At 44.0% G+C, this 141,772-nt stretch overlaps 4 protein-coding genes across 18 annotated transcripts; 3 read left to right on the top strand and 1 right to left on the bottom strand.

The window, feature by feature from the left end:
- Positions 1-47,482: 47,482 nt before the first annotated feature.
- On the bottom strand, positions 47,483-60,255 carry KAT7 (lysine acetyltransferase 7). Its single transcript, XM_062595853.1, has 15 exons — positions 60,008-60,255; positions 58,951-59,098; positions 57,486-57,662; positions 57,074-57,313; positions 56,428-56,510; positions 56,093-56,182; positions 55,681-55,779; positions 55,405-55,515; positions 54,346-54,537; positions 53,926-54,015; positions 52,868-53,008; positions 51,555-51,648; positions 51,025-51,171; positions 49,987-50,093; positions 47,483-49,292 (listed from the first exon to the last, which is right to left on the bottom strand). Exons 1-15 carry the CDS (start codon positions 60,020-60,022, stop codon positions 49,191-49,193), a joined length of 1,836 nt encoding a protein of 611 aa, XP_062451837.1. The 5' UTR covers positions 60,023-60,255; the 3' UTR covers positions 47,483-49,190.
- Positions 60,256-60,383: 128 nt separating this feature from the next.
- Positions 60,384-93,125, top strand: FAM117A (family with sequence similarity 117 member A). Of its 10 annotated transcripts, none has more exons than XM_062595861.1 (11): positions 60,384-60,554; positions 61,015-61,112; positions 62,312-62,456; positions 63,955-64,086; positions 84,598-84,764; positions 88,383-88,499; positions 89,047-89,160; positions 89,505-89,639; positions 90,333-90,558; positions 90,924-91,044; positions 91,514-93,124. In XM_062595861.1, exons 5-11 carry the CDS (start codon positions 84,744-84,746, stop codon positions 91,854-91,856), a joined length of 1,077 nt encoding a protein of 358 aa, XP_062451845.1. In that variant the 5' UTR covers positions 60,384-60,554; positions 61,015-61,112; positions 62,312-62,456; positions 63,955-64,086; positions 84,598-84,743; the 3' UTR covers positions 91,857-93,124. The 10 variants fall into 10 exon arrangements, with proteins under 10 accessions (XP_062451845.1, XP_062451844.1, XP_062451846.1 ...); XM_062595860.1 differs by having other exon boundaries at positions 61,004-61,112; XM_062595862.1 differs by lacking the exon at positions 62,312-62,456 and having other exon boundaries at positions 61,004-61,112.
- A 650-nt stretch (positions 93,126-93,775) lies between these two features.
- Positions 93,776-98,855, top strand: SLC35B1 (solute carrier family 35 member B1). Its single transcript, XM_062595845.1, has 9 exons — positions 93,776-93,908; positions 94,010-94,113; positions 94,224-94,354; positions 94,926-94,956; positions 95,173-95,330; positions 95,728-95,854; positions 96,739-96,845; positions 97,159-97,312; positions 97,597-98,855. The coding sequence occupies exons 1-9, from the start codon at positions 93,799-93,801 to the stop codon at positions 97,647-97,649; spliced, it is 975 nt and encodes a 324-aa protein (XP_062451829.1). The 5' UTR covers positions 93,776-93,798; the 3' UTR covers positions 97,650-98,855.
- Positions 98,856-111,073: 12,218 nt separating this feature from the next.
- SPOP (speckle type BTB/POZ protein) lies at positions 111,074-141,158 on the top strand. 6 transcript variants are annotated; one of them, XM_062595804.1, is made up of 12 exons: positions 111,074-111,166; positions 111,949-112,094; positions 114,618-114,689; positions 128,681-128,823; positions 129,309-129,430; positions 131,117-131,268; positions 131,368-131,495; positions 134,118-134,295; positions 134,926-134,981; positions 135,422-135,544; positions 139,013-139,155; positions 139,894-141,158. In XM_062595804.1, exons 4-12 carry the CDS (start codon positions 128,746-128,748, stop codon positions 140,036-140,038), a joined length of 1,125 nt encoding a protein of 374 aa, XP_062451788.1. In that variant the 5' UTR covers positions 111,074-111,166; positions 111,949-112,094; positions 114,618-114,689; positions 128,681-128,745; the 3' UTR covers positions 140,039-141,158. The 6 variants fall into 6 exon arrangements, with proteins under 6 accessions (XP_062451788.1, XP_062451792.1, XP_062451791.1 ...); XM_062595803.1 differs by having other exon boundaries at positions 111,089-111,166; positions 111,886-112,094; XM_062595806.1 differs by lacking the exon at positions 111,074-111,166 and adding an exon at positions 115,168-115,232 and having other exon boundaries at positions 111,825-112,094.
- Positions 141,159-141,772: the final 614 nt, after the last annotated feature.

The following is a 141,772-nucleotide window of genomic DNA, read 5'->3' as shown; positions in this document are numbered from 1 at the left end:
CCTGGAGAGGCAGCTGCCTCATTCAGAAATTCGCATCTACTTTTCCAGGTGTGCTATGACCCCAAATACCCTAGCTCCTTGCCCTGGCACAAATGGACACATCCACCTCCATGTTTGCTGTATATTCGAGTATAAGCGATCAACCATACTGTGATGCTACTAGCTTAAGCACTCGGACATCCTGTTGTTCCAGCTCTTTGCATTGTTACCGTTTGAAGAGGCGATTCGGAGTTTCTTCCATCGTCTTTGAACAAAAGGCGGAGAGAACTCCTCCATTTTCCTACAGAGCAGTCAATGCACTGAAGTTAGCTGCGTGCAGACTGAACAAAACCAAAAATTGTTCTGTGCTGGAGCATCACTTTCCTCTTAAAGCTACGTTATTGTCTTTTTCACCTCGAAAAATAAGAATAGTCTGAAATCAAAACACTGCTTTGAAGCAAACAAACCAAAAAGATCGTTTCTGATCTTTTGGAAGCAAAGCAAACATTTGAACTTCCTCCAGATTTTCCCTCCTGCCTTCTCCAAACTAAATTGCCAAATTCAATCCAAATTCATGAGTAGTTCTGGTTTTTCTTTTGACCATCATGCCCTAAAACATCATTCTTGGTGCATTTTCTTCCACCAGAAAGACTTCATTCAGTTCTTGAAAAACATCTCTGCCTGTTCCAGAGATCACGCACACTTGATGTTACCAACAGCATCCCCCTGCATGACTGCATTCTGCCCTTTTATTTGGGTTATCTGCTTTGCATAGAGTCCATCACAGAGATGTGACATAGACCATCATGCCCAGTGCCCTATAACCAGATAACCACAGCAAGTGAGCTGAACTGCTATATCATAACATCTTGACCAGGAAACAGTGGCCTTACAGCTATATATCTAGCCCAAACAGAACTCAGAGAAGTTAGTTGCTTAGTTTCTGCAGTACTGAAACTTGTGAAAGACCCCAGCAGAGAAGCAGTTCTTACAAAGTGTGCTACATCATCCATTTTGTACAGCCTTTGGAGAACTGAGACCCCAAAGCTGTACAGAGCATTAGAGATGTAATGCAGAGTCTGAAAGATACGGCAATGTGGAGTTTAGAGCAGTTGCCACATCTGAAAGCAGAGTAATGGTCCTAGACTCGTAACAAAACCTTTGACAGAGGGTTTTCAGAGGAGTTTCGTAACAGTTTTGATCATGTCTGTCTCTAGACTGAGGTCTTTTCTCTGACATACTCTCCCCATGCATCCAGAGAAGAGCCAGAGAAGCACAAATACAGGAAAATGACCTGGGGTGATGTTCCCCAGGAAAAAATACTTAGGTTTTGCTTTGAAGTAGAGATCCCAGTATTTTGTGAAGCTTAGGAAGCCCACTGTATTTTAAGATGAGTAGGAAATAAGGAAGATCATACTCAGTCTCATCTTCTCTGGGGTTCCAGTGCCTCCTAATGAGCCCTGTGCATTGTTTTCTCTCTGGTGTTCTCGGTTAAATTTTATCTTTACCCATGTTTCATTATTATTTGTATTAGGATAGCGCCTGGGGGCCTTCACCCAGCTCCAAGCCCCACTGTGCTGAGCACTGTACAGACATGCTCGTAGAGAGAGCCCAGCCCTGCAAGGCTTCCAGTCTAACTAGACAAAGGAAATATTATTATCACCATCACCCCCGCTTTGAGGAGCCGTCCAGAAAGACTCAGGAAGTGCCCAGGGTCACAGAGGGTTCCTACCTCCAGTCTATGCTCTGTTGCCTTCAGTTAAATTCCCAAGTGGCCAAATCTGTCAAGACTTCATTGAGCTGAATGGATCCCACCAAAGGAGGTCCTTTGTGTCCTGCTGTACAAAATAGGGAAGAAAGAAGAGGAAAGCAAGACTCCCCTTTATACAAGCACTCCATCCAAAGCTTGCTAAAGTTACTGAAAGAATCTTCCCATGAACTCAGGCCTGGATCAGGCCTCTTCGATATGCCCTAGGTAACCCTCATGCTTTCCACTGACTTTTTGAGACTCGGTTTACCTGCCACCGTTAAGCTGGGCACGTGTGCAAAGCACTAGCATTGGTTTTGTGGGTACCAGCACAGGCACGGGCAGAGCAAGATGAGATCACCTAAGAATGTCCTGGGAAAAAGAGGACTCCTCCGGGATGTCTTCATACCCACGAGGAAGGAAGTGGGGGGTATAAATTACCACTGTTTCACCTTATCAGGAATCAAAATCTTTGCAGCTGATCCAAGCCCAGACTGCCGTGGGCATCCCTACTGCTTTTCCTGTCAGTTCCCTTGTTGTTAGAAAGGCAAGTACAGAATAGCACACGCAAACAACACAATTAGGATTGTATGTGCTAATAAGGGTTTCGGCACCGTGCAGCTTTAATATTCAGTGATCAGAGAATTCTCCCTGGCTCCTTTCCCCAAAGAGTTATTTGCTTAGGCTGCCTTGCTCAGTTGCCTGGGAGCTCTCTGCACCTCGCACTCACTGCAGCAATATTCTCCACCCAGCAAGGCCACCTATTGAGGTACTCCCTACCACATATGCTCCAACAAGCAGGGATGAAAACAGTGCTCCAGACGTAGTCTGAACTGCATCCTCTGCCTGGATCCCCTTATCTCGTCTTGGAGTCTGGGAGGTTCATTCCGCACAGGGGCTCCCTCCAGCAGGCCCCGAGATGTGCCAGCAGTTGGCAGTTCATCTTGGCACCACCTCGAGTAAGATCTGAAATGGCAGTGGCAAACTGGCATAGCAGGATCACACACCAGCCACGCTCTTTATAATCCCTAGCACACATAGTCCTGTGCTTTCCCTTCAGCTTACATTCCTTTACATGTGGAGGCCAGAACGACTTCCAGGTGGGGAAACTGAGGCCAAGAGCAGGGAACACTGTGATACTGTCCAGTGGTTACAGCTCAGGATTCAGTGTAGACTTCAGTTAGTTATCGACTTTGCCACTGCCCCTTGTGTTGTCCCTGAATGTGTCACTTCCCGTCTCTGCAATTCTTTGCATGAAAATTGGCAGCAGCTCTCCTGCCAGAGCACTACGAGTGGTTAGGTTCTGGGATACCTTTATTCGCCTGTGTCCTCACTCACGCGAAGCCCAGGTCACTTGCCTCTTCAGAAGCCTCTTCTAGGATCAGCCCTCTGGGATCCCAGTCACAAAAGTGGAGCTTGTGGGTGACTGCTGCTGGAGGAATGGTGAGGGGGACAGACGAGTGGCTTTGACCATGCTTTTCCTGTAGGAGTGAGCAGAGCTGGCAGATGTCTATCCCAAACAGAAAGTAGGAAACTGTTCCTCAAAGAGACAAGAAAAGAACAAAACAGATTCCACATCCCAGCAGTGACCTGCTGAGAAAAACAGTGGAGATAAGAAGGCCAACCTGGCCTGAACATCTAAGCCTGCAGCAGACCTGCAGCCATGCAAGGCCAGTTGTCCCCAGTTTGAGGTTAATTTCTTGATGGCACTTCTCCATCTTCAGGCTTAGGGCCAAGGTGGAAGAATAGAAATAAATGTTTGTTTGCAGCCCCCCTAGGAGCAAGAATGATCAGAAATCCTAAGACATGTGGAACCTCATCCTGTTGACATCCCATCCCCATCCCTCAGCTGCATTCTGGCCAAATTCTTTGACATTCAGATCACATATGGGCACATAATTAAGATGGACTTTGTCCCTCTAGCTGCTGGGAGCTGACCAGCAAAGGCACAACTGATCTTCCCATTTTCAGGCATCTCTTGTTCCCAGAATTGAGATGGCTCTGGGCCATGGAAAGCAGAGGTGGAGATTATATTTCCTTATGGCTTTTGGTAAGAGAAGCTCTAAGGAGGCAGAAGAGAAGGGATAGAGGCCCTGGTTCAGCCACTGGACTCCAGCGTCCCAAATAGTGAATCTCATTGGCATTACTGACTGGTTTGGGGTTTGGAGCAGTTGTCACCAAAGGACTAGCTGCCACTAAGAGACAACTAGGGACAGGCCACATGGTAACATATGTGAGGCCCATGACTGGCCACAGGACAGCCTGCAAAAGGATCACAGCACAATCTTCTGTCCACCCTAGCAGGAGCGGCTGCGGATAGGGGGATGGTTGCTCTACTGTGGTTCAGGGATCTCTGCACATCCCTGTTCCTCTCAAGAACCAGCAGAAGGATGTTTCACAGAAACTCTTCGGATGCAAAAGGTTATGTCAGGCAGAGATGGTCCTAGCTGCCTGTCTTCTGCAAATACTGTAATGCTTTCCTTTTTCCCCAAGGACCTAATTAGCCAGGTCCTAGCTGGTCTGCAACCCTCTTGCACCCTCCGTCAGCTGTGCACCCCCTTCTTCTGCCACCCCCACACACGTGCAAATGAAGAAGGAGCCAGCTGAATGACACAGCCGCATGGCAACGTGCCCTGTGCGCTTTCAGCGCAGCCAGTCTCGCTCGCTCGGGTGGCTCTGGGGATCGAGTGCACAGAGCAGTGCTGACAAGCGGGAGCGTAACAGGTGCTCCCTTTAGGGCTGTGGTGCAAGGTCAGTTGTGTTCCCCCCTGCCAAGGTACCTCCTGACCAAACTCCTCCACCCTCCTGTCTTTGCCTCTTTGTAATATTCACGAGAGAGGTTTGTTTTGCCCAGGGGACAGCCCTCACGGTCCCCTACCCTGATCCTTGCTGCTGGGATTGCACAGCTGCAGCCAGCACACTCCCCGAGCCTCCCGCACCCTTTGCACCATACTATCCTCAGGGAGCGGGCAGGGACTCTGGGACCTCCAAGCTCCTGCAGGACAAGTACCTTACTACTTCTCACAGAGGTTCCTGCTGAGAAATGCTTTTAGTCCAGGCAAGGTCTCTTCAAGTCCCTCAGGCATGTAAGGAAGATGCAAGGGTGCCCAGAGCTGTGCGATCCCCCAAGAAAACCACTTTCTCAAGAGCTTCAAGAGTTTTCTAAAGAAAGCCTCAAGCTCCAGAAGGCTGTGGCCGTGGTGCCAGTGGGGTGTGCAGCTCTGCGGAGAAGGGTGCGGCCCACCAAGGAGCTTAGCACAGCACATGAAAGGGGACGCCAGGGAGATCAAGCAAAAGATCTTTGGGAAGTTGTTGAGATTTTTCTACCCTAATTCCCTCTAAGCCAAAAAAGATCTCCCTCTTCTGGCTGACGTTCCCCCCACCCGCCCCTTTGCAAAAATGTTGGCCCGTATCTCGGCGTTACAGCACAGCTGAGCAGAGACATCTTGCGGTGATCAGAAATCCGACACTGCCAATGCCCAGGCGGGCTCTCTGGGGAGGGAAATGAAAATCATCCTTTAGACCTGAGAAGCAGAAACAGACCTGTTAGACAGGAAAGTCTATCGCCTATTTTAGGAAACACTGCAGCACTCCGCAGGAGACGGCTGCGAGGGACACTGATGGGATAAATACTGACAATCAGAAAGTGCTTCTACGGTCTGGTTGCATGGTACCCACGGGACCTGCAGACTTCGCCAGCACCAGACGGTTTGCCTGGGAGACAAGGAAGAACCAGTATCCTAAATTAATAAATGCTGAGAAAGGGATTGGGAGGTGTTAAGGCATTGAGGTGGGAAGTATTTTATCCAAGTCAGTCAGAAAAATGTATGATCAAGCCAAAAGCTTAAGGTCTGATAGTCACTACCTTCCCCACAGGATTGCCTTTTCCCGTCGGTGACTCATTCCCCTGCAAAATTCCCCTCCTGTGACCCTGCACAAACAAACTCTTGCTCTTTGATACGCGACGTTCTGCAGCACAGAATTATCATGTTGTCCAACACTTACAGACCGTTATAGGCTGTTGTCCTCTGTGGGAGAAGCTGACTTTATCCAGCTGCCCTGGGATTCAAGATTTTATCTTTCGTGTAACGGGTAATGGCTATCAAACACAAGGTGAGGCTATGGAATAGGCTCAGAGTCCTCAGCCTACTGGGATCGCATAAAGACACCAGGTACTTCCACTTTTCCATCCACACGCAGCTCTCTGTTTACTGGTGTGCCAGCAAGAAACACACCTACTTCGGTAAAATGATCATAATTAATTGTAAGAAATACTGAGATGCTAGATTCTAAGAAAGCTCATTCCCCAAACAGCAGACATTACAGCAGCTCTACATTTTGTATTAGTAGAGTGATGAAATACTTGGGAGCTCTCCCTACATCTTCAAGTCTCAATCAGCATCTCAGCGGCCTGGACAAAAGCAACCACAGGCTGTGGCTGGAGCCTGATGAGGCAAAGCAAAGTGTCTTTGTAAGAGCCAGCTGCCATTTCCTAAAGTAAAAACTCAGCTTCTCTTAGCATTACAGACTTTGAAATTAGTAAAAAATAAAAGGCATTCCAAATATTTTCATGTTTCCCTTTTTCTTCCCAATTGTCTCATATTATTTACAAGTAGTATTGCAATGACCAAAAACACTTATCAGAATATAGATCCCATTGTTCTAACTGCTGTGTAAACACAGATGAAAAGATAACTTATGCTCAGGGGCCTGAGGGCATCCTTAAAGCATCACAATTGTTGTTAATATTTAAAAACATAGGAACGGATCTTCATCTGCTAATAACCAACAGGAGCTGAATTTATCTCAGTGCAGTCATGCGCACTTTCATCTGCTGAGAAGATAAAATGAAAAACTCCAAATCTGGTTTTGAGTGCAGAATACGACATTAGAAGCCAAAACATAAATTATGAAATAATATCTATAGATCTTAGTTAAATCTGATATAGTAATGTAAAAATCATTTGCAAAAAGCAACCTGCTGATACTTTATAATTAATTATGAATTACTTCAAAGCCAAATTTACTTTATTTACAATAGATTCCTTTTGTTAAGATCATCCATTATTAAGATTTCCAAAAGCCCTTGAAATGAATACATGCCTTTGACAGCTGAACTACTAACCAATGGTAACATCTGCCTGCTCTAATCTGTTTTGTTGCATTTTCCTAGTCACTTTGAAGGTGGAAGTCACACATGCACAGACACCCATACATACATCTCCTGTGTATAACTCTGGGCTCAGACTCTGTGTCTAGAGCTCTCAAGGTGGTTAGGAGAGGTGGATCCCAGTCTTACCTTGCCAGCACGCAGCTGCCCTGCACCCTTGGCGTTCAGGTACTGCTGCAACCGATACAATGATCACTCAGGTTCAGTGAGTGATCGTTGTGTTCAGCAATTTGTTCAATGTGGAGTCCACCTTCTTCGTGCACAAAAAGCTCAGCCCCTTTCCTCTGCCATCATCAGTTTTGCCACCTTCCCTGCACTCCTGCTCAGACCCCCGAAGAATCACACACCTGAGCCCATGGGTTTGGCAGTGCCTATGCAGGAAGCTTTTTGCATCTGTGAAAGAGCATTGGAAGAAGCTTGCACAATCCCTGGATTTGTGGGCAAACTTCTGGTACTTTTCTGTTGCTCAAAATCTGGAAGTTAGGTGTCTAGGTCACTCATCAGCTTGGGCCCTGAATAAAGATCCCAAAGTCTAGGGAAGAGTACCACTGGACTGGTAGAGACAGCAGATAATATTTCATTTTCGGGGAACAACCAGACTCATCAGCTGAGAGAGCCTTGCACCGAGTCCTGTGCAGTAAAATCAGGTTCACTTCTGCTTGCTATATAATTGTCTCCACTCTCTGCTTTTCACAACGATCTCAAAGTGCTTTAGACACATGGGTGTGTGAGGCTGGCAGCTTGCCCGCCCCTAGAACGTGAAATAGCTGCATGGCTCTCAGTTTGAACTATCTGACTTGTATGTTTTCCTGGGCCCTGAATCTCATGTAAAGACTCACGCATGGCTAGCTTCCAGTCCAAGCAGGAAATACCACAAGATCAGCTTTTCCCATCAAGCCTTAGTCCTTTTCTTCTGGGCTCCCGCAGGAAGCTGAAAAGGCAGGACATTTTGAAGACTCAGAGAAGCTCATGAAGACATTTGAGAAGCTCACAGAAAAGCCTGGTCAGAAAGGTGTAGAAGGCTAACCCTTACTTCAGCTCAGGGGTCATCCTGCCCCATTCTTTCTTCTGAGATTAATTTTCTCAGCAAAACCCAGCTCTTTCAAACCCACTTGTCTTGTTGCAGGGGAGTCAGGGCATGAGGGACCTAATAACAGAGCAGCGAGCATCCTTGGGGCAGACCTGGCCACTTCCTGTGACCTGTCCCCTCCGTCCGGCTCCTGAGAGCCTGTGTCAATGCTTTGGGATTGACAGCCAGCTTCAAAAGCTAGCATGGTCCCTGCTCCTCTCTCTTCTTTGCTTACTGTGCATCTCATGGAGAAATGCCAGAGATGCAGACCAGGAGAAATACCGGTTTTGTGAATGGGGCAGGTTGCAAGCACAGGAGGGGCTGCAATGGAGCAACTACACAGCTTGCTTAGCTGTAAGCAAGCTATGCTTTAGAGAAGACAGTACCTACTCCTTCAACCCTTCATAAGAAGCAGCCTTCCAACCAGAGAGGAAAGGGTTTTTTTTTAATAAACCTCAGACCAAATTACTGCTCCCCAGGCCTAATCAAACACAATTCCCAAAAGTATTGGCTGGCTGGGGGCTAAGTTTAGGAAGGTGTTTCCTTCCCTGCCTCCACTTTCAAACTAACCAGGATGAGGAGGAGTTCAAAGACCTCAATTGTTTGTGGAACACTTTGAACACAGAAAGGGCCTTAGGCAGGGAGATGGATTGTGGCTAAAGCACAGGCCTGGCAGGCAAGAGACCTTGTCTGCATTCCCTGCTCTGCCACAAAATCAGCATATGACCCTGGGGTACCATTCTGTGCCTCAGTTTCCCCACTGAAGAAATGAGGCTGAGGATCTGCCGTGTATGGCTGGTTAGAGTGTCTTGAACGCTCAGCGAGTCCTTTGGATGGAGAATACAAATGATTCTAGTTCAAAGGCTTATTCCTTGCTTCAACTATGATAGTGCTCTGCCCATCGCACTAGGCTCTATACATGCCCAGAGCAAGATACAATTCCTGTCTAAAGAGCTCCCGAGTCAAAATAGATGAGATGAACAAAGAGGTCCAGGGAGGAGAGATCGCTTGCCTGATATCCCAAAGGGAATGTATCAGAGGCATGACTTAACTCCAGTAGTCCAAGAAAAACACCCTAACAATATGCATAAACACTAAAAACACATACGATTGCTTCATTGTACACGCTTCTCCTCTGGCTGAGGTCTGTATTAATCAGGGCGTGATAAAGGCAGAGAATTTACCTCCTCCCCATCTACTCATGCTGTTTCCTTTTCATTTATTCAATGAACAACCCCTCTGAGCAAAGTTTTTATCAGAGTTCTGCTCGCAGCTCTCAGCATCCCCTGCCAGGAACAGAGGCATGGAAAACCTGCCTGAGGCTCCAGAGTTTTAGGAATCCCATCTTATCTAATGGATGCCAGCAGTCCCTGCCCAGAATGGCGCTGGGGTTGTGAAAAATTTGCATGGAGCATGTGTAGAAATTGAGCCTGAATTTGCCTGAAAGAAAATATCAGTCATATACTAGACATAGCTCCTTCCCAGGCTCAGCGCTCTTCACAGCGAAAGCTATCAGTTTGATGCAACCCTTAAGGTTAAAACAGGTCATGAACTTTTCCAGCAGGTGACTCACAGAGGAAGGCAAGAGTCTTCTGCTGCTGCTGCGGGGAACACTGCAGAGATTTTTCAGCTCAAGTAATGGCTTCTAGTGAATAAGATCCTGGCTTCAGCGGTCTGCCGACGAAGCCTGTATGCACATGTCACCCCAGAAAACCTGCACATCCGAGGGCAGTTCCACAATGTCACAGCAATCTTGAAAACCAGGGAGACAGGGCTGACAGGAGGTGCACAGTGGACAAGTGTAAGGAAGAAAGAAAGAAAACTGTTCATAACTAAATAACTAAAAGAGGCTACACATCACTTTAACTTAGAGCAGAAAAAACCCACAAAGCTCTGGAAGGGGTTAATTCCATCCAGGTAACTTCTTTCAGAGCTGAATATTCTGAGGCACATCCCATCCTAACCGCAGACATCTTCAAATCCTTGATGGAAAGCTCTCTGTGCAAAGTCAGACTTGTTGCAAAGGACCTGCCTGCTCAGAGCAGCTCTGTGTCACCTGTCAATCCTGGAGCCGCCTCCAGGGATGGGAGTCTCGAGTTACGGAGAGGAACACTCTGCAAGAGCTGGAGACAGCTCGCAGCGCAGGAGGCATTGTGCATTCCTCCCGGAGCTAAAAAAAGACGGTTGGGCTTTGATCTCCGGGCTCCGTCTGCACCACAGTGAGACAATGCAGAAGGCCCTTGGGGAGGAGGAGGGGGGAGGTGGACTTGACAAGACATTCCCTAAACCAGTCTTCTCTTCAGGTCCTAGAATCAAAGAGGATGAGGGGGCGGGCATGGCACCGAGGATGAAAGCGGAGACGAGCCTGGCAGAAGGGAAGATACCACAAAGAGCTGATCTGGGCCTCCCAAGGCAGGGAAGGCTCCAACAACATCGGACCAGATGGCTAAAGAGAATGGGAATGAGCCTGAAGATGTTTCATCTCTTCTCTGGTTTGAATCCAAGCCAGGATGACAGGAACCCAATGCTAGCCCTTGCTTGGTAGCCACGTGCTTTGTGCTTACTGGAGCTGCGGCAACATCCTCGCTGGCAGCCTCCTCAGGAAGGCCGGGGCTGGATGGGCTTGGGGACTGAACTGAACTCCTGGCAGCCTTGTGTGAAGATGCCAAGGAAAGGGAACACTATTACAGGGGTGGTTTGGCATGGCAAAGAGGTAAGTCTGGAGTCACAGCTCTGCCGTAGGTGGGTAAGTGAAGGAAAAGTTATCAAAGCACATGAAAACCAGGGGACTTAATTTCTTGGGAACATCTATCCGTTAAGAAATGTACCATGGCATCCAGTGAAGTCTGAAAAAGATAGTGCTAAAAGGGAGAAGCTTTTAAGCTCAAAGGTTGTAAGATTTGCTGAAATAATGATTACCTCTATCCACCTGTCAATGCCCTGTCTCTGCCCATCTCTCCAACCTGCCTGACTGGTGGAGGTGGCTGTTGTCCTCTTGCAGTACCTCTCCTTCTGACATCTTGTGCTGCTGAGAAGACCTTGTTGAATCCCAGCCTCTTGGTTTGCCTTACTGTGTGACTGAACAAGTTAAACATCACTGAAGTCTTTTCTCCTTCCAGATTTCTAAAGTCACGGTGAACCTGAGCTCCCTGCCTCTCTTCATGCCACAGAGTTATTGAAATATAAAATCTTGATCTGGCAGAAAAGTTATTTTTCTCCTTGCAGAAAATTTATTTTTAATGAAAAACAAAGATGTGTGAAAAACACAACAAAAATGCACACGAAATTTCAGAAATATTCATTTTTTCTCTCCACCTCCACCAGAGTTTTCAGCCACAGAAACTTTAAAAAGGATGGCCACCTCAGGAGCTTAAGGTTTCCATATTCCATTTCCCCAGCTTATTAGCTGTTTTCTCACTATTGTAATGACATTCCCCAGTATATTTAATTACAACAGTATCTAGATGAGTTATCTGACTTAAGCGCAATCTTGTACTGGGGATACAGAGGAAGATACAGTCCCTTCCTCCAAGGAATGAGCAATAGAAAGGAATGCAGTACATAAACAGAAGTTTGGGAAACTGAGGCAGGGAAAACTTCAACAACTTGTCTAAAGCTGCAGAGAGAAATGTGGAAGGTGAGCAGGTTTTCTGAAATCTAGGCCAGCACAACCACAGGGTCATCCTTCTTTCTTTAAAGCACTGAACCTTCTTTCAACCTTCAGCACAATTGCCATATGTTCATATAAATAAATACATATAGATAGATAGATAGATAGATGCACCTCAGACATTATTGCCTGGGAATCTTCAGGCCTTGGGCCTTATCCCCACCCTCATTAATCCTTCTTTTTCCTTCCTCACAATCCTAAAGAATCTCCCCTCCAGCAGGGAGGATGGGACTTGGCTCCCTCGGCAGCCTAGCGCAGCTCCTTCCTTCTGCCCGCGGGGCCTGCCAGAGAACGAAGCGAGGCACTGCCCTCCGCCAAGGACACTCTTACCGAGCTCAAGGCACAAGCACAGATCCCCTGAGAACATCCTTCCCTGCCACTAACCCTTCAGGCCTTGTGTTCACCAACAGAGCTGAACTCTCCTAAGTTTTTGCATAAATAAAGATGGTCTAGATGAGGTGGTGCAGGCAAGGAATAATACATACTTGTGAGGGGAACAGTGATGGAATGAAGCTTGGGGATGTGACTATACTTCCTGGCTCCATCGCTGGTTTCCTGCATGGCCTCAAGCAAATCATTTGCCTTCTTTATGCTTCGTTTGCATATCAGTAATACGACAGAACAGCATTCCCACATCTCATGTCCATTTTGTTTTCGGTGTTGAAAGGGCAAGCTTTCCAGATTTGGGACCATCCCTCCTCAAAGCCTCCTGTTCTTTGGGCTGGAGGGTCACACTTGATTTCTAATATCACACACCATGATTTTCAGAAAGTTCCCATTTCAGCCAATAATTCGTAGTGCAGAATCCATTGCCAAAACCAGAACGCTCTTAGACCACTTTGGAGATTGAGCTGTGGGCTTCCCAAGCTAAGATTTGAGCTTCTGCAGTTGGAAGAAGGGGGTAAAACCCAAACAGTACACCACATCACCGCCACGGCTAATCATCTCCCCTGATTTGCAAAGAGGCCCTGAGCTCCAAGGTATTCATTCCAGGACTGTGCACTCTCTTCCTCCCTCTCTTCTGAGCCTGCACCTACCTGCAAATGCAACTCAGCTAAATTGTAATTGGCAAAAGAAAGTGAGCCAGCCCCCATATTTCTTTTAATGTTTCCACAGGAACCTGGGTGATGTCTTTCACATCATACATCGTGGGTGGCAGAGACCTAAATAACCCCCTTCAGCGGTAGAACATGTTCAAGAGATGCCAGTGTTCCCTCTCTGACTCAAATTCATCTGCAGGATTTATAGCCTCAACCTGTCAAGTTACAACACTAGCAGCCGCTCCGTAGGAATCCCTAACCTGGGAAGAGTCTCGCATTACTTCCCTGGGCAGACCCCTCCCTGTTCTGCTGTATAGGGTTCATCGTCTCTCTCCTCACTCAGCAAACATCATTTGCTGCAGAGGGTCTTGTGCCTTGTGAGCAAATGCCTGTAGAGCCTCCAAGTGATCTTTAAAGGCCATGTATTATGTCTGGTAGCGCTAACATGGGTTGGGATGCTCACATTCCAAAGAATCTGCATTAGGAAGACTGCTGCCAGCAGGTCAAGGCCCCTCTACTCAGCCCTGGTGAGGCCTCATCTCGAGTACTGTGTCCAGTTCTGGGCTCCCTAGTACAAGAGAGACATGGAGCTACTGGAGAGAGTCGAGCATTGGACTACGAAGATGATCGGAGGGCTGGAGCACCTGCCCCATGAGGAACGGCTGCGAGAGCTGGGCCGCTTCAGCCTGGGGAAGAGAAGACTGAGGGGGGATCTCATCAATGCGTACAAGTACCTGAAGGGAGGGTGTCAAGGGGACAGGGACGAACTCTTTTCAGTTGTCGCATGTGACAGGACAAGAGGCCATGGGCAGAAATTGAACCACAGGAAGTTCTGCCTGAACGTGAGGTGGAATTTCTTCCCTGTGAGAGTGACGGAGCACTGGACCAGGTTGTCCAGAGAGGTGGTGGAGTTTCCTTCTCTGGAGATACTCAAGGCCCGCCTGGATGCAACCTTGTCTAACATGCTCTAGGTGACCCTGCTGAGCAGGGAGGTTGGAGTAGATGATCTCCAGAGGTCCCTTCCAACCTTACTGATTCTATGATTCTATGAATCAAGTCCCTCTTTTAGGTACATAATTTTGGAGACCTATATTTGAGAATTGGGGCCAGCAAGCTTAATTTTCAAATCAGAGTAGCTAGTGTTAAATACTGAAATCCAGGACTCCATCTATGCCAAATGGTACAGAACAAAAACAAAAACACTTCACTTCCACAAGAGCCAGGAATACATAGCACCACTACAGAATTAGATCTTCAGCAAGGTGTGTTTAGAGAACATAGCAAGACCCTCGAACAATTTTCTCTCCAGAGAGCTGACATTGACTTCTTGTAGAAACAATGTCCTGCAGTGCTAGCAAGAGAGTTGAGGGACAGAGCTTGCTGCAGATGTATTTTTTTTCCCATAAAATAAAAGCATTCTTTCGCATCCATTAAATTTCCAACGTAAATTTTTACTTTCTGATGGAAAAAGTTGTAGAATTAAAATTTCTAGATTAGAGAGGAAACATTTGCACCAAAAACTCCACCACTTTAAAACAACTTTCCTATGGAAAAATAATTCTAGTGGGAGTTTTCTGACAAATCTTGTTGCATATGCTGATCTGAATATGAAGGTCAGCAGGAGATGCCTGGAATACATTAGGTTGTCCAATTTATCAGCTATTCCAGCCATTTCCTACTGCATTTCTCCTTCTGTGCCAAATCAGCTGTGCTATGACCCTCCAGTATCACCTCTGTCTACCCCTCCATTCTCAGGAAAGGCAGCCTTGTGCAGGACACACTGCTGCACCAAGGTAGCTAACACTGGGGTCCCTTCTGTCCCTTTTGTCCCAGGAGCAGGCACACAGGATGACACACTGTTAAGCCCCATTTTCCAGGACTGCACAGCCTATCCCAGTGTTCCTAATGACCTTGTCACCAAACTCTACATTCCCATTGCAACTGAGTTCCTGGAAGGCTCCAGAGACATCTGCAAAGATTATAAAACGGGCGAGGACTTTAGGGCATTATATATAGTCCATATTGTACTGTCAGGAATGGCTGAAATGCCTTTCCATTTCAAACGCCTTGTGCTACAGTCGTTCAATGCATTTTTCTTTCTTGCACAACAGCAAGGTGCTCATTGTGATCAAATGAGAAACAATTAAGACTAAGCATTTAATAATAATGGCTAACACTTGGAGGCAGAGGCCAGAGCACTGAGGAGGTACTGAGGACACCTGGATCCTGTTTCTGGTCCTGTGCAGGGATGTCTATTCTCTTTTACTAATGCTTTGAGAGCTACAAAATAAACTACCATGAAAGAGCTGCTTATTAGTGAAATTACCCTACTACTATGTGATGGAGCACACACCATTATCTGCAACTTCAGGGAAGCTGGGCTGTGAACCTCACTGCCTCCACAGCTTCCTGTGGCATGAGCTAAATCTAGGAAACTCCAGTCCTACACAGCTTAGCTCTGATCCCAGATACCAGTCACATACTAGCTTTAAGTATGGATAGTCTCAGTTGTTGGTTACAACGGGGATTAAATATAAGCTTAACTTTAAGGACTTGCTTAAATCACTTAGTTGAACAGCATGGACTTTTATCACATGCTTAAATACTTCAACAAATCCAGGCCCTCATGCATCCATTTCTGTTTCCAACTTCTTGCAAACTTCTCTGCTTGGCAAAGGGCTGTAAGAAGTAAGTAAGTGTCTACAATATTTATAAATTGCTAAGCAGAGGGCAAACACTATTGTTGCATTAACACCTCTCAGTCAGAAAGACCCCATGTTTCTTTGCACACTGTGCTGCTCACCAAGAACAACTCATCTGATGCAGCATTAATCTTCAGATGCATTTTGTATGGAAGACGGCTGGGAACACTTTTGCGCAAGGAGAGACAGAAAGGGAGATAAAAGTTTCTTCGGGAAGCAGAGTGAGGGTTTAAGGAGACAGAATGCAACCACCTCTAGTGGAACCTGGCCAAGACAGTGGCACTGAGGTCTCAACTCCTATAAAACAGTCTATGGAAGCTTTTATGGCCACAAAGAGTCAAGAACTGGGTCTCAGGTTTCAACCAAAGACAGATTACACAGAGTGCTGCAATAAAGATAGAGCAGTCTAGCACAGGAGGGCTAAACTGATTATAGTGAAAATCGCTTGTCTTCATTTACATTATTTCAAGGATTAATTTGCTTCCATGCAAGTAGAACCAGAAGATCCCATTTATTTGACTACACATGGTGATAATATCAAGCCAAAGTTTGCAGGGTAATTTTGTAAAGACCTATGTTCAAATTTTAGCTGGAGAAATAATAAGGCACTCACAATACAGAGGCACAATTATTTATCTCTGAAGCCAGATTTACCAAACAACTCCAATTTGAACTCATGAAGATTTCCGTCTTGAACTTAAGCAAACATTGCAAGTAGCACAGCTAAGGCAGAGAAACATGTGAGGAAATCCAGGCTGAAGAGCCTATGAGCTTTTCAAAAACTACTAACTCTGGCTTCTTTCTGCTACCACTAAAGCCAGAAGTAAAATGAGAAAATTCCTACTGATTTCAGTGGCAACAATTATACCATCATTTTTCAAATCTCCAGCCCAAAGCTCAGGGTAGCTTCTGTAAGCACATTGAGTTCATTCAGGAGAGAATTTGGCCTTCAGCCATCCTCTGCCTTAAGGGCAAAACTCTCTCTGCGCACATGGCATCGTTCCATTGGCTTCTGTGGGAGTGCTGCTTGCTGAGCCCTGGTGCCCCGGTGCTGGCCAGGCTAAAAGGGCCAACGTACCCATTAGTGCTGCAGCTGAATTGAAAATACAGAAATGCACACAGATGGCTGAATCAGAAGTGACTGTGCTCGATTTTTTGCACTAGACAGAGGATGGGGTTGTTTTAGTAAATAGAGCAGCATAAACTCAAAACACTGATCAGCCACGTTCTTTGTCTTCAAAGCATGAAACCTAGCCTCTAAGCACTGGACTCATCTGAGTGTATGAATCAAGTTTAGCAGGCATAGCAGTAAGTAAAGATGTTCTTTCTTTTAGTCAAGGCTGTCTGCATTCTGGAACCAAGATCAGTAGCTGCAGACACTTGAATAAATGGAAAACTCTTCCTGAGGTGTGGGATATCCTGAGGTGCTGGTCATGTAGTAGAAGTGGAAGTGGGGAGTTCTCTGGGAATTGACCTTCGTTAGCACATAGGCCCTCAGAGACTCTGCAAATCAGAGCAAAACACCATAAGAAAGCCCTTAGCAGGACTGTCCAACACAGTAGTTAAGATACCATGAGCTGTGCCCCTAAACCATGGATTGACTTTAAAAACATAAGATTTATCAAAATATTAGTTCTATGCTTTATATTTGCTTCCTGGCTTTTGAGTCCATTGGGTTCAATTTTACTCCACCATAATGGGGGTTAGTTAAGAAACCTCTCAGTTTTAAATGAAAGTTGAGCTCATCGAGTCATCATACCACTCCAGAACCTGGCTCCAGAAGAAAATGCCAAATATTACAAGATGTGAGAGCTGGCAACACAATAAAGAACTAAATAACAGGACAGAATTCTAGACCCAGCAACATCAAGGGGTGTTTTGTCATTAAATTTAATGGAGCCAGGATTTTGCTATGGGTTTCTTGGTCTCCAAAATAAAGCAGCCTCCCACTGAATTCTGCAAGCCCCCAGCAGATCTCACGAAGATCTGGGACAAAACAGAGACACAAGGCTGTTGTGTACAGGTCAGTGTCTGCCATGCTGCAGCATTTCAAAGATGAGTTCACGCGGCGTTCAGAGATGAATCAGGCCCAAGCTGAGCATAGCACACTGGCCATGAGTAACTCTGGGAGCTCTGTCTGAATTAAGTTCCATTTCTTTGGGTCATGTTTGGCTCGACTCCTGACCAATCCCCAGTCCTACCAGACTCCTTCCCCTGAATCCTAGAAAGCTCTAGTCTCTCTGGGTTTACATATTCCCCAGCCACAGTAGCCTCCTCAGAGTAGGCAGAGTGCTTATTAACTGCAGGGGAATATTGCAATGGGAGGACTAAATTGTAGCCTTCAAGGAGACAGCAATCTATCATTTTGTTTCCCTCAGTCACCAGGGAGAGCACTGCTCAGTTCAGACGTGATTTCATGAACTGGATCAGCCCCCTCATCAACACACAGCCTTCCTGTGCTCCTAACCCTGCACAATTCCTGCCTCCCCCTGCACTGCCAAGGCTACGTATTAAAGGATCAAAGGGCAAAAAGCAGCCCTGCTGCGGGAGCGGGCAGTGCTAGGGAAGGAATAACCAAAACAACAACTTTAAGTAACTAGCAGACAACTTTGATGTTCTCGTTGCGACATGGACTGATGTGTTCTACAGGGAGCAGAGTAGGCTCTAGGGGTTAGAGCAGGGGGCTGTCCACCAGGACTTCTCAACTCTACTTCCAGCTGTTGGTGAGAAGGGAAGATAAGAGGGAATCTTGGACTCTGGATGTTGGACTCTGCTCCTGGCTCAGGGGACTTAGAGCAAAGGGACTGGTAACCTGCTCCTTGGAACCTGTTCTCTGCTATAGCTGCAAGTGTTGCTTAGTGGTTAGAGAAGGGGACTAGGAGTTGAGACTCCTGGGTTGCCTTCTGGCTCTGTCGCAGCCTCACAGGGTGACACTGAGCAGATAACTTCTGCTTCCACTCATCTCTGAAACTATAATAATAATGATGCTGCTGTCTGCACTCAGTCAAAGAAGCAGAATTTAAATCAAGTATTTTTGCTAAGCCTATTTGTGCTCATTGTGCTCATCACTGAAAGGTGGTAGAGAAACACTAGGTGTTAATTAAAGAAACTTTGGTAGTTCAGGCCCCATCCTAAATCCAATCTATCCAAAGCAGAAAGCATCCAGGAAATGGATGCTCTTTTTTTCTCACATACAGTTCTCCATCTTCATCGTGATTTATACCAGACAGTAGTGATATTAAAAGATTGGTCAGGTAGTCACACCAGACATATATGCAATAAAACCTTATGGATATTAGTAAGCAAAGAGCTATAAAAGAATCCAGTTCTTTCCCTACTTTCCAACAGAGGAAACTGTTTTGCTGCTTCATCACTAATAGATTCCCCTACCTTCTCTGCTTACTCCCTCTTCCCCTAGAAATACTTGCTTTATGATCTGGCTTCCAACAAATCTCAAAATCTGAATGTACAACTAAGCTGAACTTTCTCGAGATTGCACACCCATTTGTAGAAACAGCAAACTCCCCTGGTAGGAACACGTGGCAAGAAACCTAGGAGAGGCTCCTGTCAGCTCACAAGGAGCACATGGAGCCCCTAAACTCAGCACACAGTCACAAGCGGGAAATGGATCGGGTTATTTTGCAGTTTTCTTTGCCAGCCCACTTTTCTCAGCAGGTGCAACCTACTGATTTCATACGAGCTAGCAAGGCAGGATGAGGCCCGCACAATGACACTGATTGCTAATGCAGCTCATAGAGCGGAGATCCTCCTCATAGCCAGAGGGCCTTTGATGGATCAAGTACGATGTTTATTCATTAGCATTACGAATATCTGTTGAACAGTAAAGCTCGGATCTGTAGTCAGGGAGAGAATCCCATGCTGCTGGCACTGCAAAAAGCCAATGTAAACACAGTGCCTGATTTAAATAGCTCTTACTGTCAGGTCGCAAACGAAGGACTTGTCCATCTCATGTCTGCAGCAGTTGAGCCCTACAAATAAAAGCCCCATAATCGGTTCCTAAGAAGGAAAACTTCCTATGCAGATGGTAGTACTGCCCTTCTAGCTCAAGACTAAATCAGCACTAAAGAACACTACATTGCACAAGGTGCTACTTCTCTGAAGCCGCTGTGATCACTAGCAATCCCCTCGTGGGAGTGGAAGATCTTTCTGAGTTTAGCAATCCGGACTGCTATCAACACATTTCCGCCATCCCCATCCTGCCTCCCAGAGCAGGGTGTGCAATGCCTATGCAGCACAAAGCCTAGAACCAGTTGCTTTTGCTCAGATCAGAAGAAAAGGAAGCAATAGGAGCCTGCAGACAGGCAGGTTGTCACAGAAAGGACCAGGAACCATTCCTCTCCCTCTCTGCTAGCTGACTCAGCTTTGTGGGTCCTCAAAGCACGTTTAAGCCCTGCAAAGCATTCTCAGAGCTGACATCATGGCAGCTTGATGCTGCACTGTGACTGAGTGACATCGGGCAAATGCATCTAAGTGGTGGCCTTATTCTGAAGCAGCAGGTTGTCTTGCCCCTGGTGCACGCGACAATCTTAAAATCATCCCCAATCTCGTATACGGCAAAGCAGCTCAGCAGGCCTGGGCTGGGTCGGGCTTCGGCGGGAGATGCACGGGAACAGCAGGGTGATAGAGGAAGTGCGGAGGGTGATTCAATAGGTGGGGTTCTCCCCTCTGGGCAATGTGCAACCTGTGCCTTGGTGCGGCTGTAGGGAGTGCTGTGCTGCCAGAGACCTGCTCGCTGATACAGCCCTATTGCTCTCTGTAGAAAAAGCAGTACCTGATGCAGTGGATTCCCGCTCAGCAGATAGCATTTAGCACAAGGTTTCTCCTGCATTTTCAACTGAACACAGATCAGGCATTACAGAACTGTTAGGCAGTGCTACTGTGCAAGCCTTCGCCCCAGAAAGGTCTGCATTTCAGTGGTGCTGCAAGTATAGTGTGCAACAAAGGAAAAAGATGGATTTGTGGCCGTTTCTGGAGAGGGAATTAGAAAATCTGCATCACCTCTCAGCGTGTGAGGCCAGCATCCTCTGCGACCTATGGGAAACACGGCCTTCCTGCGTCCTTCAAGCCTCCTGGGTAGGAATGATCACTTTCTTGTCTTTTCTCACGTGGGAATTCTTCAGAGGAGAACTGTTTCTTGCAGTCTGTGCAACTTTTATCACAAAGAATCCTTGCTCTCAGCTTGAGCCCCTGTGTGTGATCACCATACAAGAGGAATAGAAATGCAAAATGAGCTAAGTTAGTATTGCATCAAAAAAAAAATCATAACTGTAATTCATGCCATAATTAACTGTTATGTTTTAAATCCATTTTGTATCTCCTGTCAAGCCAAGAATAATATTTGGAAATGGATTTCTTAGGAGGACAAGAAAGGGGACTAAGATGCAGCCTTTGTTATTATCTCCTGAAGCACAGTGCTAACTCTAGATCATGGGCTGGGGAGCAGCTGTACAGCCTGACACCCCCACTGCAGCACAGTCTAACCCTGGCAATGCCCCACTCTTCCAACCCTGCGTGAGGGACTTCACAATTATTGAGAAAGTCAAAAGACATAACAAAGTCCTCTCCTTCCTAACCCTCTAAAAGACACTGGCAGGAACAGGATTCATTATCGGGTGTTTGGGAGTCCTTGCTATCCCGTGCGTGGTAAAGACAAAGCTGCAAAACATCTATTGCACAGAGGTGGAAATAACCCCATGCAGCTCTGCATGCCTCTGCCTCTGCAGGGTTTGCTCTCACTTGCTCTTTCACACACACACGCACACACGCACGCGCGGAGCCGAGGCGCTGCGGCTGGGGCCCAGGAGACGGGAACAGGGCGAGGCCCCTCTTGCAGCAGATTCTCCTGCAGACCTGCAGGCACCTTTCGAAAACCACAAAACGGTAACCAAATAAACAAGCGGGGCGTCTCCAGCTCACCACACCTCCACGTACCCCTGCGGGCACTCAGCGTCCCACGGCTGCCAAGTCGCTGACGGAGCTGGTAAGTCAGCGAGGAGCCGTGGAGTGCCAGCGCTGGGAGGGGTGCCGGGCACGGTGCTGTTCTGACAGTCAGCGGTAGGAGGGTGGGCTGGGAGGAGAAGCCGGCAGGCTGTTTGGGACGGCTCCCTGCTGTCCTAATAGGAGCTGAGCCATCTGTCCCGAGGCGTGTGCATCAAAGGCGGACACGTCAGGCAGGTGAGCGCTCCCGCGCTCTGCTCGCTCTGCTCGCGCGGTCTCCCACGCGCCGCCTCCGCCGCCCCCCCGAACTGTCCCAGCCCGCTCCCTAGCTGCCACGGCCCCGGCGGGCTGTCGAAGAGCAGGCGCAAGAGGATCTGCCAGTCCCCAGCGAATCGCACTTTGCCCCCAGTGGCAGCCTGGCATCTTCTTACCCTGCGAAGGGTCTGAGCCTCCTTTATCACAACCGGAGACCAGGTGCGACTGTGCTGTAGCCAGGCATTGCCTCGGCGCGAAGGACCTCCCCAGATGCCATGTGCTGGATGTTTAGTGCCGTTTAAGCACATATCCTCCGCGCTTCCCATTCCTTACTGGGCTTCCACACTCCTTCTGCATCCAGTTTGGCTTCCTCTCTTCTTTTAAGCCATGGAGAGCAAGCGTAGAAAATTTGCTGATGAAGAAACACCGGGCTGGAATGTCAGTCATTAGTTCAGCCTCTCTCTGTCTCTTGTGACCCTCCTGGAGTCTTCCTAGTTCATTAAGGTTTTATATTTTCCTAATTAGGACTTTACATTTTCCTAGTTATTTGTAAAGGTTTATCTTTGCCCTTTATCAGCATACAAAGGCATGCAAACGCGGGAAGCTAACCTGAGGCCCGCTCGGACGCCCGCTGAAAGGTAAGACGGAAGTTTCTCTGTTGATTTCAGTGGGTTTGGGATCAGGGATTAATTCAGACAGGCGAAGCAGTACGCCTGACTTTGCACAGCGACACTGTGAAAGCCCAGGCACTCAGGCAAAGACTATAGAGGATAACTGTTTCAGTTACAACGATATGAGAGCAGTTTGTCACACTGTCAGAGGTTGGAGGGTTCAGCTGATAGCCTCCCCCATAACGACTGTAATCAGACAGAACAAAAGACAAATCCCTCCTGGGAGCGAGCGTGGTAAATGTCTCTCTTCCTTGCTGCAGCTGTCCTGCCACACACCATTGCAGCTCTCTCTGCAACCAGGAGACTCCTAAAAACTCAGAAGTGCAAAATGCAGAAAACAACACTGGAAGTTGTTCTGCTGCCCAAGCTAGTCTCCACCCTCCAAGCTCTGATCACCTCCACCCCGCTGATGTCCCTGCCCTTGTTTTGTCTCACAACCCCAACCCCTCTTGCAATCTCCACCGTATCCTGCCTTCTCTCCTCCCTGAGTGTTGCTGACTAGACTTTATGGTACCTCGGATGCCTGGAACTAAGAGCTTCTTTCCATAGCTGTGGAAATGGCCCTTGTTTTCCATTATGTCCCAACTATTGAATGATCAAAGCTGCTGCTCTTGTTTTGGTACTAGCTATTAGAAATAATGGTGTGTTGCAATAATGCCCGGGAGACCCAAACACAAATACTATTGTTGCCATATACGCAAAGCACAAAGACAGTCCTAGAGAGCTTACGACCTCAGATGACAAGCTGGTCAATGTCGCTCACCGATGTCATCCAAGAAGCAGAAGCAGGAGCAGGAATCTCACCAATCTCATTAGTGAGGGTTGCACAGCGACCCGGCTCTAGGGGCCCAAGACACTCAGCGAAGTGAACTGTAAGACTGTCAGACGAGCCTGGATCAAGGGCTGGTTCCGCTCTGTGGCAGACAGCAGCAGCAGATGCAAGAAGTGGAAGAACAGGGCCTCTGTGGAGCAATCCTCTGTTGTTAGGCCTTCTCAGCTTCTTCTCCTGTATTTTTGTTGTTTTATGTATGTGCCTGATAATTACATTAGGTGCCCTCTATTTCCTGTGTTGTGAGAAACTAAGCACCATTTTGAGATAACCATGATTTCGTAGGCTTTTATCATAGGCACTTTCAAATCCCTCCTCCAAGCAAGAAACTCCTATTTTTTCTCATCCCATATGGGAGCTCTTCCCATATGGGAGCTACTGTCACAGCTCCAGTCATACTGGTCGCCTTTCAGTCACAACAACAGTTACCCAACTTGCGCCTGTTAGGACAGCGTGCACATACTGCTTGTATCCTCTGACTGTAAAGGAGCAATACATTACCAGTGATTTAAAAAACAGCTGCATTTCATAGCTGCAGCACCACTTTTAAGGAAGCATGCTCATTGCACAAGCAAATACAATCCAGCTAACATGAGATGACCCCCAAGCTACACAAACCAGATCAAGATATGTCCATGTTCAAGGGAATGAGGACTTTGGCTTAAGCCTATCTTTAGCAGTAAATATAATGGGATTAAATGGGTATGTGAATACTGAAGTGTCCTTGGTAGTGTCATGGACAATTCAGATCAGGCTCACAGGAAAATATTAGCTAATCAATATGGTAATGTTTGGTTTTGCAAAAATAAATTCAAAACAATTTTAGGCTCATCCAGACCTTCAAAGTTCAAAGGACCACAGAGATTCACTAGCCTTGCCTTGAGATGGGTGGAATGGCCTCCAAAACATTGCTGTCCTTGATGGGAGAGGCAGGAAGTTTTGCTCTGAGTAGGGCCTGCCTTTGCATGTATGCATTTGGTGTTTCTAACGGAAGTCTACAACAGCCCTTCTGAAGGGAGCAATGGAGGGTTAGAAGGTGACAATGACTGTGTACCTCAGTTTCTCCAGCTCTGTTGATATATCATATCCTCTCCACTGAAATTCTTGGTTATATTACCATTCTCCTTTGTATGATCTCTGTGATAAACCTTTCAGCTCTAGTTTCAGGAAGACTGAAAGATGTTGACTTTCTGAAGCCAAACTATCACTATTTGCCCCAGCAAACCCAGGTTAATAGGAAAAGCTGAGCTCTTAACAAAGATCATTTCTGTATTACGCAGCGGTACTTGTGGTGTTTCTGCAGATGAAAAGTCAGAAGGCTGCAGCTCATATACACACACGTCTCTGCTCCCCCCAGCTACCCCTCACCAGCCCTCAAAACAGCAGTGTGTCTGCCAGACAATTGCATGTTTGAGCACTGCTGATGGTAGACTTGGTGATTAAGGTAGTGGTGAGGGGGGAGGAGGGATGTGCAGTTGTCTAAGACTTTGTGGCTCCAGGCGGGTTTGCCAGGGCACAATCAAATTATTTCCAAGCCAAGAGAAATTGGTTTGTGTCTGTAATCAGGGAGATACTTGGCTGCAGCCAAAGGAGAGGATAAACATCCAGGTTTGTGACTTCCGTCAAACAAAGCAAGGGAGGGAGAGGCCCTTACAGTCCTGGTTTGCCATCGTGCACTAGCAGAGTCTCCTGGTCAGATAGAAACATGGACATTTTCAAGGCCCAGCAGTAGCCCATTTAGCTCAGACTCCTGACTCCAAGAGCAGCTGATGACAGGTGTTTTAGAGCAGTTCTTTCCAGTCCTTTTGAATCAATGGATCAATGTAAGTTTTCAACATTTCTTATAGAGGAACAGGTGCTACTGGTGCTCAACATGTCTGAAAAGCCCAACAGAGACTAACTCAGCATGTCTAAGGTGCTCAAACTGGGCCAAAAGCAGGCTGGAGCATCCTGGGCTCCATTTCCCTGCTCTTTGGATTTACACTGCAGCCTGGAGCTCGGTAGTCCAGCACTGCTGTATTAACCTTAGGATGGCCCCGCTTCATATCCTTGCTGTACTACAGGCATCTGTGCCACTTTGAGTGAGTTCTTACAGACAGAAATCAGAGCTCTGACTGAGCTTGAAGAGGCAAGCTAAGAACAACAACATTCAAGATAAGCTAACCCCAGACTTCATGGTCACAGGGCACATGCAAGGATATAAGGTAGGTAAATGAGTTTATAGGGATGCAGTACAAAGGGAAGAAGGAGTAGAGCACGCTTAACAACAAGGTGTCACTAGCAGGAGGTCTTCTTGTCTGTACCCAGAATGGGTTCGCGGAGCAACAGGAGGACATAGCTTGCTGAGAGAGGACAGGAAATGTGTCTGTCCGAGGATGACATGTGGTGCCAGGCCACTCAGATTGGATGATGCAGCTGGTCAGGATCAGCCAGCATTTGGGAGACATCAGTGGTTCCTGCCAGCTGATCTCAAACCTCTTCTGACCCAGCCTGGTCCTGTTCAAGAGTGCGAATGGCTGGATGCCCGTGCTCAAACCCCAACTGGGATGTGCTCGGGCACTTGAAGGGTTAATAAAATATTTGGTAAATGGTTTATGGGCTCTCTTGTTTTTTTAAAGCCCTCATTCATCTCGCTACTTTGCCCCCCTGTCCACTCCCACCTTTCCATAGGGCCCCTAGGGCAGAACTGCTAGGGAGGCTGAACTCTATGGTATGTATGTGTGCGTGTGGCTCCTGGCGAGGAAACTGGGTGGTAAAATCACTTCAAAGGGGCTGCAGTACCAGTGAGCTGCAAAAGGGTGTAATTACTGCTCTGGCTGAACCACCCTCCCTGGCTGTTTGAAGTAGCTCAGAGCAAAGAGGCATCAAAGGGGAGCTAGTGCCTTGCAGGAATTGGAGAAGGAGGGTACAGAGCCACTGCAGGCACATCCCATAGCATCAAGAAGAACAAACCTACAGGCATTTTACACCTGTCACCTCAAGTGTTCACTTAAGATCGGGACCTCTTACATCTGATTCTGGGAACAGCTTCATGGCAGCTGTGCTAGCCTAGGGGAAGAGGGGCAGATAGCTTCACTGCGTAGAGGCTAGGATTGAGAACACAAAACTCTGGGAGGAATGCCCTGAAATGAAGATCCCATTGCACCTAGGAAATGCAGGTAGAGCCTACCTTTGGTCAAGTAGAGATCAAATTTCCATTGCATGGGGAGTGGTGTCAAACTCTACTCCTCAAACTACATTTGAAACCAGAGCACAACATCATAGTTTTGATCTTCCAAAATTATGGATCCTGAATATCAAAATGACTTTCTTTGGATGTTTCTCATGTCAAAACATCATAATGTAATATCAAATGAAGCATTATGCAATATATAAAGATATAAACCACTGTGATAAATAAAACCTCTGATCAAAATGGTATTTTCATATAGAAATCAAAGCAAAATGAGGTCAGATACAATAAAATCAAGATGAAGCATCCTGCAGTAATAACGTAGTTGAAATCAGGAAAATGATGATAAGGCTTGCTGAAAAGGCCCATCTTGCCTGGGCTGTGTAGGTGGATACAACTAAATTTCACCTGGTTTGGTTGCTTAAAAATATAAATCACATATGAGCTGCCCTGTCCACACATAATCAGATGTCATCAGTCTAGCCAGGCAAAATGTCAAAGTAAGCACGAATGTTTCTATAAAACTAATTACTAATAAACTCCATTCTTCTTCCTTTTCAACCCACAGAATGCACACCACATTCTGTTTTTGAGAGTTGATTCTGCTTTTTGATGGCTAGCAAGTTGTTTACTTTTTGTTGTTGTTGTTTTATAGAAGCTGCAGATGCAATAGGCTGATTTCCAAAAACTGGAGTTGCAAGACAAATATTAAAACCAGCAAGACTCTGCTAACACTGCCAGAGCTGCTGGAAGTCACCCCCCAAACTTCCCTAGTCCAGGCTCAAGGTATCTGGCTGAAGCCCAAAGCATGATGTGAAACCTGAAACCAGGAAAGTTCAGCCCAGTTTCATGTTTTGTAACTAACGTTGCACAGCTCTGGCTAATGTTCAGCCACATGTGCTCAGTCTGATGCCTCCTTCTCTCCTCTGCCATGATGTGGTGGTTCAGGCTCCTCTGTGCCTCTCTTGAAGGCACCCATACTTTCTACTCCAGGGCAATGGCAAATGGCAAACCTAATTCTTCAGCCCATGATGTAAGCAAAGAAATTTAAGAGGCGTTCGGCCCTAAGAAACTGAGCATTAAATGCCAGTATCACTCTATCTCTTCACTGTCATCATCCTATGGGTGAGTCATGCCAGTTGCTAAATAAAACGTGAATTGGCAAACCGAAGTGGGAATATGAATGTGGCTGGTAATGATGACTCAGTGAAACTCAGCCCAGCAGTAACTGAGGCACTGGTGGGCTAGTCTCCATATAGGAAGCATGCTTGAGGGTAACCCCAGGGGGATGTTAAGTGAAAAGAACTCCTCACTGTTGTTGCTTGACTGTGTAAGTTTATGGCACAGTAAGTGGATTTTGTGAACAAATAACTGCTGCAAATTGTTAACAAAGAAGGTAATTAAGTTAGTACATATTACCAAGGATGTGGCAAATTGGCCATCTCTTGGAGACTTTTTTATGACTAGAGTCAGCAGACGGTGCTGTCCCACATTGTGTTACAGGTTTGCTTTAGTAAGCCCTACTCAGGCATGTAAACACTACTCAGGCTTCACGAAATCATAGAATCACAGAATCAGTAAGGTTGGAAGGGACCTCTGGAGATCATCTACTCCAACCTCCCTGCTCAGCAGGGTCACCTAGAGCATGTTAGACAGGATTACATCCAGGTGGGCCTTAAATATCTCCAGAGAAGGAGATTCCACCACCTCTCTGGGCAACCTGGTCCAGTGCTCCGCCTCTCTCAGTGAAGAAATTCCCCCTCACGTTCAGGCGGAAATTCAATTTCTGCCCATGGCCTCTTGTCCTGTCGCACAGGCCAACTGAAAAGAGTTCGTCCCTGTCCCCTTGACACCCTCCCTTCAGGTACTTGTACGCATTGATGAGATCCCCCCTCAGTCTTCTCTTCCCCAGGCTGAAGAGGCCCAGCTCTCGCAGCCGTTCCTCGTAGTGCAAATGCTCCAGCTCTCTGATCATCTTTGTAGCCCTACAGCTTTGTAGCCTGGACTCTTTCCATGCTTAGTTGTTGTTTCATGATGCTAATTCTGTCCAGGAGCTGTTGCAGTTTGCAAACGTTCCTACCCTCTCCTCTAATCTTTCCAGCCAGAGTCAGTTTTGGGCTATCAATAGTAGAGCAAAGGATGAGACTGTGATTCTGAACATTCATCCACATAAAATCTACACAAAGATTTGAAAGTCTCCATCTGGTTGACAACCTGACAATTTCAGAGGCTTAGCTCTTCGGTTTAAGCCATAGCACCTACAGTCAGTCCATTAACTCTACCAATAGGAAGACGAAGGTCTCATTTCTTGTTCTTTACTTGCTGTTTACCCCATCACTGAGGCAGACAGGTTCACCTTCAATGAGCCACAATTGGCATGCTTGCCATTAATCCAATTTTCAAGCCAGTGCAACTCTGCAGGTGTGAAACCAGAAAGGCCTTTCCAAGTCTTTGGTGACAGCCTGCCTCTGTTACCACTGAAGAAGAGGCTATTTGAAAACCTGCCATTGGCTTCAGTGAGAGTTAAATCACTGTTGGTGTTAAGAACTTCTGAAAACACCATCTCTTAGTAATTTTGCTTGCCTACAAGATGCCTTTGCAACAGCACTGGATTTGGAGAGTGGATGTATGGCTTAGGACAACCTCTGTGTTCAGGGCAAATCCCTGAGATAAACAATACCTTATTCACTTGCCAATTTAAAACTAATTCAGACTGCCAGAGAACAGCGGAACTTCAACGACACCTTCATATCTGAGAGAGATCAGTTTAAACTGAAGGATTTAACACAGCTAGATTCTGCGTGTGTCTCACAAACCCACTAGTCTTGGCCTTACTGCACAGATGAAACTCTCCTGAGAGCATCTGGACAAACCAGTGATGGGATACGGAAAAAGAGATAAGATGTGCAGGCAGACAGATGGACTGATTGACTGAGAGAAGTTTAGTATGCAATCAGTGAGAATTTTGTCTAAATCTAGCCTATAAAGCCCAGCCTTTCAGACAGAGTCTGGAAATATGCTGAATGACAGGAGGGAAGCATTTCCAGGCCAGAGTCAGTACCTGCACCACACTACTGAATTTGCCCATATGAACATATGCACACACACATGCACACACACACATGCACGCACCTCCTCCAGCCTGACAGCAACATGTTGCCTGGCACTCAGCCCAGCTCATAAATCAGGGGCTGCAATAAAAGCAGAAGAGTTGCATTTCTGACACAGTGGGCAGTATTTATGAGCATCTGCAGCCCTCCTTCACCTCCTAATTTGGACATTGTCCTTATTAAACATTCCTTCCTTCCTCCAGCTTCCAAGTGAATGGGGCAGCTCCCTGGGGACCTGAACTGAACTCCAGTGAAGAGCAGTGTCTGCTACAACCAAAGCACACAGAAAAGACTAAAGCATCTGAGTTTACTTGTTTTGGAGACTGACTCTAGAGGAACCCATCCCCACAGCACACAGATTCAGATACTGATATCCTATTAAAAGTTCCTTTGCTAGCACCAAACTTTCTCCGCTGTACCACCTCATCCAAACCTTTTACTCTTTCTGTATCACCTTAGCCAGCTTCTGGCCTTGCCTCCCAGCTTTCTCTTACTCCCAGTTTTTTCACCAACCTTCTAGGTTCACCCCCAGCTTGGGGTTTCTGACACAGATAATTGGTCTGGGGCACAGGTCTGGTGCTGGCTTACTCTGTGCACTATACTACTCCCCCTTATATCTTACTTTGAGGCTTTACGTGGTTCCACATCTTTCATAAGGAACTAAATTTTATTTCCATTGCCAGAACTAGAGACCAGCCATTAGTAACCAATCTGTATCTCTGTTATTATTTACTGAGGTTGTGGCTCTGGCGAAAGCTGCCTATGGAGGGGAAGAAGCCATTGCACAAGACACAGAGTGGGGGGAGTCCCCATCCAAAGAGCTTTGGTCCAGATTCTCATAAATGTTTAGGCACATTTGACTTCAGAAGGCAACGGGAAGTTGGACTCTGAGCACATTCGAGGACTGGGCCTTAGAAGGGACAGTGAAAAAGCTGAATTATTACCCCACGTCACAGGTAGGGACTGGGCATGGGGATGACAAACGACTTGTCTAAACTCACTCAGAGACTGCATAGCAAAGCTGTTCTGCTCTAGGAGGGGCTGGGGGTGCAAACCCCCCCCCCCCCGCCTCTGTTTGGGTGCTTCTAGACATGAGCTCTTCTCTGCATCATGCCTGCTACATTTCAAACTCTCTTCACCCACTGCGGAGGTGTGACAACACGCCTGTGTCTGCGCTCTCAGAGAGAGGGCTGGAAGAAGAGGAGACTGTGGTGAGCTAGTGCTTACAGTCATCTCCTGCTGGCTCCAGCACTCACACATCCGTGCAGCCCTTTCCTGGGGGTGGTTAATCCACACACACACACAGGAGACCACAGCAGCATTGCTGACAGCTTCGTCTCACATCAGAGAGAGTAGGGGTTCTACCCAAGAGACGAGGAGAGGAGGGCTGTGCGGGAGGCTGGTTGGTGGTAGGGGGGATCGTTTCGTCTTCTCTGTCATTCATTTGCCTGTTCATCTCTAAAGGGCAGGCAGGAGTCTGTAATTTGTGGGGATGAAGAGACTGGTTCCTTTGGCGGTTAGAGCCTTGGAGACTGGAAGTTCCTCCCTAGCAGCATCTGCCACCACAGCTCTGGGCTTAGGTTACTTACTGGGAGGTCTTCAAAGGAGGAGAGTGGAGGTGGGGTGCAAAACAGAACAGTCAGCCCCTTCCTCTACTGCACTGGCTGTCGCAGGAAATCAATCTTAGAGAGAGAGGAGCCAAGGCAGCATCACCTCAGTGCTGGTCCTCTCCTGGCAAGCACCCACCACAGCCCCATGTGGTCCTAGAGAGCCAGACCTGTCACTGGCTGGGTCACCGTCAGTTGGTCCTGGACAAAATTGCAGGATAATATTGGATACTTAGGAATACTGCTGTTATCACAGAGGCACTTACAGGCCTTAAGCTAAGAGACAGCCTCTACCTCAAAGGCAAGACACAGAAAGTCAAACCTGGAAGGCATGCCGTCCGAGCAAAGCAGAGAGAAGACTAGGTGCTATGCCTCCTGAGTCCCAGGTCATTACCTTCTCCAGTAAACTGCACCATCTCCATCCCAGGAAGGCAGAGAACTGTAATACGTCAGGCAGCTGCAGAGGCTTCATTTTTCTCCCCTGGAAAGGACTGGAGGCCAAACTATATGAGCCACCCCAAGGTAGGGCCAGGATGTTGTTATGGTAAGACCACTCCAGAGTCACTAACACCTTTCCTGCAGCATCCACATGGCTTGGCACTGGTTCCTGCCTGGAATCTGAAAACACTGTTTCATCCAGCAAGAGTTAAATCAGTATATTCCTTCCTTAGCATCTCCCCCTTTCCCCCAGAGGGAATCATGTCCCTTTCCTTCTTCCCAAAGCTTATGAGCCCTAGTAATCTGCCAGCTGTGCAGAGCTATAGTGAATGAATACACTCTCTAGTCACAAATGTAGATTTTCTGGCATGTTCACAAACTGATCCTTTAGCCTCCTTCACTGGACAGTGGGCTGTGTGGCCAGACTGCACTTCCTATTTGTAGTTGGTTCCTCACAAGGCAGGGATGATAGTAGTTCTAATCCGACCCTTGCACCTCTTCCCAGAAAAGAAGAAACTTTCTCACTGGGAAGAAAAATAAATGTTTCATTTTCTGTGTTTTTCTGGGAAAGCATCCAGAGACAAGGAAGGAGAAAAAAAAAACAAGTCCCAATATTCCCTGTTTCAGATCAACTGGAAAAATAAAGTTCATTCTTGGAAAGAGAGCAAAGGAAATGGTTTAATCTCAGACTGGTTCCAGTTCCAAACTGGTTTTGCTTGTGCACACATACAACCCCTCCCAAATGCTCTGGTAGTTTCCCAGGGGAGGGAACCTCTTTAGAATCAGCAGTATAATTCAAGATGGGTCCTGCTGCCCCAGAGCTGTAATTTACCCTGTGTACTTCAGACTTCAATGTTCTGAGAGACGAAAAGATCACCCTTTGCTACTGCTGGGGTGGAGCACCATGCTGGTGGCAGTGGGAATTGCAATTGCTAGTATGAACCAGGATTTTTTTGTGTTACAAATCCATCCATGGCAATCAGAACATCAGTGATACAAATCCCACAGAAAAGCCAAAGGAATTATGATGATCAAATACACTCATGCTCTCGCAAGGGCTGTGAAACACACAGACAGGGTCCAACTCCCCTCTCACCTATGCCAATATAAACCTGAAATAAATCCACTAAAATTTATACTGGCGTAAGTAAAAGGAGTTCCAGCCAAGTAACTTTTCCTGCCCTTGACAGCAGGTTTCTCCTTCCCTGAATCCTCCTCACTCGTGGCTAAAGCATTAGCACTGTGAAATTCCCGCGGCAATCCCCCAGCAATGCCAGCAGGACCCTGGCAGAACAATGCTACGTTTCTATAGCACAGGAACGCATGGCCATTTAGTTTGAAGATCCACATGGCGTGACATATCTGTGCTATCTGAATATCCAGAAATGCAACAAAGCTAAGGCTGTGAACGCCCACAAACAGGCAGCTAGGACTCCAGGGGTCCCCATGGCAGAGCCACCTGGTATTTTATTACAAATCCCTCCTTGCCACAAGCATCTTCCCCTTAGCTGTCCCCAAAATTTTGATGCCAGTGATGCTAAAACGAGTAAGATAGCCTAGTGCCTTCACTGCCTTAGAAAACAGCAAAACTGCCACGAGCTGTAGTGGAAATTTCAGTGGGCTTCTTCTCAGCAGTGCAACTGCTCATCCCTCCAGTAGACCAGTAGCTCTGGGCTCCAGTAGCTATTAGATCCATGACTAGATAAGCTCAGAAATTTACTGATGGATAAAACCAGCTGAAAATTTCTAATTGCCATTTCCCTTCCAGCCAGCAGAAGCAAGAACTGCAGGATCTGGGGCTACAAGGCACTTTAAATGCCACGATGCCAAGACAGTACTCAAGTTGGTTATGTCCCTGCTTCTACTTTGTATTCCTGCCAGCTCCCGTGACCAGCCTGCTCTAATGCTGGCGACCAGAGGCCTCACCACAGTAAGCGCCTGTCTCTGGAGGGCCCTCCCAGGAGGAAATGTGGTTTCACAGTGGCTGCTTGTCCGTGGGATCTATTTGGAGACACGACCCCGCCCTCCCAAGGGCTTGATGGATGACCAGCCAGGAGGATAAAAGGCTTTCCTCTTAAAGAAGCCCAGCTAAATATAAACCCTTGCTGGCTTTAATGTGTCTTGAGCACTAACTAAAACCATCTGCAATGGTAAATCTGCTATCCCAGGCCCAACCATTGTCTCACATGCAGCTCAAGACCCCGGAAGCCCCAAAAGCCTACAACAGGCTGGGCTGACAAAGATGGGAGCAGGACAGGGATGCATCCCAGGCCACGAGGCAGCAGAGACTCTGGGCTGCTCCAGGCTTAGCAACGTCCCGTGGGAGCCTGCTACAATGTAGGGCACTCTCAAAGAGGTTTAAATTCACACTGGGAGTAAGGGTCTGGTTCAGCCTGAACATTGCTTCAGGGAATGCAAAAGAAGCTCAACACCTCTTTCTTCTCTCTCTCTCTCTTTTTTTTTTTTTTTTTTTTTCAGAGGCTGTTCCCTCGGGAAGCAGGATAGAGTCTACACTGAGAAGGCCAGAATTGAAGTCTCTTGGCAAAACAGTGTGAATGGACTCCAGCACTGGCTTCCCCATGCAGCTCAGCTCAGAGGTTAGGGGTTTCCTAGAAGTCAGAGCTGACTGCTGAGTCTGTTAGTGGAAATCTGCAGAGGAATCTGAGGCTAATAAGCATGTATTAGTGTTGAGGTGCACTACAATGTGAAGTCTGGTTTAGCCAAAAGCAGCTAGGAGAAAGCTGAGTTGTCCTACTGACAGTCTGTGGTGATACTGTTTGCAGGATGATGCTCCTTACTGCAAGGATGCAGGAAGGAGCTGAGTACAGGCAGCATTACCAGGTAAAAGCCTTTCTAGGGCTTGGAGTTGACCAGCATGCAGCAGAGGGAAGCTACGATGACTTCCTGCTACTGTTGAGAAAATGTTCTGTCACTGCCATTGTGCTATTCAACCCAGGAAGTGCTGAGCAAGCCCAACACCACATCATATAAATACAAACGGAAAAAGAAGGGACAGTTACTTGGAAGACAGAGAAACTCCGTTTTCAGTAGAGCTCTGTGGAGCTGGGACAACCAACTTCACTGGTGTTTCAAAAACAGAACTGAGCCCGCTGCTGAAGCCATGAGTCTCTGCACATTAAGGGACAAAACTAAGTTCTTGGTGTAAATTACCTAAGGATTAGACCCAGCTGGGAAAATATGAGATCCACCAGGTGCAGTGTACACATTCACCTGCTCAGCAAGGAGACCAGACAGCGCCATTCTTCCAACTCAGCCGCAAGCCAGTTCGCTCACTCCCTCGCCTCCCTCCTCCTGCTCTCCCCACCCTCAACCACCGAAGTGACTGGCTCTCTCGCAGCCTCATGCAGGGAGAGCTGTGGTCTGTGCTGTGCCAGGGCTTGCTGCCAGCCTTCGCCAATGGCTCCTACGCCTCGGAGCCCAGTTTAGAAGCCTCGTTTTATTGCTTCCCAAACACAGCGGGTTCGGCTCAGTGCACCTTCTCCGGTTTACTCTGCGGAGGATGCAGACTTGAAATAGAAAAAGGAAGGGACACCTAAAAATAAAATATAATTACAGAGGGAAAGGGTGTTTGGAGTTCAGAGCTCTTGGCCCTGCTGGTAAGCAGTAACTAAGGCTCCAGGCTCTCTATTCCTACATGGATGGACAGATTTTAACTTTTCAGGGCCTAGATACCAGTAGCTGCCTTGAGCCCCCAAAGCCCAAACGTACCTGTGGAGAAGCCCTGCAGCAGGCAGAGATACCAGATCCCCCTAAAGCCCTATGTGGTGTCTGTACCAACCAAACACATTCTGTCCTGCTCTTTTGAGTGAGCAGAGAGCTCAGCTCATCCTTTTGAGACTCCTTCAGCAAGTAATGCAGCATACTGCTCTTGGAGAACTCCAAGATCACACTCTAGAGCTGAGGAAGGTGAAAGGATGGACAACAGCCTTAGCAAGGTTTATTAATACTGCCAGGGATCCAGGTACCTGCCTCACTCCCTTGGGTGACAGCATGTGGGAGGCAGTATGAAGAGTTTCTGCCAGCTGGGGGAACATGAGAGCAAGCCATGGGCTGAATCCAAAGCAGCCCAAGTCCTCTACTCAGTGCCTGTCCTTATCTAAGCCTGGCAGAGAACCAAAGGTAATGGAAGGCATTTCTCTACTCATGTGTGACCACAGCTGATGTAGGAAGAGCTCAATACCCAAGTGGATATCCTATGCATGGAAAGGGTTTGCTGATCCCTCCAGCAACCTGCAGCATCAAGTTCAGACTCATCAGAGCAAAAGGCTAGAGCAAAGAGGACAGAGAAGTAGCCTTCGCCTGCTGACAAGACAAGACACCAATGGGATTTCCCAGTGGAGGCCCAGATCCAGCCCTGCAAGTGAGCAAGCCCAGTAAGCAAGTGAGATTCCACTGACCTGAAGACGAATTGGCAATTTGATACCATCTGAGAACATGACCTATAGATCAAACATACCATTATGCCAGGCCCATGTTTAGCGTGAAACTTGGATGAGAAGATGAAAAGGCAGCACAGAGATTCCTGCTTGTAAGGATCACAGACAGATGCAGCACAAGAAAATGGCATATGAGTCTTGCTTGCTACTACTTTACTATAATTCAGATATTCTCTTGCTATCTAATTTTCCCTCTGAGGTGGCCAAAGCACTACTCAAGATTTTATGAATGGCTTTCTCAGCATCTACCCCAAAATGCGACCATCTCCTTTTTACATGTGATGAACTGTAGGAAAGGAACAAGTGTCTTGCTCAGCAGTTGGTCAGGAAAATAATCAGAACTCCTGAGGCCCTTTACCTGCACTGACTGCAAATTCACACTTTCTCCTTCTCCCACTGAAACAAAGCCACCTCTAGGATGGAGCATAGGAGCCACGCAGCAAGTTCTCTTATCAATTTTGGATAAGTAGTATCCTAAGCTACCACAGGGCAGTTAATGACCTAAGCTATCGTATTTGAATCAGGTCTGGTTGAAAGCATCTCCAAAAGCATCATCTGCCCCCTCCTAGGCCGCCTGGGAGTGACTCAGAAGGAACAGCATCATCTGCTGAATCATCAGCAAAACTTCCTGCACCAGCTGGCTCTATGGGGAGAACTCCAATGCAGAAATCAACTGACCAAGCCAAACATCACTTTGCTTGTGGGAGCTGCAGGGCTGCAGGCCAAGAAAAGATGGGGCCTGCCCTGGTCATCTCTGCTCAGTAACACTCCTAACTGATGATTTCTTGTTCATTGGTGTTCTCCACCTTGATATAGGCCCAACTGTGATTATCACGTGTAAGACCAGCATGTAAACACTCCAGGGAATTCAAGGCTTCTTTGTGCTAGCTATTGTACAAATATGTTGTAGAGATAGCCTCTTCCCAACAGACGGAGAGGACCAGAAGCACAGGGAGAAGTGACTTGCCTGGGGTCGCACAGCCGGCTGTAGGCTGAGCTAGGAAGAGCACCCACATCCCCATGTCACATGTCGCCAAGGCCTGTGTTCAATCCAGCAGACAATACACAGCCTCCAGCTGAATTCTGTGATATTGGGCATTCAAGACACATTCCTGCTCCCACTGCAAGCCATAGGTGGTTTCACAGTAGAAACAAGATAGGACAGGTAGTACTTCCCCCATGCCACATCCTTTCCCTTTGCCTGAGACTTGGTTATCTTTCTCTCCTGCCTGATAGTCTCCGTTGGTCCGTCTGGGCAGGACAGAAGCTCTGCCTGTTGACTGTGCATTGTCTGCATCTGTCTGGCAGCTTTGGCTCTCCCTCGTTCCATTGACTGCTCCCAGCACTGTCTCCGTCTGTCTGTCTCCCCGCTCAGGAGAGCAAGCCTGGCTCCCTGCTGCTGTGCCTCTGGCATTCTGGCAGCATCTCTCCATGTGTGGGAGGAGGTGGTGGAGTAAGGGAAGAGCTCAGAGCTTAATGCAACACAAACCGGATGCTGCAGCACCCTTACTTAGCCATGGGAGGTGGAGAACCTGCCAGGCCCAGAAGCAGGGGCAGGCACAATCACTGGTTGGAGAACTGGGCACTTGTGCAGCCATGACCACATCATATCACCTGAATGCAGGATTGCAAAACTAGGCAGAAATAATATCTCCAGTGTCACCTTCTGGACTAAGATAAATCTGCACATGGCCAAAATGGGACCAGTCAAAAACAACAGGGATATGAATTACAGCCCTAGCTCTAATGGTGCAAAGTGGGTGAAACCTTGTAGCATTTGGCAAATTTGTTTTACACGGATATAATTTCACTAGTATCAGGCAGCACTAATACAGACCCTTGATCCAGAAGAAAGCTACCTGCCCTAATGATCACTTTCAGAAGAAAATTTTATTTCCATCCTGAACTAAGATCTCCTCTCCTTTTATGCAGCCCTTTCCCCCAAAGAACACAGGCAGGAGTTTTCAACCAGGTTATCCCATATTGGCTTCCTGCTGGGATGTGGAGGGGATCATGAAAGGAAGTATTTCTCAGGACAGGAAAGGTAAAAAAGAAAAACTATAGAACTAGAAAAAAGTCTGATTTTATGGCTACCAATGGAATAGATCTTTCTTACACAGTCCTCACTGTGTCTCTGTGTGAGACCAGGTACCACCTTTTTACAGGTGTAGAGACTAAAATCGAATGACATGGCCAAGGTGGTACAGGTAATTTGTGGAAGGACAAGCAATCAAATGGAAGTCACTGAAATTTCAGGCTAATGGTCCAACCAGTGGTCTGTTCTTCCTTGGAGCTTGTTGAAGTCACGGTTCACCCTGTCATGTCTCTGAATTCCTCATCCTTCACCTTGCACCTTTCTCATTAATGTAAGAACCGAAACGTGAATCCAAAATGCTGGGCTCACCGCTGACCTGCAGACCATCATTTAGGAGCTACCGCTCTTAGACTGCACCTGCTGCAGCCCCACTGCCTCAACCCAAGGGGTCTCAACCATTTCAAGCAGAGTCCTCTAACTCCAGCAGGTTGTGGTTAATGCAAACAATAAGACCAAATCCTGAGTTTGTGCAGTTCCCACTCTCACCAGCAAGATTAAGGGACTGTTACTCTGAAGCAGTCTCCACTCTGCCTCCCAGTGACAGAAATAATCAAAGGAAAGGCAGTTGAAGAGAAGGGCTTTGGAGTCCTAACTCATGTTTCTAGGGCAGCACAAGGTCCTTAGTTTTTTTCTTAGTGTTATGACCCTAGTGATGGGATTTCTCCCAGGGCTATAGGAATATAATGAAGGCTCAGCATGCTGACATTTTTTCTGTCAGTCATCATGCATTTCCTTTCTTTTTCATCCCTTTAGTTCCAATTATTTACCTCTCTATTTCCCCTAAAAAATCTTTCTCCCTCTTTGGGCATCTTCCAAGAATGCATATCAGCTCCTCACCACCATCTGATTCAGCCTTTTGTCACAAACCAGTCTCTCAAGCTCCTGACCAGTTTATTACTCTCCTCTGAACTCTATCCGTGGTCATCTTCCATCCGGAAAGCTAAAATTTTCCACAAAGCTTACTGCCCACAGTCAGAAGCAGATTTTCAAAAACACATAGCACACCAGTTTGAAGTTGGCCATGATGAAAAAGCCATCTACTCCTTCACAAAGGGGATAAAACTTTTGGAAAATCTGACAACTCTCCCCCATCTCCCAACACCAATGCACAGACACCTTCACATCCCACAGCATATTTCACTGCTTATTTATGTAGTGGTACAACGAAGTCTATATCTTAATTAGAATACAGAAAGAAACTATGACTTCTTGAGCTGTAACAGTTCTTACATTCAGCCTAGGAGTATTTCTCTCTAAGTGGAAAAGTCTGAGCATTATATTCATATGCTTGCAGAGCTATGGGGCAGGCCAAACTATTTTAGTGAAAACTGAAAAAACAGAGCAGCCTGACTTGAACTGAGCAACCTCAGAGTCCCTTTTGGTGTAGGAGGCAGAGAGCCTCCTGTTGCTGGCTGCATGTATTGCAGGCAGCAGATTACTAAAGTGCTCCCTCATTAGGTGCATAGCACAACATTCAAAATAAATAAATAAATAAAATATTCAGCCTGCATAACACCTTTAGCCATGGGCTTCTACTGTCACATGGTGACATAAGAACTGCTGGCCTGTAGGTGTTGCTGGCAGTCCAAGAGTTAAACTTGGTTAGTCATGTCCAGGCAGGGCCATGGGCAGATGTACTGATGGTGGAAGGCCAGTGCCATCTACGGGCCATGTCCTGCCTTGGCTGCTCTCTGTGTTGATCTGGGACACGAGACAGCAGTGGGGATGGGTCTGGCTCAAGGCATTGCTGCTCTGAGCTTTCATTCAGTTGAGAGCAAGAAAAAGTGTTGCATGCAAAGAAAGAGCACCCAGCCAGGCAGAAGGGTTTGATGGTGCTAGCAAAGTAGCTGGCACTGGTGCTAGCAGGAGAAGGGAGGTTTGGTCACGTCCTTGCAGCAGGGGCACTGGCCCAGCGTTCCAGTCTGGCAGACGGCCTTCCAGTTGAAGTGACTGGGATGATACAACCCCTGCGCCCTCACCCAATGGGATCAAAGTAGATGTGCCATCCCTGGGAGTTATGGGTGCATCAGGCATCCAAAAAGATACACTTCATAGTGTATTCGGCTTCATAGCAAAGGACGAGAAGAGCGGTATTTCTTGTCAAGAAAACAGCAACTAAAGCACATGATGATGAAGCAATGTGTCACATTCAGCCAGCTGGGCTGTGCCAAAACTAGCAAGAAAATCCAGGTCTCCCAAATCCCAGACCAATGCTCTAACAATAAATGTTTATGTGCGTTTCTTAAACCATGAGCCTGTACTGGTGTCCTTCAAAAGTGGTGTTAGATATAAACTGTGCACTGGCTAGCGCAGAGATGAGTACTCTTGCCATGCCATGCCTTAAAACCAATCTCTGAACATGAACAGTTATTTTTTCCCAGAAAATACAGACAGAGAAGAAGATACATAAAAGAGAACTAAAAAGGAAGGATGATCTCTCAGGTCCCAGGAGAACTGTGGATGGGCTTCCTCAGAGGCTCTGCAGCGCCTTTGCACAGCGATCTTCCCCTGCCCCGGGAAGGCAGCACCCTCTGCTGCCATCTCAGAGCAAACCAGATTTTGCTATAAAACTGTCTGGACTTAGCTGACATTTCACTGGGGATTTCCAGGGAATTTTGCAGTTGCTTGGATTCAGTCATGTGTGCGATGCTTCTTATACTAGCTAAGTCTGATAAATTATCAAATTTAACTGAGAAAAAAAACTACTAACTTCTAAAACTCTTAATCAACTGTTTGCGATGATAGAAAACAAGGCAACACGTGATCAGAGAGGAACTTCTTAGGTACAATCAAAGACAGGCAATACAACACTCTAATAAACACATCTCTCATCTAAAGTGTGGAAAACAGGTTTTAGGGTACTTAAATCTGATCTGGAACAAACCCATCCAGGGAATGGATTTCCCATTGTCAAACAGAGGAAGTTTCTCTGCTTTTTAACAGAAAACTTCAGAAGGCTTAAGTGTCTTGATGAGCTTAAACAGATGAGCTTAAATTGCCAAATTTTCACAACACAGCAAAACTTCTCTATCTCTGACCCTACAAACTTTCTTGGAGTCTTAGATTTCATTGCCCATATGTGGTTTCACCCGTTGAATTAGCCAAATTAACAAAATACAAAAAATTAAGAAAGGAACAAAAAAGTAGGACTTGTGCATAACATCTTCCCAATATTAGATGAAGGCAGAATCTGACTAAAGAAGAGAAGGTTAACAAGCATACACAAAGTAAACCTAGCTTCACCTTAATCTTGTTTTCTAATAGACAAATCTGTTCTGATTTCCAGTGGTTGCAGTGTACGGAGTCTTTATGCAACTGTGCAATGTGAATATAAAGCTCTTTCTAAATGAGTGGGTAGACTGTTACCTCTGCCTGGTACTAGTGTAAATGAATAGATGTGGTCCAGCACAACGAAGAAAGTGTCCTTCTGTACCCAAGGCTTTGTCCTTGAAAAGTGGATGATATATCAGATAAAACGTCCTAAATAAGGCCCTTTTCCTTCTCCAGACAAGATCTGTCTGCAAAAGGATAACTTGAAACCTAACTATAGGAAAGCAGTGAGCCAGATACAAATTTATCACTCACGTGGCCACAAGCCGTATCTCTGAGTGTTTCTGGAAGCAAGTATAAAATGAAAAAGCTATTCCCTAAAACAGCACCTCCCAAAGAGTGATCCTAGCTTGCTAGGCTCTCACCAGTCCTACTATAAAATTAGTCAGAATAAGAACAGTCAGGGCTGAGATTAAGCTTTTTCACTTAATTTTGTTGCTGTTCCCCATCTGATTTCTGTGTTTTTCTCATACAAGAACTAATCTGTCAAAGAAAGGTTTCCTACAGACTTCTGATCGCCTGTTTCCAGTGCCAGCATTAAGTAATAAACAAGAGTGGCTTAAACAGTGGGTGATTTATCTCACTGGAAGACATGTAACAGATCTGCTTGGAAAACTCCCCAATGGGACAGAAAGCAAACAAGCATCTTGATCCAGCCTACTGGCTCATCAGGAACACACTGAAGTTGCCAACAAACATGCTTTACTGACATCCTGTTTCTCTTTGGCTGCTGCAGGGGGTCAGACTGCATCTCCAGACTGAAGGAGGACTGCAGCTTCTTGTTTTCACTTCTCTGCCCAAGAAACTGACCTCACTTCAACCAAGTGAGAGGATGCACAGCCACGTGATGATGCACCAGGTGTGAATTAACAGGGAGAAGCTTGGGAAGAGTAGACCGTAGCTCTGCTTCTCACTTAGCCCTGGCTAGTGCGACACGTACTTTGCCAAACTACACAGCTGCAGTTGCATGGCTGTGCAGTCGACCACTGCTCATACAGAGGCTGTGACTGCCTTCATTTACATCTCAAATACCTCGGCTCAGATAGACCCCTCCGCAAAGAGCCATAGCACATTGATTCCCCTACAGAAGACTCAGTAGTTGAGTTACACAATCAATCAACGGCCAAACTAGGAACAGAAAACAGAGTGAAATGGAAGTGGGTTAGAGTGTTTCTAGTATTTAAATCTGGATCAGAATTAATGGATGTAACTGGTGTCCTACTTTAGAAACCGTGCTATGGGAAAGTGGGACCAGGAGCTCCCAGCGAGGGTTCTCCATCACACTGAAATGCATCAGGCATCCCCGAGCATCTCACATCAGACTAGCGAGTTTCTAAACCATAGCCTGACACAGCCCATTACTCTCAGCACCAAAGGCTTCCCAGTGCAGCATTAATCTCTAACTTGACGTTAAGAGGGCAGTAGAAGCAGGAGGGACACGCAGCTGAGATTAATTCACTGAGAAGGGATCATAGATCCAGCAGTGATAAAATAGAGAGTTCTCCAGACAAAATCAACATCAGTGCTATTGATACACAAGGAATCAGACCTTTCTTTTGCTGCAGAGATGAGCGGTTACACGAAGCAGATCATGGCTGCAATTTGCCTGCAAAAAACTATCCTAAGTTAGAAGAATTCTGCAGCCACTGTTTTGTTCCTCCCGTACCCAGTTCAGATAAAAGCAGGATCTAGAGTTGTCTTCGCCACCTCTTGTTCGCTGAGCTGCAGTCCTGGCCATGTTTGTCTCAGGAAAAGCAGCGAAGAGCTCCCTAGCGGTTTTTTTTTGTTTGTTTTGTTTTTTTTTTTTTTGTTTGTTTGTTTTTAATGAACAGAATTGGTCTCATGATCTCTCATCCACAAAATGGACAGTGGCGAGTTTCTGCTACTTCAATTAAATAATTCCTACCAGTGCTGAAATCCACTGAGCTCCCTTTTGTGCTAGCTGTGAAAACCAAGAGCTGATTTATGGGCAACATCCTTTCAGAGAAGGCTTGGACCGATACGTAAAACCTCTTGGAACTTTCTAGTTCAGACAAATTGACTGTTAAGAGTTGGTGATAGTAGCTGACAGGCATACTGATCCCTTGCCCTCCCACACAATCTCTTCCTATACTTGTTAGCATATCTGTTACTATACTGCAGATTTATCTCAGTTATAAGCCCCAATTCAGACTCTTCATTAATCACCACCGAAAAACATTACCTATGGAAAAGCCTGATGCACTATCACCTACCCAGGCACCAAGGGAATTGAATACAAAGAAAATGAAAGTATCATCACTTCACTCTGTTCAAACAGCTGCCATTTAACCACCCCCACCGAATTTAACCATGCTAGAAGCATATTGCTTTTAAGGATATACAGCTCAGTTATCTCTTTTATATAACCCCATGTCTTTAATCTTTTACCCATTAATTTATACAGACAATAGGCAATCTAGCTCCAGAAGCCTACCCTTTTTTACTTCCTACTAGTCACATATGATGCAAGATTATTGTAATTTGTGGATCTTGTGCCTATCTGTGCAAAGTAAGCACAAATTCAGCATTATTTTACCACTGTTCAGCACATGAATTAACTGATAATGGAGAAGGGAGTCAAGTCTTGGCCTTTTCCAGCTTATAAGTTCTTAATTCAAAATTTTCCACCATAGAAAGCTTGCAAGAGTCTTTGAGATCTATACCCTTCCTGGGGGTGCTTTCTTTTCCTTTTGTTTTCTCCCCTTTTGCTACACCTCTGCTGTCATGCCAGACTTGGGGCTGAGTGTTTTCTTGTGGTGTGTGGGCAGGAGCCCAAAGGAGCGGGGGGAAAGCAGACCTAATTACAGGGCATGCTCCCAAAAATAGAGTTGCTTTTCCCCTTGTCTGTGAGCTGGTGAGAGAGGTAGGTGTTCTAGTTCTTTCCATAGTTTTGGAACAACAGAAGGGAGGAGTTACTGGCAGATGGACTGTTTTACACAGGTTTAAACTAAGCTCAGAGCTGCACAGCAATCACAATAGAAACAGCTGAAGTAATATTACATATTTAGCTTCCTTTCCTTCCTGCTTCCCTGTTGTCTCTTTTCCTCTAGTGTTCTTTATAGGAATATCAACCATCTATGCCTTCCCTGCAGATCCTCATCGTGCCCACAACATTACCACATCCTGCCCCAAACAATTACATCAAAAAGGAAAAGCCAGCAGAACTGGCAGCGCTCAGCTGGGGAAAAGGAACAGCAGCCACATACCAGTTCCTGGAGACGCACACGGGAGATCTTGGCAAAGAAACACAAGCACTGCAAACTTCACCAGTTTGTCTTAGAGTGAACACTTACCGTACCGGCATTACAGGAGTCTGAAAAAACTGGGGGAAGGAGGGACCTTGTGGTCTGCCAAACGATACAATCAGTAGAGACAAGAGAGATGTCTGGATCAAGCCAATGATCTGGTTCAGAGTGGTCCCTACAAACACTGTACAACTAGGGGCAGCACAATTAAACGTAGGGTTGGGACAAAGCAGTCGGCAGTGAGGGAATAGTCACAGAGGGATCCCAATGCCTGTTGTCTATGTCTTAGTTCCTACATCAGTGTGCGTTAATAGCTAAGAATTACTGTTGCTAAGATCTTTAGCCACACGGAGAAACTTGAAGGTGTTTTGGGGGACACAGAAATATACAGATTGTGCATTAACTAGATCAATTGACTTCTCTTTAGTTCAGCTTCCTAAAGCTGAAGCAATAATGGAGTCCAGCTAAAGAGCAGAGGCTATATCTATGCTGTTTGTTCTTGTCCAACTTGAAATAATAAATAGTTAAAAATTACTACACACTAGTAATAGTGTGTAGTGAAGCTTTAAACCTGGAACAGCAGTGCATGATCCAATGCAAAGAACCGTGGGTGAAGTCCGCTGGCAAGCACGTGCCTGTGTTATACCTGTCCATAGTCTGAGCTATTACACCTGCACCTTAGCATGGAGACTAAAATAGAAAGTGAAATTGTTTTAACTGAGACATCTGAAAAGCTAAGGGATGGAAATAGCAAAACAAAGAAGAGAAAATGGTAGAGACTGCTGGGACAGTCAGAAAAATGGCTACAGGCTAGCTGGAGCTTAAGTAAAGGGGCATAAGCCATGGAAAGTTCCCTGAGAAGCAAATTCATCAGGAAACAATACTGTCTTATTAGTATATACACTGCTACTACTGCATCTCTAAAGCCTTCCAAGAGTATTTCTGACATACTGACAGCAGTGGAACATACTTAACAGAGACTTTTAAATTTCGGCTCTGCTGAAAAATACAAACTTTTTGGAAAAATATATGTTCCTCTCAAACAGATACTGGCAAATGCATTAGGTGACATCAGAAGGAAAGAAATTTGGGTGTTGGTCCACAAAAAAGGGTGGGTCTGATATTTAAAGCATCAGGACTGAGCATTGGAAGACCTTGCTTTTTGTCTAGTTCTTCAGCAGGGTACTTTTCTGATTTGGGGCATAAAAGGTGAGGCTTTCAGTAACAGCCCATTCCTTATGAGGTTTTATATGTTCCTACTGTTCACCTTCACTGGCATTCAAAAAATCTTATTTCATTTGTATCACTTCCATTCCACAGCCAGTTCTGGTTTGTGGGACACTGATGTGAGGCAGTCTGATTCTCAACAAATTTAGTTTTGCATTGAATTTCAGTCTGTGCTAGGGTTTATTGGGTCTATCATAGGTTGCTGAATAGCAAAGCATTCTGTGGGGTTGCCAGTGTGCTTAAAATTATATACACATTATATTCCTGTGTTTGGTCAAGGCTAAAGACGAATGTCTTTTATAACTAAGAAAAGAGAGGGTCAAGAATGTATAAATCTATGAAATGACTTTGAGAGCTTGAGAGCTTGGTAAGCATCTTGATTTTTAGGTGGACTTCAAACTGCCCGTACAGCAAGTTTGCAGTTGCTATGAATAAACTGAGTGAAACTGTGAGCAGTTGCATGTCTCATCCTCTGGTTACCCAGAGATGCTTTTGGCTATCTGTTTGACTCACTGCTTAATTAGTGTTTGCATTACCAAAGCACCTAGACGTCTCAGTCAAGTGTGGGACCTGATCATGTAAAGAATCATACAGATACAGTGAGACAGTCATTGTCTCAGAGGACCTCGCAATGCAAATAGGCTCAATAAAGACTGGAGCAAAACAAAGCCTGGAGTTGGGAAGTAACTTGCTCACGGCCACACGGCACAGCACAGTGAGGAATAAAACCTTTATCCTCTTGACTGTCCAGTTCCTATGAACTAAATCACAGTGCATCCATCTGTACTTGCAATAAAAGTAAAATAAATAAAATAACGGCAACTGGTTTTGTGCAAAGATGCAGTCAGATGAATAAAAGCAATGCTCCCAAATCAAACTAAGAACCATCTGCTCATAAGGGAAAACATGACAGCAGTTGGAATAGCTGTGATGGGACTTGAGTAAACAAACATCATTGCTCAGGGAACTGGCTTTGATTTTGATTAACTAATGTTCATGTATCTTAATCAGTACAAAGCTACTAAGACATTGCTTTCTTCAGTTATTTCACACTCTTCCTTCACAAGGCGAGTGTCTTAAATCTGTCAGCCTTGCTCTTAACAGCATTCTTGCTCTTAACACTACACCCTGTCCTCTCTGCAGCTTAGGGCCCAAAGTCCAAGGAACATCCTCCTTCTCTTCCCTCCCATTTAATTATATAGAAAAACAGGATCTCTGGAAAGTAATGGAGCAGACATGCTTAATTAACCATTTAGATCATAAATTGTCCCCAAACTGCCCCAAATCCTCCCACACTACAAAAAGCAAGGAGGTGTGGTCCTAGAAGCACAAGAAGGAAAGGCTAAAGATCTAGAATCATCATTTCTAGATTAATTCTTTTCTTCTTATAAGAACTTTGGGTTGGCAGATGCTATCCCAGTTTTGTATGTCAGGCTTAAATTTCCAGTATCTGGTAACATCATATATTCCTTGTGGTGGCCTCCTGTGCATGATCAGCTCTAGAGTGAACACACAATACAGAGTATTTCCAAAACATCCAACCTGAAGGCTGCTACAGTCACAATCCTTACTACACCAGACACAATAGAGAGGTTCAAAATTAGTCCCTTGCAACACAGACAGGCAGCATCACTTAACTGGAGAGCCAGAGTAATACGTCTGACTGAAAAAAATAACAGGAAGGCACAGATTTGAGCAGAGAACATGCTTTATTGAGAAGTAGATACAAGAATAGCACATTCTACCACATCATGGGAACAGGGTTTAACTTCTGCACAAGAATGGTCTTCTTCCCTACTCCACAAGAGATCTACTTCATTGGATAGTTTCATGAGTATCTGTAGTTAGTACAGGAGCAAAGGGCATATGACAGCAAAACTCAGTAATGCCCACAAAGTACATGTCATGTACTGATGATCTATTTTTTAAGGAGGCAGAGAGAGGCAGAGACAACCATCAGAAGGACCACAGAGAACTCTTCCACACTAGGATGGATCAGTGGTTAACAGAAAATGGCTCCTACCTACCAGCACACTGCAAGTGCTTCTTTTAGACACTATTCAATGAGAAAGTATTGGAAGGTTTAAATGACATCAGCACTATATTATGCTGCCATTATCTACTCCAAGATTGTCCCCCCTTTTTATCACATTGGAGCCACCTAGGAAACCTGTGGAACAAGGACAGTGGTTATATTTGAAAGCCATTATATGATAGTTTCTTCTGGTGGTACTGATGGGAGACAGGAAGTAAAAGCCTTTTTTGTTTTGTTTTACAAAGACAAACAAGGATGCACTGTCAGAGAAGCAAACCATCCACACAGCTAACTGTTGCTGCCACTGATGCACAGAATGTACACTGTAGGCAATCCAACAACTGATGACATTTGCATTACAGAGTTTCTGTGGCAGTTTGGACAAGGCTAGCAAAAATGCGTCTGAAGTTAAGATTTCTCTCTTCATTGCAGAGAAAAAAAAACTCTCCAACAGAAAGAGATCTACAGTTCAAGAAGAGTGCTCTGAGAAAAACATTTAAGGTGAAACATACTGAACAGACTGTTTCTGTGTAAAGAAATCTGCCAACTCCAACAGATAAACCAGGAAACCAATAACATATAACCAAAGAGGTCTCTCCAATAGTTGTGTTATGGTAGTGGCTCCAAGAGAGTATACCAAGAACAACTCTACAAAATACCTGAGACTACGATGTTCTCATACACTTAGCCTTGACTCCTCCAGGGTAACAGTAACAATCACACCACTCAGGTAAAAGATACGCAAGCTTCCGACTGTACAATATTAACTATGTGAAAACCTGCTATATTATATGGAAAACACTGCTCAAAGAGCTTGCATGTTACCTTATTAAACTATTTGATACACGGAATGGAAGAGTCCATCAGACAAAACTCGTCAAAAATGATGAAGTCAGTGTAATTGCTGCTTGATGGGAAACCAGACTTTCCCCAAATGAGCATTATTAGACCTTGTTCAAAAGCCACAGAAGTTATCCATTACTTATAAGGCAAGGAGCCTGAAGGAACAAACAACCAGATTATAGACACAACACAACCTCACTGGAATAAGAACATGAGGGTAAGACCAGTGACTGGACAGGTACAGTACCAGATATCAGAACTCCTTGGGCCAGCGCTGCTAGGAGCATCGTTTGGGTCCTATACAGATCCAATCCTTGCAACCTCATTGAGGCCGAAACATAAAGTTCCTCAGAACTAGCGTCTGTGGTGTGCACAAAAGATCTGGGCCAGAACAGTACCAAGGGGAACTGATCTTTCAGGAGGGTACTGTACCAGCCAATCACAACAGCAACAGATACAACAGAGATCCCTAGGGTACTTCCTACTGCTGGGGTTCACTGGTTTCAGGAGTGATAGGTAGTTAAGTTCCCTTAGGAGGGGTCCATTTCAAACAGCTGGGATCCATTATCTTATTGCTGTTGGATCTTTTTGCCTCTTTGGCTATCCATTCATCAATTAGATCCTGGGGAAAAGAGCATGAAAGGGCAGGTTAAAACAAGCGATCTATGATGGAGAATTATCCATGGTACAACACCAAACATCTAAGTCCACAAATAGAAAGATGACTAGCCTACTGTCAGCTTAGCTTGACAATAACAACATCTCTCCTACAGTGCTTTCTAGAAGCAGTTCCAAAAAGACACTGATAAGGCTACTTTTAGCTACAAACTAAAGTCTCAGGAAGGGGGAAATGAAAGATAGAAGCTGTCACAGATTTGGGTATTTACACACTACTTGCCTTATATCTAACGAGGGTATTAAGCAGGACTTACTCAGGATTTAATAAATTCAGTCCACTACCAGGTCATCCATTCGCCCAGTAAAGAGCAGGCATGATGAGGAGCACGATAGGAATGTTGATCCATTGCTCCCCTACAAGCCACTTAAAATGAGCAATGTTTTTCCACACATCAAAATAAGGAAGGTCAATGCAGTGTATTTCTACAATACTGAGGAATCAGGCTGGACGCTCATATCACGTTTTATCAGTTAGTGCATTTCACTTTAAAATTGCAATGCTCCCCCACTAGAATCAAATGGCTAGAAAGCCCAGTACAATACAAAGGAAATACTGATTATGGTAAGTTCTGTTACCTCAAATGTAACAGCTAAATGTAAGGAAACAAAAGTGCAGAGAGAACCATCAGAAATCTTACCTGTCTTTTTAGGACCAGGTGTTTTCCCTTCCAGTACTTGAGCATCTGAAGTGCCTGCAACGTACTAACAATGTCGACAGGGTTTACTGCAGTCTCCTGGCTGATTTCTGCAAACCAGTATCCGTTTATTAAGGAGAGAAACAAGCCAGTCTACCATGAAAGCCCTTTGCAACCACTTGTACTTGTTAGTTTTTTACTACAAATTTTAGGCAACTCCCTTTGTAATCATATCCCCAAAATGCCTTGCAGACATTAAGGTGGCACACACAGTATTGCTGTTGTTGCCTGACTTGCACCCTTAGATCATCCTGGTTATCTGTAGCACTGTTACACAACTTGCCTACATTCATTTTACTTTTGGTGACTGATCGATTGCAAGCAGCTTGAAGAACCACAGGCTATGGTTGCAAGCCATGCCGAGCTGCATAGAAACAGCCCAACTCATCCTCAAACTGAGAGTCAGCCCAGCAGAAGCACTGGGAAAAAAATCAGTTGAAATGGAACATTATAATGATTTAGCAATACTGCTCTTACGATCAAAGTTAATATGGTGTAATCCTCTGAAAGAAGACATAGCAGCTTCTTCAGAACTAGCTTAGTATCTCTATGAAATACTGCATTCCTCAGGTACTATACAGGTAGAAAATGCTATTAGCAGAAATCAAAATAGTATTTTTTCCAAAGTGTCTGAAAGCCTCTTGGTGCAGCCATTTAGCTTCTTCAAATTAACATTCTAATTTAGAAAAGTTCTTTTACAAAATCTTCTTTGAAAAAGCATTTTAAAAAGAAGCCAGTACATACTTCAAAGCTCAGCAAACTAGCTTATCTTTAATGGTGGCAGTTTTGGAAAGAAGGGCAACACCTAGCTCTAAGAACATTCTGTTGAACCACGCCGGTACACAAACTCCTGTATTAGTATGTTCTTCATTCTAAAAATGAGCCAAGCATGACCTGCCTCATATTGGAGGAAAATGAGTGAGGTGCACAGATATGCTCCTCAACCAATTCACAACAAGCTTATTTAGCGTGAAGACATACCTTTTATAGAGATCTCTTTTCCTTGGAAATTATGCAGATAACGAAGGAGAACTTCCTTCCAGTAACTACGGTAGCTGATGAGACCTAAATCAGACAGAGGCCGTTCTGGAGAGCCAACTTTTTCTTCTACCTTGGAAAGTAAATAACCTGTAAAGGAAAGAATACCTATTTATCTCTCCTAAACTAGCCTCTCCTGTTACTCTCTTTAGCACACGCAGAAATCAGCTATAATCAAAGCTGCTCACCAGCCAACAGGGATATGTTACATATCTGGGTGAAATTTTACACACTGGACAGAAAATGTTTCCAAAATATCAAATGCAAGTGTCTCTGCTAAACTGCTGTTTTAAAGTTCAGCAAGTTCTAGGTATTTACATAAACACTTTTGGATAAAGTCCCTTCAAACAAGTCAGACGTGCAACTCTGATCCTCAGAACATCAGTGTAAGAAAACGGAACTCCGTAAGACAGATATTTTTGCTTTATTCCACAGCCATTATCGGTAGGTTTTGCTGTAGTTTTTATACTTACTGAAATCAATGAGCATTTTGCCATAACCTTGCCTCATATATTGAGGCATTGTCAAGATACAAGAAACATTGTAGTTGAGAAAAGAATTCTTCTCCTAAAAACAAGAACACAGAGAAGACAGATTAACAGGTCTCAGTTTGTACAAAAAATGGCTGCATCATAATCCTGACACACTGAACAAGCCTGTGCAACTGATATAATACAAGGTGAATGGAACAGCTATAGAAAAACCTGCCTAACAACTAACAAGTAACACGATCATCCTTCAGGTACCAGCCTGGCTTAGTGTCTTACCTTATTAGCCATTAAACTGAGCGTTTGGGGCACAATTTTAAGCATAGGATGGCAGGCAATTAAGTCGTAGCCAGGGAAAAGCCAGTAACGCTTTACGGCAGTTCTCTAACTACCACCTCCGTCATCTAACAGATTTACAAGAAATTAAAAAAAGCAACGTAATAATATAATAAGCACAAAGCAAATATTGAAGCATTCAGACAAAGAAGAGACTTTCAGACACATCTATCCTCAGATCAGTATCTATTTTTATTTAGAGGGGGTTCTTTTTAGATATTTATTCATTTTTGACTCAGGTAATTTAAGGAATATTTTCGTGTACTTTATTTAGGAGATTTTTCTCCTGCCTAAAGAATTTCACTGGCTGCAGTATCTAAATTGATGACTGCATTACATGACACCATCACATCCAGAAGGCCAAACACTTTTATTGTATCTAAGTAAGGACAACCAGGAAATGTATTTCATGAACAAACAGTAGTGATTAAACAAAGAGTTTGGCCAGATATTAGGTAGGCAACATGACTGAGCAAACAGGCCACAGAACACAGACATGAAAACTAGCTTTTACCCTAAGCTTAGCCAGTAACCAACTTTGGGGATCTGGTCAAGTGGACATGTGACTAATGTCTCAGCTTCTCCATCTAAGTATTTTTCTTCCTCCAAGTACTTTATGAAAAAAAAATCGTGGTGATTAATACTTATTTTAAGCAATGTAATTTATTTATCATTACTCTTGCCTACATTGAAGACAACATTACATTTCCTAGTGACACTAGTTTATTTGAGTTGATTTTTTTGCTAGTAATGAGGAAAGATGCTACAGCAAGGCACCTACAAACCCTGCAGCAAACATTATGAATCACTCATGCAGATCAGCTTTGAAACTTAACCTTTCCTTAAACACAACAAATTCTGAGATTGTAAGAACTTTGAAGGTATATTCAGTACTGATAATGTGTGTCCTAAATCTCATTCCAGTCAGGTAATAGTAAGTATATATATTTTTTTCAACTAACCTTAGAGAAATATCCTATCAGGTGACACCCAGTGTTGTCAGCTTCTGTCATGACATAGAATAGGAAGGGTTCAACGTCATAATACAGAGTTTTATGGTCCAAGAAAAGTTTTGCCAGCAGACACAGGTTTTGACAGTAGATCTAGAAACAAAGAGAGAACAAGGTACACCAGTTTATTACAGCGGAACATCCCCAAAGTGGACAAAAACAAACATAGACGGGAAATCAGAAAAAGTTCTGAACCATCTGAGAAATAACATACAGTCTTTCAGACAGAGCAGCTGGGTCAGGAAACAATTCCATTTATGATGGAGTTTGATAAGCCTATGTACCAAGTAGAAGAATTCCCAAAGGTGGGCAATTAAGTTTGTGATATCAGTCTCTGAATGCCCAAAACATCATATACTCACAGAGAGGGGAAGAGAAAGTTGAAAGAAAACAGGATTTCTGTTTGCTTGCACTGTATTTCTATTAATCCGATAATTCAAGGTCACATGTACTGACTGAAAAAGACTCCTCCCAACTTCAGACAGTGCAAACTTTAGCTGCTGAATTTGTTTGTTCTTGCATCTAAAGCCTTCGAGATCAAATACAACTAGAAACAGGGCATAAGCATGGTGCATACTACTACTGCGCACCTAATTTGCAGCTGCAGTCTCACTGCTTCAAACTCTAACCCAAGCTTGACTAGAGTATTTGCAGCAGAATGGGAGATAAGTGGCAGCTATCTACTGAGGCCATACTTCAAATCTCCCCATTAACTTTCAGAAAGGGATCTTGACATGTAAACTCCAAAAGCTACTAGTCTAGCATAATGTGAGAGACAGAGATGAAACTCTTGATGCTGAGAAACAGGGCTGAGAAACAACCACAAGGAAACTGCAGACAAAATTACTGCCAGAATTGCAAGAATGGACAGAACAGACTCTAGTAACCTTCCCAAAATTAGAGAAAGAAAGGGCCATCTGCATCCTGTTGCTCTACAGGGAAAGCAGTGCACAGCATGTTTCAAAGACAGAATTCACATTCAATACTGGCTCTTGACCACAGTTAGTTACCTTATTCTTTTTCCCATCAACTTCAAACACTGAAATGGAGCCTTTGCGGTAGATTTCATCACCTGGTGGATGTTTCCACACACATTTTGCCTACAAGAGGAAAACAAAGTTAGGGTGACATTGCTGTTTTAAGGGCTGAAAAAGTCACAATAGCAGGAAACACTCACTTCTTAGCTATGATATCAAATTTAATTCCAGGTCCCATTTCTGTTTCCCTATATTCCTTTGAGTGGAACAGCCATCAAACTTGAATCTAATTAAATCTTTCTTTCAAAACTGCACAAAATATTCTCACTTCATGTTTAAAAGAACAGACCTTAAAGTAGACCACTGACCTAACAATGGCAACAATATTGTAAAGTTTCTCCATCCTCACATCAGTTTTTAAAGCTCAAGAATCAGATCTGCCTTAAGTCTTACCATATGTCTACGCAGTATTGTCTGGCTCTTCATATATTTGAGACAGAATTCGCACATGTAGAGACGTCCCAGCCGAGCGTACTCCTCTGGGTAGGGAGAGTGATACCAAGTATCCAACTCGTAACGACCGAAGGCAATTGTTTTAATCATATTGCTGCCTTCTGTGATCTGGCCCTGAAGCCGCAATTTTTCCTACGAATGAGAAAAGGTGAATGGTTAATTAAATAAAAGATGTGGATGTGAGGGTACAAGGGGCCCTAATTATTTCCCTTGAGGAAATCCCTCTCAAGTCTTCTAGATTCACCTGTTAGTGTGACCGTATCTAATGACCACTCCCACACACCTCTCCTTAGTCAACCCCACACTAAGCCCTGTCCATCAGGAGTGAAGTTACTAAGCCTTCCTTTCATCTTTCGTATCTCAGCACTAAGAAGCACACTAACACTGGGATACTACTTTTTCTGTCATCAAAGCACTGTAACCACCTTGCCATTTCATGCCTCTTCTCTCATCTGCAGGGAAAGATATAGTCTAGTGTTGTGCCAGAGTTGCCCCAGATGCACCTAGTTGAGCATCAAAATAGCTTTCGGTTCATCTTCAGAGATGGAAAGTAGCTTTGAAAAACAGCTGCAGAAACCTTAGCAATATCAGGATGTAACTTTGTTCCACAGTCACAGGCTACTGTTAAGATGGCCCTCTGCAGAACACTTCCATCTTCCATTTCTGTCACTCCTTAACTGTCCTTTCACAGCAAGTAAAGCTGATCATTCTCTCCATGAAAACAAACACCTTTAAAATGGGACTGTTACTAAATATTCCTCTCACGGGCGCTGCAGAATTCACGACTACAAATACTTAGGTCCACCTGCACTTTCGGCACAAAAGCCTCTGAATGACTGACACTTGATATTTCATTAGCGTAACTTTGCTGCCTTGGCTGGGCTGTAGCTGCTCTTCCGACAAACTCTGATTCTATCTGCACAAGTACCACAAAACCCAGAAAACATGCAGATCTCTGAACAAAGACATCTGCTGTAAGATATGAGTCAGAAGCCTCACCAGGTCCTCAGAAGCTCGTGCTTGTGCTCTTCGGAAAAGCTCAAGGTCATACTCGCTGGTCAGGTTTTCAAGTAGAGGCTCCCTTGTATTGCCATAGGTTTGTCTGTGCTCCTGGAAGAACAAAACATTAGTTTTTGCAACTATGCTGCTAGTAAACTGTTGACTCTCATTGCTTTTTGGCCCTCAATGCAGCAGGATGTCTGAGAAAGCCAAGCACCCGCTTAATGGTCTCATTCCAGAGAGGAGGGGATGAAAAAATAAAATTGCCACTTTTACCATATATTTTTCTTTTTGCTCCTTGCTTAGTCCTGAGTTCCTTTTCTTCCTGAGCTCAGCTACTTTCTCCTTGTACCGCAGCTGTCTCTCCGTTGGTGCCTGAAAGACACCAGAGGTAGAAACCTTTGGTAAGCTTCACCTACTTTAAAACTTTTTATTCACCTTCCAACTCCAGAGGACTTCTGTCCTGGCTTCCATTTTATGAGATTTATTGCTCGTGAACCAAATCACATCAGTGAAGCATCACAGACACTTGCCACGCAATATTAACCCCTAGAACACCACAACAAAATACTTTTGTCCAAGTATTACATTGGTAAAGTAGGATAGCTGCAGACCCCAACAAGAACTTACATTCTTTTTGTTTCATAAACTGAGTTCTATAGATTTCAGATTGCTGCAGATTGCCTACCTGGTGTCTGGTGGCATGCCTGTTGTTATCATCCTGCCGATGAGCCAGCATCCTCTCCTCAATCTGTTTATCCCGGCTCTGTGCTCGCACCTGGAAGTCAAAACTCATCTGTCAATACTGCAGCAAACTATACCAGAGCCTTCATCTTTTTCATTTCTGTCTAGGTGAATTCTCTGAACTGTAATTCACAGATGATGCAGCACAACCATGCTGCTATCTTACAGCTAAAGACATCAGTTGGAACATGGTAGCCTCCACTTCCTGTTGACAAATGACATGTTGTGGCATTTTGTTTCGTAAAAGCATAAGGAAGCCAAAACAGGAGACTCAACTACCTTGCATTCATCTGCTGAGAGATTATGATACAGTGGGCATCCTGATATTGAGAAGTGTCGCTCATGTTTTCCAGTTAGGTGTCCTGGGAAAGATCAGAAAAAAAGCTTTCAAGATACAATAATCATGAAGTTTAAAGAGGACTCTAGATGGTCAGATACCACATACAAGCTTCTGAAGGGGGATGTTAAGTTTATTATCAGTATGATGGGATGAACACATTTCATAGTTTGTGGCACATCTTTCAGAAAAAAGGAGCAAAATCCCTTTCACAAAAACCGAAAAGTTGCACTCCATACAATCAGCCAGGCGTATTAGAGATCTGCATTAATTTGCTTCTGAATACCTGCTTCTGGTGGAGACTAGTACCCTAGCTGCAGAACTCTGCATTTTCCTCCCAAACCTGTCCTAGTACTCTTAACCTGTTCTTCATCCCATCACCCTCCAAACACTTCTAGCCAAAAACACCTTGCAAAAGAGTGTACCTACAGATGTACTCCATCTCCCTTCTCTATATCCACTTCCCAGCAATGGTGCTGATCCTAACTAAATGCATACTGTCAGGATGTATAAACTCATCTGAGTAGAACTTTGAATATTACAGCAGAAAAGCAAAAATGAACACATTAACCTTCAAGTTGAAATTACCTAAGGAGTTGCAACCAGGAGTGGGACACTTCATGTTGAAATTGTAGCTCTCGTGGAAGCGGCGGCGCTTAGGGCGGTGAGACAAGTCACTCCCTGAATCCTTCATGGACATGTCCTTGGCAATGCTCTCATCATGCGATACATTTGGACTGGAGATATCAATATCAGACTCGGAGGAAGGGGCGTTCCCAGTGGGGGTGCGAGGTGGAGACTCATCGTGATCTGCTGCATTTTTAGTGTCTGAATAAGGATCAAGACATTACAAATTTATATGGAAGAAGGCTTTCAAAAAGATAAGTAAAATAGCTCTTGGATATCCTTAGGGTACTCTAATGTGCCCTCAGAGAATAAATCATTTGCCCTTTCCAACAGCATTTTGCAAATTCTCAAAGCCTCACTGCACCCCACATACCTCTGTCAGAGAAGTCAACCACTTGCTCAGTTTCTGACCCAGATGAGCGGGTCTGCCGGAGTGGGTATTTCTTTGGAGTCACAGGAGCGGGCTGCTGTTGGCTGCGAGTTACTCTCCTTGTAGAATAGACAGGCTCTTCTGCTCCAAATGATGGTGGATTACGAACTGGGCTGGAATCTAATTTAACAGAGACACCATAATTACACTCACAAAATACACTGTAAGTAACTCAACTCAAGTATGCTCCAAAGTCTACAATATCAATATCTGATAGCTGGGTATCAACAGACAGTTCTGTCCTCCTACAGCTCACAATTGCATGTTATCACAAGGATCTGCTCTGTTCTTCTGAGGTTAAATATTTGACACTATAACCAATACCAAGGAATCCGGAACAAGATCAACTTCCTCTGAACTTAATTATTTATTTGACTAATAATTACAAAACAGCTCCCATCTGGAAAGCTACAGAACCATTAGTTTAAATAAGAATTATTAGTGTTTAGGTAATCCTTGGGAGCATCATGGCTGCTTCTGGTGTGGAACTGTTTGGAACCTTCTGTGTGGTTGGGGCATCCTATACTGCTTAGAAGACTATAAAACTGATTATCTTGCACGAAAGTGGTATTTTACTCCCTAGGAAAGTCACAGGCGTCCCATGCACTGATTCAAATCACACTTCTTTTTTAAGACACAATCATCAGATGACCATACATTATATTTCTTATCTGCAAGGAAATTTGCCAAAAAACAAGGTTCCTTGTCAAAGTTCATAAACAGAACAAGGTAAAGAACTTAATATTCAGTCATTTCCTCCTCTTGATGTCAGATGGCATTGATTTCCTATTATTAATGACCAGTCAAGAAACAGCTAATCTAAAACTAAAAACAAGAAAGTAGAAGATCCAACATCTCTTACAATCCAGATGCCAAGCTGATGTATACAAAATAATTGACAATATGTTGATTCCCTTTACTGTAGAATAGCCTCAACAAGTCATGAAAATTTACCTTGCCTGCGGCACAGAAAACCACAAACAAAGCAAACAAAAATAATTTTCACTCCTGAGCACCCTCTCTGTATTAGCACCATGTAACTACTCTGGTACCTATGCAAGTAACTAGATGGAAAATCAAACTTTAGAACGCTCAGAAAAATTAGCCAAAGCTGGCAGCAGAATCAAGGTTTTTAATTCCTCTTTCGTTTAATAGGTAGACAGCTGTACTTTTACGCAGAAGATACTGGATTCTTGACTTTCAACACCAATTTAATCTTTAGATTATATCATCTCATTTGCACAATATGCACTTATAAAGATTGTGTTTTTTTCCTTAGCACAATACCCAAAATCAAAAGTAAAATAATTGTATTTAGGTACAAAATCAACACAGATTTCAGTTCTGAAGAACAGGAAGATGGAGTACATCCTGCCACTTAACGCACTCAGGAAAATAAAGCATTTACCTTGAGAGCTTTGACTAAGCCTGGCTGAGGAGCGGGTCACGCGGGCAGATCGCCGGGACGTGCCATCGCTTTCGGAACTGTCCGTGTGTTCGGGATCAGTAGAGAAATCGGAGTCTTCTGTTCCGTCTGAGCTACTGCCGGCATTCCGCTGCAACGCCGCAGACGCAGGCATTAGCGCGGGAGAACCTCAAACGCCATACTGCATTTACGCCATACCGACATGACAGGGTGTCTGATTCCAGGCGGGTAACTTCGAGTTCGCAGTGACATATCGCAGTGCGTAACCGCCCGGTGTTTCACTCTGGAGATGATCTCCCCCGAGGCACCTCAGAGCAGCCGCGGGCGGGGCCGCCGCCGCCGCCGCCGCCGCCGCCGCCGCCCGCCTGAGGCGAGGGAGCGCGGCCGCGTGCGAGACCCCGCGCGCCGCGCGGCCCCCGCGCCGCTTTGTTTTGCGCCCAGCCGAGACGCGCCGGCCCCGACCAATCGCAAGCCGCGTGGGAGGGGCCGAATACGGGAGCCTGCCAATGGCACCTTGCAAAGCGAGGGGGCGCGGCCACCACGCGTGATTGACGGCGGCCGCCAGCCTATCCGAGGGAGTCTCGCGCCTACAGGAGGCGGGGAGTGGAGTGGGATGGGGGAAGGGAAAGAGGGAGAAACAAGGGACGCGCGGGCAGGTGACCGTTGGGGGCGTAAATGGGCAGCTGCGGCGGCCAATCAGCGGCCATCTCGGCGGAGAAGTAAAACCAATCCGCGGCCCCCGCCCCAATTATCCGCCCAATCGGAAAAGCCGGGGGCTTGGCCACACCGCAGGAGGGGGAGGGGAAACGGCAGCCGTTGGGGGCGATGAGTGACGAGCCATGTCAGCCAATCAGCGCCCAGCGGGCCCCCGCGGGAGCCACTCAGGGAGCGAGGGGGGCGGGCGCTGGGGGGGGTGCAAGGCCGCTATTTTCCCCCAGCTTTTAGGCCCAGGAGAGGCGGTTCGGGGGTATGGGGGAGGTGGGAGGCCGCGGCCTGAGATTGCCGCTCTCCCGCCGAGAGCTTCCGCGGCCTCGCTCACCTTCCTGCGCGGCATCCTCGGCGGGGGCGGGAGCAGCGAGGCGGGTTGGTCCCCAGCGCCCCCGGCCCGCGAAGCGGCCGTCGCCGCCGTGTTAGCGCCGGCGGGCTCCGTGATGACAGCCGTGTCTCCCCTTCTCCGGCACGTCTGTTGCGGCGGCGCCAGCCCGCTCCCTCCGCCGCCAGCAGTCCCTGTTCCCTGCTCGGTCCCTCACGCTTCCGCCGGGACACGGCCCACACCCCCGTCACGTGACCCGGAGCCAGCCTCACGCCAGCGGGGGCTGCCATCTTGGATTCGGACAGGTATCCTGGCGGCTCCGCCGGCAGTGAAGCCGCAGGTGGCCATCTTGGTTCCGGGCTGGGGAATCTCCACAGAGGCTGGGGCGGCGGCCATCTTGGGTTCGGGTGTGAAGCCGGCTGGCGTGAGGGAGTCCGGCGTGGGTGTTTTCCCTAGGGAGCCATGTTGGATGCGGGCAGGCCGAGCCCTCCCGCTGCGGCCATCTTGAGGCCTGGCAGAGGCGCGCCGTCGGGCTCGTGGGTGGAGGAAGGCGGTGAGTCCCCGTTGCTCTCGCGGCGGAGGCGGGCAGTGTGGCGGCCTTCCTGCGACGGGGGCCTGCTGCAAGGAGAGGCTTCTCCTAGGCCCTGCCTCCTCCCCGGGCTGGGCTCGTGGGTGGCTGGGGTTGCCCCTCTGCTCCCAGCCCCTGATGGATGTGCAGGCCGGTGTGGCCAAGTGCTGTGGTTAGGCCAACACCTGGCTCGACGTAGCACCTCGATAATGTTAAGGTGATAACATTGCCGAAGGGCAACAGTGGGTTGCTTTATTTAAAGATCATGAGGAGAAATGAGGATATTTAGTCAAACACGTGAATTCCTTGCAGCTGTGGTCATCTATAAGGGTTATGAAACTCTTGGGGCCTAATCCTATAATCTTTGCGTGCATGTCATTCTTAGTCATGCAAGTACTGTTATCTCTTTCGTTTCAAATTGTTATTGCTCCTAGGTGTATCACAGTTTCCTGGGTAATGCTGAAAGGCAAACTTACCGAAGAACTCAGAATGGGATACTTCTGCTTTATGCCCTGGGAAAAAGGAATGGGAAGCAGTAATGTGGTATGTTATGTGAGGCTGCATGTGCTGGTTGCAAATCAACATATATTTCATAACAAAACTGTACACATGAAAGAGGAAAACTAGGGATGAGGGAATAGCTCATTAGTGAGTCTGGTCATTTTAATGAATAAATTACAAAAAATTTTATTTTTATTTTTTGCTTTTTTCCAGGCTCAACCTGCCATAATTATGCCTTATAGTTATGGCATAATTATAACTCTGTTCTTAAAGAGAAAAAACAGATTTGTTAACAAAATTATCATACTCTTCTCTTCTTCCTATTACCTTGTATATTTTTTTTTCCTTGCTGCACTTGCATAGCTACATTGCAGGACTGAGTCCTTAGCACAAGATGTGAAAGAGGGATTCTTGATTTGGGGGGATGAGTTAGAATAACATGGCAGCATTTTCTTGCATTACAAGAAAAATAGAATTTAAGGTAGCCTGGGATTTAATGGAATTTCAAACAACCTAGCATAAGACTCTATAATGTCCATTTGCAGTTGAGATTTTCAAGTTATTAGGTTGCCTTGAAACTTTCAGTTTATGATTAATTTGGGCTAAGGTTCTGTAGAAAAAATGAGCTAAAGTTATAGCAAACTTAAAGTTATACCAAAGAGCAATAGAAATGGAAACAGAGAAGAGCAGTGCCCTACTCCTTAATAGAAGGAAAAGGGAGAAGTTAATCTGAACACTCCATAATTGCTTATCTATCATATTTTCTGTGAGACAAAGCTCAGGCTTCACAAAAGAGTATTTTTAGTGTTGCAAACAGATAGAGAACTCTAATGGCAATGTTGTGGGGCAGTCAGGAACGATGAAAAAAGACTTACAGATTCTACTTAATAGAAGAAGTGATAAACCGTACCTTCATCTTTTACCTGTGGTTCAAAAACTAATTAGCTTAAAAGCTGACTCTAACGTAGGTATCTGCAAAGTCCAAAATGTTAGTCCCTTGCACCTTTGCATAGGTGAAAAGGAGTAAAGCCTATAATGACCATAAGAAAAGCCGCCCATTACCACATCCCGTTGCAGTATTTGCCTTTGAGTGATAGGTGAAGGATTTCTATTTTAAAACTATATATCAGATGAAGGCTGTGTATCTGATACAGCAAAGAGCTACAAATAAAATATTAATTAGAACTCCCAGGTGGTAATGAAATTCATGTTTGAAATTGTTTGTTATTGCACATTGGCAGATTTATCACCACCAGCAGGATGTTACTGGAAAAACAAAAGAGGAAAACTGAAGTGGGTGGTGTTCAGAAACTTTCCTAGAGGTGGCAATACTTGAATAGAAGCCAGTTCTCCATGTTCTCTGAATGACTCCTAGCATTTAAGCTGGTAATACAAACTTCTAAAATCCTCTGTGCTGCTTGTACACTGAATGAACATAGCTGAGGGGGAGGAAGGAAAACTACATGCATTAGGTAGTGTAGTGTTTTATATGAAAGTGGGTACTCGGATGGAAAGATTGCCTGTGTTGGCTGAGCTGTCTCATGCTCTCAGGAAGAGCAAAGGGTCAGACTGTGTTATAACCACTGTAGAGCTTGAAAGAACTTTCTTGTATGTGTATACCTATGAGCAGTACTAACTATAGGGTTATAAAATTTCAGGTACTTGTTAGAGAAGTCATTGTTGTTACATTTCAGTTCAAAATCCAGTCCAAAATTAGGAGACTTCTGGCAAAAATGAATTTGTTTCTCTTCCTGAATTTGTATGTCCAGGATAAGCACAGCCCTTGGCTATGTTCCAATCACTGGTATTGTGGAAGTTTCATCACTGCCATTTGTTTGAGCCTAAATTGTAGGTCTGTTCTGCAGCAAAACATGAATGGATGTGAAACTTGAGGGGCCACATGCTTATAGGAGCCTTCTGCCTTGGGTTGGCCACTAGATGTCAGTGCATGAACCCGCTTACCTCACCATGAGCAAGCCAGTGAAGTCGGGAGTTAGCCTGGAAACAGACTGAGTGGATTCCTTGGGGTGCAAAATTAATAAAACTCCTACCTACAAGGTTTTCCACTGGAGGTAAATTCCCATAATCAGGTTCTTGAGACTTGCAATCTCTTAACTGTCAGAATTTTCCAAGTAGTACCTAGAATGAGAAATTTCCTGATGTCACATCAGAAGAAAGTTTAGCAAGTGCTTGAAGACTTAATGTTGAACACACAGTGATTTTTCTTTTCTTTCTTTGAATTTTTAAATCTGAAGTTCTAGAAGGCGCATCAGTGGTAGATTCCCACAGATGTCAACAGCCTGAAGTCTCTTGGCTCTGACAGTCTCTCCAAATCCCATGAAATCTCTCTAGGCGTTTGGTCTGTCTAACTATTGGTACTTAGGCTTATATACACTTGATATCCTAATTTTTTTAAAAAATATTTTTTTAATATCTTGTTGCTGCATCTTAGGACATATAGTCAATGAAAGGGGGAATTTTCACTAAAAAAGTATCTCCATAAATAGACAGAGGCACCAGAGGGTAGAAATTAAGTTAAAACTTTTATCTCCATCCTTAGTACCCTTGTTTTGGAGACATGGTGCTGACTGATCTGTCTTGATTTAGCTGTCGTTCATGGTGATAATACAAAGTAGACTTATTCAGGAACTGTTGTGAAGCAGAATAAATGCTTGTGAGGTACTTCAGGATTTTTCGTTGCTAAATACTTCAGAAAAGTTAGTGTTCACTTTCATGGTTGCTTTGCGCGTTGCTACTTATGTTTCTACAGAATTGCTCTACATGATTAAGCATATTCAGGTGAAGTGGGAGAAATGCTGTATAATGAAAATCTACCATAAAATACCTGAAATGCTATACTTCAACAAATCTTACTTATTTTTAGGTATTGTCAGTCCAGTCCTGCAGACTAGAGGTAAAGAAAGGCTCGCGTAATTGAGTGTGGCAAATATCCAGAGAAATGCAATATAGATGTGAGGATCCAGGATTGTTCTTGCTACTTCTGCATTTTCTGAGGGTGAGTTGAGGTGGCTTCTACTCACTTTAAGTTCCAGCATATGTTTTAAAATATCTGTTTTCTAGGTTTGGTAGCTCTGGGCAGTGGAGCAGCACCACAGTGGCTCTTGGCCCAAGTATGTAAATCTTGAAGAATTTCTGTTCCCAGTTCAATGCATCTTAAAGGCCTGTATTGCCATGGGTCACTGTCTCTCTCAAATGCAGTTTTGATGTAGAGCAACTGAGGTCTAGCTGCTGTCTGCTGGGTGCACTTTTGGACAGTGCCCTAAGCAACCTGATATAAGTTGGCCCTGTTTTGAGCATGGGTTAGAATCTAAATTACTGTCACTAGCTCAGAAGCTTGAACTTGATCCTTGATTGGATTAAAATGCAAACAAGCTAAATGTCAGTATGTAAGTGCAAATGGTAGAAGTTTTGAGACATGGAATCTAAATGTGGTAGAAGATCTGCTGCTGAAGCTGGACTAAGCTGCAGAGGCCAGCTCTCAAGTGGGCCTTGCTACCTTTCAGAAGCAAACCCTACAGGAGTGAATATACTTAATCCAGACAACAGTAGTGATGAAGTTAGTATAGGCTATTGGATTTGTTTGCAGATAGGTGTAGTATTTTCTGTTTGGCTTGAACATGAATTAAAATATTGATCAGCTGCTGTGCATCAAGAGGACTTTGATTTTTGAGAGGATGTTTGCAAACACTTCAGCAAATGGCTGACTGAACAACCCCCTTTTTTCTTCCATCTGCTGGTCTGCTATAAAGCACAAAAACCAAATCCTGTCTGGGAAGCTTATGTTGTATTTGTTCTGGGGTGGGGAGGGGAGAGTTCTTTTGGTTTTGTGTTTTAGCTTCAAGCTGGTTTAGATTTGGGTAGGTACTGACTTGAGGTATAAATAAGCTACTAAAATCTCTATATGGAGAGTCCTGGGGATGTGCCTTGCATTGAGCTGGAGGTCTTGCAGAACCCAACTAGCTGTTGATGGATAGGAGCAGCCTGGTAAACTTCAACAAAATCTTTACACTCACCTTTTGCTCTAGGACTCTGGCATGCAGACGTTTGAGTACAGCCAGTGTTTTCTGGCATCAGGAGTGAGGTCAAGCCAGCTTGGCCTACATCAGTGTTTTTTTTTTTCTTTTTTGTTTTTAATTTTAATTGAAAAAGAATCCAGCCTGAGTTTTCCTGAAAGCAGAAGTTTGTCACTTAGTTACAGCTGAATATAGCCACACTTCCTGGTTCTCTCTCCCCCCCACCCCCTTGGGTTCCCCTGGGTATAATCTGATTTTATTAAACAGCTGCAGTAAGTCTGGTGCCCCAGCAGGACTAAAGTGACTTGATAGGCCAGATTTTATGCCATCTTTGTCCTGATCCTGCCAAAACTGGTTATTTTTTTGATTTTTTTGTCTTCTTTTAGGCTTTTGATCTGCTGCTTTAATACATTCCTTCCAGTCTAGGCAGTGTTCTCCAGCTGCCTGGCACTGATGTTAATGTCTTGCTTCCTAATCATTCAAGTTCATTGCATGCTTCCTTAAAGGAAAACTCCGCTCATGTTGTTCAGCCCAATGACACAAACTTTCACAGGTGTAAGTAACATTTGTCACCAAGGATGCCACTGATGTGGGAAGTGAAGGTGAGATGCTAATCCCTTTTGGCGTTTCTGAGCCTATCCTGAGGGCATTTTTTTTCCATAGAATTGACTGTGGTAATGTGGGCAGCTAGCAGCAGAGACTTTGTACTCAGTTTTTGGCTGCCATGAAGAATATCTTGACTGTAAGTGAGAAATGTATTATGAGATAGGATCAGCAACTTTTATACCAGTTTGTGTTAGGGAAGATGATCACTGTCCTTCATACCTCTAGAAAAAAAGTCTGTCTTGGAGGACACTTGTCAAGGAAAGTACAAGCGGGGTGAACATTGTTAGTGCTTTCCAGGGGGCTTGTGTCCTGTTAAAAAGTGCATTGCAGCAAAATGGCTGTCCTAGGATAATGTTGGTGCCAGCTGGAACTGCTGATTTCCTTTAATACTCCTGTTTCCATAGTTTATTCATGGCAAAAACCTATTCCTTCCCATAGGAACTTCTGGCTAGTATAGCTTTGAGGTGAGCCAAGTAGAGTGTTTTTTTTTTTTTAATGTCTGCATTTTTTTTCCTAATTACACTGTGTCAGTTACCACACAGTTTTCTTTACCTATGCTTCATAATTCATGGGTTCCATGTTCTGGAAAAGGCCAGGCTTCCTAAGAGAGATTGTATGGGACTGCCTTGTATCTGTGAGGGAAAAGTATTCTTGTGCCAAATACAGCCATTTACATAAAAAATATTTTTGTATATCACTCTTCTAACACTTCCTAATCTAATTCCTTTCCAGGAAGTAGGAGGGTGGTCGTATGTGACTGAGCAGCCATACTTTGCCAGACAGCAGCTGGTGGGTGAACTAGAGCTCTAACTGCTGAGACTCTTCTACACCAGCTGAGAATTCTTGGCCTTTCCTCTCCCAACCGTATAAAGCCTCCCCTGCTGTTCTTTAATGTATATTCTCCTGAGCAAGCTGTCATTCCTTAATAATTAAAACTAATGTAGTTAATTTGATTCAGGAAATAAGGTCTCTGGTGTAGTTCTGTATTTAACTGCTGACTCCTAAATCTGGATGTTTAGGAATGGGAAGAGAAGCAAGGTCACTCCTTTAGGACAAGGTAAGTGGGATCCACCCGCATAGATTGGAAATCCTGATGTCAGTGAGCCGTGCTGTATATTCTGTGCAGGCAACCTTTGTGTGCCCCTTTGAACAGTCAAGTGCCAGCCCCTGCATAGATGCATGGCCTGCTGCAAGGCTGGAGATTACTGTGCATGCCACCAACACTAAGGGTGCTATAAAAGGAAATTGGAAACAATGTGCCAAGGCTCCAGCAAGCATATGATGAAAGGTCTCAAACAAGCTAATAAACTTCATCCCTGCTGCGTCTATTCTCCAGAAGGAGAAGATGCAGGGTCTCAGCAGTGGGATGATCGGACAGCTGTTGCTGTGGGTGGAAGAAACCTAAGCAGCAGCAGAGGATGTCAGAGGTGTCAGACGTGTTTTGTTATAGTTCTGCCTGCACTAGACAGCATTGTTTGGAGTACTTAAATGAAGACTGTTCTCATACTTCTGAATCCCTCCTCTGTTTTTGTATTGCTTTCTTAGTACTTGACTATCTTCCTCTCCTTGGTTTTATTTTGTATTCCTTTACATGCTCTGTTACAGTGTTGGCAGGGTTGGACATCAGTGATTGCTTTTAAGAGTACTCTTCCTTTCTGGTGTGTTGATGATTCATACTATTAGGACAGGCTTCCTGCCTGTCCATGAGTTAGTGGAAAAGATCTGTTTAATAATGTCTCCTTAATTTTAACAGGGCTTTACTCTGTTCCCAGAACTCTCGCTGTATGCACTGTGAACATGATCAGACTGTGAAATAGCTTGGCCAGTCTGGTGAATAATCTGTTCGTCTCTTTTAATAAATAAACTGTGGTTTTATTTATCTTACTCTTCTATAGAGCTTTTCATCTCAAAACATTGGAGTGCTGAAACTATCCCCATGAGAGATGGCTACATTTCACTGCTGGACAGAGTGGGAGGCAGACAGGCAGAGTTTTACTCCACAGTTTAGAGTGAGAGGAATTTTCCTCAAGGACAATGAGGGAATGCTTAGCTTGTATGCTAAATGACCCTTTGATCTTCCACATTCATGCTCAGCTGATCAGGACTTTAAATCTAAGCTCTGTCTCCCTCCAACTCATAGCAAATAGCAAGAAATACAGTCTCATTTAGGACTTGAGCGATGGACCAGAATGATAGGACTGTGGTGAGATTGTGCATTCTTACATGTTTCCTATTTATCCGCAACTTCCTCAAGCAGAGCTGACACAAAGCTAAAGAATGGCAAGTAGCAGTTTGGAGCATTTAATAGGGTGTACTTGAAAAGGTGAATGGGAAAGGGAGGGCCTGTTTTTATATAAATACTCTCCTGTATATTTATAAATACTGAGAAAGTGAACAGTGCTGGGTGCATTAAAAGGCTGCTTTCTGAAGCACACTGAATAGTCAGTACACAGCCATAGGACATACTTGATAATTCTGAAGCTTTGTGTTTGCTAATTATGATGAAATGACTGGCCCCTGGGGCTCTGAAAACTGAGAATGGTTAACTCGTGGTGTGGTAGGTCAGCTCTCCTTTTCTGTGCAAGGAGAGAAGGCTGCAGAAAACTGCTATGACAGAAGGCAATGGAAACAAGCAGACACTATGATAAGAAGTTGGATCCTTGACCTGTAGCCCTTGAGTAGTTGTAAAAGATTGTGTTACTTCTGCTACTATGCAGCCCATCGTTAGGAACCGCAATTATGGAGAGATGACTGCCTTGCGTAGGCCAGAGTGTAGCCTCCAGGAATGCAAGAACTTCAATTTTATAATGCTTGCTCTGTGGTGTGTCTCTGTTGGGAAAGATATAGAAAGGCCTGTTCTTGTTGCAAATGAAACTTGACTGCCTGATAATGTGCAACCCCATCTGAGCTGAAGTAGCTGTAACCCACTTGATAGGTGGCAGCTGGTACTCCTTTGCTTCTTCATAATAAAGAAAAATGTGGGTTTTAATTTAGGGAAGCCTTGAATGAGAACAGATTACAGGCCTATTACAGAGTGCTGCATAGCAATATTGTGCTGAGCCACTTTAATTTTGTCAGTGTTTTTTGATTGTTATGATTGTATCTCATCCTATAAATACAGCAGAGGTACAGCTGTGTGACCTTCCCTATGTTAAAACAAAATGGCATAGAGGAGTGATATTTTTAGTTTGTTCCAGCTGTAGGTATTGGGTTCAAATGGCAGTGTCTTAAAAAGACAATGTGGCAAAGAAACTGAAAGGTGAATTTGAATTTTGGAAGGACTGATTCTGTAGGGTTTCTAGAAGGGTTGAGCTAGTGCATCAATACAGTCGCAACTCTATTTTGCAATCATAATTCTATATTTTGCAATCATAATTCTATTTTACATTGCTTTTTAAATGTTCTTTTGAACATGTGTACTTTGGTAGTCCTCTGTCCATTCCTCTTTCTTGCATTTAACTTTCTGTTCCTATACTAATGGCTGCAATGGACTTTGAGAAGGAAATACTTTGGGAAGAGTGTCTTTGATTTGAAGAAAGGTCTATGTGCAGGATGGCAGCAAGATTTTAAAGATCCTCTGGATATGTTTTCACCTTGTTTCTGTGGTGGCAGCTAGGATAGGAAGAAGTTGGGAGAACGGACACTTGAGGACTTTTGTTATTTTTGTAACCAATTCTAGATTGAGATTTGGAGTGAACTGAGAGGTACTTGAACTTTCCAGTGAATGCTGTTAGCCTCTGGAAATGCCCCCTGCTGCTAGTCAAAAATACTTCCTTGGAATATTCACTGTGCTGTGAATGGAGATCACTGTGCATCCTTATGTGACTGGGGTTCTTGAGCTTCCACATTGCCAGCAATCTTGAAGCTCTTTTTGCTAGAAGAGATAAAGCTGATTTAGTTTGATGGGTGGCATTTTGTTTATGAAGATCTAATAACCAAAGCAGTGACTTCTGTCTCAGCTTTGCTTCCATCAGGAGGTACGTTCTGTCTCCCTTCAGTAACTAACTATTGCAATATGCCACCTCTTTCCTCTGCAGGTTTTTCTCAAAACAAGAAAACTGCACTGTCTAGTTTCCCCTCTGTGGCTTGATTACATGCAGATAGAAACAGCCAGCCCTATGAGCAGAGATACAGGAAGAAGACGGGGAATGCTGCTCTTCTGCGATAGCCACTAGGAGAGACCAACTGTCTGCTGCTGTCACAGCCTCTCCTTTCCAGAGAGGTTGGCACAAAGCCCAGGCTACTTTGCCACCTCATGCTTTTTCCCCCCTCTCTTATCTAGCTGTGCCACAGCTTCCCAGGCTCCTGTAGATCTGCCACACCCATTTCACTTGGACAGATGCTTCCTTTCCCTAAACCCATGTAACTGCCCATCTGGAGTCAGAAAATATCTTTGGACCTATAGCTGGTAAAATCTGCTCAAAGGTTTAGTAGAGGTATGGTGAGGGGAAAGGGTTTATGGTAAGGACCTTTATTTGAGGACTCATTAGACTAACACGTGCTTTAGGGGACTGAAACAAGAAAACTGCATGTTGTAAAGTCTTTTAACAGTTTCCTCCACTTAAACATTACCTTGTTTGATTTCTTTGAAATGATACCTCAGGAATAGAAAGTTAGAGGATAGTGAATGACTGGTTACTGAAGGAGTTCTGGGCAGGTGGAAAGACCTTTTCCTCTACAGCTGCAGGTATGAGGCTGTAGGGACAAATGGAGATGAGGCAGACTCTAGGAGCCTAACCTTGAAAAAGGCTTATGGGGTGGAGTGTCAGATTTCTGAATATTTTAGCACTTGCAACTGAAGATCTTCAGTACTGGTGATGTGTTTTGCAGTGCTCAAATTCAGCACCTGCTCCCCACCAAATCTTGGAAAGAGTCCTGAGTGCTCTCTTTGCTGTGGCCCTATCCAGAGCTTTAACTTCTGTCGTTCCTGAGGCCTTATGCTACAGCTGCCTCCCTCTTCTCACAAGATGGGTCAATATTGAGGCTGCCTTCCTCAATTAGCAGTTGATTCCTGCAAGTGATGTAAGGTGGCAAATGGTGGAAGGAACAGAGGCTCTTCGGAAGCGCAGTGAGCTCAGCAGAGCTCGCTGGAGTCGCGAGCAGGCAGCAGTGGGAAAGGGGGGAGCTTGGAGAGGAAGCTCCTGGTCGGGCTGCGCTGAGGGACGGCACCGGGCCGGCCCCGCTGGGGCGAGGGGGCTGCGTCGTCCCGCGGGGGCTGCTCTTGACGGGGCTACTGGAGCTGCGGGAATAGCGCACCCCCCCCCCCCCCCCCCCCCCCATCCCGGGGCGCCTCGCGGCCGCCGTAGGCGAAAGAGAAACTGCGGCGCGTGAGAGCCCCGCGAGCCCCGCCCGCCGATTGGCCGCCCGCGCGGTGGGGCGGGGCGGTACACTAACACTGCCCGCCTCTCCGATTGGTCTGCGCAGGGAAGGGGCGGGGCGCGAAGGGTGGCCCCTGGTTGGTCTGCGGGAGCAGGGCGGGCTTTCCGCCGTTGCGCGGTTGTGATTGGTTCTTGCGAGCTGAGTGGGCCGGGCCGCCCGGCTGCGGCAGTATTTCGGCTTGGCTGCGGGGAGGGGGCGGGGCTCGCCCATCTCCTCCCTTCCCCTTGGATTGGCCCTAGCGGCAGGCGTGAGGCGTGCCCAAGGGTGCCTGCGCTTCCCATTGGCTCCCGTTACAGCGCGTGCGAGTTGTCTTTCCCCCGGGGAGGGCGGAGCCGGCGCCGGCGGTCACCCAATGAGCGGCGGCTCCTCCCGGCGGTGCCGCCCCCGGAGCGCTGATAAGCGGCGGCGGCGGCGGCAGCGAGTCAGTGCGGTTCGGGCGCGGGGCTGGGTTGGGCCGGACATGGCGGGGGCGGCGGGCGCCTCCTGCTGCCGCGGCGGCGGCGCGGGGGGGCTCCAGCCGCTGCGGGCCACGGTGCCCTTCCAGCTCCAGCAGCGCCGCGGAGACGGCGGCCGGGCAGGTAACGGCGGGGGCAGCCGAGGCCCGGCCGGGGCGGCCGCGGGGCCCGGAGCCGCCCGGCGAGGGGCTGGCGAGGCTCCTCCGTGCGTCGCCGAGGAGATCGGAGAGGGGGGGAAACAAAACCCGGGGGCCGGGGGGGTGGGACGGCGCTCCCGGAGCCGCCGCGCGGCCCCCCGGCCGCGGCAGACCCCTTCTCGGGCCCGGCCTGCTTGGTGCGCCGCTTGCCGCGCTCTCCCGTTACAGCGACTCGCCTGTTCGGCGGCGGCGGCGGCTTCCCCCCGGCGCAGCGCTCCCTCCTCCGCAGCCGCGCTGGCCGGAGCGGGAGCAGCGGTCTGACCCGCGCTTGGCGCGGATCTTCCCCAGTTGCGTTGCTGACGTTTCTCTGACCGCTTCAAAAACGCTTATTTAAGTGCAACTTTCCGGTGGGCTGGTACTATCCTTCGCTTTTCTTCGTGTCCGCATTACTGGCTGTTGGCAGGACTCCTCCTGGGCGCTGGGTTGTTACTTGCCTCTTCGTTCTCTTAAGAAGTATTAAAATACTTCTTTCACATTTTTTTTTCCCCTAGGTTAAATGTGAAATTAAGCAAACTTCTTACAGCAAGAAGCGTTTGTCGGGGTTTGGGCCGGCCGACCTGGGTAGCACCCGTTCAGCACGCTGTTCCCTTGTTTAAGCCAGCGGCTGGTTAATCCGCTTTATAGGAGCGAGTGCCGAGGCCCATCCTAAAGCGAGAATTAAGGGCCACTCCTGAAGTGTTGTGCATTTCATTACTTGAGGCTTAGGGTAGTTCCTTCCATTGGCAGGGTTGGTATTGATCATTAAAGAGCATTTTGCTCAATTTACACTTGAAATAGGTTCCTGCAGTAAATCACATGTTTCTTTGAGCGCTGGTCTTTTACTCCCTCTCAGTGGTAGCCTGAAATTCTGAGGTGAAGTTGCTGTTAATACAGCAGTCGCTCAGTAGTTTGGGATGTCGCACAAAATAAAGCAAACCTCAAAGAAAAGCGAGCCAGGCTGCCTCTGTTGCCTCGGTTGTGCTAGAGCTCTGTGCTGTGCCTGCTCCGAAGCACAGTGACTCCTGTGCAGCTTTCTGGGGGCTAGAAGGCAGGAGCTCCACTGACGTGAACCAGAATTGCTGGTCTTCATTTCTTCCTGGCTCTGTGCCTTGCTGTTCAAGCTGTAGGAGCTTGAATTTTTCCTCTCGATCATAGTCGTTTCATATAGAGCTTTGGAAGTATTTGAATTTCCATTGCTGTGTGCCTCAGTCGCTCTTCGGGAGCTTCAGCTTGCTCCTTGAACGTGCGGGAGCTGTAGCGGTAAACTGGCTGGGTTTAACTGAAACTTTGTTGTGGTGATTCATAATCCAACACTTTTGCTATTACCTTTCGGGAGCCCAGCGCGGAAATCTGTTGTTTTATCAGATCTCTCCTCGTTCTGCTCTGTTGGCTGCTTGAGCTGCTTGGTGGCTGGTTTCGGGGGTATCTTGATTCTGGCTTGTGGTTTTAGAAGAGGTGCTGGGTGACCCAGGGTCGGATCCTGCAGCTGCTCTGTTAATAGAAAATCCCATTGGCATAGAAGCAGCTGTCGAATTTCTCAAAGAGCTTCTGTTAAAAGGAAGAGCTGGAACTGGGGGGTGCCAGGAAGCAGGTCTAAGAATACTTAAAAATGAGTTGTCTTGGTGTTTGGAAATCAAGATGTAAGGACTTTCAGCCGTGAATCTGATATGTGGCAGTGGGGTCAATGTTCTTTATTTATTTATTTATTTATTTATTTAATTCTTATCTCTTCAATGATGTAGTTTAGGGGAGTGAAGCAGATAATTTACCAGTGTTTGATCCTGTTCAGGTGCAGGCCAAACCCATCCTTGTTGCATCCATTTATGTCAGATTAGGTGGCTCTGAGCTGCCTGCTGGGGTAGCCACAGTTCTGCAGGTGCTGTAACATTGGCATGATGGTGTGTTCTCCAGGGTGGAATGAGCTTTATGAGCTTTGAAGTTTAATCCAGCTAGTGGCAATACCCATGCTGTTTGTGGCTTTGGTTGTTTCCTTCAAAGTCCACACCGAAGTTCCTGCTAGTTGGAGAATTTCTATGCTTGTATCCACACTTCAGCCTCCTTGAGACCTGTGTCTGCTTGGTTGTATCCCCAGTCCTCATAACCTACCATGTAACTTAAACGTAGTATTTGAAATACCAAGAAGCCTTTATGCCTCTTTTTTTTTTTTTTTTTTTTTAATCAGTGTGACACTGAAAAAATGGAATGTTTAAATTCCAGTATGAATTTTAGTTTGTGGACTCATTGGTGAACACAGTATTTTGTCTGTGTAAGCAGGTAAGTAGTCTTCTCTGCCTACTTGTCTAAACTGGATCATGCATAGAGAGGGAGAAGAGGGAGTTTACTGGAAAAGCAAAGCAACTTCATGAGTTAGTAGTTCCACAGGCTTTTTCTGTGCACTATTAATTAAAAGTTTAAGGAGTAAGGTGGGATGAATAGCTAGTGAGAGGGAGTTACCTACCACCTGTTTTTATTTTTTTTAAACTGATTTTGGAGTAAATTTTTTGGGGGGGAAGAAGACAGGTTGGCAACTGCCCTTGCATCCTTCAAATACGTATGATTTATCAGTGGTCCTGGCATAGGAGAGGGACAACAGTAAGATGTAAAGGTGCAAGTCTTCATCTTTTAAACCTACCTGGTTGATTCGAGGGACTTCAGGAGTGGCTTGGAGAGGTGCTAGCGTTTCATATGTTCCACATTAACCCTCTGTGAAACCGACGCTTCACTGATGGTCTCTTTTCAGCAGAATTCAGAGAAGACCAAATTTCCCACCATGACCACTGCACCTTCATAAGAATTAGGCGGTGCCTTTTAGTTTTTTAGGAAGTTACTGTTAACTGAGGTGACTCATCTACTTGGGATTTTGTTGCTTGCTAGCTAACTTGCCTGGTTTTTTTGAGTTGCCCAGTTTTTGCTGCGTGGATCCTGCTAGAGTGAGACTAAGCGAGCAGACTGCCAAATATCTTTATTTGGTGTCTGAATGAAACCCATGCCTGGTGTATATTATAGATTCAGACTAGTGGGACGCTATTCATAGGCAATTCTGTCTGAGTGTATGTTTAGCAAAATGAAAATGTTTCTTTAGGAATTAAAATGTCTGTTTACCACTTGAAAGTGCCGTGGGATTGCTGCCTGCATGGTAGTGATGCAGCAGAGCTGTTAATATTTTCTCCTCCCTTTCTTTGCTACAGGCATCACAAAGCGAGTGTGAGGGTTCCCCCACCCCGATCTTACTAGTTGAACATCTTTAGTGCTTCAGGCTTTGCTGTGTTTGCTTTAACAGCTGGTATCTGATGGGGTTTCTGTGTCCCGGGGCATGCATATAAAGGCTTTCGTTACTAAAATAGTAATCCAGGTGCTTGCGGTGTGTATGCTCTTGAGTCTTCTTTTATGCTGTGAAGTTACAGCTGTAGTTTTTTGGGGCTACTTAAACAAATGAGCCGGGGACACATGGATTCATGATGTTCATATCGTGTACCCAGCTGCTTCGACCGGAGGAGGGGTGGTTCTGTACAGCGCTTCTACCTTTCCCATGCTGTTGTGCTCAGGTATTCCTGTCGCTTCAGTGTGAGTTAGATGGCTCTGAAATGTTGGAGCTGATAAATACTGCCATTTCCCCTTGCAGCTGAGTGGGGGAAAATGTAGTATTGTTTACTTAATGTTCAGGAAAACATGCGAATGTGATGACTTCATTATTAAAATTATTTGCATTTTAGATTTCTACTCCCAGGGTAGATCATGTACAATTTGCAAGGTTTTGTTTTGTTTTTGTTAAGCATCTTGTATTTAATATATGGAGTGAGTCATTCCCTGCAGTGGGAGTGAGGCAGTGGTTCTGTTGATCAGAACTGAGCACGAGTTACAGTAGTGAGCTTGCCTAAATTGAAAATTTATGTGTTGGGAGAGGCGTATCTCAGTAGAAGTGGTAGCTCAGTTTGTATTAACTCTTTCCCCCCACCCACACAAAAAAAAAAGTGAGAAAAGAGAGGAAAAAAATAGATGAGAAACAATAAATTTGATCTGTCCGTTTCATAGTAGTATTTCTCAAGTGCAGACGCAGTAGTTCTGTCATGGGAAAATTTGTGCTGCTGCATTGCACAAACAGCTGCTTCTACAAGCTTTGCTTTTCCAAATTTTGGAATTTGTCCTTAATGATAATTCTGCTTTTGTCTTGACAGTTTTGTTATAGGTAAACAGACCGATAGAATTGAGGGGTGAAGCACAAGTAGAGACTGGTTAAGGATGGGAACATCTTGAAGATGCCCTGTGTTGCACTAACCCCAAAGGATCCTGCTTCTCTCCTATGGAATCAAATCACTCTTTGTGTAAGATACAGCTGAATATGATACGTGGCTCAGGTTTGAAGTCAGAAGCATTGCAGGTGGCTTTGTTTAATGTAGAACGAGTTTCTGGTGCAGTAATCGGAGCCTGTTCGTGGCATCGCAGCCCTCAGCTGATACTGATCGTGCCTTCGCTCTAAACTTGCTGCTCCCAGTTTGGTAGCCTCTGGATACGGGTGTGGGAAAGGGGAAACAAAGGACAGATCTATAACTATAATGTCAACTGGTGTTGACATTCTGCGGGTGAAGCAAGTTTTTCCCTGCTTTGAAATGCTGGAGATGACATTTAAAAGCAGAAGTTGGGAAGCAGGGGGATAGGGCCGTACAGTTAGTTCGATCTGTCCCCTTATCCAGCAGTATGTCCCGAGGGAAATAGGGAGCTTGCAGATCATTTTCCCTGGGTGGATTTTTTTCAGTGGCTCTTTCAGTTGGAGTTTAATCAGATTTCATTGACCGTAGCAAAGTTTTCAACGTCTCCTGGGTAGGGTACAGAACTGAAAGAACCTGGGCATGGATTTGTACAGAGAAGAACAAATTCTATTCAAGGCATGTAAACATTTTACAGTCTAATGTCTGCCCAGTATAAAGGACTAATGCTTTGCCCAGCCTTGTGGCAGAAATGTTGAACACCCGAGTGCATGAGTTTTCTCTGTGCAAAACTCAGATGTTGAAATACTGCGTAAATAGCAAAACCTTTAAGCTGCGTTAACTACACCGAGCTGATCTTGGCACTTCCCTCATAACTAGGGCAGCTGACGACAACAGAACTGGCTTAGTGTGATTCACAGTGAGTTGTACAAGAAAAGAATGTAAACAGGCCAATAGTGTTGAACTTTTCTTTTTTTTTTTTAATATATATATATATATATATTCCCTCTTGGAATTTATATCGGCCCTTTTTGCATTAAAATTTAGTAAATCTGTGATGTTGCCATTCAAACCAGTTGGTAAATCAGGGGTGACTGTACAGGAAATGAGGAAAATATCAATGATGATGCTGTGGTTAGTCCATTCTTTGAAAATAACGGAAGATGATTTTTTCCATGCCTGTCTGGAACCTGCTGCGTGTCTTTGGGAAGCTGCTTCTCCCTGTCCCTCAGTTCCTCGTAGTTTGTGTGCCATCCTTTCAGCTTGCAAGCGTTTAGGAACAGGAATTACTGAGTTTGTACAGTTCCTGGCATGGTCGAGCCTGGGGCTCTTTTTGAGCATCTGCTCCGTGCAGAGTGCTGCTCTGCTTAAACTCTGTTTAGGTTAGCTGTAACAGCAAGCTAATGCTCTTAGCTTTGGTATTGTGTTTTCCAAATTAGAAAATACGCAATGAAAGATACTGCTGTAAGGTATATCAGATGTTGTAATTTTCCTGCTGTATTTTTTCCTCTGAAATGTCATTTCAGCAGCTTCATGTTGGACCTTCTAGACGGGTGACTTAGTTGAAGCCATAAAGACAATTTTGAAAGCATGTGGAGGAGGGCTTGCCATGAAATGTTCATGTTGTTCATGTAGCTATGTGTATGTAAAGGACAAGAAGCCTTCACTTTTTCCATGTATTTCAGTTTGTAACCCTAAAAATATCAAGAATGTCTTATTCTGTCTGTTTTTTGTCTTACTTCATTTTATCTGTGCTGGAAGTCTTCCAAAGTCTTGAGAATTAGAGGGACTCTCGCTTTTCTGACTTTGAGAGCTGAATCTTTTGCAGTGATCTTGATTCCTAGGTGCTCATCAGCGATTTATTTAAGTAGATTTAATAAAAACAAAGCTCTATCTTCATTGCGTGGGCTTGGCTCTTCTGGTATGGATGATCCTGGTAGCTCCTTAGTCATCTCTATTTTCCCAGGACAGAGTGAAGTGAGCCCTGAATATGTAAAGTTTGAACAGGTTTTTGCTTGTTTCTAAACCAACCATAGCATGCATGAAAGGCATTGCCAACCTTTTTTTTTTTTTTTTTCTAGTTCTTCCTTAACTTTAAGGATAAAAAGCCAGTCCAGAAGTGCTCCCTGCATGTATCGGGGGATAAGAGACTGGTTCACTTGAAGGTCCCACTGAAGTGGTGCCTTGCATCAGGCGAGACTTAGGAAATGTGCACTTCAACCAAAGACTTTGAGGATGTTGAAATTCTTCAGATTGTTTTATCATTTGAAAAACAAACTTTGAAAGAATTAAGATAAAGGTGAAAAGTTCAGCTCATTTCCTCCATTAACTGGGTGTTTAGCTTCAGCTTTAGGCCTTGAGCTGTTTAGGAGGGAGCTGCTTCTTAACAGTGCCTGTGTCCAAAAAGAAAAAAAAAAAAAGAAAAAAAAAATCTTGAGCTGCTGGTGTCCCTTACTACTTTTCCTCAATGATATCTGCAGATGCTCTGTCCTTTGGGCAGCTCTCTCCAGCTGTACTCTAATGCAGCTTGTAACCAGGGGAGTGATTGCAACGCCTGGAATTTCTTTCCTTGTGCTCTTGGGCCAATTCTGAAGGCTTCAACCCTGCTCCGCGAAGCCTGCAGGGCAAGTCGTTACTGGGCTGTATCAGATGGGAATCCAGCTGTCCAGCCTGGAGCTTTGGTTGTGGGATCCTCTTTGCCCTTGGTTGGAGGCCACAACCAGATGGTGGTTTTGCTTTCCTGGTGTGCTTGGTCAGTGGGTTGCTGTTTTCTGTGCGAGACAAGCTCTGAAACAAGGATTCTTGTGGGTTTTCTTGAAGGGTTTTGCGTTGGGAACAGCAGGTACTTTTTTGGGGCATCTTGAGCTGTGCGTGTATAGTTTGAGCAAGAGTCATGACAGGCAGTGTGGTTTAACCACAGCTCCTGTCCCTTCACCGGAAAGTGCAATGGATTTCAGTGCTCCGAGGGTTTTGCATTTCTGTATTAATGTTTACTGAAATGAGCAAAGAGCTCTGAAATTCCGTTCTGATCTGGGTGTGAATTTCCCTTCAGTTGTAAATCTTCTTACAGGCAAAGGGATTATAATTGTAAAATATTGCCAGAGGTGCTGGCAATACTTCCTTTGCAGAGACTTCAGGTGAAAAGATGCCAGAAGTTACTGAGCTATTAGGTTGATCCTGCTATGGAGGTGCTAATTGTCCTTTTTTTTTTTTTTTTTGTTTTGTTTTGTAGGAGCAGCTGGGGGTTACTTTTATCACTAGTTTTTAATCTACCTATAAATTCCAGGCTCAGCCTCTTCTTGAAACCCCTTAACATTCAAATTGTTCTTTTTCGGTAGTCATACATATCAGTTGCAAGTAGTTGTGTTACTGCATTCTTGTCTCAGTTGTTACTGCTGAGCATAATTTTCCTTTTTTCCTTTTGAGATAAAGTGGGGTTTTCTTTCCCTGGAAAATGGAGGCTGTGTTTGTGTTGAACCTTCAAAGATTGCTGACTGGTCACCCCACCTCCTGTCTTCTACTGGAGATCTCTGCACGCTTACTTGGCTTCATTGTCTCTTTAAATAATTTTTATTTTTTTAGGAGACCCTTTGGGTGGTGTGGATTTATAGCCTCATCTGTCCTTTGGTGCCTTGAGTAAGCATGGTCCAGCAGTCTTCTCTGGGTCTCCTACCACTTTTGTTGCTGGTGAAATGCTTCTGTCTTCTACTGTGTTATGTGGACTTTCGGCAGCTTGCAAAGCATGGGATTTTAACTTTCAGTGTGAATGGGTGAAACTCCATCCGTCTCCTCGTAAGCTTTCTGGGATTTCCAGAGCAAAAATACATATTCCTCACGTACTGAGTTGTCCTCACTTTGATGGATTAAGAGTATTCACTGGGAGTGCTTTTTGGTAAAAAGGCACCCAACAGCAGTGTTTTGTAGTGGAGTATGCCATGGGGAAGTGCCTGGGCTGACTGAGGTGGTAGCAAGCAAAATTTCTCAAATCTTAACGCTGCTTTAGAATGTGAAAAGAGTACATTGAAAGCAGCAATGCTGGGAAGAGGCAATGTTTTTGGTCTCTGCTGTGTTAAAGATTGACTCTGTTAAAATAGATGATTCTGTTGCATTTCTCCAAACTCACTAGTCTGAACGTACCAAATTTCCTTTTACCTGCTTGATCTGCAGAAAAGTAATTAAAAAGAATGAGAATATGTTTCTGGAGATTGATTGATGCTGAAAATACGTTAGTCCTGCTTGGCAGCGGCCTGTCAGGTAACCTGGTTCACTGTGACTGGAACTGCAGAGAAAAAGAAATGGGCTTTAAACGCGTTATAATGCTGAAGCTTCAGTTTTGATCTTTATTTTGCTAACACTTCTCCTGGTTGTTGTACTAGAAATGCCCAGCCACGTTATTTCTTGCTCCTCAAAGGAGATATTCTCCTTCCTTTCTGGCACTGGGATGAAGTGGCATCTATCACAGTGAGGTTAGATGAAGTGCGATTCCCTGATCTGACTCATGGATCATTCATGATGCATCCTTAGGTAGTCCTGGGTATGTCTCCTGTCCAGTTACATTTTAAAATATGCAAAAGAGAGAAGGGAAGATGCCAGATTTGCTTGCTGTGTGTCCAGACAGCCTCACGCTCCTGCTCAGTTGGATCAAAGCCAGCAAGCTCAGGTTGATGTGTCCACGGCTTGGTCTATGCAGCAGCTTTTGTGCTCGTGAAGCTGCTGAGCTAGAGCTGTGACTTCTTCCTCTTCTACAGAAGCTATTGAACAGCACGGTCTTTCAGATGAGCCTAAGTCACGTTTTTACCACTCTAATGTGGTAGGATAGTTTTCCTTTCTCATACAGGAATAGCTGTCCAGGTAAGCAGGCGTAACATGGGAACTGTGGCCACGCGCGTGTGGGTTGTATCACTTGACCTGTATCCGAGTAGCTGTGCTGTGGGGCAGGATTGTATAGTGATCTCCCTGATAGATTGCGGGAAGCTGTTAAAGATCGAGGAAGTGGTACTGGGGTGCAATACTCAGCCAGCAACCCAGTTCAGTGTGGGTTTCGCATGCTCCCAGCCTTGTTAGGAAAGAAATATTTGCGTCACGAGGTCCTGCTGTGGTTTGCTGGGCCCATGAGAAACTGTCCCTGGGTAGTTAGGTTGTCTTACTGCCCCCTGTTAGCAGTGTTGTCTGCATAAGATGGACATTGTAAAGGGCACTAGAAGGTGCACAGGTGGGGAAAGCTGATACAAGACTTCAGGTATAAATTCTGCAATGCTTGGTGGAAGATACTTGTGTAGGTCGATTATTTGCAGAGTTGCTTGGGTTCTGCCTTTGCTAGACTCTTCCTGACAGGTTCTCTCAGGGAAGCTGCTTATGACTCTCGCTTGAGCCAGTGAACTGAAAAGTGCATCCAAAAACCATTTGCTGTGCCTTGATGTTAGGGAGTGCAAGTAAAGCCTCCCTGTGCAGCGAAGGCTGAGATACCGTGTTGATCCGTGGTTTAGAACTGATGATGCTTGCACATGGACTCTTCTTCTGTGCTTCATCACTTTAAGATGGCCCTTTGCATGGATATATTCCAGAGATGTCAGGGTCTGAACAGCATGTCCTTAAACTTCTAAGCATTCTTCTGATATTAAAGGGTCAGTTTCCCCTGGGTGAAATCTGGAGAGGGAAGGAAGAAAGTTTTACAATTCTAAAAAGAGAAGTAGCAGGAACTTTTTGTTGTTTGTCGTCATTTTAGGATTCAGCTGTAACTATTTGTTGAAAAGCAACACTGGAAGTTTTGGGGTAGCAAATTGAAAGTTGCTTTAGTAGCTTTTTTTGATAAATTTACTGAAGAGCTCAGTTTGCTTTTGGATGCAGAGATTGGCTGGCTTAGGGAGGCTGTTCAGGAAGCTCTGAGCCCCCCAGTGTTGACATAGTTGGGAAAGATTAGGGAGACCGCCAACCCAGGACTCCAGTACTAAAAAGAGAATAGAAAAGTTTTTGCTTTTGCACATATCACACTGATCTCTTTAATTTCTGCCTGTGCAAATGCCTGGCGCAGCAATGGGAGACAGGCAAGTGGCTCTCGGAGATACAGCGATGGTTCTGTTATCTTTACTGTCACATGAAAAGTAAAAGTGCCCCAACCTGATGCTTCTCAGCTGCCTTGGACCAGCTCCAGAGCTCGCGGCCAGGTGGCAGCTGCGGCGGCTCAGCTCGGCTCAGCTCCGTGTGGAGGGATGATGATAGAACCGAGCTGTAAACAGGACGCTCCACCCAGCCTCGGCGCCTCTCCTGCGTCCTCTCCTCGTGCCGGAGACGCTCTCCGGCTGCCTGCACCCTGGTGTCCTCTCGGCCGAGCCACCCTCCCTTCCCCGTGCTGCTCGCAAACCAAGTAGCGCGTAGCAGCAGAGTTGTGCTTTGTAAAGGCAAGTGAGGTTCTTGCTTTCTCCACGTTAATGGCCTTAGATGTGTGTATTTGTCACTCGTCATGCATGGTGGGTGCAGCTGTCGCAGCAGGAGGCTGTGTTCCTCTGCTCTGTCATGTCTGTCTTTGAGGTCCCCGCAGGCTGCTGAAGAGCTGATGCTTGCTGTGGTGTCCTGGAGAAGGTCTGAAGGATGAAGGTGACCCTGGATGTGCTGGCTGTTGGGAGGGGTGTTTAGGAGGACTTTGTGGAGGAGAGGGAGTAGCTTCTCGTCTGGCTACAGTGGACGTGTGCTGGCAAAACACTGTGGGAGAAAGGCTATCCTGTTGTGATAGTGCTCGGTCCTCCTGGCAGCAGCCTGCGCGGGGAGAGAGGAAGAGACAGCTGGAGTCATACGTAACGGAGATGCAGTAATATAGCCTGTGGGGACAATGAGGTGCTAAAGAGGAAGCTGCAAATACTAATGAGTTTCTAAATTAGAATTAGTGGTAGCTCTCTTAGACTGTTAAGTGTTGGAAGCGGGGAGCAGGTCTTGAAATGCCAGTTGGACTGAAGGCAACAAGCTTTCAATCCTGTGGACCTTGGGAGGTGGGGCTGTAGCACAGGGACCAGAGTTGCTCTAGCCCTCCCACGTGGCTTTTTGTTTTTACTCTTTTCTGAAATGGTATTCTAACCAATTAAAAATTGTATATTTAATAGTGTCCTGGAAACAGTCTTGGCTGTTTCTGAGCCCACAGAACGCCATGCAGCGAGCGCTGCAGAGCCTTTGGATACAAGGTATTTGGCAAACGCAACAGGATCCTTCGTAGCCTTTACATCGGTTTTAGTGTGGTTTAACTTGCTGCCGGGCTGCCATGCCCTGATTTCGGGGAGGAAGGAGAAAATGTCTGTACACAAAGCACCCGGAGCAGAGCTGCTCGTGACATTACGAATATCTCTCCAGGAGGCCACAAGGCTGATTCTAATGTGCGTGGCTATTTGCATGCCTAATCAAAGCTAAATGCAAACAACTCTTGTGCTGGCTTGAACTTGCCTTCTTTCGACTACAAGGGTGACAACAAAGCTCCAGAAGAGAGCAGCTATGCTGTCTTCTATACGGCCATATATGCAGACCACATCTAGGCTGGAGCTTACCAGGAGGTGATCTGAGCAGCAAAGCGTGTGACGTACGTATGCCCTTGCCTTAGCCTGCCAAGAGAGACGTTCGGCATCCTGTACTCTGCTGTGGGCTTGCAGTGGAGTTGTGCTGGTGTGCATCGTTACTGACATGAGCTTAAACTGGTTTTATTTACAAAGCTTTTCTGTTAGTCAGAAAGCTACTGTTGTGAAAATACTGTCTGAATAGACACTGTAGTCATCTCATGGAAGTTGCACAAAACGGAACCTGAACTCCTGGATTTTAGTTTGGGCCCAGCTGGCAATTGGCTATGGCAATGAGCAGATGGCATATCTTCATTTTTGCTCTTTGAGTGAACTCCCACAGCTACTAACCACACTGAGACTCACTCAGTCCCGCTGGAGGAGCCAGAACTTTGAATGTTCTCGTAGCCTCCTGGAGCCTGGAAGCAAGCATAATCCTGCTTCTGTGGGGAGGGACTGAGGCATGCAGCCTCCTTTCAGGGTTGGGTCGTAGCATGGGTAAGAGCCTGGGTTCCCTCACCGTGTACGGTGCTCCAGCTAGTAGGAAACATGGCCCTATAGGCAGTGTTTGTAGTTCTGTAGTGCTAATGTGGCAGAACTGTGGACGCGCGGAGTATTTCACTCTGCGTAGTAGCTCCCTTGACTTGGGCTGGAATGTCGAATCAATGCTTTCAAGCAGCCACTTAAGGACTGCAATAAAATCTCTTGTTCCAGAGAAGCAATCTTGTGGTGATAAGCGTGAATGCGGCTCTCTGCAGTGGAGTGGAGTGAGTAGGAGGGTCGACTGGGGAGTCTATCCAGCAGCTCTTGCTGGCCCACTCTGCTCAAGGGTTGTTTCTGCTGCTGTGTACTTTCGACCGTTAACTGTGAGTAGCGAAACTGTCTGCGCTGAACTGGCTGGGCAGCAGCAGCATGGCCTTGGCCCAGAAGAGCTTCTGCCACTGTAAGAGTGAGGACTTGGTGACCACATTAGAAGCAATATGACTTTGGTTCTCACAAAATAACTGGACTTCTCCAGTCTGTCAGTCTTAGTTCCTGTCTTGTAATCTTTGCAATGGATGTGAAATTAGTTGTGGCAACTGTTACTGTATCTTGGCTTTGGAAATCTTATGTTTTTCTTTTTTTCCCTTTGTCTAGCTAGCGTTCCGTGTGCTGCTGCGACTGAGAAGACCTGCCGGCCCAGGCAGCCCCACGTGCGGCGCACCTCTTCGCTAGACACCATCGTGGGCTCGTACCTCTTGGGACAATGGCCACGGGATGCTGATGGGGCTGCTGCTTCGTGCATGAACGACAAAGCTACCCAGGTATAATTGCTCAAAGTCTCTGGGCCAGGAGAGGGTTACAGAACTGAAACAGACTGTGTGAACTGGGAATGAGAACAGAAAGCGTTAAATTTTTCGTCTGTCCAGCTGCAACTTTCTAGGAAGACTTTTTTTCTCCCTGTTTTGCTTCTCAGCTTCAATTCCTTCCACTTTGGTGCAGAGTTAGAATTTCCTTGGCCTTGTTTGGAGGCAGATGGCCTCTGGCTTTCTGCTCCAGTACTGGCTCAATGCTGCTTTTTTTTTTTCTTCTGGCTTGCAGTTCTGGGCCAAGTCCTTATATAACACTCACGGGCTCCGTGCCACACACTGAGAAGTCGAGGGTGCTCCCACAGAAGGGCTTACTAGCACAAACACCACAGCTCTCTACTGTAGGATGGAAAAGGTCCAGACCTCGAGGAACTCTTAGCAACCTGTAAATATTACTGTATGGCAGCAAATGCTGCTTGCCTATCTGTAGAGGTGAAAGAATTTAGAAGGATAAGAGCATCCGTTTGGTTAAGCAGTCGTTTATTTAGCACATTCAATCTCTTGTTGACTTGCTGTTTGATCTTTGCTATTCAACAATTTATTACCGGGCTGTTTGCAGGAAATTCTCAATTGGATTCCAACTTCCATTGTCCTTTTCCAATGCGTTCTCGCCTGCTTTTGTTTCAGTTCTGGTGCCCAAGCGCTCTGCTGAGGGCAGAGGGCATGCTGAAAAGGAAAGGAAAGAATTTGTCTAATTTTATTTCTGTGTCGGGGAAGCACATTCTTCCTTTATGTCTTAAGGCAACGGTGGGAACATTTAACCTCAGTGTTTTGGAACTACAGCTGCTTAGTTTTTCTTGCATACAGCCCTTCTGGGAAAAGGGTTGGAGAAGAAAGACACCTCCTTCTCCCCAGAGGGGAAGATACCACTATGTTAATTCTGACTGATGAATATGGAGCTGAAATCTTGACCTCTGCAGTGAATAGGCCAGGTGCGGGGCTGTCTTTCATCAGCTATCTGACATGTCTTGCAGATGCTAATTTTACCTTGCAACATGCCTGTGAAACAAGCAGTTATCTCTGCTGTTACATGTATGCACAAACTGAGGGGGGGTGCTCTTAAGTGATTTGCCTATAATTGGGAATAAAGTCGTGATTTGTAGACTGCCCTGTGCATTAACAGAATGTTCCCTGTCGTAGCCTCCAGGACTTTGCCACTCCTTCCATGTTTTCAGGCCTAATAAAGTTATCAAACTTGGGACTTTATCTGCTAGCCAGTACATGTTTACTTTCCTTCTCATGCAGCTACTGATCAGCTGTTTTGCAGAGCTCTGTAGATTTGCTATCTTGAGGTGGTTAAGTGAGAGATATGAGTGCAGGTGCTCTGTGTGGGGGTGAGGATGGCAGCAACATACATGATTGGAGCTTGTGGCTTTAGCTTGCTGTGCAAAGCATTTTTTCTCCTCTTTTTCTGAGGAAGCGGTTTTGCCACAGTTAGTACAAAAAGTTCTGTAATTTCCTTCTGCCTTGACAGTCTGCCTGTGAGAGGTAAGATGCATATGCACTCTTTCAGGCCTTCCTGTTGCAGCGAGTGTCTTTTCTTCCTTTTTAGGCCCTATTTCTTTGTGAGCCATGGTACAGTGCTTAGTGCTGTGGGTATCAGGGCAATGACTGCAAAGATGGTGCTGAGGGTAGAGATTTGGAACCCATTAAGGCCCGAGGAAACCTGCTGAGAGCCCGGTGTAGGGAGGAAGGCAGCACCAGGAGCTTTTTTATCGGGCTCCATTTCCAGGTGCACGTGAGACTGGCGCAAGTGACCCCTCAAACAGGAAGGGGAAGGGTGGTGGTGGTACTCAGAAAACTTCTGGTGACTTGTGATGAGTTCCTCTGGCCTGCAATGCAGGAGTGCTCCTAGGAGCTGGAGCTAAGTTTTCCACAGACCTGCCTGTTGCGGTAACGTGGGACGGGGCCGAGGCCCGTTTTGCATCTATCACGTCTTTGACGCTTCTCATGAGCTTTCTTGCATGGGTGATCTACAGGGATGTGAAATGACCTGATGTTTTGGGATAAATGCCAAATAATGATGTTGGAGTCATTTAGGAGAGAATATTCAAGGTGGAAATTAAATCAGAAGTGCTGCGTGCTAAAACTGCAAAGTTGGTCTCGACCGCAGGATTTCCTATAGCGTTGGCCTGTTCCTCAGCATTAGCTGGTGCCGTACAGAGGCTGCAGTGACTGAAACTGTTCTGGACTGCTCTGAGTTCAGCAGGACTTCAGAGTAATGGTTCAGGCTAAACCGACTTATTTTCTCAAACCAAACAAGCTGAGCATTGTAAATTAAATGGAGCAAATTCTGTACTGTGATATTGTCTGCTTACTGGCATTGCAGAAAGCAGCCACAGACAAGACTTAGCGTTAGCAGTGAAGGCACTGCACTCTCCTTAGTGATCTGCATCAGAAGGGGTTTAGTTCAGAGCCTGAAACGGAGGCAGAAGTCCAACCTTCTCCTAAAAATCACTTGTATTCAGTTACAGAGGGGAAATCCTGTACCTCTTGGGGTATTTTGCCTTGTTCCTTTGCATTAAATAGGTTTTTTAAAACTCCTTTTAGAGAGGAGAGGCTTCTGTCATCCTCCTGACTCAACAGGGGTGTTTAAAACAGCTGCTGTTCTTGCAGTAGCCTCTGGGGAGATCAGCTGAGCTGCTTGGAGAGGAACTGTTCTCAGGCCCTTGCATCTTCTGGCGAAGGAGGAAGGAGGGAAGTAGCATCCAAAGCCTCCCACAGAAATGGCAGGCAGCAGAGTGACACGGGGTGAATGTTGCGAGAGGCCTGGAAACGTGATGTTGGGGAAAAAAACGACGGCTGACCTCAAAGCGATGCGCCCTGGGAGCGCTGTGATGCTGGAGTCTCCCACTGAGCGCCGAGCTCATTGGAAGGAAGTTCACACCCTTTGCTGATCAGATTAACAGCCCTTTTCTGATGGCTGTAGATATTCGAAATGTAGCTGTTGCTCGGGAAACAGCTGTGTAATGTGGTGCTGAGGCTGTTTTCCGAAGTGAAGAGAGTAAGCTGAGAACTGCCAGCCCTGAGCTGGGGAGGCAGCTGGGTCCCTCCAGCGCGCGGCGTCTGCGGGCCAAGCGCTGGGTTTGGTTACGCCTTTGAACTCTGATACAGGAGCCCGAGGTCTCCGCAGCGAGCTGTGTGTTCTCACAGTTGGGTGAGGCTTTTCCTCCCTGCAGCGAGTGCCTGAAACCCTACGTCACCTCTCGTCAGAGCAGAGCTGGTGCAGGCAGCGCAGGGGGCAGTCGTGGTTATTTCTCTGGAGTAACGCATTCGTGAACTTTATCTTGCCAGGTACTTGGTTTGACTAAGCGGATAACTTCTGAGTAGGTCTCTTGATGTGTATGTTTGTGAGGCCCAGGTGAGGTGCAGTTTTCTAACAGGCGCATATCTGGTCAAAACTGCTTGGTTTTGGCAAACTTAAAAAGATAGATTCTCTTAGTGTACTTCACTGAGCATTAAGTTAATGGGGGAAGGCTGGAATAGGACAACGAATGGGCAGTAGCTGGTCACTTTTATTCTTTGGTCTCTACCACCAGTCTCAAAACCAGTAAATGTTGTGATTGTTCTCAGCCGTGTTTCTCATCACTTCAGACTCCAGTGTCCTGGTATGAAACAGAAGTGGGGAAAGCCAGCTCCAGTACTCACAAGCGTTCTGCTTCTTGGGGTAGCACAGATCACCGCAGAGAGGTAAAAGAGACCACTCCCAATGCTTAAGCAAGATTGTGTTTGCAGCTAATCTGTAGGAGGTTCCTGCTTGCATGGGAGAGGGGAGTGGGAGGACAGGGATGAGAGGTTACTGTAGGAGATGAGACATCAGCCCTTATTGATTCCTAATGCTCTGATTTCACTGGAGGCTGATCATCTTGTTAGCTTCCTTTAGCAGCAGCCATCGTAAAGAAGCACCGCTGAAGCTCTGCGCATTGCTTGTAGGTGCTATAGCACATGTGGGCTCCAGCAGAGCCTTGTTCATAACTTTCTGTAGGTGGAAGATAACCCAGATCTGCTAGAGGAAAGGCACGGGCCACATTTTAATGGGGGAGTTTGACTAGGCCTTGAGAGTATTTCTGGTCTGTCCTTTGAGAGGTGGCCAGAGCTGCTTGTTGTGTGATATACTGTCTCTATTTTGGCACTTCCTTGTGGGTTGGAAGAAAGGGGGAGGAGAGAGAAGATGGCCCTTTTTTTGGTGGTGGAGCGTTGACTTGTCTGGTTCTGTAGCTGAAACTTTGTTTGCTAGATTGCCAAACTGAAGCAACAGCTCCAGCGAACAAAGCTAAATGGCAGAAGTGGCAAAGAAAAGGAGAAGAGCTCCCCACTCCAAGGGGACCATGCTGTCCTTGGATTCTTCAGGGTATGTTCAAGTCTCCCTTTGCTCTGCTGTCACTGTACGCCCCAATGAGGTGGAGAGCAAACTCCTGTTTCTGCTGGCAGGTTCCCAAACTGTTCTCTGACTTCTGCTCTTATGTCTGAGAGGAGAATTTTTTTTCTCCTCTTCCCCCACATACCCTTATCTCCAGTATTTCCCTGAGAGTGCTTTGATTTGCAGCTAGTTTGTCATGTCTTTCCTGTCAGCCTCTTTGGAAGGCTTTGGCTGAGCTCTGGAGAGCTGTGGGAAGTGAGGATGTTACTGCTCTGAGCGGCAGCTGAGTCTGTGCAGAGGTAACTAACTTCTTGTCTGACTCTGGGTTGTTGCAGGACTCTCCTTCGGCATTTCTTTCTCCATCTCCCGTTTTGAGACTCAGTCCGTGCTTACACAGGAGCCTTGAAGGGCTAAACCAAGAACTGGAGGAAGTGTTTGTGAAAGAACAGGGAGACGAAGAGCTTTTGAGGGTGAGTGAAGGCCAGTAGAAGATTGCCCAGTCTCTTGGGTGGTCTCTGAAGTCCTTTCTTCTAAGGACATTGCCCATATCTTCCTTGGCCACGAGGACAGCCTGCTGTCTAGTTTCATTCTCTGCTAGGCATGTAACTTGGAATTGGGCCAAGTGGCTGCTGGCTTTCCTCCTTAAAACTTGCTCGTGCTATGGGAGATGGGCCAGTGGTAACATCAGGACAGATGACACCTCACTGACAGCTGTAAGGTGCTGTACTAGACTGGCATCCAAAGGTACTTTGTACTGTGCTGATGTGGGAGAGAGGATCCCAGGCAGCTTGTGAACTGGACTGTATTGCAGTGTACAGAGAGGCCTCTGCCCTATGTTTGCCTTGGGAATAACCCCTTGAAGTGGGGCTGGGCCTGTATCGGGCCCCAACGCTTCCAGTAGCTGCAGTCTGCTCTCCTCTCCCTACACCTGGCTGCTCTCCCTGTTGCTGCATCATGAGCCCTCCCATCCTTGTGTGCAAGCATGTAGCTTGCAAGGAGAAGAGGTTTCTGTAGGAGTGTGGAGAAATGAGTCCAGTCCAGCACCCTTCATCTGTTCTGGGACAGAAGGGTAGGATTCCTTCGGCCAGCGTAGGTGCAAATATTGCTAAGCTTTTCCACCGGTGCGAAAGGGGATTTCATGATCTGTTTTGCTTCTTCCCTAGATTCTGGATGTCCCGGATGGCCACAGGGCACCAGCACCGGCCCAGAGAGGCTCTGGAGACACATCCCTGACCCTGGAGCCCAGCAGTAGCAGCTGCAGCAGTCTCTCTCTTTCTCCTTCTCCTTCTTCTGTGCCCCTCCGCCTTTCTCCACACACCCCAGTGAGACTGGCGGCCGAAGAGCTCTCCTCTGCTGTGGATGAGGTGCAGCCAGATCCAAAGGAGAAAGGTAAACATTGAAAAGCAAAGAGGCTGGCAGCTGAGGGGAGACAAACTGTGCCAGTAGTGTGGCAATTCCAGTGCATGTCTCCTGTCTCATCCCTGTTTGCATGTAGTATTGGAAGCAGTAGTTAAGATGGGGGAGGAGAGGGTCTCAGCCGGTTTGACTGAGCCATGGTGGACTGGTGGTGGCTTCCAGTACTATATGGGGGATACAAGCTAGGAAATAAAGAGATCTAGTATTGTGGCTAGGGGATATTGTTGTAGCCTTCAGCCTCAAGGTCCAGAAAAGTATGTCTGGTGTTGATTTAAAGAGTTCTGTTGGTTTCTTCTGTAATCTTTTCAAAAAAAAAAAAAAAAAAATTTTCTTCCTAGAGGGTGGCAGCCCTTCTCCAGTCCTGACCTTTGCTGCTTCTCCTCGGCCCAACCACAGCTACATGTTTAAACGGGAACCTCCTGAAGGATGTGAGAAAGTCCGGGCTTTTGAAGAAGCTTTGTAAGTATGAGGAGTCATTGGCAGAAGAGAGCTCACTTGAGGTTGATGCTGCAGCAGGATTCTGGGCTGAGGGCAGCTGAGGCTTCTGTCGCTGCTGCTGTTGCCACCCCCTGTTATAGAAAGTGGAGAGCTGCCTCTAAAGGAAATGCTCTCCTAGCAGAAATGTGGCTGCTCAGGTCCTGGCGCAGGAGCTGGAAATCTCAATCACTTAACTTCAGACATGCTCAGAAGGATCGTTTGTTTCCCAGCGTCTTAACAAAAAGAGCTGGTTCTCCTATAAGAGTGCTTTTGAAACAAAACTGGCTGCTCTTACTGCTCTGCAGAGCCTGTCCTGTGCCTGAAGAAGGAGCCTGCTCACAGTAAAAGCAATAGAGTTCTTAGTCGGGCTCTTCGAAGACTGCAGACCCAACAGCTCTGTGCCCCTGAGAGCGTCTGTTCCTAATCGCCTTCCCTCTTCTCTCTCCTTCAGATCCCCCAGCCCTGATCAGCCTTTCCAGCCTTCCTGCCCAGATAAGAACAAAGTGCACTTCAACCCCACCGGTTCTGCCTTCTGCCCGGTCAGCCTGGTGAAGCCGCTCTTCCCTAACGTGGGCTTCCTCTTCCGGGGGTTTCCTGCTGCTTCCAGCCCTGGCACAGGCTCGTTTACGTCCTGTCAGTCCTCGGCCCCCACCACCCCGTTCCTCGGGGTGCGGAAGGACCCCGCAGTAGATGGCTTTAGCGAGGTGTCTAAATCGCCTTCGCTGAACTACGAACACTGGAAGCGCGGCCAGCCGGAGGAGAGCGTCGTCTTCCACAGCTCCCTTGTGGTGTGAGGCCTCGGGGGCGGCCGGCCGGCCGTGGCGTCTCCGGCAGCCCGCGGAGATGAGCGCCTTGAGATTGGGACACGACAGCTAAGCGGCAGCCTCGGGCTCGGGACCGGTGGCAGGCTTCCTCCGAGGATGGCAGACTGAAGCGCAGGGTGCCGCAGGGCTCCGCGCTGCGGGAGAGGCTCGTTTCTCCGAGCCTCCCCTCCTCAAAGCACTTTCCTGTGTTGAAATGTCTTTGTTTCCTGTGTGATTGTTTTGCTGGTAAAGAGCAGCGGGGGACCGCTGCTGCGAGCGGAGGCCAGCTCGGGCTCCCTGGCTCCGCGGGTGAGCTGCAGCTACGAGTTCAGGCAGAGCTTCCCACCACTTCTCCCCCCCTTGGGGCTTTCCAGGCCTTGCTGAACGTGTGGGAGTGCGAAGGGGGGAGAAGGGGCTTGTAGGAGAGCTGCTCTTGGAGAGGGCCGAGGTGTCTCAAGGAAAGCTGCACTGGGGCAGGAGTGGGTGTGCACCTGCGCTATGAAGACAGCTCAGAGCACCAAGATGGTGCGAGGGGCTGGGGGAGAGGAGGCTGTGGATCCCTGACGGTGCCTCCTGGGGACACCTGACACCTCGAAAGGAGCCTGCAGCTCCAAGGAGCCTTGAGAAAGCCCTGCCGCATGCGGGGAGGGTGCACACGACTGCGCCCCAGCAGCACACAGGCTCTGGGTGCTGGGAAGCTGCTCGTGTGCCGGGGGCAAAGAGGCACTTGCAGCTCTGCGGTGGCTTTGCTGTGGGTGGGCGAGGGTCTTCCCAGTGGCTCGGCCTCCCTGCGGGAAGAGGGGTGGGAATTAAATGGGCAATAACTAAGGTCTTGCACAAGGGAGGTGGCTGCTATAGAGAGACCAGGTGCTGCCTTCTGGGCATGGGCAGCCGGGTGGGGGTCAGGGTGGGACCGGTGACGGTTGGGCCTGGGCCGGAGCCCCTGAAACGTGCCAAATCCAGCAGTGCTGTCCTGAAGCAAAGCCTGGGACAGCAAAGCGGGAACACGGGGACGTGGGTTGCAATGCCTGTCGGTAACAAAAGTATTTGATTTGGGTTGTTGGTTGTACTGAAGGAGCCTATTTTCTTGTATTTGATGTAGAAACTCTATTTTCTTCCAAAGACACTATTTTTGCAGCTGTTTGAAGTTTGTATTTTATGTATGTATTGCAGAGCTTAAAGGAGGAACGTTAGCTTTGGAGATTTTGTGTTTAGAGGAGGTTTTTTTTTTTTTTTTTTTTTTTTTTTATTGCCAGTTAAAAGGAAAAAAAAATAAACGTTTCAGGCAGCCGGCGTACCTCTGTTCCTTGCGGTGCGATGGGAGCCGGGGGCCGGGAGGGCGCAGCCGCTCGCGGGGCGCGGGCTGCGGGACCCGGGGGGGGAGGGAGGGGCAGGCGGTGCTGGCAGGCGCGGCCTCGCCGCGCCCAGTGCGCATGCGCTCGCGCGCCGAGTCGCTCAGGCGACCGCCCGAACGCCGACAGGGCTCCGCCCTTCAGGCCGCCGAGCCAATCCGTGCGCTCCACATCGGGGTGCGTCACCGCCGGGGACGCCCTTGACGAAGGCCCCCCCCCAGTGCGCGGCTGTCCGCGGCGCTGCCTGGCCCTAGAGCCACCCCGTGGTCGTGAGCGCGGCCGGGCCGTGGGGGCTGCGCCTCCCGCGCCGTCCCTGAAGGCTCGATGAGCCCCGCCGGCTCCCTCTGGCCCGGCTCCCCCGCGCCGCGCGCCCGCCTCCGCGGTGCCCCGCGGCCGGCGGCGCGAGGGGCGGCCGCGAGGCGGGGCGGCGCGGCGCGGCGGGCCCCGCGAGGCGGGGGGGGCGGGCGCAGGGAGGCCGCATGAGGCCCCCCGCGCCGCCGCCGCCGCCGCCGCCGCCGCTGCCGCCTCGCGATGTGGCGCTGGACGTGGCGCCGGCGCTGAGCGGCCGCGGCGCCGCCGCCATGGGCGCGGGCGGGGGCGGCCCCGCGCTGCCCGAGCGCCTCCGCCTGCCCCTCTGCTTCCTGGGCGTCTTCGCCTGCTACTTCTACTACGGGATCCTGCAGGAGAGCATGTGAGTGCCGGGGGGCCGCGCCGGGCCGGGCCGGGCCAGACCGGGCCGCGCCGCGCCGCGCTCACTCCGCTCCCCTCCCCTCCGCTCCGCTCTGCCCGCAGCACCCGGGGCCGCTACGGCGAGGGCGCGGCGCAGGAGCGCTTCCAGCACGCCCTGTCCCTCGTCTTCATCCAGTGCGTGATCAACGCCGCCTTCGCCAAGCTCCGTGAGTGCCCGCGGCCCCCGGCCGCCGCCCTGCGCTCGGGCAGCGCCCCCGCGGGGCTGCCGCCGGCGCGCAGCGCTGCCCACCTTCCCCTTCCTTCTCCCCCCTCCCAGTGATCCGGTGCTTTGACGCCGTCAAGGTGGACCGGACGCGGAACTGGCTGTACGCGGCTTGCTCGCTCTCCTATCTGGGCGCGATGGTTTCCAGCAACTCGGCTCTGCAGTTCGTCAACTATCCAACTCAGGTGAAGGGCGGCCGGGGCCGGCGAGAGAGCGGGCGAGCAGGCCGCGCAGCTGCGATTCACGACTCTCCTGCTTTTCTGGGGCTCGGGGTGCTCGTGTACCCCGCAGCCGCTGTGCCGAGGAAGCTCGTGCTCTGAAAGCGCAAGCTGGCGATAATTAGCCGGAGGAAACCGTGATTTTTGAGGCTTGTCTTTCTCTAAGGCTTTGTGGGACCGTGGCCTGTGGCTTTGTTTCCTCCAGCAGCCCTGCGTGTTGTAGAGACAGGTTAAGAAATCCGAGGCTATTCCACAAAGGGAGTAACAATACCTAGAAGTGGCAGGAGTTTGAAAGTGGGGGTTGGCGCTAATCTGCACAGGCTTGAGGCAATCTCTGAAACTTCCGCAGGCAGCTACCGCAGCGCTCTCCATGCTGCGGGTCCTTGTCTTGTCTTTCGAAGCATCTGGTACGCTTTACCAGCAGCGTGTGTTGGGGCGGTCTGGTGCGGTATGGTTGCCCTGGTGTTTCCACGATCTCTTTGTGTGTTGTAGTTGCGCAAGGATATGCAGTTCGTTAAGGTATTTTTTTCTTTTATAGGTCTTAGGCAAATCTTGTAAGCCCATTCCAGGTAAGCAGACTTCATGCATCTTCCTGTATGCTTTTGTGGGTTTCTTATGCCCTGAACCAGTCATGGACCTAATTTCTAAAAACAGTATCTCTTGTTCTGCTTCATCTGCTGCAAGAAGAACAAGCAGTGCAGTATCCACCGAATTTTTACTGCACAAAGTTAGATTCCCATGAGAGGCTTTTGGGAGCCGTTCATAATGTTTCTTCATCTTTACAGTTATGCTTTTAGGAGTGACTTTGCTGCGCAAGAAGTACCCACTGGCCAAATATCTCTGCGTCCTCCTAATAGTCACAGGCGTGGCCCTGTTCATGTACAAGCCTAAAAAGGGGACTGGAAGCGACGACCACGTCTTTGGCTATGGAGAGCTCCTTCTAGTGAGTATTGCCAACGTATGAACAACCTAAGGGCTGCGTTGGTGGCCAGTCTGATGAGGAAAAAGCAGTTATGATACAGGTCTGGCTGTCTTTCGTATAGCAAGCATGTTCTAAGCATGTACCAGCAAGCTGGTATTAAAACATGGACACATCACCGGCTTGAGGAATGCGCTCTCAAGCTGTGGCAGGGGACTGGTGCATGACTACACGCGTGTCTCTCCTAGCATAAGTTCTGAGGCTACATAATTGCTATTTAACGGGTGATTGAAACATGAAGAAGAAAAAAGGGTGTTTCAAGCTGTTCCCTATAAGGAAAAAGTAACGAAGGTTTTGCTTTTCTTTTCTCTCTCTCTCACTCACTCTCACTCTTCCCCTCCCTCCCCCCACTCCTCTTTAGTTGCTGTCTCTGACTTTGGATGGACTGACCGGTGTATCTCAGGACCACATGAGAGCTCACTATCAAACTGGTTCCAATCACATGATGTTAAACGTTAATCTATGGTCCACCTTGTTCCTAGGGGCTGGTAAGGAACAGCCTACGAAAAAGCACAGCCACCGAGCCCCGAGGCTGCTGTATGACACCCTGTGGGAAGGGACGTTGTGTCCTGTTCTGAGAAGGGCACAGAATGTGGTCTGCACGCAGTTTTAGTTCAGGATTTGAGTTTTTTTTTTTTTTTTTTTAACATGAAAATACAGTCTGGGTTGTTCAGTGTAGCTCTTTTAATACCCACTAGAGGACACTGCTCCATGCACAACGTAGTTACCCAAAGCCTCTTCACTTCTAAAAAGCTCTTGCATGCTGGCTTTGTCATCCAGGCATAAGCACCTGGGTTTCTGCCTGTTGGCACTCTTGTTTTGGCACAGAAGCAAGCCCTGTCACTGTAGCTCTCTGCTCCAGTTAAGGAGTAGTAGTTCTAATTGCTCAGGACTGTTTTGTCAGAGTTGGAGATGCACATAATGACAGTCCTCTTTCATTAATTAATGAGGGAGGTGATCTTTTTCATTGTCTTGTGAGGGTTTTTCTTTTTTTTTTTTTTTTTTTTTTTTTTTTTTTTTTTTTCCTTTGGTGGAAGGTGCATGCCTAGCAATAAAAGCATTTTTGTGTTCTGCTGGGGCACTTGCTCCTTCCCTTTTACTTTGACTTCGGCCAGTAAGCGGTACTGTGAGGGAGAGATGCTGCAAAACTGGCAGGAAAGGGATTATGAGGATTTCTTTGGAGGGTCCCCCCTTGTCACGGGTATGTGACAAGTTTGCTCTCAGGGAAAGCTCACTGCTTGCCACCAGCCTTCGCTAGGTAGAGTTTAGTCTTTGTCAGATAAGGAACGTAAACTGAAATTAAATAGGCAGTGGTAACTCAGGTTGTCTCTGGGCTGCTAATTCATGCTTCTCATTTTAATCTTTCTTCTAGGGATACTGTTTACTGGAGAGCTCTGGGAGTTCTTGAGTTTTGCTGAACGTTACCCCAGCATCCTTTACAAGATCCTACTGTTCGGCCTGACAAGTGCACTGGGTCAGGTAACTACATTCCTGGTACCTATTCTGCAATCTTAATTGAGATTTGCTTGCATAGTTAGAAGATAAAAAAATGTAAAGCTGTCTCATCTTCCCTAGCTTTGGCCGTTGCTTGTTTTCTGTACAGGCTACCTACAAGATTAAAGTTGGTTTAAACTTGTATGCCAATAATCAAGATTTGGAATAGACTCTTACAGCTAAGACTGAGTAACTTTGCTGAAAAAAGAAAAAAAAAACTTCATATTTTCTTTTTTTTCCTATGTGATGTACTACTTTCAGGCAGACTGACAAAAGTTGTTTGTTTTTTTTATAACAGAGTTTCATTTTCATGACTGTGGTATACTTTGGACCTCTGACCTGTTCCATCATCACCACAACACGGAAGTTCTTCACCATTTTAGCATCCGTTATTCTATTTGCTAATCCCATCAGTACAATGCAGTGGGTGGGGACAGTCCTGGTGTTCTTGGGTAAGTCTGTGAAGAAAACATCCAAAGTTGTTCCCCCATTAATTTATGTAGAGATGATGTATAGAGAGAGGAGCGCTAAGAAAAGATGCTGGTCCAAAAATCTGGTTGTATTTAGATACTCTTGATGGAAAGGGGTCTTAATAGCCTTACTTGACTCCTGGCAGATCGGCTTTCGCCATTAGTAAGCTGGTACTGTTAAGCCTATTTTCATGTAGTCCCTCGCGTCAGGTTTGTTTGGAGAACGTGAATTTGCCATGCACATGGATTATTTTATTTCTTTGCAGGCCTTGGACTTGATGCCAAATTTGGGAAGGGAGTGAAGAAGACATCACATTGAGATGTTCAAACTCTGCAGTTGGAATGAACTTTTAATTTATTGTCTTGTACCTCAAAATCTGTTATGAAACTGGACTCAGGATGGGTAGTTAGAAGGGGAGTGTCTGGATTTTTTTTTTCTAGTTTTTTAATTCTGAGCTGTCTTAAAACGTAATAGTTTTGTTTTAACTGTAATCAAATGTTTAATTTTTTTTCTGTAATCAAAGCTGCATTACTAGATTCTAGCAGTAGGATGAAATTCTTGCCTTAACAGGAGGAAGGACTTCATATCTTTATTAAAGAAAAGGAGACAATGGCCATTTTCCAGAACTTTTAATTTCAGACCAGCTGACTGATCTTGGGGAAAGAACTATCTTTGGATCTTGCAGCATTCTCTTTTGAATCTGATCAGTGCAACTATACCTTACTCCAAGGAGAGGACTAGTTTTAGGACAATTTATTTTAGTGTTTCACATAGCCTGGGAAGACCTCAAGATTAAATGCCTGTGATGAAGGCAGAAGCCCCTCTTCTGATTCTCTGATTTTTCCATAAGCGAGAACTGGCTGGTAGAGCAGCCAGTTGGACGTTCTTCCATTAAGATAATGCACCTCAATGTTTACATGTACTATATCCTTCACCTGAGCCCTTCTAAAACAGAAATAACTCCTGGCATTATGTACAAGTTTACGGGAAACCTGTTTAACCACTGGGGGCCAAAGCAATTCTTTTCATCCCCCCTTGCTGATGAAGGAACAAGACCCTCTGCTGCTAAAGCCATGCCAAGGTTGTGTGACAACAGCTTTTAAATGTTGAAAGGGGCCTTGTTAATTAACCACCATCTCAGAGAGCTTTGGAGTGCCTGCTCCTGAGTGCACCTGCTAGCTCCCAGTGTTGTAGGGGAGGAGTTGTTATCATAATGATGTCTTCAGAGTTGGAGAGCAAAATTCTCCAAAGAGCAAACTTTACACATGAAAGCCTGTTTCTACCAGCTGTCATTTGGTCTCCATCTGTTCGGTGGCTTTGGCCTTTTGTCCCTCCAGATGGGATCTTGATCTCTTTCCTGAGCGGCTGTTGTAAGTCTTTTTCTAGCCCCCACCTCGCCCATCCCTCCAGTGTTTCTCACAATTTTTTTGGCCTCAAATTTGGTGTTAATCTCTCACTATCCCACCACTCTAGTCAAAAAATGTGTTTTTTTGCAAAATTAAACCTGAGAATATTGGAAGTTTACCTCAAAGAGTTTTTTTTTCTGTCACCTTCACCTCTCTGTTAACTTTTATTGTCTTTAAAGGTCAAGTGATAAGTAGCAACCAAACATGTTGTAAATGATAGAGAATCCTGAAGTAAAAGCTTCTGTCATTTAACTCCATAAATCCTGCCTGCTGAAGCCGTGTGCTGGCATGTGCTACTGTATGGAGATTCCTACTTCTCTGAGGACAGTTACCTTTCCCAGTTTGTCTAAGGTAACAAGTACTGTTTGTGTTTATAAGAAGGAACAGAGAAATTACATGACGTGTTCACAAATACTGTGGCAGAGGTGGAATTACTTTTCTTTCCTGTGTCTTAATCATGAAACTGTCCTTTCTCTGTGTTTAAAGGACTTAGTGCTGATAGGCAGAGAGGAGTGTATCTTAAATCTAAACTATTCCAAAACTCAGTAACCAAAAGCAGCAAAAAGATCTTAGGTCAGCTCTCGATTCTATTGGTTTAAAAACTTGCTTTTTGTTTTGTTAAATTAGTAACCTCATGTGGGAATAGGCCCAAGTACCCCGTCATTTTTCAAATTCAAACAGATGAAAGAAATGCACTTATTCCCTTTACCATCTACCTCCTCATGGTCATCTTGAAATTCCCGTTCAAACATGTCAACTGTTAAAATACCTGAGTCATTGCTGTTCAGAGTTATAACTTTATGCCAGCGTACAGGCAAAGAAAACCAAAGGGAAATCTCTCTACTTTGATTGTTTTAGCAGTAACTATCACAACCAAAAACTGAGCGACTGACAGATCAGCAGCCCTTCTCCACTGTGCTGTCTGTCAGTTACGGATGATATCCTCTTTACCTGCAGCATCTCAAGTCAAACTGCCTCCTGGGGACTGAGTAAGGGCAGGTTACCTCAAGCTGCTTCTCTACATATGCTAGGAAGGTTGCTCCTCCTGAACTCTCCCTCCCCTCCAAGTTTATTTAGCTGCAGCTCTAGGAGAGAGGGCGTCTTAAAAGAGTATGAAACAAAAAAACTTTGTGTTACTAATTGTTTCTTTAACCATTGAAATAAAACCACCATAGGTTCAAGAAAATTTTTCCTCAAGCTTACAAGTCCATCTCCTGCCCCATACTGCAGGACCAGCAGGAAAATAAAAAGTTGGGAGCTACCTATGGCCTGTTTCCTAAGCCAAGATGTGGCTTTACCAATATCTTCAACTCATCTGTATTCAGAGCACAGATTTAAGTATCAGTCTGCCAAGAAAAAATATGAGGAACTGCAGATTTGTCTTTATCCTGATTGCTGCAGGCTCCCTTGACCCACTTTAGCTCTAAAGCCTATTCCTGGTATTGCTCCAGCTTGGTTCTTGCTACACCTCCAACTCTTAGTCAATCATAATTTCTTAAAGGCAGCTCTTGTGTCTACCCAGAGTCTGAACCCTTGGATTTGCTTGGACAGTTTGCTGTCTTTTGTCCAGACCTCACGTACTGTGAGATCCCAGAAGAGGCTACAAAAGCAATTCAAGAAGCTATCTTCAAATCAGCCCAGGCTTTTCTTCTTGGATGATGCCACGAAACAGATGCCAGAAGCACTGCTGCAGTGACTCCCTGCCTTGACAGATTTGGTTACTGGTCTGAAAGGCTTGCCTGTGGCTTTTGGTACGCACTGCTGTATGAGTTGAGCTGTCTCTGTGTAAGCAAAGAACAGTACCACAGGTAAACTCTAAAGGAACTGGGTTTGGGATCTAGTAAGGGTTTCACTTTCTGTATTACTTTTTTCCCTATTAGAACTGTAAGCTCCTTCAGTCAGGTGCTTTTTGCAGAGGGATAATTAGGTTTAATAGTTTCTTGGGTTTGTTCCTTTTTCTAAACAGTGCAAGTGTCTTCAATCAGATGCAGTGCAGTTCTATTAATTTGTTAGGAAGGGCCTTCTGTCTTAGACATAATACAGATTAATAGTCTGCAAAATGTAGAGGGAATTCTACAAGATACAGAAATTAAATAAAAATAGGGTATGGCTGTGCAAGGGAATCTTAAACCTAACTACTGCTGGCAAATTATATTTTACTTATTCAAAGAAAGAAGAGTTTTGTGGTAGCATCTGCACCTATGAGCAGTTCAGAGGTTTCAAGGCATACAGCTCAATGCCCAGGTGTTCTCTACCAATAGTTTGGCCCCTCTAGCAACTTAAGGCTTGCTCAGTTCTGCTGGGACTTGGACTGTGTCTGTCTTTTGCTTTTTAAGACATCCTGCGGTTTGTCAGAAGGGTACAAACCTAGTTCAATGAAAATCACTACCTTGCTCTCTTTGGTTTTGTGTGCTTGATCTGTTACTTGTTTTCCTTTCCCCAGCTGCAAACAAGCAACAGTTTTATTGTGGCAGTGAAATATTTTCCAAAATGAAAATCTATGTTATGATGTAAAACATCACCCTCTGCAGCCAACTTTGCAGATGCTTTGAACACCTGCTGTGTAACATCAGCTTTTGAGTTTGGGCTGACTTATCAAAGGAACTACTCAAGGGAATACTTGTGGTTTGACTTCTACCTTTACACATGCACCTAATCTTCTGCTGAGTAGGAACAGGAAGGGAAACCCATTGAACAGGAGATGAATTTATTAAGTGGCTTAAACAAAACCCTCCAAGTGCAGAAGGTGAGGGTCAGGTTGACAAGTTATGAAGTGATTCTATCTTCTGTCATCTTCTCAATGGTGCAGAGTTCCAGCCCTGAGACATCTGCCCATTTATGACTCAGCAAGTTACCAGCAGGGGGAACTCTTATTTCAATAACTTTCAAGAAATACAAGAAGAAAAACAACAAAAAAGCAGTTCCTGTCTAATTAGTGATAGAATTGACCTGAGTCTTCATGCTTACGAGTAGAAATGTAATGTGGAAATCAAGGTGGTCTTCCATTTCGATTCTGCTTTAATTCTCTTTGACCCTCAGCAAAGACTACCTTGAAGCTAAGTCATTAGAAACTTTAAAACAGTCACTGTCTTTTTTAGCAGAACAGTTCTTCATCACAACTAGCATGTATATAAATATGTATGTGCCCACCTGCATGTCCTCTTGTCCTCATATAACACAAACAGCTGGTCTCATGCACAGCAGCCATAAGCATCACAGTCAATGTTTTTGAAAGAATTTCTGTCAGAATCCTCCCAGGAACCTTGTCAGTTTTCAGTGGTTTGAGGGAGATGAGAAGAGTCATGCACATACTGAGAATAAACAGCAGGTTATATTGCTGCACTGTGTGTGGCTGTTGTCCCTCCAGGAGGAACTGGTTGATGTATCAGCTAAGAAAGGTGAGGTTTTATTTCATAGCTAACTGAGACACGGCATCCGCAGGGGGAAAGCTTGGCAGCTGCTTTCCTTTTTCTTTCATCTTCCTTGTCTTTACTAGCTCCCTCTGCAACTCCATCAACAGATGTTAAAAATATAAAATGTTTAGAGAGTATATAGAATAAGGTAGGTGGTACTATATGTGCATATATTTTGTAGGTGTGCATATAGTTGTGCAACACAATTTTCTGATCACAGGATAGTAAAGACTTATGCTCAGAGGAAAGCAGTTTAAGAGATAAGGAAGTGATCATTACTGCTTTGTAATCCATAAGTTACCAATCTTAAAGGTACCACATCTTAAAAAAAATCATTCTTCAGAGATGAGGTTTGTGCTTTGTCACTCAATTAAAAGAGTCAGAGTCCCCAGTATGATACTCATTTTAATAGGTTTTATTTTTAAGACAGTCCAAGGTGCCTCCCATTTAGGGTTTCTCCCTGCAAGACTACAAAATCAGTAGTTACTTAAAAGAGATGGCTAAAATGCCGGTCTTACAGCTATGCTTAGAATAATACCTTCACTCTGAGCCTGGGCCTTGCTCCAAACCCACCTTTGTATCATGAAATCACAAGCCTGTATTTAAAGCTCTGGAGGACAAAGCCCAGGCCCCAGGGAAGTACAGGCCCAAATGCCTGATGATGTGAGCTCATCTTGCAAGACTCCATATATTCTTTCAAAGGAAAGAAGAACTGTTGACTTCTACAGAATGAAAAACACCCATAATAATTAAAACAGCACCCATAAGGGAAAATGTTTCAGAGTCCCACTTCATCACATAATAAATTAATGTTGACTGGAAGTAAGAAGAAAAGCTTGTAAGGGCAATAGGGATGGGATATGTATGCTATGCTGTTATAATCAGTTTCATTTTTCAGATTTATAGTTCATAACTAATAGAATTTCAGCAACAGTGAGCCAGGGATGCATTTAAGGAACATGCAAAACAAAGATAATTACCTCAGATTGAAACTGAGGCAGCTGGATGTCACACTGAAACGAGGTATTTAAGCTTTTAAATATTTTAAAGGAAAATTAAGACTGCACTTAGGACTTTTTTGCTGTTTTAATTTTGAAGCCTTAAAGACTTTTTTCCTTCTCTTACTATGCTTTTCTGCTTGCACTGTCATCATTCTTTTTGTATATGCACACACATATATGATCCTGAATATTTTTAATGCATTTTTATCGTACTTTAGTAAGCTAGTAGCCTATTTCCAGAATTTTTATGAGCAATTAACCTGTTTTTTTTTAAGTGCTTAGAAAACACTGTGGTTTTCATACTCAGTATAGCACACATTGAAATATTGACTCATTTAGAGATATTTTGTTCTAAGAATGCAAAAAAAAAAAAAAAAAAAAAAGTCTTTTTTTTTTCCTGCAAGCAGGTTCAAGTCCTGACTGGGTCTTCAGTTATTCCAAGAGTGGCACAGACATGCAGCATATATGAAGCATTCGCAAGAGCAGTTCTATTAGCACAGACCAAATGCTTGAAGAATCCTTAAAAATGAAAATCCACCCAGGTCAGTCATGGAAACGTTCCATTGCTTGAAATGAGGACTAAGTCTTTTGCTTGCCTAAGGCTTGAAAAGATGAGCAGGAATGAGGTGAAATATTTTCTTAATAGACACACAATTTTGGGGACAGCAGAGAAAGAATTCCATAATGGTATACACACATAGGAAGGTTTGTCTGGGGATGAGACTAGGAAAAGCAACTGACACTTTTTAATCAAATGCTGTTGTAATTTCCCCTTTAAATCCTGACTATTATATGAGACAGCACAGTAATCTTGCAGTGGGCATGGAACATGAATAGAGAGCTTAACAGGCCCATTTTGCAACAGCCTCTTACAGCTGACGACAGAAAACTGTCCTCCAAAGGACTATTTCCAACCTAAAATTAAACATTACAAGACAATAAAAATCTCACCCCATCATGTACACTCAAACACTAGAGATCATTTTCTCCATCTACTGCAGCAGTGAAAAAAAAGCAGTGTTGAGTCTGTATCCCTTAGCAGCATGATCACGTGATCACCTGACGCTCATTAGCTAAAGTTTTTAAGATCACTTCTCCTCAGAACAAAGCATTCAGCTTTCCAGGCAAATGCTGCCTTTCTTACTCTTTATCAGCTTTAAGGCAGTTATTTTTCAAAATGGATTTACAAGTTCCTGCTCAAATTTAGTTTATTCTCAGAATTCTAGTGTCACTTTCTCCTGAGGTCTTGCCAGAACTCATTCAGTGAATGTGATGGGCACTAATTTGTTAATTGGTTAGTTTTACAGTGAATGTAGCAGGGAGAAGAAAGAATGGTCTCAAGATTAAGAAACTGAACATCAGTCTGGATTAGGAGATCCTCTCCTGGCCTTAGGACCTGTGTGGCAACATAAGACTCCACAGATTTAGTAGATCTGCATTTTTGTATGAAGGGTGGGGCTAGATTTGCAAAAAGTGTGTTCACAGGCACAGCTGCAGGGAGTTGGTAATTTAATGGTGCTTTGCATAAGCAGAATATAGTTCTGGTTCTCTGAATAATCAGATCTGAGGTATTTCAAATTGGCCACTTTAAATTAGTGCACGCTTTTGACAGCATTAAACTTTATTTTCTCTGGTTTCATACTTTTTAAGAGGATTTTTTTCACTCATCCATATTCTGTAACACATACTATTAATGAGAATCACTGGGATACTGGTTATAATAACTTCATTAATATTTCTGAGCAGTCAGATACCATTATCTGATTATTGAGGAAATGGTCAGGAAGAGATCAATGATTTTTGCATTCAGGAAATATTTTAGGTATTGTGTCTTAAAATCTGGGGACACATACAGAATGCAGCATTTCATTTTACCTACATACTTACCCAGTCACAAAAAGGGTTAGCTCAGTCCAGTGAAAAAGTAGTTCTGTCAACACTGGAATTAGCAAAGCCTAGTTTCCTGTAGATTTGCGGTTTGTGGTTGGCTGTGGCTCCTGTTTCAAGTTATCTCCATACTTAGCATATTCAGAAGGTTTCTCCCTCATGTGGATTCAGTAACCTTTATTAAACTGTAGAGTAATATATTAGAGCACTTGAGGGAGAGGGTTATCCATTTTCTGTATCCAACCTCTAGTTTCATGGAACATAGTAGAATGCAATTATCTTTAAGACCCCTCTTTCTTTTTCTTTCTTTCTTTTTCTTTTTCTTTTCTTTTCTTTTTTTTTTTTTTTTTTGAATTTGGATGGAAATCACTACTGAGTTAGAAGTTACTGAGGGAGGAGGTAAGAACATAGGAACATCAACAATAAAAGCCTTGTTTCCTTAGGAAATTATGTTAAGAATAATAGGTAATCATACTATTAAAGACTTTAGTATGCAATTAAAGACTGTAAAAAGACCAAAATTAACTTGGCTTTCATGACTTCTGAATGCTTGCTTTTGAAATGACTGTTCTAGAAAACAATTTGATGCAATAATTGAGTGCATCTTTAAATGAAATTAAAGGTCTGAATACTTATTAGTGCCATTTTGATTGTGATAACTTAATGTTTTAACAGTCATTGCAGGACACTGATATTGAGAAGGCATGAACAAGAAACTGATTAGTTCCATGTTAAACTGGTCAATTCTATAAGAATGTTACAGAGAAGCATTCTTCAATTCACAGTAGTCACTAGAATTTGTGCAATAAAGTGCATACTGATGACTAATACTAACCATCATTGTTGTCTAATAAAAAGCACAAATTTTGACAGCTCACCTCTCTTCCACTAACATGTAAGAAAACAAACAAAAACAAAAAATAAGCTGTGACTGAACTGTCAGCCAGTTATGGATCCTGACACAAAGTAATTGAAAGCCAAATTCTTAGTCTGTGGATGCTTTCCTAAAAATCCTGCCTTTTCTTTACCTGTTTTTATTCCCTGCAATGTCCAGACTTTGTTTTGTTTTTCTCTCTATTCTCCAGTTTCTCAAAGCAAATGCAGTTTTACAGTTTTCTTTTACTACATCCCTTCTCTTCCTTGCCCCTACTTTTTTTTCTCTTACATGATTCATTTTTTCAGCTCTTTGAGCCCTTTCTTGCTCATTCATATTTTCATGCTCTGTTATATGGAGTGAATCTTATCCTCAATTTTCAAGTCTTTGTCCAATTATCTGTCTGTACCTGCAGAAGGGGAAAACAGCAGTGATAAAAACCTGTAGACTGTTCTAGTCCATTCCCACCTCTCCACTAAAGATTGCTGTGATAACACTGAAGAGTAATTTTTGTTTGTGGAGAAAAGCTGGTTTGAATAAATTTTAGGACTTCCGACAATGTTCTGAGCTCCTCTACTCTGCAGGCACTTGCAGAGTTAACAGTGTCTTAGAGAACGGAAGATAATTTCACAGACCATTAGGGCTGGTGGGAAGCAGCAGGATCAGATTTTAATGAATACAGGATCAAAAGCATCTTAAAGCAAACCAGCACTGAAAACAAGAGCAGGCTCATCAGGGAAGACAGGAGATGCTTCTAACGAGAAACAAAGCACCAACTCAAAGACATTAGGGAGTCACTTTCTCACAATAGTGCATTTTAAAGTATAATTTCCTCCACTAAAAAATTAGCTTTGATACTTTTCCAATGTATGTAAAAATAGAACTATGAACAGATTCCCTGCAATTAAAGTCTTCAAGTCAGAGTTCTTCCAAATGAGGTCAAAAATTTTTAAACAATATTTGTTTATTCACAAGTAAAACTAGTTTTGAATCACAGAACAATGCCAAAGTTAAGTTATTTTACAGTATTTTGAAGTTTAGGAAAGCAAATTCTGACAAGTACACATAGCTGTACGCTCAGACCTGGGAATGGTTTGTATGTGAAAAGGCAGACTACACCACCACTACCACCAAGCACTTCTTAATAGAAGAGCTTACGGTTATTTTGTGATGAACTTAATGCTGCACATATGTGGTAACTGTGCTAGAGCAAATCTGTCCTTTCACATTCCAGGGTACAGGTGCTACTGGATCTAAATGCAGCAAAGGTAGGAGCAAACTGAGGATTACCTAATTTACACAACATTTTCAAAGTGTGTTACATAGTGTTTTATTTTACAACAAAGCAAAGGTTGGAATACTGGACTAGATCTAGCTCAGTACTTGACATTTGATGCAGATTCAGAAAAAATCTCACCAGTTTCCTTTCCCTGGAGGATCCACTGACTTACATGGTTTTGAAGAAGCCTGTATCTCAGAAGCTTTTCCTTTCATCGCAGACCGATGAAACACTTACTGTCCCCTACTGTGTTCTACTAGTACCAAAGCTTAGACTTCTTTGACAAGATAAACCATGTAGGCTTCGTACAGGACTAGGTGAGAGTATGGTGTTTTCAAAAGGATGGAGAAGATAATCTAGAAAGAAGCTAGATTGGAAGGATAACCTGCTACATATTAGATTTTTAAATGGCTGACACAAATACTATGTAGTTTCACTATGAAATAGTAAAGCCAGGAATACTGAGATTCTTTTTTTTTTTTTTTTTTTTTTTTTTTTTTTTTTTTTTTTTTTTTTTTTTTACAGCAAGCAGTGACCATAGCCTCAAACCAAGGAAGGATTCCATTACTGCTTGTGAATACACTGCAGCATTCCTCTTTGGATTACATATGGAAAATAAGGTGTATAGATTTCTTACTGACATAAGGAGTGGTGAATCAAATAACTCACATGGTTTGATTGTTGCATATACAAAAGCCTCATTAAGTCTCTCTGGTGATTAGAGATGGCTTTTGTTTAGAATGGTTTGTGTTTTTGTAACAAAGATAGCAAATACAGCAAATAATTAAATAACTGTGTTTTCATATTCTCCTGATCATCAGAAGCTTATATGAGATTTTAATTAGTGCTGCATTTTCAATAACTCTGTATTTGTACGTGCAGATTCTTTCCTGGATAACAGGGAGATAATTATGAGAATCCTGTTTTTTAGTCTCTCACTAAAGGGATGGCTGATATATTTAATCATGATGTAGAAATGCTGGCAGCTTTCTCTGAGTTCAGCCTCTCTCTAATTACATTTCTAGATTTTTAGTAAATTGAAAGGGAAAATGAAGGAACAAAATAATTAAAACCAAAGAGGGAGTGAATATTAAAAAGCAGGAGTTACTTAAAATTCTTACACACAACTCTTTCAAGGACATCAGTTTAATCAGCTTCACACAAAAAAATATTTACACAAAAGCTGTAGAAATAACATCTCCAAAGCTCTATCTGCATTAGCATTTGCTGGATCTTTTCATGCAGGATAAACAACCTGTCTTGTGTCATTCAGATAGTACAGGGAATTATACACAAAATGTATGTACCTGAGAATTTGGTACTCTCACGTGCACACTGGTGTCAAAGAACACACATCAGCATCCCCCAAGCTCGAAGTAGTACCTGCATCTAGGAATTGTCTGGTAATTTCACTATGGAATTATATTAAAGACAGAAGGTATGTTTTGTGAAGAGTAAGTGACAGTATTTCAGTTCCGCCTGCCACTGAGGGCAGAATTGACCCTGGGTAACTTATTCATATGCAGGAGAGGTAAAATTCCACCTACATTTTTCACAGTTACCTGATTGAATTTTCCACTTCCTGAGAACATGAAAACTTTGATCAGAAAAGTGTCATAAACTACAAAAGAGGTTGACCTCCATAGCGCTAAATGACACATAGATACTCTTGATTAAAGGAGAAATTTCTGTTTATTCTATCTAGAAACTCCTTGGATCAAAACTCCACAGTCTAAGCACTTGAGAGGAGGGGAAAAAAAGGTATGTTTTCTTTAAAATTGTGCTCCAACTGTACGAGAGTATCAGTAAAACCCCACAGTCTATATTGCAAATATGGAAGTCAGGAAAATGGAAAATAAGTTTCTAGGAGAAATGTGTGTCCAGAATAGGAATGCTAGTACCACCTCTCTACTTCTGGGGAGGCAGCTTTATGTCATCTTTCCATTACAAAGCAGCATTACCTGCTGTTTTGTCACCATGGGCAGCAGTTTGTGAAATAAAGGAATGAGGCAGGGTCCAGGAATTGGCCAGGCCTTGGATGAGATACTTGTCACATAAACCTAGGATACTGCAGAAAAAATTAGTAATAAAACAGGCAATACTCTCTGAGTCAGTATTGGACAACCTGGTGTACAGAACCACTGTGCTATGAGAAGCCTCATTTTTCATCTGAACTTATGAGATAGAAAGCTCATGCATCTTCTGTTTTTCTGTTTGTTTGTTTGTATTAGTACAGGTACTTGTGATAGCCTTGGGTCTTATGTATTATGGAATTAGCTAAAATCTGGTTACAATTTTACTCATAAATAGGGTTCTTCATCAATTACTAACACTCACAAATCCACTGAATCTCTGATAAAGGATTGCTGTGCTTCAGTGTAGAAGTGTACATGTAGGAGAGAGTAGGAACTTTAGTGCACAGGTATTCACCATTTATTAGAATTTTAGAATTCCTGTTTCTTAGAAATGGTCATAGGCTACTGTGTCAATGTGTACCATAGTACAGGGTAGATGCAACAGTTTACCTTCACATTCACCAAAATATATGGATGTTAATGCTTCCCACCCTCTTTTTAACCTATTTCCTACTACACAGTTGGTACCACTCAACATCCTAGCTCAACTCTGTAATAATTTATACATGTCCAATTTAGTTATTTGGGTGCTCTGTGTGCAACAGTATTAATTCACTTCACATGAGACTGAAAACTCAGGCAGAGAGGACAGGCTAGCTCAGGATAAGTCTCTCTCCAACTATTTAAGTAATTAAGAAATACTAACACTGAGAACTGCTTTGTCTGGTTGCAAAGCATTACAAATCAGAACAGGATCATCGGATCACAGGATAATTCAAGTTGGAAGAAACCTCAGGATGTCATCTGGTCCAATGTTCTCCTCAAAGCATGGCCAGCTATGATATCAAGGCTCAGGCCTTGAATACCCCCAAGGATGGAGGGTACACAGTCTTCCTGGGCAGCCTGTCCCAATGCTTGACAATCATCAGTGTGAAGAAGCTTCTTAGCCTGAACTTCTCGTTTCAGCTTATACCCTTTGTTTCCCATTCTCCTGCCATGCACTCCCACAAAGCCTCCTCATAGGTATTAGGGGGGTCCTATCAGGTCTCCCTCAGGCCTTCTCTTCTCTAGAAGGAATAAGCCTGGTTTCCTCAGCCTCTCCTCATCAGGTACATGCTCCAGTCCCCTGACCATCTTGGCCAAGACAGGTATAAACTACTCTCCTGACAGGAGCCACAGACATAGCTGCACTGTGGAACAGACTGGGAAAACAGGGTTGTCAACAGTCAATGAAATCTAGGCCCATGAATGATAGCTGTAAGACCAATCTGCTTCTCTGAGAAGGTTTAAACAAGCTTTCAGTTAAGGAAAACATACCGATCATCCTCAAAGCTCGACAAGAAATTCTCACAGGGTACAATGAGGGGAGTCCTTCATTAGTACAGTTGACCCACAAGCTGAAGTAGCCCATAATCCACCCAGCCTGAAGTGGGAAGGTGGAAGAACTATTTGTTTTTTTTTCACTTCACAACAAAAGCCTCAAAGAAGGGAAGAAAGACAGTGCAAGTGAACATCCCACCAGCTGCAGAGGCCTGCAGCTCCCCTCTCCGCCTCCTGGCTTCCTCTTCGGGCCAAGAGATTTAAAATAAACCCCGGCAGCCAAGCTGGCTCCCGACAGAGCGCTCGCCTCCCTCACACGACGCCGCGCCTCACAACTCGCCACAACGACCGCCCTAGCGGCGCGCGCTCGACGCCTTTCCCGCCTTTTCCTCCAGCTCCCCCGCGCGCCCCGCCCGCTGCGCGCGTCGCGCATGCCCAGCGCGCCTCCCTCCTCCCCAGCGCCGCGCTGCCTGTGGTGTCGTGTCGCTGAGAGGCGGCGTTGTGGGGAGTCCCGGATGTGTCAGTTTAGGGCAGTATGAGGAGGCCGCAAGGGGACAGCAGCCAGCAGTGTCCTTCACAGGTGAGGTGGGAGGGGCCGTGCGGGGGAAGAAGCAAAAGAAACCGGGCGAGGACTGGAAATCTCCACAGGGAGGAGGGAAGGTAGTGCCCCCCTCCCCCTCCTCCTCCTGCCCGCCTCTGAAAAGGGGCGTGCGGGGCAGCGCCCCTCTGTTCCTGCTCTCTGCGGGGCCCTGCCTCATGGCTGGGACGTGAGAGACTCGCACGGGCCTGCCCGCTCCCCCACGCTCGCTGGGTGTTTTAAGTGCCACTGCGCCAGGAGTGGCTCCTTGCCAAAAAGTGAGCTCTACAACATGAGGGACACATACACGCACACCCCCCTCCCCCCCCCCCCCGGAACACCGCGCATGCTCCACAGCGCTGCCACAATGTGAGCCACGGGGCGGTGAAAGAGGCCGGCGGCGCTGAGCGCGCATGCGCAGCGGAGGGGAGCCGGGGGCGTGTCCGGGGAGGTAAGCGCATGCTCGGAGCCTGGACTGGTGGAAGAGGGCGCATGCGCGGCAGGAAGTCGAAGGCGGGCGGTTTGGTCTTGGGCGAGGGAATTTGCGCGTGCGCAATGGTAGTGGTCGGGGGTGGGGGAGGAGGGCGCGATAATACATCGCGCATGCGCTGTGGGGAGGGGAGCGCTGGGAAGAGCCATATCCTGCTTCTTCGTAAACTTGGCGCGTGCGCAGAAGGCTGCTGCGGGGACTTGCGGAATAATGAGCCTTCTCGTCTGCGCAGGAGTAACTGGGGGAGGAAGACATGCTGCCAAATAGTGAGCTTCAGCTGCTGGTATTCTCCTAGGGGACTGGCTGCGGAGTGGGGGGCAGAGTCCGGGGGGCGCGATCCCCACCTACCGCACCTGCCTGGGCTAGGGCTTCTCTGGCTTCCCACCCTGCCACGGAGCAAAGCTGATTCCAGTGCTAGGATTCACTCGTTAGGGCCAGGAGGTAAGAGCTCTGGGGAAGGGGGCAGGAGTTGAACCGGAGATGGGAGAGGGGGATCAGTAGCTGGGGAAAGGGCTATGAGCAGTTAAAGTAACAAGGCCTAAGGGGGAAGGTAGAGAGCAGTGGCAGGGTGGTCTGGAAAAGGAATTCCTAGTGATTCCCAGAGAAGGATAGAGGTGCAATGGTTTACCAGGAACTAAGTAAGGAAACATGAGTGGGAGAAAGGAAATAAGGGCTAGAGTGGAAAAACTGAGATGACTAACAACGCAACCAAGTAAGGGATGACAGGGCTTAGCTTAGCCACTGACGATTGTGAGGCACATTTCTAAATCAGCAGGGAACTTGATCTTCACATAAATTAAAGCCCAGCCTGCATGGGATCCGTATTGGTATTTCTTAGCTGTGTCTCAGGCCTGTGGTGCTGTTTAAAGGAAATGGTGCATCATCATGCAGTATGGAAAGGCAATAGAACTCCTTTTCACAGCTAAATGTGTCACTAATACTATTTGACAGCAGTGTGTTAGTGCTTGTTTCAAGCACTATCATGATTACTGATAGATGCTATTAAAAGGGAAAATTATCTGTAGTGTTATTTACAAAGCTGCCTGTGAAATGGATTTTTCTTTTTTGACAGGAGGGTTTCTTTTTTGAGGAGGCTGGGGGAAATGGAATGCCATGTTATTTGTTGTCTGTTTTCTGTAACTCAGCATTATTAGATCTGCTTACATTTTTGTAATTGTAGAGAGTCATCATGATTTATGAAATGGAATCTCCGATTTCCTTTTTATTTTTTAATTTATGTTTAGTTGTGCTTGGGATTGCTTGATGTGAGGCCCTCTGAAAGTCTGACATGTTTTCACTATTATTTATGCTTTATTAAAAAAATGTGTTTGGTTAAACCCTCCACCCCCAAATCAGTTAAGTAGAACTTATAACTGACTTGCTTCTTTTTTGAGAGACTTTTTCTAACCACAGGCCCAGAAAGATTTGGTTTGATTATGCCACTTGTTTCATTCTGGTTTGAAGAAAAAACAGATTTTTTTTTTCTTTAATGGTACTTTGTCTCGGATATATGTTGAGATGAAGGTAACATGATAGCGTAAGTACATCACAAGCTGTCATCCCGTCACTGGATCAGTAGAGGACAGTAATACGAAACTATACCTAACATAAGATTGTAGAAACTACTATCAAATCTGATTACTGATTTTAAAAATACTTAAGTGTCTTTACCACTGTTGTAAACTAGTTGTGTTTCCTTCCCCAAACCTCCAGGATTTGCACATGGATACAGATCATGGAGGGAGCTCTATCAGAGTGTTTTTGGTTTGACACGTGGTCTCAATGAGCTGTACCATCATTGATTTCACGGTCACAGTAAAGCATTATTGAAAAAAACTCTACTTCTTGCGTAGCTGATCTTACGATTAGTTTATGTTTTAACATAGCAAAGGTAGCAGTAGTAGCAGCATTAGTATTAGGTTAATTAGACCTGATAAGTGTGAGAAGATTCTGGTGAGTGGAGTTGTTTTTAACAGTTATGGCTTCCACTGAGACAGCTTGACCTGTGAGGTTTTGCAGGGTTAATTTCTGAACTGCCGCTGAGGCTCTAGATGGACAGCATTAGATATGTGCAGTGAACTGTGTCTGTTGTCCTATATGATTTTTCTAGATATCAACCCAGTTTACAATAAGAGAAACTTAGCAGCTTTATTCTTGGCACACCCTTCTGTTTAGTGTTTTGTTCATGTGGCTTGCCATTCCACTGCATTAGCTGATGCTTTGGACCTGTGAATTTGGAAACATCTGCTTTGTTTCTTCCTGAGCAGCATTTCTGTAAAATTTGGCATAGAGATGGCCAAGATACGTATTTCTTCTGTGATCAGGAGCTGTTGCTATTTTATCATTTGGACGCACAGTTCCATGTTCGGACATAATTGCTGTAATTTTGTAAAATTCCTTCTCCCAGCTTTGGCTCAATTTTCTGCACAATTGTAGTATTATGTAAGATCTTGCTGTATTGCTCTGACCTCTGACTGCTGGTGTTTCCTACTCAGCATGGAATAGAAATATGGCCAGATACACATAACAAAAATAGCTTTATAGAAAAAAATTTGGGGTGTTACACTTCTTGATTGTTAGATGATAAGCTGCTACTGCATTCTCTCTTGTACTGTGTACTTGAGAGACCTCTTAAATAAATCATGTGCCCCAAGTTCTAGAAGCACGCGACAGTACAGGAAGCTGTCATGATATTAAGATATTCATATTTCATTTAAAATTAATTCCTTGAGAAGGCAAATAATTTACTGTTTTTTCAGAAAATATATCTGTAAATATATTAGAGCTTCTTTGCCTGGTTTCACGTTGTTGAGTATCCCATTACTGAACTCTGTAACTGTGTTTTGGAGGGAAGGAGCTGAGAGATTCTGGAAATCTCTTCTTCTGTGTGCATAGCAGAGTATCCAAGAAAATATATACCATGCACAGAATATGCTTTTCTTTTTCTTTCCCCTAAATTTTTAGGACAAAAAAGATGCAGAACCAGTGACTGTGTAGCAAATGCCTGGAAAAGACTTGGGAGTACACTGTTATACTGTGAGTAAATCCTGTGGCTAATGGTAGGAGTTGCATCATTGCTTTTTATATGGCATAGTTGGTCTTAGAACTCCATGGATTTTTTTTTTTAAATCATTAGTTTATAATGTCAGGAATGTGGAAGGAGTTAAACAACCAAACACTAAATTTCGTACTGGAAAACATCCTTCTAGCCGTTGATATGGAAGAGGTCAGTAGGATACTGCTGACTTCAGATGTACGGACTACAGAAAATAGTATTAAGTTTTTCATATTGAGATCTCAGTTCAGCCCTTCTTAGTCTGTGTTGTGGCCCATGTTTCAGTAGGTTCTGTTGTAGGACTACGGCCTTTAAAAATGACTCTTGAGAGAAATCTAGCATGTGTGGTTTGCATTTTTGATTAGATGTGATGTAATGCTTAGGATGTGAACCATCTAAAGGCATTTTAATACTTCAGAAAAATTGATCTGACTTCTGATAACAGAAATTCTTTTCCAGCAAGAGGATGTCCTTTTACAAAACTTCAAGAGAATCATGTACGGAAAAAGGATATTCACATGAAAGTATGCTCATTTTTAACTATTTTAATATTTGAGATGTAAGTTCAGTAGTGTTGTACTGGTGTCTGAAAGTAGACTGGAAGCTTAAGAACTCTAAGTACTTCATAATGCATTCAGAAACATGTTTCATGTAGCATGATACGTACATGTATTGATGGTGTATACTTGCACACTGATAAATTACTGACCAGTATTTTTAAGTTACTTTGAATCATTACTTTTTTGTTGAGTGAATGCACCACCCTTTGAGTTAATAGAGATACAGTTGCTACAGTTTCATATGTGTCACATACCAACGGCATTTATGCAGCATCAGTCTGAAAAGATTGTGATGTAATGCTCTAAAAGCGGGTAGCTTAGCTTAGCTTTGGCTGTCACAGATAGAATTGAAAGAATTAAACTCTTTTAACTATGAGCATGCATGAGTGATACATGAAAAAGTTGACAAAAATCATTTTTTCATCTTGAAGAGTGATGAATAATTACTTTTTTTCTTTTCTCCCTCCTTTTCATGAAGGATAAATCCATATATTTACCCAATAAAATATCTTCAAAATATATGTAAGATACAAATATTCCTGTTGTGACTGTGACAGGAATAGGTAGTTAAGCAAAATTGCACGGAAGGGGAAGATGGCTTAGAAAAAGTTATTGATCTTAGAGCCAAATAGGAAACAGAAGTTTTTTTACAGCACTTGATCAGATGGAGAAGTAGTTTAGTTTAAAAATAAGTGTGGTTTTAGTTGCATTGTTTCTGCCCTTGTTACTCTTTGCTCAGCAGAAACTTCCCTGTCCTGCAGCAGAAATTGCTCAGTAAATCATAGACCAGATCCTCTTCTTTAATTACAATGTTTTTAGTGAGGGATTTTCCAAGATTAAGTTGCATTTCTTCAACTTAGATTTTAAAGCTAATAAGGTCTCACTTCTGTGTCCTCTGCTTTTGAAAATAAACCCTTCTTAATATGAGACAATTTGTTTTTGTAGCTGAATGCGAAACTCGCATGGGAAGCATAGTTTTTAGAGACGTGCTTACAGCAATGAGACTAGAGAGCAGGTGGAGACAAATATACTAAAACAGCCTGAGCTGCTGTATAGCAATGCAGAGTAGCTGCCTGGCTGCCTCCCAAGTGTTACTGCATAAAGAGGCTAGAACAGACGCTGACTGCATAGATGTGAAAGTTTTCAGTTAACTTACTTGGCTAGAATCATGCCTACAGATTAACTATTCTGTCTGTGGGAAAAATGTTACTGTACCTTCCCCTCCAGAGAATCTACTGCTTTACCATGAAGATACTGTGATACCTTCCACAGATTCATAGAAGGCAGGCTATTATAGGCTGAGTATCCTGATCTGTCTTTGTAGTTTAAAAATCATAGTGAATGACACAACTACATTGGTGCCTTCATTTCCTCAGCAGCAGTTTTTTTCTAGACCTGTGTAATCTAAACAGGTTATACATAAAAACATATATATCAATGTGGTGGGATTTTTTAGAAATATTTGTGGACAGTAAATGAAAGTCACAAGACTGTATTTTACTACAGCGTTTGAGACACAGAGGATTTTCATAAGATTTCCTGTTAGGTTGTGATTACGTAGATATTTGTTCCAGAAGAGAAGTGTATCAGTGTAGGTATTTGAGTTTAGAACTTCTGAAAATTGCTGTTATGTGTTGTGTTGTGCTTACAGACCTGTTTTCTAGCTAGTAGGATTACAGTGAAAAGACCCTTATTTTGATTTTAAGTAACATCATCTGAATGAGGGAGCACAAGCATCTGCATTACAGTAGATTATGTTCTGCTGTATCCTCAACATGTTTTGTAACAACCTTGCTTTAAGTTGTTATGAACATTACCAAACCTGAAAATATGATAGAAATTTTAGTATTACTCAGTATTAAAGATTTTTACTTGGTGGTTTAGAATTGGCTCTTGGCTAGGTATTGTATTTCTTAATATAATATTCGCTGGTAGCTTATTGAATTTTAGTGGTGATGGGGAAAAATAGTAGGAAGACTTACAGAAGTGTTTATAAAAGAGCATAAGAGGAGACAGGAGGAAATCAAAGGCAGAATTAACTGTTGTTTCTTCTTTGAGGCTGGAGTTTAAGCAGTTCATGGAGATGGCTTGTTGGTGTAAAAAGGGAAAGAAATCTAGGCATCTTCTGGGAATCTGTTTTCATATACGTTTATATTTCCCCACATTTTTTTTTTTTTTTGATGAAACAAGTGGCTTGTGCCAGAAACAGTTTAAAATGTATGACTAAAATAAAAATTTGGCAAATCAGCACCCCATATCCAAGTTATTTCCTTTGGGATTTTTTCACTTGTAGTACAAATGATAACATTCATGCCAAAAGCAGAAAAGAGAATGCATCTTGCTACTATGCTTCCAAAGTGTTACTAATATAGAGAGAAATATAATAATACCTCTGGCCCAGTCTTTTTTCTTATTTACTAAATTGTAATAAATATAGAATATCTAAGCTATGCAAATTTTTCTTTGTCTTACTAATTAGATAATCTTGGTCTTGAATGGTTAGGATATTCAAATATGGGTGTAGACGGATGCCATAATTGTGTTATTATGTTACTTTTCAAACTGTGATTTACAGTAAGATGTGATGTTTTTATGTTAATGTGAATTAGATTATTAAAATTAGTAAGGCATGATGGTTTTGCTAGCTTGAAGTATGTGTGATACATTTTATAGGGGGAGGGGAAAGCTGTTGACTTTTGAGGAAATGTGTAGAGTTTGGAAGTGGAAGCTGGAATTTGATTCCCCTCTCCTCCCCCCCACCTCTTAACTCCTTCTCCTGTTGATATCTGATAAGGTCACAGAAAAAGAAAATAAGGTAACCTGGAAAAGAAAGGGCTCTTACAGCCTACAAAACAGAAATGTCAAAGCAGCATTACCTGATAGGATAGGCAGTGGATTACAGTCTTGCTAGTTTTTGTAACTGCTGTTGGTTGTCTGTTAGAAATATGCTCTGGGGTGAGCTTTCTGTTGGAGTGAAGTAAGCAGTTGATCTCTTTTTGTACTTCTCCATGAACTTGGGTTTTCATGGTGATTTTAAGAGCACTTTTATGTGACCATCGTATGATCTTTACATTTAGCTGGTCTAAGGTCATCGATTACAATAATTCTCGTAACAGTTTTAAGGTGCAATTACAAGTAGGTGAAAATACCTACTAGTGTGATGTGTGGTTCTTGCTGTGTGTTATAATCTCTAACTTTGATATTTGAATGCTTAATTTCCAGAATAATAATTGCAGAAGCTGCCTATGTTATTTTAGTTCAAGTTGTTTCTGCTAAGCTCTTAGAAATATTAGAGCAAGATGGTAACTGGAAAATGATGTGTGAGGACTACCAGATGTTTTTATTACTGGAAAGTTGATATAAATAAAAGACTCCAGGGGGGATTATAGTCGTGGTAGTTTGTTAGAGGTCAGATCTGCAATCCCATTTGAGTCCTTTAGCAGTGCTTGGTACCAGGTCTCAGCACAGCAGATGAAAAAATTGAGTCCTGCTTAATTTTCTGTTCTTGCTGATTCTCTCAGTGTTCCTGATTAGAAGTCATACTGCTTAGGCATTTCTTTGAGTTATTTTCAACTCTGCAGGAATCTTTTGGGATTTTAGAGGTGTGAGGTGTTTCTAAGAGTGTGTCGCTATTACAAGAGAAGAACAATCTGCAGAGGGGAAAAAAAAGACCATGCTGCTACTCTGTTTTCAAAGTGACAGACATACTCTGTGTTCAGAGTGACAGACTTCCTGAGGATATTAGGGAGTTTCCTGGGAAGAAGTAGTATCCCTCAGCAATTCATGGCTTTATCTTTTAATTTGGATGATGACTTACATACTAAGAAAGTGTAAAATTTTTTACTTAGAAAAAACTAAAATGGCAGCTGAGTATACTTAATAAGTGACAGGTAATATCTTATTTTAAAAGTAGAAAATGAAGCTCTAAAATTCTTTTATGATTTACATATTGAGGGAGAATGTAAAATAACACTGCTCACAGGCAATAACAGAATCCTTTTCAAAAATAGTATCAGATTTCTTATTGAATAGAGAACGCTATTCAGGCTATAAGATAGAGGTTGATGTTTCAGAATAACATTTTTCTTGTGAGAGGAGACCAGTGATCAAGAATGGATTGGTAGGAGAGAGAAACTTTAGGTAAGAAGCAGAATTTAGAGAAAAGGAAATACGAGATGTAATTCTTTTTAGTATACTTATGGTCTGAATTAAAAAATTATGATGATGATTAAATTCAGAGGAAAAAAGCAGTTTTGAAGGTCTAAGCTTTAAGCATCTCTAGAAGTACAGCAAGAAAATTAAAGATGCAAGTAGAAGAAGTTAAACAAGAGGCAGACATCTGGTGGAAATAAGAGTAGTGACTTAAACACAAAATTAACTCTAAAATTAAAAAAAAAAAGTTTTGTTTTACTTTTAAGTATTTTTTTTTAATATTTACTGGTGTGGATATGATTCTAATATACTTTGTGAGTAATTCATTGTTAGGGTCAGATGTGATTAAAGGGGATACGGTTTTCCGCGTCTGTTCAAACACCAGCATGAAGCAGTCTAGAATAATGTCAAAAATATGGTTTGGTTTAATGACTGAAGAGGAGAAATGTTCAGTGGAGGTCTGTTTGTAAAAGCAGAAAGTTATTTAGAGAACTCTAGACTGCTTCTTACCACTAACTTCCTCTGTGTTTCTTTTATTTAGTTTTAGCTGTTTGCTGTTTATCTGGATGATACTTGGGAAGGTAGATGGGGAAGGGCATTAGATGGGTTAGAGCTAAGCAATGTTGGTTTGCTTTTCTTAGGAAATGCATGTAAAGCTTGTTATTCTCCTTACGTTGCTGATTTTTTCACTGGTGCCTATCCCAATTTCGTTTCCTCTTTCCTTCTCCATGCTTTAATCGTTTCATGTAAATGATGATTTTTGGAGATGAACAAGTCTTTTTTATGGCTTTGATTCTGCAGCAGAGGATTTAGGCTTAAAAGAAAAGTTTTGAAACAGTCCAAGAATTGAAAAAAATCCTTAGTTTCAGAATACTTCTTAAAGTGGAATTTACCAATATTCAGTGCATTATGAGGATTTTTTAAATTAATTCTGCGTTGAAAATGATTTTTCTAGATAACTTTTATTTACTTCTTCATTATGTCGACTTTTTTAAAAAAACAAACAAACAAAACTGTGCTATCGTGACCTCAGGACTTTTGCCTTCTCTAAGGTACTTTTCAACTTCGGGGTGTAATTTAAGTGAATTAAAGCACTGTGTATTAAATAACAGAAAAGGTATCCATCCAGGTACCTGAACACTACTAAAAGTATAATGAGGGCAACCTGTAAACTGAATCAGGACTGATACATACTGCTTCAGAATCAAGAGAAAAACACAGACTTTCAGCTGTTGAGGGAGATCCTCCCTAATGTATTTGAAATAGGCTGGGTTGTTTGTGTGTGTTCTGCATCCCAAATGAGAGGTGATAGGTCCATCAGTGTGGTATGTATCTTTCACTGGATACCATTTCATTCCTTTTTATCTCTTTGCTGTGATAGTGTTCATTTTCCATTTTTTTTTCGCTTGTGACGGTGAATATTTTAGCTGAAACTCTATGTGTCATTTTGAGCTTAGCAGCTCTTCGGGGCACTTTAGCAGGGTATGTGATCAGTAAGATCCTTGGGGCTTGCAAAGCACAGAATGTAAGGGAAGCTGCAGTGCACCTCCCACCACCACTCATTTGACATAAATGAGTCGACCCCTCTAATTTAGGTACAGTTAAGTTTTTATATATCCCACTTAGGGTTCTCCTTTCTGGTTTCCTTTTTTTTTCTTTTTCTTTTTTTTTTCTTTTTCTTTTTCTTTTTTCTTTTTTTTTTCCAGGCAGTGATTGGCTTGCTGGTGTTGTAGAATTGTGCATGTAGCTTTGCTTCAGAAGGATAAGCCTCTAGCTTTTATAAAACAGGTTTCCTTTCAGGCCATGGCTTTTTACTGTGGGATACTTTTATCCTTCTGAAGTGATCATTTATTGTCTTAATCTATTTTTATTAATGTAAGTTGTTTGCCACCTTAGTGTTGTTTCTTCTGCACCACCATGTTAATGATTATCCAGCTTTGTGTAACCTCTGAAATTTGCTGCACCTGACTTCCAACCTGCATTTGTAACTGGATAAGCTTTCCTGCCACAAAGAGGAGGATGTAATCGTTGTAATCTGCATTGCTTGACAGTCATTAGCACAAAGTCTCGGGAAACTACTGAGCCCATCGTTGCCTTCTTCTCTAGTATCATATCATTTTTTTCTTACTTGGAATATGTCCGGTTTAGTGTATATATTAAAATCTGAAAAATTCTTCTTCTGCTAGTTAGATAACACTGCTTCAAACTTTGCTCCTTTAGTTAACTTGCCTGTTTTTACAGCAGCAAATTCAGATCCTCCATTAGCCTTTCCAAGGCTTTGAAGAATGAAGGAAGATATAATGGTCTTTTCCTTTGGTTCCCTTTCTCATCCGCTTGTTTTATTGCTCCAATTACCTTTGTCCCACTCCTTTCTCTGCATCTGGTAGTATTCTTGGATAGTCTTTCTGCAGTCACTCCATTTCTTGAAACACTTAATTGAAACACTTTTCTTTCATGGATTTCCATGAGTTCCCTTTCACTGAATAATGTATACAAAAGATTATACTTGATTTTTTTTAAAACAGTCTGTAAACTGCTATTTTCGTAGAAGCTAATTGGTATATCTTAAAAAGAAATACAAATACACTGACAAACTGTTTAACAAAAATCTAGTCATTCTGAGACCTCTTTTAGAATTCCTTGATGATTTTTATTTTTCCAGCCTTTTTCAGATCAGCTCTCTGCTGCTCACAGTGTACTTTTGAGTGTTGATTCCTACAGTAAATGGAGTTTTGAGCTTAGATGTCTTAGTGCAGCTGCTAGGTCAGGAGGTAATCATTAGGACAAGGTGGTAAGGGAACATTTCCTGTGCTTCAAAAAGGGTCTGATCTGGCTCTGATTCTTAGATAAAATTTCATCATCTGGAAGTGATTGTGAATGAGGTGAGAATTTCTTTATGTGTGTGTGTGTGTGTGTGTGTGTATATATATATATATGTATGTATATATGTATATATATGTGTATATATATATATTTTAACTGCAATCTTAACTGTGTCCAGAGAGGAGTGCTGTTTGTTATTTATATCCAAGCAAGTGAGAGACTAGCAGACTGTAAATGGGCTTGCAGGGATCCATAAGGTAATACTCTGTATTTTGTCTCCTGTGACTTGCCTGTCAGTACTTGTGCCTGTACTTTCAAGTTGTACTTGCCTTTCCTGGCCAGAAAGTGTTCTGATGCCCAGACTATTTATGAAATGTCTTCCTAAAACCTGTCTGCAGAACTTTATAATTTGCTGCCAGCTCAGAGATGCCAGTATTATTGCTAAAAGAGTGAGAACTGGTAAAACTTTAAGGGTTCATGAGCAAATAGTCGGGGGGGGGGTGCCCTGCTGATTTCAAGAACTTATTGTATGTAGCACATTAAGTTGGTAGTGGTTCCCTTTAAAACGTATTTATTATTGGTCCATGTCAGAAGAGTTACTCAGTATTTGAAATTAGAACAGCACATGCCAATTACTAAAAAGGGCAGACTTTTAAGGATGTTTTAATGCTCTTTCATATGCTTCATCCATAGTATGCTTGGTAATCAAGATAGGTGGCAAGTTTTTCCTTAAATTTTTCATGAAAGCCAGTAATTGGGTATTAGTGATTTTGAGGGTTTTTTTTGTTTGTTTTTTAATATAATTTGCTGTAACAGTGAAGGTATCGATGTCATTTTATGTCAAATATTAAATGGTTGGTTGCTGTATTGAGGTAGGGATATGTCGTAGTGATGCTATTTGATACGTAGTGATGAACATTTGAAGCCATCATTTAGCAAATTTTTTTAACTGTACTTACTTGCCTTGCAAAGCATTTATAGAAGGTTTTCTGCTATGTCTTTAACATACCAGACTAAAACTATTCTCTGAATAGTTTGAAAAACTTAAAATCTGGACCTTTATCCCCTTTGGGTCATTTTAAAGGTGTAACAAATGACATGGTGGCATGCAGCAATTCTATTAGCACCCTGTCTTAACTTTTATTACCACCTGCCTATCGAGGCCCTCTGGGAGAAAGGATGTAGGATATATACAAGTGACAGTTGCTTATAGGAAATTAAATAGTCTCGTATATTTTAAGTTCATGCATTTCTCTTGGCTTTATACCACAGAAAGTTTTCTAAATCTTTACATATATAAAATGGAGATAGTTTCGTAAGTACATCTTAAAATCTTGTTGGAATACAAAGTATGGCCATATATATTTCAATCGATGCACCACACAGTTATCTATTTACATAACCAATTATACGATCCTTGGCTAAAATATTCTAGCATTTATTTCTTGGAAGCTAGTGAAATGTATCTGAGATTAGAATTACAGAATTAAATTACTCTTTAGTGGGTAGAAACTGTGTAACTTTACAGGGTGTGCCAATACTTGATGAATGTGCCATTGTAACATAAAAAGTTGTTGTCTCCTCTTTCTCTCCTCATTAATCCCTCGTTTTCATGCCATAAAGGGAGGTGTTACCACTAGATTTACCAATTTGTCTTCCAAAAAGACCCTCTGGTGTCCTTTAACTGTGTAATATGTGCATAGAGATACTTAATTGCTTCAGTTTACCTAATCACTCTGGAAAAAGTGGAACTCTTCTTATAAAAGCATGTATTGTTTATAAATATCTCACAGGAAAGTGACTAGAAAAAACACCAAAAGTTGCCAAACTGTTCAGTACCTGTTGCTTGTAATTCTTCGGAAGCGAATGTTTTTTTTTTTTCTTTGAATTTAAGCAACTTATTCTAATTTCTGCTGTCAGGTAGATGTATACAAATGTTATCTGGAGTACAAGTACATTGTAGAATTTATTACTCTGTTCATCTGTAAAAGGAATTTCGTTTTCTTTTCTGGAAATAGCTGCTTTTACACAGCGCACATCTCTCAAAAGTACCCTGCGTACATTATAGACTAGAGTTGACAAGAGTGTTTTGACCTCTGGAGTCTCACTTTCTTCTGCTGCAGTTTGAATTCATGCTGACATGTCCCTTGTCACATTGGTGTCACCTCCTGTGAAGTTTCCGTAAAGTCAGCTAAGCCTAACTGCATTATGGCCTCATAATGTCACCGGGAGGCATTGAGCGGCCCTTGCTGCTAACTCATTCCTCGGTGTCTTTAAGATGAGCTCGCTGAGCTTTCAGTAATCTCACCGTGGTAGGCTGTGGGCCGAAATCTCTGTAAGGAGGAAGGCTGAACTAGAGCGGGGGAAAACCGAGTGAGTTGTTGCACGTTGAAGTTTAATTCAGTAGCACCATTTTGGCAAGATATTTTGGTAATTGTATGGAGTGCCCTGATGTCTTTGGTAAGATTTATCTGTTGTGTTTCATAGAAATTAAAAAAAAGAAAAAAGCTTTGTTTTGCTTTTAAAAACAGTTTGTGTCTTTAATTCTGTGATACCTCTTAAATAAAATTTTGTGCTATTTTTCACAGTGCACAAGGAAGTGAGTATTTTAAAATATTGAAACTGGAATTCTTCCATATTGCGATCAGTTTGAGTAAGAAGTTGTTGCTTAAAAAATAGAATTACTGAAACTAAATATAATTTTAATGAAAAAAAATCCAGTTTCTTATCCTGCTCTTGTTTTATTTATTCGTTATGCTCAAACCTTTCAGTTGGGTTTAAGTGTAACACTTGTGGCTCAGTGTGCAGACAGGCTGCTGTTGGCAAGGAGTTGAGCTTAAGAAATTTCATCCTTTCCCTGTCTGCTTATTCTCTGTCCATAGTGCAATTTGTGTCCCTCTTGTTTGCGCCCGTTTGGGGAGCCTGTGCTGTAAAACAGATTGCTGGAATAATGTAGATTAAAAATAGCTACGAACAAAGCAATTTAACCAAGTCTGGGTGGAGTAGAGCAGTGTGTGTGTGTGATCCCCAAGGGGAAGGAAAAAGCTTGGGTCTCCTGTCTGCTGCACATAGACTAAAACCAGCAAAAAGTCATTGTGTTTTACAGACGTGTTGAGAGGGAGGTGTTTTTTGCGGGAATTTCAGGTTGCTTCTGTCCCCCAGAGACATGTGACTGGAGAGAGCGAAATGATGATGTCTTCTGAGGCAAAAGTGTTGCATAAAGAAAAGCAGTTTAGCTAAGTATTCAAAACTAATTTCTGCTAATTTTGGCTTCGTTTGAATGACACAAGAGTGGTTTAGTCGACTTCCTTTCGAGGAATTGTTGTAATTTTATATTTAACTTAATAAAATCAAAATAAGTACCTAAAGCATATATTGATGTACCTTTCTCTTTAAAACGTTGATTTGTTTAACCTCTTTCCTCTTTCTGCATGCACAGTGCAAACTGCAAATGCAAAAAGTTTGTAAAGCAGGATGATACGGGAGTACTCCGTTTCATAGTTGCGCCAGTTGTCTCGCAGTTCAGGTCTTAAGGAGGTGACTGTGTTTCTTTGGCCATGAGCTTTGTACTAGGAAATAAATTTCCACAGAGTTAACCGCATAGAGATGCATATTTAAATACTTACTTCTCAGCTACTGGTAGCCAATATCCCTTTTTAATGATTACACGGACTCACCTGTGCTTTTTAAAGGAAGTGAAGTCTGAAGAGAACACTCTTGTTTTTGAATTAGAAAATGCTTATGTACCAGTATTGGCAGGTACTTTCTGAAGGTGAGCAGAATTCAAAATCTGAGCGTACAGTGGAGAAACTATAAATCATAGTGGATACTGATGCAAGCCTTGCTCAAGAGAGGTCTGTATTGCGGCTGGAGCCTGCACTCAAATCCAGACTTGCCCTGCAGCTGCATTTAGGGACTAAATATTATGTTCATACCAGTTTGGGAGGAATTATGCACATAAAGCCTTACGTTCTTACTGTGAGTATTCTCCTGGTTTGAGATGTGAGATTTTTATGTATATGTTTTTCATGTTTTCTCCTGTTTTCATTCAACAATTAATGACTCAGCCTTCCTCATGAATTAGAGCCTGTTTTAGTTTTCTCCCCCAGTGAACCTCAGTATTAGCCTTTGCATGTAACGCAATTAATATTGCAACCTAACAATTTTATAAGATTTCTTATATTTTAAATGACAAGGTTTTTTTTAATTGTTTTGTGGGTTACTTAGCTCAAATGGGGTTTCTGCTGAGACACTAATGTCATCAACCTGTGATCTGTCAGATACTTCCAAAGCCTATTTCCATAGCTCTTGTAAACATTTCTCTATGGAGTTGCCTGTTGTATATACAATACACACTGTGTTTTGATCAATAAAATCCGTGCGTTTGATGCAAATTCTGACTAGCTAAATGAAAATTATGGGTGTGAACCTTTGACATTTCAGTTGAATATTACTAGATATGTTAGGTTTAGCTCAGTTGGTTAGAGCGTGGCGCTGCTGATGCCAGCGTTGCGGGTTCAATCGCCGTACGGGCTGCGCTGAGAGCTGGACTAGATTATCTCCAGAGGTCCCTTCCAACCTTACCATTCTGTGAGTCTATCTGCAGTTTTAGTCCTCCTTTGTCCTTCAGTATGTAACTAGTGGTAGACCTCAAAGAGCAATTTCAAGTACTTTGTGTGCTTTGAAGTTATTAAGTGGTGCTTTTATGAAAAAAAATCTTAACATTTGTAAGATACTGTCAGAAGCTTAAAATACTGCAACTTTTTGTTATCTAAGCTGACATTTGAGACTGCATTTCTCTACTTTTCTTTATATTGCAGAAGGCCTCTTCTTGAAGTTGGTACAGTTCTGAATGTAACTTTTTGTAGATACATATGAATCCTATTAAGTGGCAATCCATTTATCTGTGTATAAATACTGCTCATCATTGTTCTGTGTGTTAATTATTGCAGTTCTTCACTTTATAATTCTCCAAGAAGGCTTATCCTGGGCAAAGCATTAAGTCATTTGTTAAAACTGCTTACTTTTGTTATGTAGACAATAGTGCATTTAGCATAAAATCTTACCATTTGTGAAGATTTTTAATATTTTGGTTTTGAAATAAGGATAGTTACTACCATTTACTTGAAGTGATGCTGAGTTGGTTTTGGATACCTGAATTGGCGACTGTGATCAAGTAGGTCGGGCATTAGTTTAACCACCAAAACCACTGAGTACCAAAGCTTTATTTAGCTGCTGGAGGATGTTGTTTATTGGCTTGCTTGTTTGACAAGATTTGTTCTTTTAAGAACCTTATTTTCTGCATGTCCGTGTGATGGCTAGTGCTGTTCTTAGTTTTGTTATCTGACAGTTTGAAAATGGAATGCAGAGCCTTTTTCTGTGTTCCACAGTTGCTAACAACAGTAGAATTGTTGTGGTTCACTTGCTGTCCTGTGCAGGTAAGCGAAAGGCAGGTAAATACCAGCTGTGAAACAGTAAGCAGTAGCAGAGCCTGTAGTTAATAGACTATAAGGCATGCCTGTGTGAGTCCACAATGGTTTTGTGTCTGCCAGGCTTAGGAATTCTAGTTTTCGAGCTCATCTGTTCAAGATGTTTTCTATCTACTTTGAGGATCAGGGCTTAGAAGATAGAGATAGCTTGGTTATTCTATCCTATTTTAACATTTCCCTTCTCTTTACTAGGTGTGTCTTTTATCAGTTGTGCCTGAGTGTTCATTCAGGTGTGTTGCAGTGGTTTTTATGCCTGTATGTTCTCTACCGATGACAATGACAGTTTGATTTGATGCTTAGATGTTGTGAACTTCACCAGCATATAAAGGAAATAAGAATTTCCCTAAGGGCAAAGGAGATCAGGTTTGAAGTAGAGAAATCGGTACCAACAGCTTCCTTAATCAGGCTTTAGGAGAAAGACTGAGCTGTTGAAGTTACTGGAGTCAGTCTCAAACCTGGGATTTTGTTTTGTTGTCGGGAGTTTGGGTTGTATGTTGCTACATGTAGTCTCCTCAGATTAAGAATTTCATCTGTCAAAACAGATCGTCTCTAATGATCTGAAACCCTCAAAGCTGAAGAGGGGAGTATGTAGTGAGGAATCCAAATGGTGGTAGTAAAATTCAAGTCAGATGGGGAGTCTCCAACTTGAGTCTTGGGCTCCATGAAAGGAACCATATTTTGGTTTTCTTCCTGTTAAGAGCTGGCATATTGAAAGAATTTAGTGGACTGATGTGTCTGCTCTCCACAAAACATACAATTACACTTTAAAATGTTTAAATGTAACAGATTTTGAAGGCTTTAGGGGTAGGGAGGGAGGAAGTATGACTGCTTTTACTGATGTCCCACAAGATTTAATAGTGCTCCTGAAGATCATCATCATCTTTTCTTTCTTTTTTTTTTTTTTTTTTTTTTTTTTTTTTTTTTTTTGCTGTTTTGGGGGAGTGACAGGGTGAAGACGTAATATAACTTTCTTTCACTGAGTTGTGAAATTCTGTTTAATCTTCAAACTGGCGATGTCAAGGGTGCCGAGTCCTCCTCCCCCGGCAGAAATGTCGAGTGGACCTGTAGCAGAGAGCTGGTGCTACACTCAGGTAAGTCCATAGTATGCTGAGATGTTCACCTTGTAACGAAATTAGAACCCATGGTAAGAAACTTATTCAAAATGAATTTAGAGTGTAGCTTTCCAGAGGATGTGAGACTCATTAACAATGAATATAGTTAACAATTCATTAGGTTTAATTACAAATTCTCTGCGCTAAAGATGTAAGCATAGTGGGAGTTTTTACATGGTTTTCTACAACGCTCTCAAGCAAGATGTGAAGTTTTCTCCAAGGCAACAGTAGAAAATAAACTTTGTATCACTGTTCTTACCTTCTGCCTTTTGTGGAACTTCCTGAAACATTTCCGAAATTGTCGTGGTCCAGTTACCACTGCCATGTGTTTCAGAGCTAGGCTGACTTGTACCTGGGTGACACAAGTGACATGGTAAAACATTAAAGATTTTTTTAGTTTTTGCCTTTGTGGCCCGCTGTGGATAGCAGTACCCCTAAACTGCTTCCTGGCTTTCTATCTTCAGATTAAGGTGGTGAAGTTTTCCTACATGTGGACCATAAACAACTTCAGTTTCTGCCGAGAGGAAATGGGTGAGGTCATCAAGAGCTCGACCTTTTCTTCAGGAGCCAATGATAAACTGAAATGGTGAGATGTTCAGCCTATTTGTGCAAAATATATAAAAAAATATTTGTACTGCACAGGAGTTCTCGATTCCTTGGGCGTGCAGTATATACACAAGGAGAGAGTATTTTTGCTGCAGTACAATACTTAGATATATAAAACGAATGTGAGGATCTGGCCGTCTGTGGTGTTTCTCTGATAGTGGAAAAGGATAGAAGGTATGACTGGAAGGAAGACTACATCCTGCCTTGAAGCAGAGACGTAGCATAGAGGGTTATTAATCTAAGGGGTTTTTTTGTAATTGATGTTTGTTTAGCGAGTTTTGAGAAACCTCCAGTGAGATTCTGCAGCTTGTGTACACAAGCTCTGTTTCAGCACCCCCGTTTTGGCCCTTAATACTGTATATTGTTAGAATGATAATTCTTACCTACACTCTAAGTTTTCTCTCCTGCAATTTAAGACTATTGCTGCTGTATTACCTTTCTGTTCATGACACGTTTTTATATATTCAGAGGCTTAACATGATTCCCTGAACTATCTCTGTGTTCTGCAACTCCTTCTGTCCTAGAGTTTATTCTTTTTTTTTTTTTTTGAAGATGACATTATTTTTACCCTTTTACTGTCCTTTAAAGCCTTTTTTTTATTCTCCCTGAATTCTCAAAGATAATTACCAGTAACTCTGAGAGGACTTCGGTCAGAGTGTATTCTGCCGTGAATCTTGTCTGACCTACTGGATCTGTGGGCATCTGGTTCATTCCGGTCACCATGACTCAAAATTAACCAGATGTCATGAACTTCCCTTATTTATTCCTTTGTTACTGATGTTAACTGTTTTAGCTTTTTTTTCTTTTTCTTTAAACCTCGTTAGTCAAGATTGAAGCAAATTAGACACTAAATAATTTAACTTAACGCTCTGGGGGGGGGGGGGGGGAGGAGAGATGATTTGTGTTCCCTTCCTTTGGGTGGCAGATCTGTACTTTTCTTGCAATGCTTTTTGTTATTAAATTACTTACCGTTATAACCTTCACTAGTCAGATCTCATTCTAATGCCTGGGTCTCTCTGATTTTTTTTTTTTTTTATCCCTGTGTGCCTGAGGTATTAGTCATTTGGCCTATTTTTTTGCTTCTTGTTAGACTCTGCCTCGAGTTTGGGGTCATGGAAGTGCATATGAGTTAGCCTCTTCCTGCACTTCATATCTTTTCTTTCCATAGCATCAGTTTCTTTTTTGCCCTATTATTATGTTTTTTGAGAAACAGACAGCCTTCCAGGAATCCATTTTGCCTTTGAGTTGCTTCTTGTGGGATTTTACTTACCAATTCTCTGAATTTGTTGTGCTTCTTTAATCCATTGCCTTTAGTCTGCTATTTCTTTCCATTTTGTTTTGTGAAAGTTGTCTTCCAAGGTGTTTTACAGTATGTTAAACCGTTACTTTCAAGTTTTTCATCTGGCTTGCCTGCAGTTAACATAGATATCTATCTGCCTATGAATTATTACCAGTCTTGGGGATGTAACGTGAGTCTGATTGGAGTGCACAGTACCAACAGTACTAATATATTTAACTATTTTTTCCTTGTGGTTTAGTGGCTGTTAAGCAGAACTTGTTCGTTTCACACTTTATTGTGAAAATTCTTAAGTACCCTTTCTTTAAAAGCTGTGAATGACCTGCCGAAAACTGTTCCTACATCTCATTCAGATGCCTGCTTCTACAGGTGTTTACGTGTGAACCCAAAAGGCTTGGATGAAGAAAGTAAAGATTATCTCTCCCTCTATCTGTTATTGGTGAGCTGTCCAAAGAGTGAAGTTCGAGCAAAGTTCAAATTTTCCATCTTGAATGCTAAAGGAGAAGAAACAAAAGCAATGGGTGTGTAAAAACTTTGGTTTTGGGGTCAGTTGTTTGTCTCGTTGTTTGTTCATGCAAGTCGTGTAGCTGTTTATTTGAAGCACCGTATCTCTCTTTCAGAGAGCCAGCGAGCATATCGATTTGTACAAGGCAAGGACTGGGGATTCAAAAAATTTATTAGAAGAGACTTTCTTTTGGATGAGGCAAATGGACTTCTTCCAGATGACAAACTCACTCTCTTCTGTGAGGTAAGTCTTCCTGTTCAGCTAAAAGAATAATGGTTCTATTAGCTTAAGGTAGATGTGACTGGTTTTCATCCTTCTTTTAAGGAGTCAGAGGTGTCAGGAGAAATACAGGCTGCTTTTCTAGTAGTTTGATTTTTGTTCCTGTGTGTTTTAATTGTGAGTCATTGCATTTCACTTGAGTTTTTTTTTTTTTTTTTTTTTGTTATTTTTACATTTGTCTTCTACCTGAGATGGTGGTAGGATTGAGAATATTAGATTAACATTTCACTTCTGCTTTAATATTGTCATTCATTTGTTTGTGCTCTTTAATTTGAAACTCTTGGGATTAAAACCAAGACTAGGTCTGTAGTGGGAACTGGCTATTACTTTCCCACTATATAAAGAAGACAGCTTCTCCTTAGTTTTCCAAGAGTGTATATATGTCTATTATTATTACTTTGGGAATAAAAGGAATTTTGTGTAGCTACAATTTTTCGTTTGCAGTGCTGTTATTTTTCTACAGCTGGTTATAAAATTCATGGCACTTGCTAATACCTATGTCAAACAAAGGTGCAGAAAGTTATTTCTAAAGCTTGATATTTAAGTTTCAAAATGTTAATGAGCAAATTTAAATTCTCTAAATTAGTGTCTCCAGAGTTTCTAGGGTCTATTTCTGTTGTATTTTTAACTGAAAAATAGCTCCTGTAGCTGTGATTTTTGCCAGAAGACAGGTAGAACAAGTCGTCCTCTCTTTGGATCTCCTGCAGTGTTTCTTGTGGGAGTAGATTCTTTTCTTTTGGCTTCCTTATCTTCCAGGAGTGAAAGGAATGCTTCAGTCAAAGCTGTTCAATAGCTGTACTTTTTCTTCATTTTTGTCTGCCAATGTAAACACTTACATGTTTAAATTAACAAACATCTCCTGGAGGAGATGTGTTTAGTCGGTGGCTTAAATCATTACTGTCCTGGAGGGAGCCCTTTCTTTAAAATATTTAGCAATGTTTGAGATAGGAGAAGAGTGTCTTGGATGACCTCTCCCAGATTTAGCAATTAATCCTTTCCTTCATGATAAATGAGCCAGAAACCTTACAGTTGTGGAATGAGACCTCAAAATTAGTGTTTGAGAGAGGTTTATCTGTGTTGGACTTCATAAATTCCTGCGACCCAGCAGTAGTCTTAGTGTCCAATACTAAGTCAAGTCAGTCCACTCTTCACTAAATTATTCCCTTCAGAAGCTTCAGCTTAGTGTTTTTGGTTTTTCTAGGTGGAAGAGAAAATTTGTTGCTGCCTTCACATGACCTTGTTATCTTCTGTTTTTTCTTTCAGTTTGTTGCACAGTCTAATGTATAAGAAGTCTTAATAAGAAGACTTTAAGTTCATATTGTGATATTAGATGGGAAATGTATGCTGTCTGGAAACAGCCTGAACTTTCAACACTTTACTGCCAACAGTTTTTCCTTAGCGGGGTGGTTCTGTCATCTCTCTCTCTTTATAATCACTAGTTTTACTTACCTGTGAAGCTTGCTTTCCTGCCAGTTGTTCTCCTTTGTCCACTAGATATTAATAGACCTCTGAAACTTAACCTGGACTTAACAGCAAATCCAGTGACTGTTCTCACATATGCTTTCCTGTCAGTCAGCTTGTTCCTTCACTCTGTTATAGCAGGGTGGTATTAGCGGAGACCAGAGTGGCTAACTGGAGCCTGCTCCAGAGGGCTTGTGATTTACTGCATGCTTTAAAATAAGGGTTCTGTGTTAAACAGACTCGCATGGTTCCCATGTAGATTATTCAACAGCCAGTGGCAGAAATACTTTTGGTCTCTTTGTAACCTTGTCTAGTTTAGAGCTGGTGATCAGGAATCTGTGCGCCTTCTCTAGATCTTTCCTCATTATTTTACATGAAGTTGCTTTTTATTCCAGTCTTACTGTTTGATTCTAACACAGTGAACATGTTGAACTCTTGAAGAAATTGAAATCTGGTATCGAACCAGAAGCAGTAAGGCATTTGGGTTGCTCTGAGCACCCTGGGCTGATCAGACACTTTTCTCTTGCATGCATGTGTGCATTCAGTGCTAGCTTATAGAAGTTTTCTGTATATTTCTTTTTCATTTGTAGTGCTGTCTGTATTGCATTATTGATTGGGGGGGTTAGTGTGTCGATAAAAGGAAAAAAGTAGGTCAGGGATGATGTCTATAAAAGCAGAAGAGATAAGATTCCACTTCCTTAAGAAACTAACGAAGTTAGGATTAAATTGCATGGAAGTGCCATTAATTTGGGGCCGAGCAGAAAATCTGTTAGTGTTCTGAAGCATGCTGGCATCAGAGGTGAAGATGAGAGTGCTGTCAGCCGCACTGCATTTGGGATTGGAAGAGGCAGAGCTATGGATTGCCTGCGCAGAGGGGAGGCCATGCTGTTTGTAGAGATGCAGGAAGTGGGGGAGTGGGGTGGACAGTCTGGAGGAGCAGAGAATAGGGTTGATGCAGAGTAGAAAGGATGCTGTAAAATATGAGAAATTGTTAATTGTGTGGTGGTTCTGTTTAGAGGCATCTTAATTTTGATTTCTGTCTCCCTTCACCTGCCCTGGAAAATAAATGAGGTTAGTTTTCCAGTATGGGGTTTTGTTTATTTACTTTTTTTTTTCTTTGCCCAGGTGAGTGTGGTGCAGGACTCTGTCAATATCTCCGGCCAGAACACTATGAACATGGTGAAGGTACCAGAGTGCCGCTTGGCAGATGAGTTGGGAGGACTCTGGGAGAACTCGCGCTTCACGGACTGCTGTCTGTGTGTTGCAGGCCAGGAGTTCCAGGCTCACAAAGCCATACTAGCAGGTCAGTATTAACTCGGGTGGGCCTTAGCGGGATAGGAAGCAACAATTTGGTGGCAAGTGGAGTGCTCTCATAAGTTTTTTTTTTTTTTTTTTTGGTTACTTCTTATTTAAAGGAGGCTTCTGCAGCTCTTTTAATTGCAGAGCTGCAATAAAAGACTGTTCTGTGAACATGACAACTAATTATCACAGTACTGTTATGGGGAGGGGAAAAATATCTACTGCATTTTTAATTGTCTACCTCCTCCCAGGACGAGGATGGTAGGAGGATTTTGTGGCTATAGTGTACTGTAATGTATTCCTGAAGCGTTTGTGAGGAGAACTTAAAAGATTTCTAGATTTGAGATCTAGAAAGGATTTCTAGAAGAATCCCTTTTTTTATAAAGTCATGAAACATACCTGACTGTCTGTGTGTTCTTCAACCTTGTTGGAAAGGACACAAGAAATTCTGCCATACCTGGTTTCAGGGTATGCTGGGTGCATTACATTGTGTCACGACCTGTACTTCTATAGGAGAATTTTTTTCTCCATTAAGTAGCAGAACAAATGTTGGGGTTTTGGCAGACTATGCTTAGCTCCTTCTGGAGGATAAAAGAGCATCTCTAACTGTATTTTATTTTCCCCACTGCCATAGCGCGTTCCCCGGTTTTCAGCGCCATGTTTGAACATGAAATGGAAGAGAGTAAAAAGGTAAGTGCTTAAAGGAAGGAGAACTTTCCCAGCTAGGTGAATAGCTCTCTGGTCAACTCTTAACTTCTCTGCTCAGTTAACTTTCTTAGATAGTGTTTGTGACTATTGTCACCGTTTAACTGTTTTTTTCACATTAGATGCAGGTCTCTGCTTCAGCTGTCCTGAAGGGAGGAAGAAAGGGATCAAGGAGGCAATTGTTATCTTTGTTACTCTTGGGGAAAGAGACTGGGGTGGGACGGGGAAAAGTAGAGGATATGAAATACTACTTAGAACATTTATTATTCCATCTCCGCCTTTTTGTTTCCTTTTCTTTTTGCAAGTAGTACGTGTTCTAAAGTGTGTCTCTGTAGCAATTTTTTTCAAATACCGAAGGAACTTGGGTAGAAAGAATCCTTTAGCACCTTGTCAGGATCTTAATAAGCTTCATTTTTCTGATACAGAATCGAGTTGAAATCAATGATGTGGAGCCTGAAGTTTTTAAGGAAATGATGTGCTTTATTTACACGGGGAAGGCACCAAATCTTGACAAAATGGCTGATGACTTGCTGGCAGCTGCTGACAAGGTACAGTTGGGATTTATGGCTGTTCAGGGAACCAGCAATGACATGTGCCTTGCTTTACACAGAGCTCCTTGGAGATTCCTGCAGTAAGGTTTTCACTGAGATCATTGTGGTTGGGTAGTTTCCTTGAATTGCTCTGTTAACTTGCTGTGGCGTATAGATAAAATCAGATGTAGTATAGATATGTAAATTAAGCTTCTGAAATAAATTAAAATGCAGTATTTCTGTTCTTAATGATTCTGTTCTTATGATCTAGCATAAGAGCTGGGAGTGAGAAGAAAAATTCAGGACTGACCTGGCAATGTTTTTTAGCTTGACTGTTAGCATATCTCACAAGAAGTGTTCTGTCTTGGCAAACAGGGCTGCTTCTCCTTCTGGTCTGGCTGGTAGCAGCAGCTCTAAGAGATGCTCTAAAGCAATGGATAGCAGAGTGGGAAGGTCCTGTTGTTTATCTTGTCTTTTTGCAGTGGCAGTTCCTGCTGTTGAGGAGAGAAGGGGTGCACTGGAGGAAGTCCTGTTGCCTAACCCTGCTGTGATTTTGCAGGGAGGTATTGGGGATGTTGTGATGGGAAGGCTGCTGGTAGTCCCTGTGTAGCAGGCACAACGCCGTGGCCTTGCCAGCCACTCAGGTTCTGTCTACTTCCCTTTGCAGCACCAAGGACTGAAGAGAGCGCGCTGCTGGCCAGTGAGCTATATTAACCAGTGAAAATTCGTAATATATAACCAAAATTTTATTTCCTTTTTCTTTTTTCTTTTAAAAGTGAACCTAGTGCTGGTGAAAGATGCCAGTTTGACAGCACTGGAAACTAAAAGTCCTCTATTCATCCATCGAACAGGTTCAGCACGGGTAGCAGCAGTGCAAGATTCTCCACACTGCCCTGCCAATGTGCCTCAACTCTGACCTGGAGGGACCACCTCTAGGGGTGAGAGTGTAGTTCAGTCTCCATGCTTCTTCAGTCCTTGGATTCTCTTGTAGGCGCCAGTGAGGGCGGTGGATTTTAAGATGTGGATGCATGTTCCACGCAAACCACCACATGGCCGTCAACTTCCCTGTCACTGCAGACCTGGGCTTAATCAAAAATGGTGATTCAGAAGTGAAATGCTTCATATGCCATTAGTTGGTCCTTGTAACTAGAAGTGAAATGGGAACTAATGCAAGCAGATTCTTGGGCTGATTGTAATCATTGCTATGTTTTATTCAATATTTAAAGAGTATTGATTGAGATCTTGCATACCATCTTTAACCCAGACAAGTGTAAGTAAGAAGCAGTACATTAAGGACAGAGTCGGCTTTAACTTTGAATTTCTTGGCTTTTAGTGTAAGTTTTTCTCCTTTTAAACTCATTATATGTCTTTTAAAAGCAGAAATAAAAACTCTTTCATGAAAGCACATAAAACATCTAATATTTACTCAAGAGACTGAAACAGCTTTGTCTGAGTTGCTCCTTTCTCTTGGGGAAAATATGTAATTAGACCAAAAACAAAACAAAACACGTCTTCTAAACCCAGGAGATGCTATTTCAGCCTCTTGGGTAAGGATGCTATTAGGTAGGGGTTTTTTAAAGTGTAATTAAGAAAGGGGGGAAGGGGAAATCTTGGTACCTGAGAGACCAGAATGGCTACTTTTACCCAACTATGTAATTAGAAGCTGAGCTATTTGTAGTGAAAATCCAAATAAAAATTGTATATGCGTGGAGGAGAATAATCAATTTATAAAGGGAATAATTTTAAGCTTTGTTTGCTGCATTTTAAGCTACTGACAGACAGTAATATAAACTAATAGCTTGCCCCTCATTTGAAACTCTTTTAGCTATTGATACAGATTAAGCAAATAAATTTGATTTGCCTTCTTAGATGTTCTGCTACAAAAAAACTGTCCTGTTTGCAAGTGCTGTGTCTCAATTGAAGTAATTATTACTGAGTCTTAAGTAAAAGAATATTTTTACTATCTAAAATTACTCATTTAAATCTAATCATTATGGAATGAAATCTCAATCAGAATATAAAATCAATTTATAGTAACAGTGCACTTCCTATGGCAAGTGCTCTCGTCGTCTTTACAAAGTCATGAAGATGAGCTGGTTGCCAGCTGTCCGTTCAGGTTGACAGAGCAGTCCTTACAAATCTGTTACTGAGTCGGAATGCGGCCTCACATACTGAAGAATTTGCATTTGTGTACCTTGTCATCTTCAGCATCTCCAAAAGACCTCATAAACAGTATGAAGGATACTCTCAGATGCAGTTCTCTTAGATAAAAGTTAACAATCTTAAGCATTTTATAGAAATGTTACTCAATTTCACGAGTTTAATCTTTAGGACAGTTTATGTAGTATTAATGTTATTACTCATATTAGAACTTAATTAGAACTGACTACTTTCCTTATCCCTGTGATAGGTAATCATGGATCCAGAATATTCAGAATTTCAGTTTATTTCCTCCAAAGAGCTGCAAACCTTATTGGATCACACATACCAAGATTTTCAGAAGTGTCTCAGTTTGGTGGTGCCCCGCTTAGATATTCTAAAAGACTGCGGTTTGAGATTTGGGTTTCATTCCTTGATAACTGGAGGCTCGCAGTTATCTGAACATGTATCCACCCAAGATCAGTGTGTTGCTTTTGAAAATCTTGGCCATGTCTGCGTGTTTCAATACTGACCAAAAATGCTGCAGAATTAGTGTGTGAAATTTTTATTACAAGGCACTCTTTTTCTAGGTGTATCCTTTGACTTCCTCAAACTATTGACATACCTAACCCTGCAGGTATAGAAATATTGAGGTAAATGCAAAATTGAATGGCTAGAAACTCTTAGATTGAGAATGTGAAGTTAGAATAGGGCTGTACAGACATGCTGTGATGTTTCATTCCACTTAGTCACCATAAATCAGAGACTTTTGTTTAACATGTTAATATTATGAACAGATACTTTATAACTGGTAGCATATATTGGAGCAAGGCTGATCATAATGTGCAGGCTATTAACAGCAAAGAAATTGTGTGAAAGCTGCCAAAACATCACTGGAACACCTATGGAGCATTCAGTGTTACATAGCTCTTCCCACTGAACCTAGGCAATACTATTGTGCACTATTAGAGTAAGAAAAAAGATTTGACTTCAGCATTCCATGCCTCGAATTAATAAAAACAATAGATGTTAAAGGTGACCTGAAATTCTTATTTCAAAGCATGACCACAGCTCCGGTAAAGCTGTAACACAAGAAGCCTGGGATGAGAGTTATGGTGGGTATGTTTCCTATCCATTGTTTTCCTCAGGGTGGGCACATGATTCTTCTTTTTTGCTGGTCACTACTTTGAGCATAGTTCAGATACTTCTTTGCTTTGTAATAATGCATTTAAGCATAGTAAAATAGTCTTTGTTACTGAAGAGTGAAGCAGCACAAGTAGAGCTTCAGTTCAGGCCTGATTAGGTTTTTTTCTTCGGTGTAACTGTATTTTGGCTTGTATTTTGCAGTATGCTCTGGAACGTCTGAAGGTGATGTGCGAGGATGCACTGTGCAGTAATCTGTCTGTGGAAAATGCAGCTGAGATTCTCATTCTGGCTGACCTACATAGTGCAGATCAACTAAAAACTCAAGCTGTGGACTTCATTAACTAGTGAGTTTACTCCTGTTTCAGGATACAACGAATCTGGAGGATTTTATTTTATTTTATTTTTTAAACAAGCTATAGAGTTTACAACTTGTGAACCATCACACACAGGGCAGATTCTCCTCTGTCCTTCAGTTTCTCCCCTTGTGATCCTTTATTTGGCCTTCTAGCAGTGGCGTTGTCCTAAGGGCTGATTAGCCAAGCCCTGCTGAAACTGTTCAGGATATACAGCAGGACTGTCTTTGTGAGGCCATGCTGAGGCTAGTCTTGTGATCATGAGAACTGGTAGCAGGTGCTCTGACAGTGAGGGACTGTTTGTACTACTGATTATAACAAGAGTTTTTAGTAAATGAAAAAACCTGCCAGCTACTTTGATGCCCGGAAGCACTTTTAGCCCTACTAGCCAGTTAATACAGCTTTTCTCTGTACTTTCTATATTGATATAAAACACTTCAGTGCTTACAGGGTCAGGGCAGGTGAGCGTTGTGTTCCTCGTTGTCCTCCACCTGGGATCATGTGTGTTTCGAGTTACTCATACACAAGTTGAAGAACTGCATAGTATAAAATTGTGACAGCAGAGCCAAAATGTATGAGTTTGGCAGAATGTATCTAACATACATCCAGAGTGATCCTAGAACAGTAAACTAAAAAAGACAGCTTTCTTAGGCCTGTGAAAAGAATCTGTTTTTTAATCTTATTTTGTCTTTGACTGATAACTTTAGATTTATTCTCTCTTAATTTTAGTCATGCATCTGACGTCATGGAGACATCAGGCTGGAAGTCGATGGTAGTATCACATCCCCACTTGGTGGCTGAGGCATATCGCTCTCTGGCCTCTGCACAGTGTCCCTTTCTGGGACCCCCACGTAAGCGACTGAAGCAATCCTAAAGTCCTGTTTGTCACACCACCCCATGTTTTTCTGGAAGCAGCATCTGCTGTTGCTGCTGTAACCTTGACCACCAGGTAGACAGCGAAATCTGTGGAGCTTTTACTCTGTTGTTGGGGGGAAAAGACTGCTTCGTGACACCCAGACTTTTTAAAACAGCACCAAGTAACTTGGGGAGAGGGGGGAGGGTGGGCCTGGGGCTCTGGGGCTGTTCAACCTAACGAATCCCTGTCGCTGCATCGTCTGTGTGTTCCCTTCGACTTGGCTGAGTCAATTAAGTACAGGGTTCGGTTTAGGCACCGGCCCGAGTCGGAATAACCCAGCAGTGGTACTGGGGGAGAACAACGTCTCTGCGTCTGGCAGCACAGAACAAATCGTCAGATGCCTGGAGCAAGAGGACATTTTAGCTTTGGAGAGAGCGTTGGGGTTTTAAAAAGAATTTCCAGTAAGGTTCTGGAAAGAAAGTACATGGTGGGAGCTCCAGTAGTATTTATATCAAAAAAGAGAATTTAAGTCTTTCCAGCTGAGCTAAAAACTGGACTTTTGTGTAACTCCTTATTGCCATCCAGCAACAAGAAGATCAATTTCTCTGTTAGTAGCACTTGTATGTTAATTGCAAAAAAAAAAAAAAAAAAAAGGAAAAAAAAAAAAAAAAAGAAAAAACACCTTTATAAAATGACAGGTTGAAGTGAAAGGGGACAGTAAAAGGCTATGTGCTCTGGAGGGTGTGAATAGACTGAAGGCAGCCTTTGGCAAGTCTGCATGAGTTTTGAAAGAACTAGAAAATCCTTGATCTGGAGCGTGCTGTCTGACAAGAACAACAGTTACTGTTTTTAGATATTGTGGGAAATGTTTTTGGCATTTTTCCCTGCTTTATTTCCCTCCTCCCCCCCCTTTTTTTTTAAAAAAAGGAGAAATTTTATTGTTCTTGAACGCTGTGTCAAAAGTCCCTGTCCTGAGTTGCTAAATGATTCTTAACAACTGTTTGTACCCAACTTGCCGACTGTATAGGAGCCAGTCCTGTTTCTTTCTATTAGTCACTCTTCTTACAGGGAAGAAGTTTCAAAATAGCTGGTAACTTTTTTTTTTCTTTTTGAAAATATAAATAATTACTATTTTGTACTGTGTGGTATTTGTTGTCTTTGTTTGTTTCATTTTTAAGACTCTCTCCAGTTTAAAACCAACTACCAAAAGATTTATTTTCAGTCTGCTGCCATGTATTGATAGTGACATGCTGTTCCTGGAATTCAAATGGAATTTATTAAGAATTGTTGCACACAATTGCGATGCAAAACTGTGGGGTTTTTATTTTATTTTTTATTTCTCATAGCAGGTGTTACCAAAATAACAGAGAACATTGGGTTAGCTTCTTGTAACTACTATTAAAACCATAGTCCTACTTTTTACCTTTACGTATGTTTAAATGTGAGAAGAGAGTATACTAAGCCATTTGTTTTATAACATTAAGGTGCACTGTAGGGTGTCTGGCTAGGAAAGACACCATCCATTTATGTCATCCTTAGCCCCAAATATCCATGGAGGTTAGATTGAAATACGCTGTGCCAGGGCAGTGGCAAATTGATTCGACCTTAAGATGGTCAGGTAGGGCACATAATGGATTACAGAGAATAATTCTGTTTTGTCTAGAAAATGGATTAGGTATCTATTGTCTCTCATTTTTCATTCTGTTGCCGTATTTTCTCTCACAGCTTTTTGTCCCTTGTGTGAAGGAGAAC

The sequence above is a fragment of the Rhea pennata genome, chromosome 26 (assembly GCF_028389875.1).
Source record: "Rhea pennata isolate bPtePen1 chromosome 26, bPtePen1.pri, whole genome shotgun sequence".
Lineage (NCBI taxonomy): Eukaryota > Metazoa > Chordata > Aves > Rheiformes > Rheidae > Rhea > Rhea pennata.
Note: the sequence above shows the minus strand (reverse complement) of the source record. Positions and strands in the feature narration are given on the sequence as shown.

What these genes read in the sequence shown, in the direction of transcription:
- FAM117A (XM_062595854.1), top strand. Translation starts at nt 71,550, where the DNA reads ATGGCGGGGGCGGCGGGCGCCTCCTGCTGCCGCGGCGGCGGCGCGGGG. An exon ending in CGGAGACGGCGGCCGGGCAG is followed by an intron (nt 71,668 to 84,597) that starts GTAACGGCGGGG and finishes CCCTTTGTCTAG; the next exon opens with CTAGCGTTCCGTGTGCTGCT. An exon ending in GCCAGATCCAAAGGAGAAAG is followed by an intron (nt 90,559 to 90,923) that starts GTAAACATTGAA and finishes TTTTCTTCCTAG; the next exon opens with AGGGTGGCAGCCCTTCTCCA.
- SPOP (XM_062595804.1), top strand. Translation starts at nt 128,746, where the DNA reads ATGTCAAGGGTGCCGAGTCCTCCTCCCCCGGCAGAAATGTCGAGTGGA. An exon ending in AGAAGAAACAAAAGCAATGG is followed by an intron (nt 131,269 to 131,367) that starts GTGTGTAAAAAC and finishes TCTCTCTTTCAG; the next exon opens with AGAGCCAGCGAGCATATCGA. An exon ending in TGCTGGCAGCTGCTGACAAG is followed by an intron (nt 135,545 to 139,012) that starts GTACAGTTGGGA and finishes TGTATTTTGCAG; the next exon opens with TATGCTCTGGAACGTCTGAA.
- SLC35B1 (XM_062595845.1), top strand. Translation starts at nt 93,799, where the DNA reads ATGGGCGCGGGCGGGGGCGGCCCCGCGCTGCCCGAGCGCCTCCGCCTG. An exon ending in ATCTTGTAAGCCCATTCCAG is followed by an intron (nt 94,957 to 95,172) that starts GTAAGCAGACTT and finishes TCATCTTTACAG; the next exon opens with TTATGCTTTTAGGAGTGACT. An exon ending in TGACAAGTGCACTGGGTCAG is followed by an intron (nt 96,846 to 97,158) that starts GTAACTACATTC and finishes TTTTTATAACAG; the next exon opens with AGTTTCATTTTCATGACTGT.
- KAT7 (XM_062595853.1), bottom strand. An exon ending in TCTCAGCAGATGAATGCAAG is followed by an intron (nt 56,183 to 56,427) that starts GTAGTTGAGTCT and finishes TTTGACTTCCAG; the next exon opens with GTGCGAGCACAGAGCCGGGA. An exon ending in TTGATGGGAAAAAGAATAAG is followed by an intron (nt 53,009 to 53,925) that starts GTAACTAACTGT and finishes CTTTGTTTCTAG; the next exon opens with ATCTACTGTCAAAACCTGTG.